General features: G+C 44.5%; 2 protein-coding genes and 1 non-coding gene across 4 annotated transcripts; 2 read left to right on the top strand and 1 right to left on the bottom strand.

The window, feature by feature from the left end:
* Nucleotides 1-12,943: 12,943 nt before the first annotated feature.
* Nucleotides 12,944-51,226, top strand: TBC1D2B (TBC1 domain family member 2B). The gene is made up of 14 exons (XM_033166447.1): nt 12,944-13,253; nt 13,359-13,443; nt 18,859-19,012; nt 24,396-24,561; nt 30,594-30,745; nt 31,974-32,191; nt 34,433-34,828; nt 35,827-35,937; nt 36,614-36,807; nt 39,348-39,842; nt 42,275-42,392; nt 42,958-43,143; nt 44,190-44,311; nt 50,363-51,226. The coding sequence occupies exons 1-14, from the start codon at nt 12,958-12,960 to the stop codon at nt 50,556-50,558; spliced, it is 2,889 nt and encodes a 962-aa protein (XP_033022338.1). The 5' UTR covers nt 12,944-12,957; the 3' UTR covers nt 50,559-51,226.
* Nucleotides 49,382-49,518, bottom strand: LOC117057232. Its single transcript, XR_004427817.1, has one exon. It is a non-coding gene; the product is annotated as a small nucleolar RNA SNORA72 (small nucleolar RNA).
* Nucleotides 51,227-61,390: 10,164 nt separating the features above from the next.
* DAPK2 (death associated protein kinase 2) lies at nt 61,391-121,119 on the top strand. 2 transcript variants are annotated; one of them, XM_033167214.1, is made up of 12 exons: nt 61,393-61,488; nt 77,887-77,985; nt 98,278-98,499; nt 103,228-103,366; nt 105,468-105,597; nt 106,232-106,280; nt 106,957-106,983; nt 110,071-110,223; nt 111,761-111,806; nt 116,806-116,895; nt 118,389-118,472; nt 120,759-121,119. In XM_033167214.1, the coding sequence occupies exons 2-12, from the start codon at nt 77,909-77,911 to the stop codon at nt 120,843-120,845; spliced, it is 1,104 nt and encodes a 367-aa protein (XP_033023105.1). In that variant the 5' UTR covers nt 61,393-61,488; nt 77,887-77,908; the 3' UTR covers nt 120,846-121,119. The 2 variants fall into 2 exon arrangements, with proteins under 2 accessions (XP_033023104.1, XP_033023105.1); XM_033167213.1 differs by lacking the exons at nt 116,806-116,895; nt 118,389-118,472; nt 120,759-121,119 and adding an exon at nt 113,476-115,066 and having other exon boundaries at nt 61,391-61,488.
* Nucleotides 121,120-122,418: the final 1,299 nt, after the last annotated feature.

Here is a 122,418-nt window from a genome sequence, read left to right as displayed (position 1 = left end):
CCATATATTCCAACATGCTGAAGGATGCAAGATCTCCAGTCTGCAAGGCAGTTAAAAGCAATTCAGGTCAATTCAATCAGTTTCATTCACCACCACGGGACTGAATTGGGTTTAAATCTGTGCACTTTGGCCATCATTGGTTTCTGTTGTGAGACATAAAAATGCTAATCTATATTCTACTAAAATCAAGAACAAAAATCCACCGGAGAACATCTAGAAGCAGTCAGCTGGCAGCCATTGTGAGGATCCACCAGACCAGGTGTTTGCAACACAGCCTGCTGCTGAAGGTCTAGTGCTCTATTGCATGTTACAGTCCTCCGTTGGTTTCACAGATGTATACCCTGCCTTGTTTATTTATTTAAGGCAGGGATGGGAAACCTGTGGTGTCCTTCCAGATGTTGTGGGATTCCAATGCCCCCCCAACCCTGATCACTGGCCATGCTGGCTGCTGGGAGTAGGGGGCCCATCTCTTTATGTACTGCTTCTTGGCAAATCTCAGAAAGCGGCTTTATTTTAAAAATATTAAAACAATAAGTATTAGTTAAAACCATGTATAAGTAAAAGAGACAAGCTACAGGGAAAGAAAACCTTTTGAATGTGAGATCTCGCCTTGCCACTGGACAGGATAGTTCCTGGCCAGCCTTCTGAAGGCGCTTCTTGAGGGGAAGAGAGGCCACCTCAGCTTGCAGGGCGTGATGAGGTGATTGCCCAAGCTGCTCTGTCCATTTTCCATGCAAGGTATTGAGAAGGTTTGCAGCTTTGGGGCTTTCCCCATGAAAATCCTCTCTTAAAGCTCAATCCACAGAAAACCTGAATTGACATTTGCTCCGATTCAGCTTCAAACAGCAGGTTTAAAGAACAAAACACTTGGACAGGGAGCGTTAAAGCCTCAACCTCTGCCTGGAAGGGGCAGAGCAAAAGGTAAGCGCGGATAAGCCCTGACTATTCCTGGATCCTTAATTTCCCCCTCCCCTTCTCTCTTGCAACTCGTGTATCTTCTTGTGTCTTAAGCTTTCCTCCTGGCTCCCTCAGTCTCTTATTCCTGCCTTCAGAGCTTTTGCCTTTCTCCCTGGCTGAACTGCTCAGGTCTTTGCCATCCTCCTGCCAGGCCCCTCTGTCATGGTAGGCTACCTCATCCAATCACTGCCAGAGGCTTCGTGGCCACTTGCTTTCCACAGAGGAGATGCCAGGGCCAATTCCCAGAAGCCTCTTTGATTAGAAAAGTATCAGTAGGATGATAGGCAGCGACTTCCTGGCGGTTTCAGGCAGGGAGTCTCTCTCAGTCCAACTGGAGATGCATGAGGACCTCCATTGGACCTGAGACTTCCTGCATGCGAAGCAGGTGCTCTGCTGCTATCCCTTCCCCAAGTTCACGAGTGAAAGGGAAGACCTTTTGCTCTCAGAAGCTCTGGAGAACCATAAGCTGCCCAGAAAGGACAATACTGGCCTAGAGGCAGCTGTGTATGTCCACCACCACCAAATCCCCTCATCTGTTATGAGACTCCGCTGCTCCTCAAAAGCTCGCCAAGCCGTCTAGCCCAAGGTTATCAAGCTCCTGCCCTAGTTTCTCTTGGACAGAGTGAGGAAACCTCTTGGCCTGAGAGCTGAATTCCCTCTTGGCCAACCCTCCAAGGGACAGAGGCCACAGTGGGCATGGCTAAACCGCACATGTACAACACACACGTACTTGCATGCAAAGAGCATGCACACTAATGTATGCATTCCCTTCCTCCCCTCCCCCTAGCAATTAGGCTGAAAAGGGGTATTTTGGCCGCTTTCAAGCCAAACTGCTGGAGGAGGCAGAGGTGTTCTTCATGGAGATTGCAGGAAGCAGATTGTGCCATTCACCCTGCAACAATTGGGCTTGGTGGGTGAGGGACAGAAACCCTTCTGCCGGAGCCAGCAGAAGACATTTTTCTAAGCCTAATTTTGTTGTGGGGTCTCTGTTAAATGAGAGGGGAGTCTAGGGCTAATGCAGCAATGGGCTTCAATACCCAAGCATGTAAAATTTCTATATAGCCATGGTTAATTGCTGCTGGAGAAACCAGTCTGGTTTTTTTAATGCCAAGACCACACACGTGTCCAAATCTATGCATTTTGAAGCCCCATTTATTTTTCACTGAGGAATTAAACACACCTGCAACCAGGGCTGGCCCAGTGTCGATGTTTATTGCCACCCCCGTTCCTGATGTAAATCTTCACTCACCCCTTCTTTCCTGGAGGGAACCATTTTGTAGTTCGCCTCAAGGCAAACATGTCTTGGGCCACCCATCCCTGCAGCTGTTTCCCACTGAAATCAGTGATACATAATAATAATAATAATAATAATAATAATAATAATAATAATAATAATGATAATTTTATTTATACCCCGCCCTTCCCAGCCAGAAAACTGGGCTCAGGGCGGCTAACATCAATTAAAATCACAGCAAAAAAAACATAAAAACGATCAATTTAAAATAACAGATTAAAATACAAATTTAAAAATTCAATTAAAACTGCAGGTCTCAATTTCAAAATAACCCACCAATAAAAGATGACGTATAAGTATCAAACAGAAACCAACCCAAAGGCCAGGTGGAACAGCTCCGTCTTGCAAGCCCTGCGGAAAGATGCCAAATCCCGCAGGGCCCTGGTCTCTTGTGATAGGCTGTTCCACCAAGTCGGGGCCAATATTGAGAAGGCCCTGGCCCTAGTTGAGGCCAACGTAGCGTCTTTGTTGCTCGGGACCTCCAAAAGATTATTATTTGAGGACCTTAAGGTCCTACATGGGACATACCAGGAGAGGCGGTCCCTTAAGTAAACACTGCACTGTTGCTGCAAACCTTCGGTTTAATTTGTGTTTGAGCCTTTCTACAGGACCCTTTCCCTGCTGTCTTCAGCCAGAACAGCAGGTGACTTGTACAGGTGCTTTGGCAAGTATTTTGACAAAATGACCTTTCACTTTATTTCACCCCCCCCCCACTCATATTTCATTAAGGGTCATTTTTTTGTAATATTGCATGGTGCTGCTGGATATTGTGCAACATTTCCTTCTGATTTATAAGAGTATAATGAAGAGATACGCCAGGTGAATAGAAAATGCAGAACTGTAGTGTACAGTATATTGGTTGTGCCAGCATCATAGCCATTTCAGAGACAGGGAATATGTTGGTGGGTCTGCCCCACCCATAGAGATTCAGGGAAGGCCCACAGCTCAGTGGAAGAGTAGATTCAATCCCCAGCGTCTCCAGGTAGGCCTGAGAAAGTCTCCCCACCCACCCACCATCTGAGGCCCTGGACAGCCACTTGCTCCCAGTCAGTGTGAGTAATACTGAGCTAGCTAGATCAATAGCCTGACTCATGTACAGTATATGACAGCTTCCTATATTCTTGATTTTCAGCTTTAATTTCTTAAAAATTAAACCTTTAGCCCTTTTAAAATAAAAAATAAACAGGCAGAATTCTATCAGATGCTCTGTTAAGTCACAGACTTGCTCCCACCTCCCATTGTTTTTGACCAATGAGCACAAAGACACTGGTTTGACTGACATGTTTGATGTTTATTTCATAATTCTATTAAAATGTGATTTTATTACAATCTTGCATGGGTAAACAACTTTAGACATATTAAGTTAATTGCAACATAGGGCCTTCCTGTATTGCATGACGTACTGTGATTCCCCCTGTCCTGCATATTCCCTATTTCTGGCTATGGGCTTCAGTCGCATTGCTTGCCTAATTTGGGGAACCCCTTGTGCACTGGATTTGGAATGCCTGTAGGCTGATCAACAGCAAAGCCTGATAGGTTTGCTCATTTGCAGTTTCTACTTTGATGGTTTAGCTGGCGCAGGGGTGTAGTGCGTGTTCTGGGAGCGGGGCACGCAGTGCGGGTGGGGGGTAGCCGAGATGGAACCCTACCGTGATTGCGCTACCCGGGGCACCGCGTCCCCTACGCCTCGCCCTTCCTACGCCAGTGTCTCCAGATCAAGTCCTACACTTTAAAATAGTTAAGTGTTCTTAAGGACTAAAATAAGCTACTCTTGATATACTCTTGGACTGCACTTGACTGACCCCTCTTTTCTTGCTACCCATGGCAGCCATTGTGTGCTGGCAGCCACAACTCTTTTTTCAAGCTGTGAGTATTGGCAGCAGCTCATTATTTACCACAATCACTGGGTGACTGTAAATTCCTGCAAGCACGGCGGAGGTGTGTGGGTGGGCATTCATCCAAGTTTAGTTGTATTCCTTTTAGATTCCACTGATGGAGTCTCCAAAATGCATGAAACATTTGCTCCAGAAGCAGAGGCATACCTAGGCTCCCTTGCACCCTTGGCAAGGAGCTGTATCAGCACCCCCCCTTGTCCCTTGTGCCTTTGTGTGCTCCTCCAGACTAGGAGCAGACTAGGGAGTGTGTGCATATGCAGGCAGGCTTCTAGCCACTCTGAGTTACAGTGGAGAGCTTTGATTTTTGCGCCCTCCTGGGCCTGCACCTTGGTAGAGGCCAATCTAGCCAACCCCTAGAAGGGAGGGAGGGAGGGGTTGCAGCACAGAGCCAGTGAGTCTCAGAGGGCAGCACCTTCCCACAATCCAAGTGTGTATTTGCAGCCTCACTGCTTACAGTATGCACCAAACTCTGCCCTGCCCACAACTTTTGCCTCCAACTTGGCAATCCACCAGGCACTTGGAAGAATATGAGCCCCACCACTACTGGCTGTGGGGCCATGGGCTGCTCTGCCCGTGGCTGCCCCTTCATTTTGCTTCTTCCTCACTCCAGCAGGATGGCACAGAGCACTCCAACTTGCTCTGTTTTACTCTTGCAGGGGAAATCAGAAGGTACCAACCATTCTCTGCAACTGGCTATGGCCTGAGCTCCCACTTGAAAAGCTTGGTTCCTTTTAAGGAAACAGGCAAGTCCTACCAACAGTATCTATGCTATGGATTCTCTAGGAGAGAGATGTGAGCTGCAGAGCGACAGTCTGTGTCCCCCATTACTTTCAATGGTGCTTGCTCAAGAATTGGCTCATATCCATGGGTTGGAATGCATAAACTGCTCTTACACTCTGCATATGCAGATTTTTAAACCAGCTTACTTCTCAATGAGGCCTAGTCAAATGAAAAGCTCTTTGCTTCAGTGCTTTGAGACTGTCCTGCCCTGTTGTTGGTGTAATCCAGTCCTCCAGCAAACCAGAAAACACTACAAGTACGTTACAGCCCAGTTTATGTCCTTGTTTGTGCAGTAGAACACACTTTTCAGGATCATTATCTGGAGAGCAGAGTGGGCCCCTGATAATACAGAAGTTAGAATTGTGTTATACCACCAGGATTGTGAAAAAAAGCATCGCAGAGGAAACACTTCACAAAACTAGAGCTGAGCATTTTTTTTCTTCATTGATAATAAAGTTCCATTATAAGAAAAATAATAAAGCCAAGTGACAGTGTTTACGCACCAGCTGTGCACCTTGATTTGCAACATCTTGCAAAAGAGCTTACTGGAGGCTCTTTTGACTCAACTTTGTTATACTTATACTTTGAAGTATAACTGCTGTAAAATTCAAATTCAAATGGCAGCTAAATCTCGTCCTGTTTACACAAAGCTAATGATAATGAATAAGTGTTTCCAGGTATTTCTCCAACAGAATTGTGAGGGAAAAGAAATACATGTATTTTAGTTATCAATCGAACAAATATGCAGCCATAAATATTAGGAGAAAGTCCATTTAGCATTTTATAAACAATAAAATACAGTTTATTGGTATTGTGAAAACTATAACTGTCAGAGGACAAATGGAGGAAAACAACAAATATGTATAGATTTGAATAATTTTTTCCTGTAAAACTTTGCACAGACAATTAGATACAACTTAAGACATTCCAGTTGGTTACCTGGTTTTTGCGTTTTTGAATTATCTATTTTAAAAATCGTTTGAATCTGAATAAAATTGACATTTTCATGCTATACATTATACTCTGTATTTTTTCCTGTCTCAACAAATAGTAATTTAAATCAGAATATGAATGGTAGGTTCCGGAATTGTTGATGAGAAACCTTCTGTTCTGCAAACCCAGAATCTTGGGTGTATGTTAAGGAGAGAAAGAGTACCGGTATGTTTTTTGCATATGTGTCAATCCTCCAACTCGGTGACTTTCAACAGGACGTGTGCTGTTGTTAACATTTATTTATAAACTTTTACAACTTTTAAAAAGCACAACAAAGCAATCAGCAAGATTAAATATAGCAATGCAGTAAAACAAAACAATGGCACAATAAAATATACTCAGAGTCAGGCAGAAGGTAGATCATGCTCTCTTGGTATATCTCTTAGTGATTTGCAGTAGAATCATCAAAGTTCCTGATTCTCAATTGTTTAACAACAGTAGTAACTCTCCACCCCCTCAATCCAAATTAGGCAGCTTAAAAGAAGCAACTTTGGGGGAACCAGGAATAGATTTTTGTATAAAAGGAATGTGACATCAATTATGGAACTAAAAACAAATTCCCAGGCTAAGATAAACTGAGAGGTGCCCTGTTTCATTATTCTCCCTCCTTTTCCTTAAGTTTTTATTGGGTGCTGGACCTCTGCCTTGTAGGAGAAAACAAGTGTGGTCCAGATCCGTGCCTGAAAGTGTGTATTTCTCCCACAGAAGAACTAACCTGCAGAAGTAAAATTCACATGACTTTTAAAACTTCTCCTGCCCCCTTTCCCATAATACACTTCCAACAGCATTATCAGTACATCACAAATTTGTCATAAAGGAGTGGTTGGCATGTGGAAATATAGCCTGTCATCCACCCCTCTCAATCACCCCTATTCCCCACACCTTCTAAGTACCCGCTTCCCCAAGAACAAAACTATTTACACTTTTACTCTGGACTCTGGACTTTCTTGTTTCAGACTTTGAAAGTATCTGGCCTCAATCCACTCTACCAATGGATTTCTGTCTGGGTCATTGTTACTCCCAAACCACAGCTGTCAACTTTTCCCTTTTTTAAAGGGAAATTCCCTTATTCTGAATAGGATTCCTCGCAAGAAAAGGGAAAAGTTGTCAGCTGTGCTCTCAAACACCTCCTGTCTCCTATTGTGTTAACGTCTATGTAGGGGTAGAGGTTATGTGACTGTACGCTTTGAAAAAGAGGGGACTGGTTAAATCAGGGTCAGCAAACTTTTTCAGCAGGGGGCTGGTCCACTGTCCCTCAGACCTTGTGGAGGGCCGGACTATATTTTTTTGGGGGGGAAATAAAAAGATGCAAGAACACCACTGCTTACCTGTGTCTTGCGAGCAGCAGGGGCTGGCGGCGGGACAATGAGTGGCACGCGAAAGGGCTCCAGAGGGGCTGCCTAAAATGGTGGCTGCTCAAGTGCTGCTGCTGCTGCTGCTGGCACCAACAAAGCCCAGTCCCCTTCCTCCTCTAGGCAGGGCAGGGAGAAGCCAGGAGGAGGGAGGGAGGAGGCATTGCGGCTGCTGCCGCCGCCGTGAGAAAAAGGAAGGGAGAGGAAAAGAATGCGCGTGCTGGCGATCCACACGGCGATTCCTGGACTGTCCGCAGGCCCAATCCAGAAGGCAAGTGGGCCTGATCCGACCCACGGCCCTTAGTTTGCCTACCCATGGGTTAAACCATTGATTTTCTATTAATTTCTGAAGGTTTGTATGTATTTTCTACTTAGCCAAGTTCAAAACATACATTGTATCACTTTTAAGCAATCAAAACCAGAATGGATACATTTTATGAGCTCTACTCCCATTGTTGATTTGTCATGCACAGCACGGGAGGCACCCAGTGAACTGTGCAAGGCTTAGCTGGCTGTCCTGCACGGGCATTGCAGTAACTTCCCTGCTTATTGCGTGTTCCATACACTAGGGGCCGCTGTTTCGCAACATCTGATTAGCTGTCTGTCAAAATCTAAGGATCCTGATTGCAGAAGGCCGTTCCAGAAGACCATTCGAGTACCAAAACGTTCAAAAACTGAAAACAAAACGGAAATTTCAATACGGAAATGGTAAATAATTCATTTAATTGTGTGCTTGAATAATGGGTCATGGGACTTGAGACTCCAACATTAGAACTCTCGTGTTTATATGGCAGAAAGCCTGGAAGTTGGTTCAGCATCCAAATTTGTAAGCAGGAATCACTGCACATGTGAAGGAAGTCTGTATGTGCTTTATAGAGTAAAACTAGTTAATTTGGACAAATGCACCTACTGGAATTGTTTAACAAATTAGTTTCTGGACTTGAAATTTTGGGGCTATAGAAAAATTCTAATTAGATTTTGCTTTTGGATCGAACAAGTGAATCCAAGGTGCAATTAGCCTTTTCGTCTCCCTCTGGAAGGTGAGAAAGTGATTTACCCTTGAGTGAAGATCACAGTAAGATAAGAACGTCCCACAAGGGTGAAGACATTTCTGTTAGGATGTGTCAACATCTGCGCCAAATTGGGAGGTTGCTGATGACTGATGAAAGCCCTTTAACAATAATTCATTAATGGGGTGTTGATGTGGAATAACAAAGAGATGGGGTCCAGAAGACTAATTTGACACTGGGCACAAAATAAAGCTAAAGAAATAAGACTTCAAGTTTCTTTATGAATAAACATTCTTGCTGAGTGTAAAGCATATACGAATATGTTTATAGCAAGGGCAAATACTTCTCCCAAGGTTCTCGAAAGTCCATAAATCATTAAAAAGAATCTCATATTGGAATCCAAGAGGTTGGTCTCCTCAGATTAGTTGGATCAAGAAAGCCTTAAAAGGGGGGGATTAGTTTTCCTCTCAGTCATTCTCTGTATTATATTGTTATGTTGTGGTATTCAATAAAAGTGTGTTTTGTAAATAAGTCTAATTAGTAGATTGATAACTTTGATAAAGTATGATTATAATCCTTGATAAGGTTATGATCAAAGGGGGGGCTGATATAAGAATTAGAGACCCTGGGTGTATATTTTTATTCTTTTGATAATGTTTGAATGTTTCACTTTAATTGTTTAAACATTTTAGAATGTATTAGGTTTGATTTTTGTGTGTTCTGCATTTGTGAGTCTTCCCCCTCCTACGCTGCATTCCATCTCTCCTTATCTACCCCTGAAAATGATACAAATGGCAGGATGTTTTAGCACCAGAGTGTAAATCAGCAATCCTTGAAGAGGATTTTATGATGCTCTTCCCTCAATTAAGGCTAGTTTGCCAGGGTAATGCTGGACATCCGAGACCTAAGATGGTCAAATGGCCTGGGCACATCAGGGCCACTCCAAGGTGATGCATGGGTAAAGATACCAGTAAGGAGCCATATGTGCTATACTTCTCATGACTTTCCTGATGTATGTGAAGATGTTTTATGACTCTTTGTTTGCTGTGTTTGAACTACTATATGAGCTTTTTTCTGAAGTGCCTGGGGGCAGACCTTCTCAATGTTAAAACATCGCAACTCTCTTGCAATGATGGCATTCCTGCGCTCAGGACGCTCATTATCTGTGTAATCCATCTATTCCATGTTCCAAAGTTCTATTGTCTTTTACAACCCCACTGGGCACAGTAATGCAGTCAGGGAAAAAGGGAGGCAGACTATGTTTAGGGCAGTGTTTTTCAACCTTTTTTGGGCAAAGGCACACTTGTTTCATGAAAAAAATCACGAGGCACACCACCATTAGAAAATGTTAAAAAAATTAACTCTGTGCCTATATTGACTATATAAAAAGTAATTTTCCCACGGCACACCAGGCAACATCTCGCGGCACACTAGTGTGCTGCGGAACAGTGGTTGAAAAACACTGGTTTAGGGTACCTTTTCTAGCCCCTCCTCCTTTTTGAGGTGAGCAAAGTGGATCCAAAATAGGATCGTGGATACAGCGCCGCCAAGCTATTAAACTGCCTTATTCCTTGAGTCAGAATGAGTGGATCTGTATCCATTACCCATGTGACGCCGTGCCGGTTCATGACTAGGTGCTTCCAGGTTTCATGGTCCTGCCCTTGTTACCATTTGCTGATCACCATGGGACTCTTCGCAGTAAGGCATGGGTATCACAACATCTGGTATGCTGCAGCCTTCATCTGCCTTCACAGTCGTGGTAACATGCCGCTTGATATCTTCTGCCTGTTCTACCATTGAGGACTTCTTGGATCATTATTTGTCTAGCTTATCCCCCCGGACCGTACTGCCTTGCATGACTCTATTGGGGAGTACAGTGGAACCTCGGGTTGCGGACGTAATCCGTGACGGAGGCACATCCGCAACCCGCAGCGTTCGCATCCTGAAGTGCCACCTCTGCGCCAGCGCGATTTGGTGCATCTGCGCATGCACGAAGCGTGGTTTAGCACTTCTGCGCATGTACGAGTGGTGAAACCCGGAAGTAACCCCTTCCGGGATTCCCGCAGCCCGCAACCCAAAAACATGTAACCTGAAGTGTCCGTAACATGAGGTACGGCTGTACAAGACTCCCGATGGCTTTGCTCACTAGGATCATAGGAACGTTCAAGCCCACTCACCACAACAAGGTGAGTACATCCCAACTAGATGGGTCAACAAATTATGATGCTAGTGACTAATTTTACTAATAGGATTACAGCAATATATCATATTAGACATCACCTTTCTTTCTTTTGCAGACAGTCTTTAGTGAAAATATATTAGTACAAGTCAGATTCACAGTAAAATTTAATAAACTGATCAACACAAGAGCTGAGGTAAGACTCTCAACTCACCGCTGAGCCCTGTACAAGAAGCCACAGCTTGCCCATACATATAAAAGCCAGTCAGTGCTGGTTCAAACAAACTGAAACCGCTTTCGAACTCATTTTTAAAAGCAAAGCCTGACTAGATTTTCAGATACTTTTAAATTGAATAACTTTTTAAAGAAATGCCCGAAGTAACAGATATTATGGTTTGAAGTCTGGGCTGAGCTTTTGAGGTTTTCACATAGTCTGGCAAGGCCAAAATTGTCAATTATTTGAAATTTAAAACCCTAATAACTCAAAAACGCCAGTCCACCCCTGGCGTTATCTGTGTATAAGACGCCCCCTAAATTTTGACAATATTTTAAAGGGGTAAAATCTAGTCTTATACATGGAAAAATACAGTATTTTTAGAAAACTGAAAATGAAAGTAATTTAAAATGGTAAGGTAAAAGTTCCTGGATCACTTGACATGGTTGACCCAAATGCAATAAATAAATAAATAAATAAATAAATAAGCAGGTGTAACAGCAAACCATGATTTACACTGAGATAAACCCACAGAGCAGGAACCGTATTCTTGGTAACATGGTTGTAGCAGTAGAGTCCTTTAAGTTCCTGGGCTCTATAATTTCTTATAACTTAAATTGGTCAAACAACATCAATAGTATTATTAAAAAGGTCCACCAGAGGCTGTATTTCCTGCGTCAACTAAGGAAATTTAAATTGTCCCAGGAAGTGTTGTTCCAATTCTACAGAGGCATCATTGAAACTGTTCTCTGTAATTCTATAACAGCTTGGTACGGTACAGCCTCCAAGAGAGACAAGAAAAGGCTCCAACGAGCTGTAAGAATTGCAGAAAGGGTAATTGGTGTTAGCTTGCCTTCAATAGAGACAATTTATGCTACCCGAGTTAGGAAGAGAGCAGAGAGAATTGTAGCAGATCCTTTACATCCCGGTCATCATCTGCTTGATTTACTTCCATCTGGACGTCGCTACAGGAGTTCATATACAAAATCGGCCAGGCACAAGAATAGTTTTTTCCCTTGTGCCATTAAATTGTTAAATTCATAGTTGTATAGCTGAAGGGGGGGGGGTAAATTATGGGTGGGGTTTCCTTGCTTCTTTGTATTGTGAGAGGAACAGTGTCTGTATGTTTACATTGCAATGTAGCTGAATCAAATTCCAAGTATGTTGGAAAATGTACTTGGCCAATAATAAATTATTCCTATTCCTATTCCTATTCCAGAGATACAAGTAAACCATGGGTTCTTTGTTTGCCCTTCCTAATAAACCCAACAAAAGTCACTGCGTGCAGGGCAATGTTTGAAACCATGTTTTGTTGGCCCAGAAGTAACACTAAACAACAGTTTGCCCTAATTGTGGTTTCCAAATCATCTTCAAAACACAGTTTGAGATTCTGGTTTGGAAGCTCCTTGCAAACTATGACTGCTTACATTACTTACCTGCCCCTCCCAAATCCTGGGAACAGTAGTCTGTTAAGGGTGCTGGGAATTGTAGCTCCAAAGGGAAAGCTAGTTCCCAGGATTTGGGGGAAGCACTGTGCTCTGAATGTACTTTAAATGTATGAATGAATGAATATACTTTATTCGGTCACAGACCAGCATAAAACAAGATATTTGCATTTATAAAAAAACAATGTAAAAAGCAATGTAAAAAATATATGTTTAAACGGGTACTCATTACAGTATATAGCAGGAGCCAGCAGTAAGAGGGTCAGACTAGGACCTGGAGACTTCAGGGTTTAAATCTTCAAAGGATGGGTGGTATACAAATTAAATAAATACATTTATCACATGAAACACATTGCATGTGAACTTGGGCCAGTTACTCTTCCTCACAGGAGCGATGTGAGGAGAATTAAATGGGGACTGCAAGAACCCTGAACGCCACCTTGAGCTCCTTGGAAGAAAGGCGGTATGGAAAATGATTTCAGGGAATAAGCCACTAAAAAGCCAGCAAGAATGCTTATAATTAATTTAAATTAACCCCACCATGACCAAGCAGATCCCCCTCGCGTGCCTCCTGACCTATGTGGCAGGGGCAACCCTCACCCATTCCCTCCTCCTCGGGGCTTCCCGAGGCGGGGAGGAGGGCGGAGGCGGAGGCGGAGGAGGCGTCCAGGCCCTTCGCCTCAGAAAGGGTGGACTACAAGTCCCAGCATGCTCCGGGGGCAAAGCCAGGTCTGAGGAGGGCGCTGCGGAAGGCCGCCCAGCCCTCTAGTTTCACACCCTCTCCCGAGCGCAGAGAGGCGGCGGCGGCGGCGCCTCTGCTGCTGCTCTTGCCGCCACGATGCCTTCTGCAGGCTGCTGCGAGGAGGCAGAAGGCGCCGCCACCCCTGGGGAAGGCCCCTTCCCTTCGAGCCCCCCGGCGGCGCTCCCCTCGGCCTCGGAGCGGCCCCGGCTTTGCGGCTACCTGCAGAAGCTGACGGGGAAGGGCCCGCTGCGGGGCTTCCGCAGCCGCTGGTTCGCCTTCGACCCGCGTTGCTGCGCCCTCTACTATTTCAAGGGCTCCCAGGAGGCGGTGCCCCTCGGACGCCTCGACATCGCCGGAGCCTCCTTCAGCTACCACCAGCCGGCCGAGGCCCCCAGCTCTGCCGCCCCCAACGCCGCCGCCGCCCCGGCCTCCGCCTCCTTCTCCGCCGCCTCGTCCTCCTGCTCGTTTTCCGGCGGCGGCAGCAGCAACAGCGGCGGCGGCGGCGGGGTCGGGGATGTCGAGTCCGCCCTCGGCAGCACATTCGAGATCCACAGCCCCGGCGGCGGCGTCACCGTCCTCAAGGTAGAACGGGGTCCTCCCCAGGGTGGGTCCGGGGTAGTTGCCCCGCTTCGCCGGCCCCGCCGCGCACCCGTCGTTGGGAGCTCTCCAAAGGGGTCCTGAGGGAGGAGGGTCAAGCGGGGCAGGGAACTCTCCAAGCCTTAGGCTTGTGGGGCGGGGCTTGCTCTCAGGTAAGTTCCCCAGGTAAGGTCGCTTCCTCGAGGCTACCACCATGCGCGCTCCCCCCCCCCTTTTAACCTGTCACTGAGTCCCGTTAAACTTTATTTACAGTATTTATTTCATTAAATTTACATACAGCTTGATTGTTGGAAAAAACAAACCCTCAAATCTTTGCTTCTCCACCAACTGCCCTGTCTGAAGGACCCAGAACCCAAAATCATCTGGGCTCAAGCTGAGCTTGCTTCTACATATAGGTCTGAGCAAGTGTCTTCAGCAGAGTCAGACCATTCCTCCATCCAGCTTGGTGCTGACTACTCTGTTTAGTAGGGGTTCTCCAGGATTTCAAATGGGTATTTCCCAGCCCTGCCTGGATATACCTGTTACTGTTTGTATGCAAAGCATGTTCTCTGGCACAGAGATATTATTTCCAGATAGGTTAACCTGTCTGGGCATATCGTCTGGCACTTCCTTAGAAATCCTTATCCGTCTATATGCAGGATCAGAGGAAGAGATTGTTGGAGAATTTAATTTGGTTTAATTTGTGTTACCAAGATGATTACAATAAAAACACACACACACAAATCATTAACTAATCTGGAGCACCTGTTCTCTTTCCCCTTTGATAACTTCTGGTTCTGTTTTGAATCTCTTTCACCCAAGCAATAAAGACAGGGGGAAGGAAAACCTTCCAGTTTCATATCCAAAGGTACCTATCTCCTAAAGCATGGCTAAAGTGCACACTTATCAATGTCATTGTGGGCAGTACCTAGAGAGCTGCTGAGCTGGATGGTGGCAAAGACCACATGGCACCTCTGTCAAGATACGGTAGTCTGTGGAGTAAGCCAAGAAACCATCAGTCAGCATTGGAGGAAGAACTGGAACAACTCACTTCCCTGTTAGTTATGAAACAAGAAAAGCAAGGTGAAACAACTGAGTTGCAGAACAGAGCTAGACCTTTTACTCCACAGTTCATACCAGAATTATTTCTTCAGCAGAGTAGTCTAGCCCCACAAGCTAATAAAAAGTATTTCAGTGCCGTCTGTGCCTAAAGCCACATGCCACGTGTAACTGCAATACCAAAACATGTCCAAACAGTAATAAAAAAATATAAATTGCATTTACTGTACTGCTCTGCCTTTGGTATTGCTATCCATGTACAAATAATGTAATAATGCATTTAAAACTGTAAATGAAAATGTTTCTCTGATTTAACCAGTTCTGAGAGAGCTGTGCTCTTCAGTGTTAAGTTTCCATAAGTAATTTTCTCTTGTAGGTATTAGGTGCTCTGTTACAAAATCGTTCTGAGAATTCTAGCATCTTGCTCAGTAGTTTGGAGCTAAGGGCCTGAACAACAATCTGTATACAGCATAAAGGCAAAATGTGGTATAATAGCTGGCAGCAATCCTTTGCACACATATTTGGAATTAAGCCCTGGTGAACATTGTGGGGTTTATTTCTGAGTAAACATACTTACAGTGGGACTGTAAAATGATGAATTGCTTCGGTAGTCAGGATGAGTATGCACCCTGGATGTGCAGTACCTGCTTCCCACATTTGAATGTTGCCTTGCCAGTAGCCTTGACCTGTGACTGCAAGAGGCATACCTTTCCCTTTTCTAGGTGAGTATCAATGCAGTAATTTCACAGTATCAGGTGGCACTAATGTTTGGTGGGGTGGAGTGACAAAAGAATAAGGTGGGCAATTGGTTCTTCCTTAATTGTTAGTTCTATCATTTTTGTTGGGCTTCTCTTTCCTTTTGCTCCGCTGAGCTGGCTTTGAGCCACCTTCTGTTACTTGTTACACTTATTCTTTAGCTGTGTTCAGGCCACTGTATTTCATCTTAACATTCTGCTAAATGAACAAACCTTATTCACTCATGCTGCTGCTTCATTCTTTTCTACATAGGAGTGATCAAACAAGCCATAGCTTCCTGTTTTGTCCAAACTGGGAAACTATGGTTGATGAAACATGGTTTCATGTTCTGTAGCTGTTCATGATAGTAATAACCTCCTTTATCTTGCAAAAACTCCAATGATGGCTCTGTGGAAAGAACATCCTGCATTATCCAAGCATCTTGTCCTGCTACATTGGCTCTTAGGGTTTGGGTGTGAAGAGGATTCCTAAAGTCTGTTAAAAGAGTAATAATTTTGCTGCCAAATGTTTAGTTTAGGCATTGGTGTTCCTAAATATTTATTTCAGGATTAAATGGAGCCCATTACTGAATTTGTGCTTTACATTTCAAGCTTACTGGATTTATCCTTTCAAGGAAAATCTCTGTATAAGAGCAGAACAATATTTTCAAGGAAGAAAGTCAAATCAAACATAGGCTTCTTCATACTCACATGCTTTATTATTCCTAAACTTGCTGCTTATTCACAGTTTCTGAATGTATCATAGTATGGACTCTCCCATCCATTATTCAACATTATAGTAGCACTAAGAAATGACTTGGAAATATTAAATCTGTGTTTTTTGGGGGAGTTTTTCCAAGTCACCACTTTACAGCTAGCAGTTGTGCTGTGCTTGTGTAATGCAACTTCAGGCCTGTTGTACTAGTGCAGTGTGGCTTCTGGCTGCATTGGGATGCTATTCATTTTGGCAGCCGCCTGTTCCAAGGTCAGATACCTTAAATGTGCAAAATGCTTTTGCTATGCCTGTGATGTAGGTAATGATGTGATGATGCTTTCTGAACCATATTGGCTTAAGCTGGAGGTTGTGAAAGCCATAGGAAAAGAGCAAAATGGTTTTAGGCCTGTCATAACCTGAATCCTAAAATACAAACCCACAGGCTCTTTATTACCTGGAGAAAATGGAGGTAACCTTGCTAGACAGTTGTGACTGAAAAGTTGCACAGTAGAATTTTTTTTTTGCACAAAAGCTGTGTCTGTTGCAGTATCACTGGTTTGTAGGAGTTGCTTCCAAGTAAATGTTGTACATCCTAATTGAATACAGTACTTGCTTACTAGAGAGTTCCAGAAAAACATCTACTTCTGCTTCATTGACTACGCAAAAGCATTTGACTGTGTCGACCACAGCAAACTATGGCAAGTTCTTAAAGAAATGGGAGTGCCTGATCACCTCATCCATCTCCTGAGAAATCTGTATGTGGGACAAGAAGCTACAGTTAGAACTGGATATGGAATAACTGATTGGTTCAAAATTGGGAAAGGAGTACGACAAGGCTGTATATTGTCCCCCTGCTTATTTAACTTATATGCAGAATTCATCATGCGAAAGGCTGGGCTGGATGAATCCCAAACCGGAATTAAGATTGCCGGAAAAAATATCAACAACCTCAGATATGCTGATGATACAACCTTGATGGCAGAAAGTGAGGAGGAATTGAAGAACCTTTTAATGAGGGTGAAAGAGGAAAGCGCAAAATATGGTCTGAAGCTCAACATCAAAAAAACTAAGATCATGGCCACTGGTCCCATCACCTCCTGGCAAATAGAAGGGGAAGAAATGGAGGCAGTGAGAGATTTCACTTTCTTGGGTTCCATGATCACTGCAGATGGTGACAGCAGTCACGAAATTAGAAGTCGCCTGCTTCTTGGGAGAAAAGCAATGACAAACCTAGACAGCATCTTAAAAAGCAAAGACATCACCTTGCCGACAAAGGTCCGTATAGTTAAAGCTATGGTTTTCCCAGTAGTAATGTACGGAAGTGAGAGCTGGACCATCAAGAAGGCTGATCGCCGAAGAATTGATGCTTTTGAATTATGGTGCTGGAGGAGACTCTTGAGAGTCCCATGGACTGCAAGAAGATCAAACCTATCCATTCTCAAGGAAATCGGCCCTGAGTGCTCACTAGAAGGACAGATCCTGAAGTTGAGGCTCCAGTACTTTGGCCACCTCATGAGAAAAGAAGACTCCCTGGAAAAGACCCTGATGTTGGGAAAGATTGAGGGCACAAGGAGAAGGGGACGACAGAGGATGAGATGGTTGGACAGTATTCTCGAAGCTACTAACATGAGTTTGGCCAAACTGCGGGAGGCAGTGAAGGATAGGCGTGCCTGGCGTGCTCTGGTCCATGGGGTCACGAAGAGTCGGACACGACTGAACGACTGAACAACAACAACAACTTGCTTACCCAGACATGCACCCCACTGAACTCCAATTCTCCTTGAGAATAAGTTACAGGGGTTACAGTAGGACTTCTGAGAATGGTGCTATTATTCAGGCATGATGCAATGCAGTTTCTTGACAATTGGCTTCCTCTTGTGGGTTTTTCCTATTGAGTCAGAACATCCCTTCCCTTAACTAGCAGTCAAGCACCATCTCTTCCAGATAATTTCATGCCTTTGACAAAGTGAGTTTGTGCCTGTGGAAGCTAATGTCACAATCAATTTATTAGTATTTAAGATGCTGTAGCCTTATTTGGCTGAGTGATACTGACCTTTATTGCTTTCGCTGTGACAGGAAGATGAATTAACTTACAGCATATGTTGTGGTTGCCTGTTTCTTTGAAGTTTCAGCTTTCTTTCCTGTTCCTCGATCTTATCGATGTGTAACATGTTTTCTTTGTGGGGAAGACAAACTGTAAACATTCATCATTAGATAGATATTTTAAGTTTTGGAAAGGCAGTCTGAAAAATGTAAACCACATCATGAAAATGGACTCCCCAGTAATCAAGAGTCCATTGTGGTTTCCCCATCTTCCCCAAGTTGCTCTGTATATGAGATTCATTATTCTGAAAGTATTCATTCTGTTATTAAACATGATCCTATAATAAATATTATTCTTATTCTTATTGTAGGCCAATCTAGATCAGTTTGAAGAAAGTAGTGGCAAGCATGGATAAAGTGTGAACACATAGAGCACTGTGCTGATGCCCTCCAATAACAACATGGTAATAGTAGTCCAAGTTAAAGATTCCTGTTGTCAACCACAGAGAGAGGTAGACATGTAAAGGAACACCAAGCCATTGCAAAAAATGCAATTGCTAGGCTTGCTTGACAGGTCCCCAACTTAGGTGGAATTTGGACTGCATGAGCCACATACACACATCAGAGTTGCATCTTTTATCTTGTAAATGAATACTTAGCATAGAAGGATGCAAATCCCTGAACACAGTTGTTGGGTTATTTCCATTTTAGTGCAGCTTATGGACAACAGTCATAATGTAGCAACCTTTCTGTATTTTCAAACAGATGACAGGCACCTTTTTGTGTGTCCATGCTTATGCAAGCACCTTCCATTCCTTGTGCATTATTCCTCTTGTAATGTTTCAGCATTTCTGCTTGTGTGTGTAACAGGCACCAACACACCAGGATATGAAGTACTGGCTTCAGGAGCTTCAGCAGAGGAGATGGGAGTATTGTAACAGCCATGATGCAACTAAGAGAGTCAGTCAAATTTCACCGACACCATGTGACTCCTCCAAAGGGCTTGTTGCCAAAGATAATACTGGTAAGCTAATGTTAAGACCAGTCGAGAATGTGATTCATATAACTTTGTTGGTGGCAGTATCATATTTTTTTTCAAATTCTAAGTGCAACTGCCAACTCCACACATAGCTCAACTTAGTTTTCATGAAAGGTAGATTGTGGGTAAAATTAGCTGAAGTGTAGAGAGGGTGCTTGATAATGTTTAGTGGATTGTGCTGTAACTGCTTATTCAGCTTTTAGTGGCTTCTTTATTTAATATTCAATTTGATTTTCTGTCCTGCACCAAATTCTCAGGGTGAGTTGGAACATTTCAACCACTGGTGGCATAGAATGCAATATAGAAATTTAATTTGTCACCGGCATCACTATATGCTAAAACATAAAATCTGACATGCTAGACCCATCACAGATATCAAAGTTTGTGAAGTTTCATTAGATTCTCTTATCCTGAGAAGAAATAAATGAAGAAATTAATAAAACTATCGGTCTCATGTAAATAACATTTGGAACAGGAAATCTTAGGATAGTAAACAATTCAAAGGTCATCTCAGTTGCTTGTTGGTTTTTATAGGATTGCCCTGTAAGTCTCAGTGTTGTCTACACAATCCATCAAAGCTGCCCCAGATACGTCTTAACCTTAGTGTGATGTTCAGTGCTAGTAGTATAATATGTGTATGTTATAGATGAGTGGGAATAGTAATACTGATTCCCCTCCACATTTTTGTTAAAGATATATATAAGTACATGAACATTAGGTAGAGTACAGAGCCTCCAAAATGTGTTTTTTTATTATAAAAAAAACTACGGAAATAGTGTGCCACTAATCCAGCCGCATTCAGACCATTGCAGTAGCAGTGAAGGTCTTCTTCTGAAGAAAATACTGCATTTTCACAATTTCTGTACTTTAGTTAGATTTTTATTTTAAAAACAATACAAAAGCAAACCACATTAACTATGTAGAAACCAAGATTTAGAAAAGCTATAAAATGCTATTCTGACTTCTAAGCAGCAGCATTTACATTGTGACAGAAAACAGAAAGTATCTAGCATATAACATTTTTTTAAGAGTTCCAAATTTTACCTGCCAGTATTGGCAATAGACTTTGTAGATCAGCATTATTGGCATAAGCAATAAAACCCCACCAAGTAGCAGAGAGAGCTTCTAGGTCCTCAGTGCCTTTCAAGAGTTAAAGGTAGGTAGCCATGTTGGTCTGCCATAGTCAAAATAAAAAATAAAAATTCCTTCCAGTAGCACTTTAGAGACCAACTAAGTTTGTTCTTGGTATGAGCTTTCGTGTGCATGCACACTTCTTCAGATACACTTCTGAAGAAGTGTGCACGCATACGAAAGCTCATACCAAGAACAAACTTAGTTGGTCTCTAAGGTGCTACTGGAAGGAATTTTTTATTTTGTTTTTTTCCAAGAGTTAACTTATGAGTTATCTTATCAGAAAGGGCCGCATTTCGTTGTCCCAGGTTTCAAATACTGAACTTGAGTGAGATTTCCCCATAAGAATGTGAGGTTTCCTCACACAAGTCATGGATTGGATCTTTAAGATCAGGTAAAGAAAGTACATGTAAATTGGGCCAAAATAATTCTTGCCAAATGTCTGTGTTCTGACCAGTAGTCCAAATTATAATTGGTCAAATTTCATTGAAACAAAATAGGTATATTAGTAATATCCTTACCCAAAATATAGTTATTTGTGGTTGTGATTGCTTTTCTCTTCCTAACAAGTATCATGCTTTAAACATTCAGCTTCTGAAAGTTACTTAGCAGTTTTATTTTTAACACAATTGATCTGGGAAGTGGGATTTTCTACTTAATGGGCAATCTTTTTAATTTTATTGTTCCTGGAATTTCATAAATCTGCTGCAGGAATAAGTACAGCCGTACCTTGGAAGTCGAACAGAATCCGTTCCAGAAATCCGTTCGAAAACCGGAACACTCACTTCCAGTTTTTGTTTGGGAGCCGGAACGTTCGACTCCCAAGGTGTTTGGGAGCCGAGGTACGACTGTACAGCTATTTTGAAGCTGACTTGAGAAATAGCATATTTAGAAACCTTATTGATTTTATGACAGTTATTCAGTTATGCCGATTGTACCTTTCCAGACCAAAAAACTTTGAGATAAATAAAATCAGATACGGTGGCAATCTACTATTGCTGGGTTTTTGTTGTTGTTCTATGGGTTATATTTTCAGGGATTGTATTTCAAGGCAGTTATTTATTGTTAACTGAATTTTTGTAGACAGCATTGCCATGTTTATAAGTCAAGATATAGACACTTTAAATATTTTAAATGAAAACTTTATATTACAATTTACAATAAGTGTGATGTTGCAGTACTGTTTGTCATCCAGCTGAAACAAGAAGGCATTCATGGTAGTTTTCTTCCTAACGTTCATGTTTACAAAGAAGTGGGCAGTGGGTGTAAAATATAGTGCAATGTTGTGTATGGCGACCATTGTACTATCAGCATTTGGAAAATTATTCTAATTGAAAACTGCTTTGAGCTTTCTCTGATTTATGGTAGATTTTGTGTGCAGAGTCTTGTCTTTCTGGCCTCATTCCTATATTTCTGTGTGAGTGAATATAAACAATAAATAACTCTGCAGTATTACAGATAACTGAGGAAATTGTATTTATTCATCGAGTGCTGTTATCAGATTATAAGGTAATTTAAATAGTACATTTCTGACTGCATCATTTTCATTTAGGTTAAATTGTATTTATAATTGATATAAAATAAGTAGGGAAGGTATCTTTTGCTGAAACAGCTTCTGTCCTGGTAAAAGTTTTATGTAAGGTCACACCAAAACCATCCTTTTGAGTAGATGTTTTTAAAAAAACCCAGATGAGAACCCAAGCAAGGTTTCATGCCAGTCAACAGCCTGTTGTTCCAGTAGAATGCCGCAGGTGTCCTAGTCATGATTAAACCGGCAATGGACAGATGATATGGGGCATGAACAGCTCAAAGTAAGTCTGTGCTCCCAACATGAGCCACTCCCTCCCAGTGTTTGTATTAAGAGTAAATGGAACATAAATTTCCTAGCAGTTGATTAACTTGCTGCCTCATCATACTGTTTTTCTATGGTCACCAGTAGGGAATGCCACTTAATATTAATCGCCTTCTGGCCCATAATTACCCTGCCCAGACCACAATTGCAAGCACTCTCAGGCTGAGAGTTTTGGGGTTGATCTCTTCCGACATCATGCTAAACCATGGTTTTTCACCAAGTGAATGAGCCTATCCTGCTCCTGTGCTCTTCCTCCTGTGTGGTTTGGAGGAAGGCTTTGGAAGCCTTTACTCTCAGTCAACTATTATTTCCCATTTCATCATCGCTTGACCCTGACAATAGTCTGTTTCAAAACAAGCCCACTTTAAACAAGCTAGCCTGTTTAAAACACCCAAGTTCCACAGTTCAGGTGAAACCATAAACAACAAAAAGTGAAAGCTCCCAAACTCCTCATAGCCATTTTGTGGAAAGAGAAGGTGAGCACATAGATCCAGGAGGAGGATCAGCCCATTCACATGCAACTAAGCCATTGTTTAGATTTATGTCTGAACCTGGGAGTCTCCTCCCTTGCTAATCACAGCAGCCCCAGGAATGAAGGTGAGGAATTTTCATGTTGTGGGGGCACATTACATGATGAATATTTGGGAACATGCAGAGCTCACTTAACTTAGAAAGGTTGTATTTGGTTGTCTTCCACTGATGTAGCATTTTATTTGGCTAAAAGCTTTTCCTGCCTAATCGTTGATGGTTGTAGGTCTGTTTTATGTAATTTTAATAACTGAGTGTTAAGCAGATCTTTGGCTTCATCCAAGCTGAAAGACTGTGTCCTTGATTGTAGGTTATGTAAATGTCCTCACAGTACTCCCGCATTCCTGTGGATTTCATGCTGGTTGTGATCTGGAGAAGAGAATCCATACAAATGTGATGTGGTTTTACATTACTGTATATGCATTTCTGTCATAAAACAGCAAGAAGTGTGGGCATTCTGCAAACTGTCTTGTTAACTCGGCATGAGCATTCATTCCTTGGGCCGTGTAGGTTGGGGAGGGCAGTTGTTTTTGCTTTGCTTCATCCTGCTGGTTTTCACACAGTACTCATTTTAGCAGAGTGCTGACAACTTTGTACTGTAGTGGAAATTGTTGAAGGTGTGTCTACAGCTCTAAACTTTGCTCACCTTGGAGCAGTGATTTTCTTGAAACTTGTTAATCATTGTATGCTTTAGATCCAGATAGCAGAACATATCCCTTGTTAACGAAGACAAAGCCTGATATGATGCAGCCATCAAATGTATGCAATTTGGTGCAAGGAGGAGGAATACTTCAATACTCTTTTCTCTCTCTTTCTTGCTCTATTCTTATGTAATGCTGCTGACAGAGGGAAGAGTACTAGGAAGGACTACCTGTTAAACTATCACTCTTGATGTCACTGAGGGCTAGTGGGAGGTGAAGGAAGCAAGGGCCTCCTTGCTAAGAAAACTGGGCCCTGTGGCTTCCACGTGCCTGCAGAACTTTGGAGGTGGGCTGTCCCACTTCAGGTTGCATAATAAGTGAGGAAGCTTCAAGGTGTATGTAAAGATGCTGTTAGACTGCCCAATGATTGCCAGCTCCTCTCCGTGCTCTGGGCCCTTTGACAGAGCAGAGGAGGAATACGGCCCATTATGAGTGTACCTCTTGTACTTCCTGAGATTGTATGTACTCATTCAAACTCTTGAATTTGCACCTTTAAATACCTGTGTGTATTTAATGGGGAGGGGGCTTCACAATTACACATAAATAATGTTTGGCCTAATCCTTAGGTACTTGAAGCATTAGAATACCTGCATGTGCTAGAATCTGTTGTGAGAGACTGACATAACTGTTGGTTTATCTTGGTTGGTTTCTGCTACCCTTCCCCACACTCATTCTGAATTCCAGTTTTATTCTCTAAACCTTAATGCAGAGCTTTTCAAACATTAGTGTGTCAGCTGCAGTGTGCAGGTGTGTCACTCAAACGCTCCCCGTGCTCCTCCCAGGGATGGAAATGGGTTAGTTTAACCTCCAGTTTGCTAGTAAAACTGAATTACTATGTCACAAAATGACGCATGTCTAAAAAGTTAGTCACCAACATGGAAAGTTTGGAAAGCTCTGCTTTAATGGCTGCATGAGTTGCTGTGAGTTATAGCCAATTTGCATGACTTTCTTAGCTGACCTTGAGGCGAGTATTAACTCTTCAGCACCATAGTTCTTGGACTGTGGTAGTTTCCTGGGCTACTTATGAGGAAAGCTCAATACCTTCCTTCATGACATGTTAGAAGTCCCCTGAATTTGCCTTCAATGTGCCTTGATGTGGACTGCTGGGGTGTCAGCTGCATTATTAAGTACTGGTGGTGTTTTTTGCCCTTCTTAGATTGGACCACCATGTTTTCAAATGCGTCAGCAGAGAAAGTTAGAAATGTCCTAATGGTGGAGGCAGCGCGCACTGAACTGGTGGGAGAACAGGCAGCGTGCCAGCCCGCCCCAGGCCAGCCAAGTGCCATTAACTTTTCTTTGAAGCAACTGGGTACAGATATCAAGTGAGTATTGTGTGTTGTGTTACTTGACAGTGTTCATCTGATGGGGTTGGCATAAATACTACTATGTGATTGCAAAAATGTTTATGTTCAGATTAAGCCTGTGGAGCAGATGATATTTCTTCCCCACCCCAAAAATAATACATTTGGAACTGAAGCTGTTCATGATTTAGCAGAGGTAACATTTGGACTTAGGTTTGCAGCAGCAACTTTCAACTTGCAGCCCACTGGCTTCCATAATAACCTTGTTATGTTTCAGGGAAAATTGTAGGCTAAATCTAAGCACGGCTGTGGAGATGTAGTTAAGTTGACTGGAGGTGCCATTGATCAGGGAACAGGGCTTTAAGACAAAGTTAAAACCAGTGGGGACCTGTGAAAATCCATATGGGAGTCCAGTTCCCATGTCTCTTCTCATAGGAAATTTTGTCCATGGTGTGATTATTTTCCACACCTTGTTTGTGTTATGCGCAAATGGTGGTTCTTTCGTTGAACATTTTTTTCCTCACTGATGCTTTCCGCCAGTTTACATGGAGCAGAATTTAGTTGGCAGATCTGTAATTTCATCATAAAAAATAAATTGGTACCTTTCAGCTTTCTGGTAAGGAGAAAGTTTTAGCAATGATGAAATGTAGCCTCTTACTCACCATGCTGCACCAGCAATCTTTCACTTGCCCTTTGAAAAGGACATAATACCCTGTTCATATAATACACTGTTACTCCTGTTTAAAAAGTTATAGATCATTTATCTTTGAAACAATATTGGTCATTGACCATAATAAAGAGATTGATTGATACATCTTTAAAACAAATGTCTTGAAACATTGTAAAGAAAAACACCCCCTAAATATCTCTCTGCCTTTGTGTTCTCTTTAAATAGTGGGAAAGGCACATTGAATATCTAAGAAGTAACCATTTATAAGGCTTGTGCTGCTGCTGAAGTCACTGTTTTGACCTTGGCCAACTTCTGGCAACAGTTTTGTTTGCAACTGACCTCCGATCACTTCTCTTCTTGCATTTCTTACCATCCCCACTCGCACCCTTTCATTAATGCTGAAAGGCTGCCCAGGGGAGTAAGTCTTGAAAGTACTTCTGCAGCACAAGCTCCCATCAGTTTCTAGGGGGCGAAGCTTCAGTACTTGGAGGATGGCTCCCTCCTGGTTCCTTTTCCAGATGGTTATGGAGCAGGGCACGTGTGGCAACTGTTGCCTTGGTTGCTCTGGAAAAATTAAACCACATCCTTCTTGTGATTTCAATGTGATTGATACCCCCACCCTATGCTATTGAGTTGCACAAAAAAGCTTTTGAAAGGAAAATGTTGGATGTGCAATTTTGAATATGGTCTAAGAATTTTTCCCTGCTTGTCAGTTTGACCACAAAAATGTCCATAATGGGATTCTGAATCTTGCATACTGTTTGTAGGAGAACCAAGGCATCTCTGAATTATTCCAGATCAGGCATCCCCAGCCTTTGGCCCTCCAGATGTTTTGGACTACAATTCCCATCATCCCTGATCACTGGTCCTGTTAGCTAGGGATCATGGGAGTTGTAGGCCAAAACATCTAGAGGGCTGTAGGTTGGGGGTGCCTGCTCCAGATCCTTCCTCCATGTGATGACGTTTAGCTCCTAGTGTATAATGTTAACTTTTGCTTTGGGCATAACATAGGGAAATATCAGCCCTGCACAGAACTTCAACCGTCATCTGTTTTGTGTTACTTATCAGATTGTGTTCTTATGTGGAAAACTGGTTGTGCATAAAGTAGCCTTCGCCAATCTGGTGTCCTCCAGATGTCCTGAACTGCGGCTCCCATCAGCCCCAGCCAGCATGGTTGCATGGTGCTCCTTACTTAGGAAATCAAATGAACATTTTTCTTGGCTGGATCAAGTTTTTGTGGACATTATGTGGAACCTGCAGCCCTCCACATGTTGCTGGACTACAACTCCCATCCTCTCTGGCCACACCTACATGATAGTATGGGTTGATGTCTCAAGATCTGGAGGGGCACAGGCTTCCCACCACTGTTGTATGGCCTAGTGTAACTGTCACCAACTTGGTTCCAGGGCTGGCCCAAGATACTTTGCTGCCTGAGGTGAACCAGAAAATGGTGCTCTCCTTGGGAATTGTAGTTTGTTAAGGGTGCTGAGATACAGCAAGGATAGGGAATATCAGGCTAAGGGACCAATGCAGCCTTCCAAGCCTCTATGTTGGGGCTCAGGCCACCCCTCTCCAGTCCTGCATTGCACCCCCAAGTTTTGTTTTGTTTTGTTTACTGACTGAAATGGTTCTTTGGATGGTGGTGGAAGAGCACCCCTCCCCTGCACCCCCGCCTCCTCTTTCCATTTCACTGACTGACCTGTCTTGTGCCTTTGCACCATGGCTTACTGGCTGGAGGCTGAAGCTGCTCTCTTGCAAAGCTGTAAGCCTGCATGTTGGGAGGGAGCTGTGCACACAGCACAGCAGTTGAGTGGGACTCTGTGGGCTAGAGGTTTGATAGAGGTACAGAAAGGGAGGGGAAGTAAGACTCTGAAATGGGGAGGAGAAACATTGTGGTGAAGCAAGGGGGGGACTAAATGGAGAAGGAAAATGGGGGTGAGGAGGGAAAAGAGGAAAGCCAGAAAGCAAGGGGAAGGGTGTGCAGCCGAGGAGGCAGCAAACAAGTGCAGGAGGTGGAACTGTTGCTCCTTGCAGCTGTGTGGAGACTGCTGCCCTAAGGCCTGGGTTGCTGTGTGCAAGAGAAACCTGGTGGACAAGCAGCAGTTAAGACAGGCCCATCTGCTTCATCCAACCAAGTCTCTGTTACACATGCCAGGTCAAGTCCTCCATCCACGATCAAGTCATGGATGGCAGTGGTCTTATGAATCATTGATCTGGCATTGCACAGCAGCACCTTCAGGTCATGTGGGTATCCCTTGCTGATTCCAGTATCCATCCGGTCAAGACCAGACCTGGCTGGTCTTCAAACAACGACTACGCCTGCCTCCTCGGTAATGATATGGTCTGGTCTTAGCGTAACTCCTCCTCCTGCCCATGATCACTGAGATTGGATGTCCCAGTGCACCCCCCCCCCCCGGTGGAGCTTGCCCCAGCCATTTTGTTGGCTGGAGCCCACTCCCAGGCAGCCCTGATCCCTGCCCCTTAAAAACAAAAGACAAAATATACAACAACCAATAAAACAACAAAAAACAAAAACAGAACAGTTATACTAAAATTAACCCCCAATCAGATATCCATCCCACCCCCACCCCCCCCCCCAACAAAGCAAAAAAGGGGGGGAGAAGAAAAAAAACTTAAAATGCCACCGACTGCTTAAGGGTATTTTAAAACACATTAGACACTTGGAACAGGGAAGCAATAGCAGAACAACCTCGCACTTCCCCAAGTGTGTGTTCCCAGTGAGTCCAGCCCCACCCTCTAGGCACTGCAGCAGGAGTCCCTTTTGTAGCTGGGAGTGTTGTGGCCTGGGCCCCACCCCCTGGGCCAGTTGGAAAAGGCCTTGGAAGGGAGCAGGCCCTGCACAGCCGATGGTCCAAGTGCGGAAATTGTAGAGTCAGCCAAGGGAAATAACATTAACTTTACCAACTTCCCCCTTGTTGACTGCTTAACCACAATTACCAGGCTTTCTGTTTCAGAAATACAGCAGTTTTGTCACGTGCTTTGAATGTTTCTCTTTGCAAAATTAGCCAATATGTGTTCATGTGTTTTAACAGCTACTGAGCAATTTTAGTACAGTTGTTGCAGATCCATAGTAAAGAGTAGTTGCTGTTACCAAGTTTGTGTTACACAAATTCAACAGTGCACTTACGACTTTATTTCTTGGCAGACATGATTGCTTGAAATACATCTGTTCTGGTAAACTTCCTGAAGCTCGGTGCAGATTAGCATATTTTAAATGCATGTACTGTAGTAACCCTTGAGTGGTGTAATCATATGGTGAGATTTTGCAACCGTAATTCTTATATCAAACTACTGTAACAGATGGCAGTTTTCACTCTTTATACATTTCCTCATAGTGTTTATAAAGTTGCTTTACATGCCTTGATTTGTTTTTTAAAAATATATTTTACTTCTCATTTTCAATTTTACAATGAATAAATTATAAATTTAAAGCATACAAATTAGGTTGACTTCCCTCCTCCCCTTCTATGGTTCCTTTCCTTTTCTCCATTTTTCTGCATATCCAAATTTTTCCTTTTTTGTTTATTTTCCTTTCAACATTTCCACTTACAATTATGTTTTAACGGCTGAATTTATTCTAATCCTGCTAATGTTTTAAGTTGCTTACAATAATTTTTCAGATAATCCTCAAATTTTCCCCATTCTCTATTGAAACACTTTTCTTCCTGGTTTCTTACTCTTCCAGTTAATTTAGCCATTTCCGCGTAGTCCATCAGTTTTATCTGTCAGTCCTCCTTAGTTGGTACCGCATCTTCTTTCCATTTCTGATCATAAATTATTTGGGCTGCTATTGTTGCATACAAGAACAATTTTTTTTCAGATCTTTGGGTACTTGTGGATCTATTTTTCCAAAATGGAAAACTTTTTTAAAAAAAAAACATTTTCAGCATTTTCTTCAGTTCATTATATATCATTTCCCAGAAGGCTTTCGCTACCTCACATGACCACTGTGTATGGTAAAAAGTACCCTCTTTTTCTTTGCATTTCCAGCATATATCTGATTCTGATTTATATATCTTTGCTAATTTACTTCATGTTAAATACCACCTATACATCATTTTCATATAATTTTATTTTAGGGCCTAACATGCTGTACATTTTAAATACTTTTTCCAGAGTCTTTCCCATTCACGCATTTCACTATTGTGACCTATATTCCTTGCCCAGTGTGTCATTGCTGACTTTACCAGCTTGTCTTTAGTCTCCCATTCCAATAGCAATTTAACTATTTTAGAAATTACTTTCTCATTACTTTCTATGAGCTCTCTTTCAAATTGTGAGCTCTGATTTGTAACACCATTCCTTTTATCTAGTTTAAATGTCTCATTAAGTTGATAATACGGTAACCAGTCCGTTACCACTCCTTACCATGTCTTAAAACCTCTTGAGTGTTACTTCTCGCTCTAAATTAACATGTCTTGATTTGTATCTGCTGATTGTTATGCTGAGTCTTGAAGTACAACTTTTGCTTCCACTGGTTTTTAGCTCTGCAGTTGAATCTTTATTGATGTTTAATTTCAGGTGATGTTTAATTTCAGATGTACAAAATGTCATCATTTTCTAGAGGACTGCTTATCCAGTACTTTGAATTTAAGTGTACAGTACAGTGGACACTCGGGTTGCGAACGCGATCCGTGCGGTAGGCGCATTTGCAACCCGCAGCATTCTTAATCTGCAGCACCACGTCTGTGCATGCATGGGTCATGATTCAGCACTTCTGCACATGCACAAAGCGCAATTTAGTGCTTCTGCGCATGTGCGAGCGCCGAAACCTGGAAGTAACCCGTTCAGTACTTCCAGGTTCAGCACGGTGCGCACAACTAAAACGTGCAACCTGAAGCGGCAGTAACCCGAGGGATGACTGTAGTAGGAAATGATTTACTATTTTAAGTGGAAAGCCTCAGGGACTCCTTGAGTGATCCATTGTTGCTGTCATAGATTGTAGCAGAGTCACTAATTGCATTACCATATGCTACAAATGGCATTCTGAGACTTATTTGTAGCAGGCTGTCATTGACAGGGTGGGAAAGGTCTGAAACCTAGTCCAGCCTTCCCCCACTTGATGTTTTGGATTGCATCTCTCATCAGCCATGGCCAGTGCATGTCAGCTGAGCACCTTTCTATATCATCCTGGGAATAATTTTTAGTCTGAAGAGTATAAATCAAACTCCTAGCCCTTGATATTTAAATGCACATTTGGCAAACTTTTGCAGTGTAGGCACCTGCATCAACCGAGTTCTCTGCTTTGGAGTAAATCTGGAACCAAGAGAAATTGAACAAAACAGTAGTTGTGTATCCTTTATTTTTAAAATTACACGTCTCTCTGTTTGTATAACTACTTCTTAATTTCTGTACTTGCCAGGAACTCTGTGTCTTCATTAAGAACAGGAAAAGGAAGCAATGATAACCGTAAGAGTATTTTTTACACAGAGGAGTGGGAATTTCTAGATACGAAGGATTTGGAGGAGTCGATAGTTCAAGATCGGAAGAGGTTTTCAGCAGAGCAGAGCAAAGGTACTCTAGTGTTCCTTCTCCCTACATCTCCTGTCCCCATCTTTTCTACTACTGTACTTTCTAAGATTCTTTATATTTCTATACCATTGACTCTTAGGGGCTGGTGAAAATGCAGTCCACTCCTAAAGGCACACCATGAAAATGGGTTCTCCATTGATAAAGAATGCTGATAATATCTCTTCTTGGAAACTGATTTTTATAATTTGCCTTTGGATTTTTCTGCCTTAGCTACTGGGATACCTGGACTCAAACTTGCACTGCTGTGACTTATTTCCATCAGACCCATGCTGTTGTCGATGCATTTTTCTTGAGTGTACTTTTAAGCACAAAGTGCCATTAACGCAAGATGAGCACCGCAACCCCAGAGTCGGACATGACTGGACCTAATGGTCAGGGGTCCCCTTACCTTACCGTACCTCTTTATTAAACAATATGTTGCAAATTGGTTATATTGTACTATATGCAAGAGTGAAGAGAGTAAGGAATACAGCATTTTGGTGCAATTGATAGGGGTTTAGATTCAAGTAGAGAGGTTGTGGTGGGTGGGGAGACTTGAGTTCAAATCCACACTCAGCCATGGCGATTGTGACTAAACTTCAGTTACAGGTAGGTCAGCCTGAAGTCTGAGGAGGAAGATGGATAGGATACAAATGTGATGATTTAAAAAAAAAGGTTGGAGTTTGTTTCTGTTTTCAGCTTTAAATTGGGAAGGTCTTCCATCTGATCAGAGTCATTTGTGGTGACTTGTGGTTAGTCTGATGAAGGAAATACGTGCTTCACTGCTCAGTTTCCTTCACTATTGTATTGAGTTGGAGCTCACTACAGACAATGGATTCTGAGGCTAAGTCTCCAAATGTAACCCTAGTTCTAACACAAACCACAGAGAATAAATCAGAGTACATACTATGGGCTCACTCCCTTGTAGTGGCAAAAAGAGTTAAAACTAACATCCACTGAAGTAGCAGGCACTTCTTTTTTCAGTGCTAATTTTGTCCTGGTATATGATTTCTTAATTGTGCATGGTCTCACTGCTTAGAATTAAAGGGACAGGGAGAAGAGAACCGAAGGGAACAGATGACTTGCAATTAATTAATCAACTTGGAAATGCTTGCTTCAGTCTTTGTTCCAGATTTGGTGATTGAGTACAGTTGTTTTCTTTTAACAAAGTGAGGAATATGTCCAAATACATTTTGGTCTGAATGAGGAAAAAATGTATCTCCTTGTGCAGGCGTGTCTGGTCCAGCCTTTCCATTTGATTTTGGCCGCATTCCACACAGAACAAGGCGTCCTTTAAAGGAAATGATTGCAAGCAGCAAAAACCGGAATAGCACGGAGTCTCCTCCTGATGAGTGTAATGGAAACAAGCTGGCTTCCGAGATGCAGCTGAAGTTCCAGAGCCAACAGGAAGAGTTGGAGAGTCTTGAGAAGGAGCTGTTGAGTCAAAAGGTAGCTGGCCTACAAGCTAGAGAGAAACAGTAGCTGGAACCAGCATTGGCATCATATATGACAGGTTTTGCCAAGCAGTGCAGGAAAACCTGGCCAGCACTCATTAGAGGCTGGTGGTTTAGACTACAGCGCCTCTTGGGCTTGCCAGTTAGAAGGTTGGTGGTTTGAATCCGCTTGACGGGGTGAGCTCCTGTTGCTCTGACCCAGCTTCTGCCAACCTAGCATTTCGAAAGCATGCCAGTGCGAGGTACAGCTGCAGTGGGAAGGTAAATGGTGTTTCCGTGCACTCTGGTTTCTGTCACGGTGTCCTGTTGCACCAGAAGCGGTGTAGTCATGCTTGCCACATGACCCAGAAAGCTGTCTGTGGACAAACGCCAGCTCCCTTGACCTAAAAGTGAGATGAGCACTGCAACCCCATAGTCGCCTTTGACTGGTCATAACCATCCAGGGGTCCTTTACCTTAGAGGCATGTTAGAGGATGTAATGAAACTTTCCCAAATTTCTGGGACCCAGCCCCAGGCATTCTACACCTGCCCTGAGTTCTTTATACTACAAATGTGCAGTTGCCAGACCCAGGGACAGATCAGGTTTTCCCTCTGTAGCCTATGTGAAGACAGTAACTAGTGTGCATTCTTCATTTTTAAAAATAGCTAGCTGACCTCTTAAACACATTTTTTTAAGAATTACAGAGACCTCAGTGCTGCCAAGAACTTTGGAAGAGGGGTTGTTTGTTTTTGTCATGCACAGGGACTGAATAGAAACTCAGAGAAGACTGCTTAAAATGCTGTCCAGCCGAACATGGTTCTTGTGCCTTGGTGCAGCCTTTCTCACCCTCATTCTTCTAGATCTTGAGTGGGTGAAATATGTCCTCCCCCCACAATGTTGCTGAACTGTGGCTCTCATCAGCCCCAGCAAGCATGCCCAATGGCTAGGGATGATGGCGGTTACAGTTCTGCAGCATCTGGTGGGGCAGATTCCCCATTCCTGTTCTATATGTTGCTGTGCTTCAGTTCCCATCATCCCTGGCCACGCTAGCTAGGGCTGGAGTCTGACAGCATCTGGAGAGCACTGTGTTGGAGAAGGCTACCCCTGTTATCTACTTACCTGTAATTGTCCCCAAATCATAGCCTTAAGCTGTCCAGAATTTTTTTTTTGAATGATTGTAGATGTGGGGAGAGAGATTAACTTGCAACAGAGTTTTGATGCGCTTGGTTTAAAAATGCTTCCAGTTGCTATCCTGATTGTTCATTTTGAAGATCTACTGTAGGTATGGCCAAAGGCTGGCATTACCCAGAAGTTTGATTCTTCTCTGTAAACAGAATTCAGTTTCATGTTGCAATGGTTTTAAAACTTTCCTCAATGTAAAAGTTGGTGTAATGTCTGTCACGAGGGGTAGATGCACAAGTGATGGAAGTTAAGAGCCCTCTTGGTTGCACAGACCTAGTTTTATCTTTTATTTAACCAAATAGATTTTTTTCATTTGGTTTATTATTTATTGTAAAGCAAACCTCTAAACGGTTTACAAAAATATAAAATATTTTGACCACTGCTTCTGCTCACTCCACTTACCAACCATGTCTATCTGCTAACCCCAGGGGACAGCAAACCTTTTCAGTCCATTGTCCCTCAGACCTTGTGGGGGGTCGGACTATATTTTTTTTGGGGGGGTGAACGAATTTCTATGTTCCACAAATAACCCAGAGATTCATTTTAAATAAAGGGACACATTCTACTCATGTAAAAATACGCTGATTCCCAGACCATCTGCGGGCCTCATTTAGAAGGCGATTGGGCCGCATCCAGCCCCCGGGCTTTAGTTTGGGAACCCCTGGCCAACCCCTTTCCAAAGCCCCCCTCCCCCGCCAGCCTGCTCCTGCTTCAGAATAGACCTGCTGTGCTAAACCTCTGTAAAGTTCCTTGGTTAAACTTCATTGCAACTGCATTTAACGGAGGCAGGTGCTTCAGAATAGCTTGCTAAACCAGTCTGTGAAGCACCTCTCCTTCCTCCTGGCTGCCATTTGTCGCACTGGAGTTGGCATGGTAGCCATGCAAACTGCAATGTGATGCAACATGATGTATATAGGAAGAAAACATAAACATTATCAGTAAAAATAATTAAGCACAAGCATATAAAAGCTGTCAAAGGAGGAATTAAAATCAACAGTAGCTAAGAGGTAAAACACATCTAACTTGCACATGCCACCATGTTCACCAGTATCCTTTTTTTCCTTCTCCTTAAAGGAACTTGTGCGGCTTCTGCAGCAGACTGTCAGATCTTCACAGTATGATAAATATTTTGTAGGGCATCTTTGTGATGGAGTCCCCAAAGATAAGTTAGAGCTGCTTCATGAAAAAGACAGTCAGATATTGGGTCTCAACAACCAGCTTGAAAAGCTTAATCTGGAGAAGGACAGTTTACGGCAGGAAGTAAAGAATTTGAAATGCAAGGTGGGCGAGCTCAATGAGCAGCTGGGCATGCTTATGGAGACCATTCAAGCCAAAGATGAAGTGATCATGAAACTTTCCAGGGAGCTGAGTGAATGTGAGGGCCAGTCATCTGGCCAGAGTGGAGGATCAGCTCATTCTCCCATGTCTTCTTCCATCAACAAAGAACTGCAGGAGCTTGACAGACTGAAAGTAAGGAACATTTTTCTTCAGTAGTGGAGGCCCTGAGAATTCCATGTGATGTGCCCTTTTATAGGCTGTATTTCAGGAAATAGTTTGAACCTTGGTTTGGAAGCAAGGCCCCCACCACATTTCACTAATTTTGGACACAAGGGCTAAGTTTGGTTGGCAAAACCTATCAAGTAGAGAATGCGAATGGAAGAGAGGTGGAATGAGGATCATTTGAAGATGGCCCTGACTTGCCAGACCATGTTGCGTCTATCTGAGTTGAGCTGTAGGGGACCCAATTCTCAGATCACAACAGGTGTTGCAAACAAGGTTTAAGGAATGGGGTCACATCCATGAATAAGTAACAAAATGTCATAAGAGCAACAATATGGAAACACAGATAGCGTGATACAAACAGGGATTAAAGAGAGAGTGACAATATATGTGGGAAGATGCTGCCTTATTTGACAACTGAAGATCGAGTCTTCAGGGAAGACAGAGCCCAGCAGAAACAGTCACAGCTTAATAATTTGAAAATATAGAACTCTTTTGTAAACTTTCATTACTTTCCTATTTCTTAATGCTTGAGACACATTTGATTTTTAAAGTGGAGCTTCTTAAGAAACTTAGCATGATCTTGAGTGATTGAGCAACAGTTGTAAGTCAGTGAGTCAGATCATTGTTTTGTCATTAGAGTTTAATTTTCCCTACACAGTAGTTGTACAAAATTGGAGAGCACAGTTTTACTAGTGGCGTATCCCTAAAATGGTCCACCATGTCAAGTTCTAATGAGTGGAATTTATAGCACACATTTGGGTTCTTTGACTATCTAGCTCCCCACTTGAGTACTTTCTCTGTAATTCTGGAGTGCCTCCCCGCCCCCCCCCCCGTCAATATACTGTTTTAAAAACAAAAGAAAAGTAGAGCTTCTTGGGTCAAGCTTCACTAGTCCTTACTGCTTGTATTCCTCATGATATTTTTTTTTAAAATAACCTATATTTATCCATATCTTTTGTTCACAGGATAGTCTTCAGGGTTATAAAAACCAGAACAAATTTTTAAATAAAGAGATCCTAGAACTGTCTGCTTTACGGAGAACTGCTGAAAACCGAGAAAGAGACTTGATGACAAAGGTGAGCTTAACACAGATGCTCATTGTAAAGCTTTCACTTGACACTGAAAGTAAAATCCTGCTAGCTTTCATTGCCAGAAGTGAAAATTTCAAGTAGTATATAGAAAGAGGAACTTAAAACTTATTGTTATGCCAATTTGCAGAATCCTCTGTCTTTTTCTGGAATTGCAACATCCTTGTTTTGTCTCAGAGGTGGGGAATCCTTTTTCAGTCTTAGGGTTGCAGCATTCCTTCACGGGCAGCCTTCCATGTGACACACACCAGTTGTGGGCAGGGCAGATGCACAAGTGGATGTGACTCTTACCTTTGTGCAGGAGATTGTAATCATGCAAAAAATCATCCGTTACTGCACATACGCATCTCTACATCTTCCTTCCACACAGCCAAGAGGCATGCATTCTGGCTAAGCAAAAGCACTTGAGGAGGTGTTACGGTCTGGGGAGAATCCCAGGCATAAATTTAGAGAGGTGTAGGTAGCTGCATTTGGCCTCTGGGACTGAGGTTTCTCAACCCTGTTTTATCTTCATGTGAGAGGGACAACTTTTGCATACACACTCACTCACTCACTCACTCACTTTCTCACTCACTCGCTCGCTTATTGAAATGGATTTCCATGCATCACTGAAATGTTTCTGCAAGTGCCAGTTTGAAAGACTTCTTTGGTGTATTCTCTGCAGTATACAGGCCTTGAAGCCAAGCTCTGCCAAGTGGAAAGTAAATACCTTATCTTGCTTCAAGAGATGAAAACCCCAGTTTGCTCAGAGGAGCAGGGTCCTTGTCATGATGTGGTGGCCCAGCTCCTGGAAGATGCCTTGAAAGTGGACAGCAGTGAGCACCTGGAGCAGACATACTTCAAACCTCACATGGTCAGGTAAACAGAATACTCTTGATAACTTCACATTTGATACAACTATATAAATAAAGTAAAATTTAAAAACACCACAGCCTTTTCTGAGAGCTAGTACAGTGTAGCAGCTGAGGGAGTAAGCTGGAACTCACAGTTTTAAATCTTTTAACTGCAACTATGTCCTTGCCTGGTTGCCCTTTGGCAGTCCTTTTGGACCCGAAAGAGGGCAGAATCGGGGCGGGGTGAAACAGGGCACGCTTATGCGTGCTCCACAGCACACATGGTGGCTGGGCCCCCTGTGCGAAATGGTTGCCACCCGTACTAGGATAATACAAGACTCATGTTGTTAGGACTGTTGTCAGAGTTATGGAACTACCTCAGTGGTTGAGCGCCTGGGTTCAGTCCCTCAGTTTCCAGGAGAGAATCCCCTGCCTGAAATCCTGGAGAACTTGTGCTGAATTGGTGTAGACTTTGGATGCCATACACTGAGTGAGATGATTGGTCCATCTAGCTCAGTATTGTCAACACTGACTGGCAGCAGTTCTTGGATAATATGCTTATGAAGGACAATTGTCTGGAGTTCTACTATTTTTAGAATACTACCACTCCCTCTTCTCTCCTCATATTCTTCTTCCTTTTCCTTTCTTGTTTTGATCTCTTCTCTTTCTTTATTGTTATTACTGCATTTTGTGTACTAGAAAGTGAACATAAAAGCAATTACCAGGAAAAATACACTGACTGGCAATGACTCCAGAATTCTATACCTTCCCTTCTCTACATGGAGATGCTGTAGGCATAACCTAAGACCTTCTGCATGCAAAGCATGTGCCCTAGATAGTTCTGTGCTAGCTGGTCATTTGTCTGACTTGATAGAGGGCAGTTTCCTATGTTCTTGTGTGAAGTGTTGTTGTGTGATGTTAAGACGCCAATGCCAAATACTTTCTTCACTTTTGCATTTGGAATGGGTGCCAGTAGCATTGTATTTTCTTTGGGGAACAGTGGGACTGAATTTGACACCTTTCTAGGGTGAGCTACACTCAGCTAGAACTTCTGCAACCTCCCTGGCAAGATGACCCCTTAAATATTTTTAAACACTTTGTGGGTTCAATGTGTGTGTGTGAGAGAGAGAGGGGGGGGTGTACCATCCCTTAAATAATTAGTTGCAAAGCCTGGATTAACTTAATTAACTCAAGTATAATCAGCATGCTTTCTAACTTGAGAAATTTTTTGTCTGAACCCTTGTAAGAAGTATTTAACTTAATAATAATAATAATAATAATAATAATATACCATCCTTCTCCAAAAGATTACAGGGTGGTTCACAAGATATTTGGAAATATTCTCTAAAACAGGAGACTGGAAACTGGAGGTGAAGGAAAATCAATGAATGCTGTTGGGAAAGGGGAGGATGGAGAAGCTCCAAGCTCTGAGTCCTATCCCTTGCCATTGGAAAATAATGGCTAAAATGTTTGAGACTAGAAACTTTTAATTTCACAGTGCGATGGCATTACCATTCTGGTGAGGCATTCAATAATTTTGGTGAGCACAGGTGTAATTAAATCCTTAGCATTGTCATTGGCAATTATTTTGCTATTAAATCTGTCACGTGTGCTTTGAAGTGTTAAATCAGTGTAAGAGACCACCTTATCCCTTATACATCCAATAGATTGCTGAAGTCTGCAGAAGAATTTCTCCTGCAAGACCCAAAGATCTTAGAGCAAGACTTTCAGGGTCGCCACCTGTTCTATGGAGTAGTATTCTTGTTGAGATATGACAGACTCCCACTATTTGCACTTTCCAGAAACAATAGAAGTTATTTGTGTTCTGCCAGGCTTTCCCAGGTCTTTCCCATGACTGTCCATTTGCTAGGGTTTTTGTCTTGATTTAAATGTATTTGTAGGCTTTGTATTTTTAACTGTTCATAATTACCTTATATGCAAATTGCTTTGAGACAGTGGCTTAAAAGATGATTGATAAATCAACAACAAACAAACAAACAAACAAAAGCAACAACACATACCTAAAGGGTAAAGGACTAATGGACAGTTAAGTCCAGTCAAACTTGACTGTGGGGTCCAGTACTCATCTTACTTCAGGCCAAGGGAGCCGGCATTTGTCTACAGATAGATTTCTGGGTCATGAGGCCAGCATGACTAAACCGCTTCTGGTGCAACAGGGCACTGTGTCGAGTGCCAGAGCACACGGAAACACTATTTACCTTCCTGCCGCAGCAGTACCTATTTATCTACTCACGCTGATATGCTTTCGCACTGCCAGGTTGGTAGGAGCTGGGACAGAGCAACAAGAGCTCATCCCATCACGCAGACTCAAAACTGCTGACCTTCTGATCAGCAAGCCCAAGAGGCTCCGTGTTTTAGACCACAGCGCCATCTGCTCCCTTACTAAAATGAATGAGTTAACAGAATGGGGGGTGGGGGACTTAGTGCATTTATCTGAGCTCACAAAAGATATAGCAGACTTCCAGAATATCATCTATCTCTTGCTTGAGTTTTTTTTTTATTCCTAAAGATTCCCAGTTAATCAGATTTCTCTCTCCTTTACAGTGAATATGATATTTATGGGTTTCAGACCGTCCCAGAGGATGATGAGGAAGAGAAGCTGGTAGCGAAGGTTCGGGCCTTGGATCTGAAATCCCTCTCCCTTACTGAAAACCAGGAGATGTCCACAGGGGTGAAGTGGGAGAACTATCTGGCTAGCACCATGAACAGGGAGATGGTGCGCTCTGTGGAACTCAAGAACCTCATTCGGTATGGGATTCCGCATGCCCACCGCTCCCAGATGTGGAAATGGTGCATTGGCCTGCATGTAAAGAAGTTCAGAGAACACATGGACCCAGGCTACTTCCAAGCACTGCTTCAGAATGCCCTGAAGAAGCAGAACCCGGCTTCAAAGCAGATAGAGCTAGATCTTCTGCGGACTTTGCCCAACAACAAGCATTACTCTTCTCTGACATCTGAAGGAGTGCAGAAGCTGCGGAATGTCTTGCTTGCATTTTCTTGGCGGAACCCAGACATAGGATATTGCCAGGGTCTCAACAGGTAGAATCTGTTTTCTTCATTTTCTGTAGTCATTTTTAAAAAGAAGTATTTATTTTCATTTTGTTATGAGAGGAGAAACATAAATTACATAGAGATTCCCCTTTATCTCCACAATAAGAACTGGTGATATTTATTGTTAAAGCAAAATGCTGGGTGATCTAAAATAGGAGTTAAATGCGACGGCAAATTAAATGTGATTGCCATTTATGCCATATTCAAAGGGTCAGCTGTAGAAACAGATAACTTATTTTGCTGATGTGAGCCCATTAAGTTTTCAGGATGGGTAAGGCGTTAAGAGAGGGTCTATTTTGGCTCATAGAGTTGAAGCTGAGTTATTAATCACATGTGTCAACTGTTTCAATTGGAAAGCCTCGTAATTCAACTTAAGATTTGGGGCACCAAGACCTCCCTTAGTTCTTGGTCAATACAGGGTTAGACAGCACACCCTGCTTTATTTACCTCCTGAAATAAAATTATTAATCAAGTGTTGCCATTGAGCCAATTGAGAAAGAGGGATAGTTATGGGCAGGGCCTGAAAGAAAAATAGAGATTTATGAAGAATGCACACCTTCACAGCTGCAATTTGGCCTAACCAACTTAAATTTAAATGCTTCTGTAGCCTTTTGTCGAGATTCCCAAAATTAGAGTGTAACCAGTTGAGTTTTGAAATCATGGAAATAGGAAACATGACTGATTTGTTTTAATTGATTTTTTTATAGAATAATAGAATTGTAGAAGGTCATCTAGTTCACACACACACACACACCAACCTTAGCAGACATACTAAGAGTCTGCTGTGGAGGCAAGAGAGCTCTTTTAGGATCATAGAACATTCTTAGCAGATCCTGTGCAAATAGATTTAATTTATGTTCAGTTCCCTGAATTTGGATACCTCTTAGATTTGTAGCTAAAGCCTCTATTGCCGCTTCAAATTTGAGCGGCAATAGTGGATAGCCTTGTTTGGTCCCTCGTTTGATTGTGAAATTTGTGGAGTTAACTCCACTAACAGTAATGCAAGCTTAGAATTCTGAATAAATATGCTCAATTAAATGTAAAAATCTATTTCCAAACAACTCTTTGATAAGACTCTCCTGAAATAGCTCCATTCAATACAATTAAAGGTCTTGAAAGTGTCTAGTGAAATTAAAGTTACAGAAGAAGTACATTTGCGTGCATGGTGAATTATATCTTGGTTTTATATCTTGATTTTATTCTGTGAACCACCCTGAGACCCCTGGGTATAGGGCAGTATATAAATTCAATAATAATATTGAGAACCCTTCTAATAGCTTCAGCAATATTCCTTTGAGCAATAAACCAGATTGGTCTAGAGCTACAGGCAACTCCCAATTTGCACAGTGGTTGTGTTCCAAGGCACTGCACATATACATGGAATTGTATATAATTGAAATACACATTGGAAAAGCCTGCAAACACCCTCTAAACCTCTGAAACCCCTAGAAAAACCCTTTAAAAAACCAGCAGCACTTACCAGATGCGCAGGAATTGTGGCAGTGGTGGCTCTCAGTCTTCCAGTGGACTGGTACCCCATAAGTCCTTTGCTGTATGACTTCTATTGCTGCTGCTGGGCAATGGTGGCACTCAGTCTTCCTCATTGTTGAAGGATGATGTGGAAACAGCAACAAGGAATAGACCGGTACCCTGAAGTGCTTGGCTGCAATTCAGATGCACTTGCTGCTGCTGGTGGTGGTGGTATTTTGCAGAGGAACATGTTGATGGACAGCTGGTGCTTTTGCCTCTTCAGCTGGTCAGAGGCCTCCCTTTATGGCTGCATGCTGTCTGTAAGTGCACACTGGGTCTTTAGGCTGCATTCCATGGAGAGGACATACTGGGAGATGATGTCCTTCACCATTGATGTCAAATGACCCCCAGCTTCTCAGGACAAACAGCAGTGCTTCTACTGGTGATAGAGCTGGGACTTAAGGGTTCAGATGGTCCCTGAGGTTTACCCTGGACCTAAGTTGTTCAGTGATATGTAAATTAATGCAGAAATCTTGAGCCTGGCTTAGTAGTAGATGGGCAGCCAGTCCAGATATTTTAACAATTGGGTCACATGTTGTTGGTTATGTGCCCATATCAGTGGTCTGGCTGCCACATTCTGCAACCAGCTGGAGGTTTTAAACCAGGCCCGAGGGCAGCCCCACATAGAACACATTGCAGTAAACTAGCCTCGAGGTTCCCAATGGATGAACTATCCCTGTCGAGGAATGGCCAAAGCTGGTGAACCAGATGAAGCTGGTGAAATACATATGCATATATGTTTAAACGAGCCAAGCAGTGCTCGTTTTCGCCCTTCTCTGTGGTCGATGCATATATTAGTGCCAGTCACTTACCAGCATCAGTTTTAATGGCACCCAGACTCTTGCAGTTTTGCAATATGAGATGGTTTTGTTTTATTTTCTGTCTTTCAGACTGGTGGCAATTGCGCTTCTCTACTTGGAACAAGAAGATGCCTTTTGGTGCCTAGTTACAATAGTGGAGGTCTTCATGCCTCGGGACTATTATACTAAAACCCTTCTAGGCTCCCAGGTATGCAGTGTGCCAGCATTTAAATTCAGCCTCTAAAGGCCTAGTTCTCCCAAAACACCAGAAGAGAAATCTCAGTAGGGGCTTAAGCAATAAGCTCTTTCTCCATACATGCAACAAATATACAACCCTGCATATAGAAAACTCACATACTGAAATGGAAGTTAGGCTAGAACCTGTTGCCCTGACTTGGTAGATGATTACACACACAGAGTCTTTCCTTTTGTTTTTCATGTAAAAGCATCCAGTCATGTGAATCTCTAGTCAGCTTGTATGTACCGTATTTAGATTTTTGCTCTTTCACACTGATAAATGTCCCTTCTGCCAGTGTATATTAAATTTCTGCATACGGGGCTGTTTGTTCTATAGAAATTATCCCTACTTTTAAGTGCCACCTTTTTAATCACATACCAATTTGCTCTGGCATTAGAGGTTCACTCACCTTCCTTTAAGGCCTTGTGAGGCTGCCATGATTTTTTGTTTGTTTGTTTGTTTGTTTAAAAAAGATAGTACTGTGTGTTCAATTCTTTCCTGAATGAGAGTTTTCCTTTGCCTTGCACTCCTTTAGGTTGACCAGAGAGTCTTCAAGGACTTGATGAGTGAGAAACTCCCTCGGCTGCATGCCCACTTTGAGCAATACAGAGTGGACTACTCGCTCATCACCTTCAACTGGTTCCTTGTTGTGTTTGTAGACAGTGTGGTCAGCGACATACTCTTCAAGATATGGGACTCTTTTTTGTACGAGGGGCCAAAGGTATACATGGCGTAACCCTGAATGTTTCCTGATGTTTGTAGAACCTGTGGGTAAAGCTGAGCTGAGATGCCACCCAGTGGGATGTTCTCTTTCCAAACAGTGAAATGAATAGGAGCTGTGCAATAGCTCTGTTGTCCCATTCATTTCCATGTGCCTTGGGTAGGAGAATTTTCTGCTAGGTTGTGCCCTGTATCTCTCATGACTGCTGATGAAACAATTGTTTGAGGAAAGAAATTGAATTGCTAGCAGTGTTCAGACTAAGCTATGATTTAGCGTAATGTGAATGAGCCTTAGACTTGTCAGTTCCCTCCTCCAGTACAGCCATGAGGAGATAGGAAGTTTTGGTTTCTGTTTTAACTAACTACAGTTTAATGTTATGGCTGCACGCTGGCCAGCTGTGCCCAGTCAACTATGACTTATTGAAACCATCTTCAAACCTTGGTTTATGAAGTTGACTTGTTTCAATATAATGTAGTTCAGATTAATCACTGTTTAGGGTTCAGACATAATGCTAAACTGCAGCCAAGCCAGGGGAAGGGGAGGGGAGGGGAGGAGAGGAGAGGAGAGGAGAGGAAGGGGAATGAATGAACAGCCTGAGTCTTGTTCACAATAGTTGAGTGTTATGTCCAAACCAGGCCATTAAGTGTTAATGTTTTCTGAAGACTATCTTTCATACTGCTTAGAGAATTTGATAGGATGAACTAAATTTACCTCTAGAAGGATATTGACAAATAGTTTTGTGTGAATTCCATGAGACTCTGCTGTTGCGCTATAATTAAACATCTCACCAATCTCTGCTTTCCTTGTGAAAACCAGGGTTCTGGTTCTTGTGCCTTGAATGCATGTGGGCAGTGTCTCATGGAGTTTCTGAAGCCAACAGAGTGGGAAGCGAGACTAACCATAATTTTCTAGTAGTTGAGGGGATGAGGCTTTTGTGACCTAAATACCAGTAGTTAGTGATCTCTTCCATGCAGTTAACTGAAGTGGCAGAGAATTTTAAACACTGCTCATTCTCTTTTGTAACCTGATGTTTGTCAAACATTTAGGTAATGTTCCGGTTTGCTTTGGCACTCTTTAAATACAAAGAGGAGGAGATACTAAAGCTGCAAGACTCAATGTCCATATTCAAGTACCTCAGATACTTCACTCGCACAGTCCTTGATGCTAGGTAAGGGCCTTTTTGGAAGTTGGAAGCTGCTTGCTTAGAAAGAATATGTTCTGTTTTGTTTTTATTTAAGTCTCTGACTTGACATTCATTCCATGAGCTCAAATTAAAACAAATTAATGTAAAGTTTTCTGTGCTGCCTAACTTTCCAAAGAAACTCAAGGCAACTAACAAATTGCTAACAAAATAGTATAAAACAAACAATAATCCTCATTTGAAGCCCTAATAATTCTACTGAACATTAACAAACTGAAAACAAAGAACAGTTCCAGAACAGCCATCAAAATTGATTGATTTGATTTGATTCATTATGTTTCTATGCTGCTTTTTATTCAAATGAATCCCAAAGCAGATTATAAACAATAAATAACAATAATATCACAAATACAGCATATATAATATAAAACAATTAACAAATCATCAATAAAACAATTACAACCTGTAAAATACTTTTAGCAAATCAGCAGCTAAAAAATAAGCTGTCATTGACTGGCTGGATGCAGAGGAGTGGTAGGAGGCACCAGCTGGGGAACCCCCATGGGAAGAAGACCCAGAGTCAGGGGATTGGTGGTGGGATGACCATGAGTGGTCAGAGGGAGAAGACTGGAGGGAGGAGGTGTCAGAAGCTGAAGAGGCAACAAGGTTTAGTGAGCAGGAAGAGGCGGTGGCAGAGGGCAGTCCAGAATCAGAGGCCGGAGTGGATGCTGGAAGGTGGGGGGGGGGCAAGAGGCAGAGATCAGGCAGGCTGCTGAAGAAGCCTGGGGGTCTCCCCATCCTGCTGAGACCTGCTCCCCTCCCCCCATATCTCCCAGAACCTGAAGAAGTATGAAGAGGGCAGAACAAAGACAGACAAGGAGAAGAAGTCTCAGGTTGCTTCAGAAGAACTTGGGGGAGGAGGAGACTTAGAGAGCAATGGGAAGGCAAGGACCTTCTATCCTTGCAATTGCCTCATTGGGGCAAGACCTACTGGGAAGTGTCTTACCAGCTGCCTAGCCTAGTTCTTAGAGCAAGGTGCAGGCAGTAGGTTCTTTTGAATCACAGCAGATGGAGAACCAATAGGCCACCAGGTAAAGAAGAAGGCAGTTTATTAATTGATAAATATTAATAATATGACACTATAAGCTAGACTCTAAGCACAAATACAAACAGTTATAGAGACAGATAAAGATAAATAATCATATACTGTAAGCTCAACTGCACGCCCTGCCAACTGCTAAGAGACTGCTCCCGACCCTTCAGACTGGTGGGCAGTTCACACACCCAGGTGGTAAGTGAGCTGGTCCCTGCACCGCTGATTCTTCAGTCCCTCTTCAGTTCGCCTTCAGTTCTTCTCCCTCTGGTTCCTTGGTTCTTCTGGAACTCCCTCCTTTGCTGAGATGGGTAGCATTTATAGACATTGGACAGGCTCCATGCCAAGTTGTACAGGTGCTCTTAATGATGTATACTTTCCTGCCTTCATATTTTCGGGGAGGCCAGCTGGCTAGCCCCTGGTTGATGCCAACTTCTAATTATTAAATTAGATTTATAGTCTTCTTCATTATACTGATAGATTTATAGTGGCTTCTAGCGCTAAGTGCTCATTATAAACGGTATATCAGAAGCCCTCATTATATGGATTGATATAACAAAGCTGCTTTGGAAGGAAACACACCACCTAGCAATTGCTTTCTGCCACTGCCACTACATTACAGATAGATATATAAAGAGTTACTGCTGCAATTACCTTGTTATCAGGAGACACCACTTAAGGGCATTGTTTCGGAAATACAGAAAGAGTTGCTGTGCTTGCTAGGCCTGAGCTGTTTTGCTTCTTTTTTGAATAAGTTATGAGTTATTGCTGACTGGTTCCCGGCTCCCAGTTCCCACCTTGACATAAGCTAAACATTACAATTACAGCAGATGTCATATTAACACATTGCATACACAATTTACTATCTATAAAACAATATTAACCCCAAAGGAACCCCAAAGCTAGCAAATTAAATGAGTGCTGGCTACCTAGCAAAAGGAAATGTAAACAGTTTTTATTTTTAATCTTCTCCATCCTTCTACAGTTGTACCTTGGTTGTCGAACGCCCTGGAACTCAGACGTTTTGGCTCCTGGACATCGCAAACCTGGAAGTGACTGTTCCGGTTTGTGAACTATTTTTGGAAGCCGAATGTCTGACGGGGCTTCCGCGGCTTCTGAATGGCTGCAGGAGCTTCCTGCAGCCAATCAGAAGTTGCAATTTGGTTTTCAAATGTTTTGGAAGTCAAACGGAATTACGGAACGGATTCCGTTTGACTTCCAAGGTACGACTGTACTCTACAGCTGACAGGACAGCATATAAATACAATTAAAACCTTCCAAGCAGCATTAAATAGATATATTCAACATTATTAAATGCTTAGGTAGGTGATAAGTGTTCCACTCACCTGGGGCTGGGAAGACATAAGTTTTGGCAGTGGGGAGAACATTCCACAGATGGTGCCACAACCAAACAGGCTCTGCCTCTGATCTTCACCCCCTGTGGGGGCACTTGAAGAACTACTTCAGAAAATCACTTGAACATTAGGCAAGTTGATGTTGGGAGTAGAGAGTGCATTGTGACTCCAGTGAAAAGAGATACATTCCTAGTCACTTCTTTAAGGTACATGTCTGGTTATGTCCAGATCATTCTGGCAAGTACGGTGGTGAGTGTTTAAAAGGCAACTCAACACAGGAATAGCTTGGTCCCACATTTCCCCCTCAGGAGTGACACCTCAGGTTTTCGTTCAGAAACAGATGAATTGCCTTCTCTTCTCAGGAGACTTTCGGCCAACTTACAATGCATCATGTTCTTTCTTGTTTTGAAATGTACAGGCCCAGGTACTTGAGGTTGCTGACCACTAAGCAGTCCGACAAGAGCTCAAAAACTCCAGTGATAGCCGTGTTCCTAAGTTGTAGGCAGGCGTCAAGCTCAATAAATGTGCTATGTTTCTTCCTGAAGGCCAGGGTTTAGAGACCTGACCTGACCTTCTGCATTGTTGACCTAGCAAAGTTCTCTGGAAACCTCCCATTCCCAATTAAAGCAGTCAGTCCTTTTCAAGCACTATCTATGGTGCTTCAGCTAGCTACAGCCAGACTTCTGAACTCTTCATAGACTTGATGTCATTGGTTGTGCTGTTCCTACCTCCACTGCGTAGACCCCAATCATACATTACAGTACTAACGCAAATACAAAACTTTTACTATAATACAGACACTAGCCGTGCCCATTTTACACACAAAGTAGTATGAGTTCTTTAAGATTTTTGTGTTGCGTAAGTAATGGGAGAATTATGGGGAAATTCTGCAGGAGCTCATCTTCCCGATAAATGTGCATTAAGGTTCATTGAGTACAATGAAGTTACACTGAAGCAGCAAGAAGTTTTTTCTAGGCAGAGATAGATAGATAGTTTTTTGTTTGCTTTTTACATTTGAAAATGATGTATACTTCTAGGCAAATTTTGAGGGGAAAATAAGCAAGCAGCATCCACTTCCTCTCTGCCATGACAGATGAAATGTTTCATCATAAACAAAGGAGACAGAATGATGAGAAACAGCTGGAACCTGCAGCACTGCTTGAGTAGACCAAGCATGGCTTCATACTTCACAGGAACATGAGACTTCCTCTCTTTGTAAACCACAGCTAGACTTGAATCTGCAGCTAATTTCTACAAGCTGGGAGCATTTGAGCAATTTTGAATTTGCAAATTGTGTGTCCAGTTAAATTTAGGAACGTGAGAGAGGTTTTTGTTTTGTTTAGCAAAGCTACTCAAGTAGGTTAGTGGGCTTGCACTGAATGATAAATATATGGGGTGAACAGACTTCTAACTTGCAGAATCTGCTTTGTGGGAGTCAGAAATCCTTGCTAATCTACTGCAGATCACTCCCAATCTACTTTATGCCACCTATGATTTAACTAGACAAATTTAGGCAGCGGGTGGGGTGGATCAGCTTTTTTGCACACTCCTTCCACATCTTTAGTGGGTTTACACTTTGTTGCCCTTTAGAAAGGGTTCTGTGTACCTTTTCAGCTCCGTGAAAAGCAGAAACTTTAAGACCTCATCCATTCCATGTTGTTTCAAAGCCCACAATGAAAGGTGGGGCTACAGTCTAGCCCAGTGTTTCTCAACCTTTTCCCGACCATGGCCATATTCTAACCTCGTTTGCTTCCTGTGCTCTCCCCCCCCCCCCGGCATAGCCAAGGCGTGCAGGGGGGCAGCTGCCCCCAATAATCGATACAAATCAATACAAATTTGAGGTTCTGCTGCCTCTAACAAAAGCCCCTCCCCAAATCCTGGCTATGCCCATGTTCCCTCCCCGTGCTTCCGGTAGAAAGGTAGCTATTTAAATGTTTTGTTTGTAAATAGAACATGTTTCATTTATAACTTTATAATTTACACAAAATACAATTACATGAAATGATAGGAACATAATGAAATATTGTTGAAGCAGAAAAACATAAAATCATCTTTCTAGTGTAACCCCCTGCAATGTAAGAAACTCCATGCCAGATGGCCATCCTACCTCTGCTTAGAAACCTCAAGGAAGGAGAGTCCAGAACCTCCAGAAGGAGATCCATCTTCCATATATTATAAAAAGTAAACAACACTTATTTGACCCCAGTTATTTGACACAGAGGGGGAAACCTACAAATCTAGTCCAAAAGGCTCACAGGGAGTTCTGTATATATGAGCGAATTTTAAAAAGCAAGTGTTCCTCACTGATATGTTGCAAAAATATCTTGGCATCCAGAGGAGCCCTGGCTGCCTAAATAAAACACTATGGCCCCACACATCCTTACCTGGGAGTAAGGCCCACTGAACTCAGTGTGGCTTTCTTCTTCTTCTTCTTCTTCTTCTTCTTCTTCTTCTTCTTCTTCTTCTTCTTCTTCACAGAGGGGGAAAAATACATATTTTAACAAACACTTCATAGCAAATGGCACTGCACAATTAATTCTTCATATCAAAGATGCCAACAACACATTCTTCCTTTTAGACGTGCATTCATATGAACACTTTTCCAGCATAAATTCAAAACTTTTAATTATATGGGGAAGTACACTCTAAAGATGTTACTTGCAGTTAAAAACCAGAACTAGGGAGGCAAAACTAGATCTAGGGAGGCAAAACGGCATAGTTATTAAATAGCGAATGTCTAGCCTGCCCTGATCACTGAAATATCAGGACAGAGAGAATATTCACAAGTGTGGCTTTCTTCTGAGTAGACACTTAGTTATTTACTAGATGCAAGTCAGCAGCACCAGATGACCCCACTTTGCTAGATGCTGGGGTGGATTTCACCCTGCACTTTGCAGAGCTGGGCCAATGCTGCCAGCAGGCCCTGTGTCCCTCGGCAGCATCTGAAGGCCCTGATCCGCTAGGCACTGGGGTGGATTGCACCCTGCACCTTGCAGAGTTGGGCCCAGCACTGGCAGCAGCAACAACAAGCAGCTCCGGCTTGCCCAGCCCTACCCATTGCCACCGCACTAATCTGACCTGGGGGTTCTGGATTGCAGGCTCTACTGGTCAAATTGGGAGACTCAGCTATCCCCCTGTCACTATGGAAATAAACCAGGGCTGCTCCAAGAAAAAGCATGTGACAAAAAGGAGCATTGAACCCTGCTGGGCCGCCCCCTTACCACACTTGTGATTGGCCAAGTAGATAGCCACTCAATCAGGATTTTTTTTTATTCACCCCCCATCACTTGTCACTTCCCTCTGTCCCCCCCCCCCCATTTATGTGATTTTCACTTATGGCCCCCTTGGAATATCCTGCTCCCGCCGGGGGCCACATGGCCACCGGTTGGGAAACATGGTCTAGCCCACCTACAAACAAAAATGAGCCAGGAGCCCCTATGCCAGGCTCCCCCATCCCTGGTTATCATTTGTTCACGAGTTTTGTGCTCTTGACCTTGAGAGAAGAGTTTTGGGAGTGTCTTGCAACAGCTGAAATCTGTTTGGGACAGAGCTTAGGTGGATTACGCAACAAACCCTTTTTAAAGGAATGTGGTTGGTCATCTGCATTTTCTTTTCTTTTTTTTCTCCCAGGAAACTCATCAGTATTGCTTTTGGGGATCTGAATCCCTTTCCATTGCGCCAGATAAGAAATCGCAGGGCCTACCACCTGGAGAAAGTCCGCCTGGAGCTCATGGAACTTGAAGCCATTCGAGAAGATTTCTTGCGTGAGCGGGAAACTAACCCAGATAAAAGGGACCTCATTAGTGATGATGAAGAAGATGGTTGAGGAACCCCCAGGGGCCAAGACTCTTTCTGGAAGCTTGACCAAAGTTTTGTGGAGTGGCCTCTTCCTTAAGGATCCTGCAAAACTAAGCAACGTCAGCTGGAAATTTGCAGGACAGATTTCCAAGTCTTTAGCATGCCGTTGCAGAAATCTCCACCCCCCGCCAAAATTTCTCCTTCCATTTACCTTTTTTGCCAGAGTGTTAAAGAGCACTTTTTCTTGCACCTTGCATCTGAGCTGCCGCTTTCCCCCTTCTTTGAAGGACTCATTTTTGAAGTGCCTACACATAGGAAGCAGTAGCGCAAAGTCCTTAATCTTTTTAATATCCACCATCTTACACTTATTTCCCAGTTGCTTTCCCCACTCTTTCCCCTGCCCCAAAATCCATTTGGGAGAATCACTCCTCATTAGCCTTGAGTATATTGAACTAAGCTGGCATTTTTCATTGGCAGTCCATCTCTGTTTGTTTAAAACCAGCCCAAATATTGACAGATCTTCAGCATATCTGTGCACGTACTTAAAAACCATGAAAATGGGAAGAGGCTGCATGGAGCCAGTCAAAAGCCTTTCAGTGCTTTTGCCAGGGAGCAGAGTCCTCTGAAGACATCATACCATTGGTCCTAGTGGCTCTGTTTTTAGCAAGAAGATTTGCTGAAGTCTCTTTTCACATAGTGCTACCCTGTTTCTCCTAAAATAAGACGTAGCCATAAAATAAGCCATAGCAGGATTTCTATGCATTTGCGAAATATAAGCCGTTCCCCCAAAATAAGCCATACCCCGAAAATAAGCCATAGTGACGTGGTACCTCCCATTAAAACAGCCTGGGGAGGCGTGGCTATGCAGCGTACCGATGCGACACGGTTAAAATAAGACATCCCCTGAAAATAAGCCATACTGTGTTTTTTTGAGCGAAAAAAAATATAAGACGGTGTCTTATTTTAGGAGAAACACGGTAAGTGAGCACCTTGAGGACTATTAATAAGGCTGCCTTGGACACCATTGGTCTCTCCCTCTTTAAGAACTGTGGAAGGCAAGAAGTAGTTCTGCTGGAAAAGTTTTCTCTGGGTACTGTGGGAATGAAGGAAATGGTGCTTTCTCCCTTACATGATACTCTTAAAGGCATAGGAGTCCTCTCCAGGATGGCAGAAGGATATGTTGTGTTTTGCCAGCACCTACCTGATCTGGCCAGGTGAGGGTGCTCTTGCCTAATCCCAGTGAGCCTTTAGACTTCGGAGATTTGTATTGAGAAGCATTTTTATTTTTTTTAATGAGTGGCAGATTGCTCAACTAAGCAAGTGTGTTGGTTTGACTTAATGACCTGTGAAATTGCTATAAATTCACCTGATTTTTCTGCCACAGAGAGGTTTGGCATAGATTAACCCTAGAAGAATCAAACAATGTGAATTGTGTATTTGCTTTCTCTTATGAAAGGTTTAATTTCTGATAATATTTAAACTTGTTTTTTCTTTTTCTTTTTGCACCTATGTGCTTCTTTCTGTTGCACATTTTTAGGTGCTTGGTTCCTGTCATTTAGTTGAAACTTAACGCCAGTGAAATTACAGATGGATTCCTTCTATTGTATTAATTTGACCTTTGTGTTATCTTAGATACAGTTGATGGAGAAAATGAAGGTAGACGGTTCATTACTTTGAGGGATGGGTGTTCTTTTTCATTATTAAATATGACTGTGCTGAGACCCTCCCCTTCATCTTTCCCACACTTGATGTGCCTTTTTATTAGGCAGTATAATTCTCAAGAAAAAAAGGTAGACTACAGTGTGGAGAAGGGAAAAATAATACCCCACCTTGTCCTCTTTAGAAGAAGACATGGATATGAATGCAATAATAATAATAATAATAATTTTATTATTCATGTAAAAAATAATTCCCTTCTTACATGCTCCCCTTCCAAAAGTTGCCATGGCCTTTTCAGCCCTGAGGATGTTTACCTTCTTCCGACAAGTGGCCTGCAGTCAAGATTCCTTTCTCTGAAGAACAGTTTCCACCCCCGGCACCTTGTAAGCTGCTGCTTAGAGATTGTTTGCAGGAGTGGCGTGCGGAGAATGCGGAGAGAAAGAGCACCTCTCTACTTGTGTGCAAGAATCTGTGAGCATGTTATAAAGCCTCTTTTTCCACTGGCCATCCTCTTTCTGATGGTTTCTAAAATGTATCATTAATTGACAATTTTGTTGTGCGGTTGTTGGAGGTAGGGAATATTTTGGCCATGAAATTTTCACCTCTGCTGATAGCAGTGCAAGAGTGTACCATTTTATTTCACTCTTTATTTCATGTGGCATGTCGGCTTAGTACTATCAGGCAGCACTCAGTCCTTTGACGGCAGGATCAGAACCATCTGTGGGGCAAGCAAGGGAGGACACAGGAGATAGATACAGTGCAAGCTGAACAGATGGGCCTCTGAATACAATAGTGCCACTTACCGTTTTGAAATACATTGTACCTGAATAATTTTACGATTCCTCCGTGTGGTATTACATGTACTGTATCTCCAATTCCTGTTGTAAGAAGTGTTGAAACCCACAGATGGAACCACTTGGCTTTATGCCAGGCTATCAGATTTTCTTAACTGTCTTCTGATAGGGCTGAAAGAGTCTCGAACCAAATGTGGGGTAGAATATTTTTGTTTTCTTAGCACTTGCTTGTTAAAGGGGATCCATCTGTGTTCTTTGAAACTCCTAATTTGGACAGTGAATAGTAGTTGAAACACCTGACTTATATGCTTGAAGAATTCCCACAAACAACTAAACATAGGTGATGGTGGAGAGTGAAGACAACACCCATTGTGCCAATGTTGTTTTGTAGACTGCTGCAAATCCTCCTCAGTTTTGTAACATCTTTGTTATTACGTACTTACCTTGAGTCTACTAGTGCCAGATTGTTAAGGATGTTCGACTAGTTAAACAGAAAAAATGGATTATTGCAAATGCTGTTATTCCCACTGCAAAGACGGTTATGTTCAGTGCACCTGAACTCACATGTGAAAGAATTATTCCCCCCCCTGGGGGGAGGGGTTGGACCCACTTTGGAAATTGGATGACAGTCTCCTGCTGCCTGACATTTGTATGCTGGTCTAGAAATCAAACCCGTGAGATAGACCACAGTTCTGTGAGATGATTCCAAGCCTCAAACTGTAGGATAGAACAAGGCAAGAATATTTGAAAACCTAAGAGTAGAGATCAACAAAGAAAGTTTGAAAAACCATCGCCCCCCTGCCTAATATGTGCCATCTTTTTCAGGTCTCATTTACTGCAATGAGGTTTTTCTGTTACTCTTTCTTTTTTTGTAAAGAATTTCAAAATGTGTTACATATTATATATGCAAAGTATCTTATGCATGATTTCTGTTTTAAGTATTGTATAATCCACACTGCTGAAGCCATTTGTGCAAGTTTCCAAGTCACAGAGACCAATTTTTTAATACACTAGAGGCAGAGAGAATGGGGATCAAGCAGTACATGCCCAGCCCTGTACTGCACAGTAGGCAGATTTTCTCTGTAGTTGGCATAATAGTCAAGTGCTACTCAGTAGGCAGAAACTGATCGTGCCCAGTGCCCTTAATCTGGAACAGCATTTGCCAACCTGGAGCCTTTCATATGTGTTGGACTACAACTCGCACAAGCCCCAGCCAGCACACCCATACAATGCTGGGGCTCGAGAGTTGTAGTCCAAAACATCTGGAGCACGCTGAGTTTGCCAGGGCTGATCTGGAGCATCTTTTGTGCAAGCCTGGCTAAAAGGAATAGGAAGTGTGGATGAGCCTTCCTCTTTTGAGTGGGGCTTACATGGAATATGTTCCTAGTGGAAAGTCCCTTGTTAAACATTGAACTTGAACAACTCTTTCCTCTTCCTACAGCTACACTGTAGTTGTCTTCTGCATTAGCACGAGGAATTAGGCTTGTCGTTTGTCCGAGCCATTACAAACCACTACTTAGTCAATTTGACAAACACATTCATAATCATGCTTTGCTTCAGTCCCTCATGAAGAAATTTAAAAACTTGTTTCTCTTTTGGTGTTGTTAAACTTTTGTACAGCTCTTAATTCATCCCTTGGGAAGTATTATGTATTAGAAACAACCAGGGATGTGGCACAATGAATGAATGGGTTGCATCCTTGAAATGTAACTTGGTTCTGTACTGGAAATCTTTGCCAAATACAATAAAAATCAGTAATTTTGTAATGCTTTAGTTTGACTTTGTTGCTAAATTGAGACTGATAGCAATTTAAAATCCGGTGTGGGTGTTCTGGGACTCTTTCCAGGGCCTTCAGGCTGGAAGGTTCTGGGGGGTAAAGGTAAAGGTACCCCTGACTGTTAGGTCCAGTCGCAGACAACTCTGGGGTTGCGGCGCTCATCTTGCTCTACAGGCCGAGGAGCCAGCGTTTGTCCTCAAACAACTTCCGGGTCGTGTGGCCAGCATGACTATGCCGCTTCTGGCGAAACCAGAGCAGTGCACGAAAACACCATTTACCTTCCCACCGGAGCGGTACCTATTTATCTACTTGCACTTGACGTGTTTTCGAACTGCTAGGTGGGCAAGAGCTGGGACCGAGCAATGGGAGCTCACCCCATCGCAGGGATTCGGACTGCCAACCTTCCAATTGGCAAGCCCTCATTCAGTACCGATAGAAGCAAAATATTACTCTGCCTGGGAAGAGCTTGGTCTGGGAAGCAGCCGTTGATGTGGCTGGTGGAGATGACAGTGGGCGAAAGACCAGCATTTACATCCTTTTGGAGGAAGCCTGAGATTCTTCAAACAGCCATGTTCTAGCATTTTCTCGACCCTTCTTTCCTGTGCTAAGAGTGGGGGAGGAGAAGACGCGGAATTAGGACTCTGTTGCAGAGCAGGAGATGCAACCCCTGCTCCTTCTCTTACCAGCGTCTGTGGCTACCTCAAACTTCTTCCCTTCACTCTCACTCTCTGCTGATGATTCCTCCCTTTCCCACCAGTCTGAACCTGGTTCAAAATCCCCTTCCCCATCAGGTGCCTCCTGGACTACTGGCTGCCACCAGTTTTCCTTGTCCAGCCAGTCCCTGACACCAAACTTCTCTGCCCAGTGCCAGAATGTTACCTGCTGCCATTGAGAGGAGACTCGGGAAGGAGTGATCCAGTCTGAATGCTGGTGATGGTCAGGGTGCCCAGGAAACCCTAGAGCCGATCAGAGTGTGTTCATCTCAGTGATGGCAGTAACATTGCCATTTTACTTCCCATCATGCTTGACATGCCTTGCTTTTCAGTAGCACCAGTAGCACCAGTTAATTTGGTGGGGCTGGTGGACCATTTTAAAAGATATGCCAAGTGGGGCCTGCAGCCCAGCAGTTTCTTGATGCTAAGATTTTGGTTCCAGCCTTCTGGTGACTTTGGAGTTTCAGGCTGAGACCTTTTCCCCAGGCCTTTCACTTAGTTCTTTAAATATTTAGTAGAACAAGGCTGGCAAGACGACTTCTGAAGGAAGTTTTGCTAAGTTTTCATGCCACCACAGAAAAGGCCCTGAAGTGAGAGCTTATGGGAGCTTGTCCATGATACAAAGCAATAGGGTGTCTATTGTTCCCGACTTTACAGAGAACAGCCCTCTCTGGTTTAAGAAATGGTAGCCAACAAAGTACTTCCATAAGTACAAGGAAGTACTTTGTGTCTTAGCAACAGGGCTTCTTCCTGGCTACACTAGGGTTGCCAGGTCAGGAGCATCCCAAGAGGTGGTCCCTGGTGATTCTTCTTCTGCAGTCCCTCTCACCGCTGAGCTCTAGAGACGGAGGTTAATTTGGAGAGGGGAGGGAGGCAGACTTCCTATCACAACATTCTTATGCAATAATTGCCATCACCTCCTGCCAGGCTGAAACATGCAAGCTGCACGCATAGTCTTCTAAAGAAAAAATGTAGGTAGTTTTGTTTTTAAGGCACTCTCACCAACCTGGATATTCAAGCCCTCCCTTTGCCACCCAAACCATGACTATGAAATGCAAGAATCTGGCTTTTTATGCCTCATGTCTTTGTAGCTGTAACTGGCTGTATTCAAGTTTTTATGTCTTATGGTGGACATGTTTTGTAAGAAAAATTTCTATACAAATATAAAAAAGAAGGAAGAGCAGGAAGGGCCTTAAAGTTTCCTGTCAACCATTTGCAGCACCTAGACATTCACTATTATTACTGTCTCTGGTTGTAATTTTTATATGTTGTGAGCGGGCTCATGGGGATTTTTAGGTTAAGAGGCAGAGCACAATACCATATCTAACTCATAATATACTTCAATAAAGCTGGCTGGATTTATTTATTTTTGAAGCTAGCTTGTTCCAGAGGACTAGTTTCTTAGCAGCAAATGCAAAACAACCCTACTGTGACAAAGATGAGTGAATTTAAAACAGGGATGGGCAACCTATGGGAAACATAAGGACAGAAGCAGCTTAATTATCCTGAGCCCAACAATGGTGGATCAGAATTGTCTTCACTGTCTGGCAATGGGTCTCTGATGGGAGTCTTTTCTTGCCCTCCCTTGAGATGCTGGTGGGGCCTTCGGCAGGCAGAGCAGATGTTTTACCACTGAGCTATGTGATGCCCTTTCTGTGAAGAGGAAAAGATAACTGGAAACCATGTAAGGCTTTCCCCAGAGAAGTTCACCTGGACCTTCATTATATACTTTAGGTGCCAGGTGAAACATTCCTCTTCAACCAGTAATAAGGAAGGAAGGAAGGAAGGAAGGAAGGAAGGAAGGAAGGAAGGAAGGAAGGAAGGAAGATGGGGTAGTAACTATTTTAAAAACTCCTCTGGCATTTTAAAGACTGGGTGTGACACTATCCAACAGTTTCCCATGCTAAGCATGCTTCCTACACAGAGATGTACACATATTGAGAAGCTGTTTTGCAAAGCAAGATCAAAAGATAAAGAACGCACTTGATTTTTGTAAGTATTTCTGCCATCAGGATGTATTGTTTTATCTCCTAATCTCACCCAATTGGTGACAGGAAGGGTTAAGGGCCTCCCAAACAAGCAGCTTCTCTCTGTCCTCCACACCTTCCTTGTTGCTTGCCCTGTGTGGTTTGCTTAAAAGAGGCAGTTTTCACATACAAATTATAACTGTAATTCCCCCCCCTCTGTGTGTGTGTGTGTGTTTGAAGGTTACTATATGGATATGATCCTAATCAAGCTTATTTGAAAGTTAACCACATCAAAGCAACAATACTTTCTTGGGAGAAAATACATTTCAGGATAGGAACATTGATATGAAATACAGGTATCTGAAGAAGTGTGCATGCACACGAAAGCTCATACCAAGAACAAACTTAGTTGGTCTCTAAGGTGCTACTGGAAGGATTTTTTTATTTTATTTTGTTATGAAATACATGGTTACTCATAAGCCAAAGAAGAAGACACCCTTAATGCTGTTCATTGCGTACTTTTGTGATTAGACCTTTACTCCCTGCCTTATAATAAGAATATAACTTTGTAAGTCTCGTAGGTAGCTATTACCGGTAAATAAATTTTTCTTTAAGAAGGTTTTCCCTGGAGTGTGACCCAGTCAGTTTATGGAATATTAATTGGGCAGTTGTAGAAATGATTTTAGTGCTTTCAGTTTATTGAGTTGGTAATCTTTTGTATTTTATCTTATTGTAGACCACTTTAGAAGCAATTCATAACTAACGAAAGAAAGAAAGAAAGACGTGATTATTATGGGAAGGGCCAGTTGTAGAGTGCCAGTCTTGCCAGCAGAAGGTCCCAGGTTCAATCCCAGGCATCTCTAGGTAGGGTTGGGAGAGTTCTGCCTGAAATCCTGAAGAGCTGCTGCCAGTCAGTGTAGACAGTACAGAGCTAGATGGACTAATGGTTTGACTCAGTATAAGGCAGCTTCCTATGTTCCTATTGTATAAAAGAAACTTAGGTAAAAATGTATTATTTTACATATGTTTGATTGGTTACATGGGTTGCCATCCTATACATTGTTCCTGACTTTTATATGCATGTTAACGTTAACCTGCCAGCCAACCAAGGGTATAGCCAGGATTTTTGTTTGGGGGGGGGGCAGAACCTCAGTTAGCTATGTATTTTATTATTTTTATTTTTATTGGGGCCAGCTGGCCCCCCCCCCACGGCTCTGCCCATGCTGCCAGCCCACTCCTTATATGAGTGAAGCAGACCGTGAAATGGGATGAAATAAATTAAGAGGGCATCAAGGTGTCTCAGCCAATTTCCCGAAATTCAGGATTTCTTTGCAGCATATGCCAAAGATGTGTGTTTTTTTCTGTTACGTACAGATGCATACTAATTATCCCTGCTACGTTGGAAAATTAAAATGTGATTTTGTAAGTCATCTTCCCTTGCTGAAATTTCACTTCAGTGGCTTGGCTGCCCTTGATTAACCTCTTGGCTTATTCTGTGGGGGAAATACTTGAGGGCAGTCACACACTTCCTTTGTGTTATCAATGTGAAATAAAGTTTTGCTGCACTGGAAAACCTCAGTATAATGGCTGTCCCATAACTGGTGCGGGGGGAGGGGCGCGCAGCTGTTCATCCTTTAAAATGAGAACAATTTTGTGGAACTGAATGACTTTTCTCAAAGGGATTGACTGCACCATTCAGCTGTTTGGTCTAGCAGTGCAGTGAACACTGGCATTTTTTAACTGAGGGGAAATTTAATGACGCCAGAAGGTTATGGGGCTGGTCTGTATGCTCTGTCTGTAACAGCTGCTGTGAGGCTGTGTTGGGTGGGGGAGACCCCACTTGATACATCACCTGAGCCTTTCACCTGCTGTGTGGCATCATCCAAGCCACAAACCCTCAGCCCCCCCCCCTGCCCAATTGCAATAGGACAGCCAGAGGCCCACTCATTTCACTGGGGACTGCTGGGAGAATATAATGTTGGTTTTATCCACTCTGCCACTATTTGTGGTGCCCTAGAGTTGCCACATCTTACTTTAATGGTAGGATGGCTGTGCTATAGTGCTGTGGGGAGACCCTATCTTTTCTGGCTTCTGTCAAGTGCATTCCTTTTCCAGGTGGCCACAAGCTTTTTGAGACTTTCCTCCTGTGACAAACAGGGGCATAGCGTGCAGTGGAGCCAGGGGGCCATGACTCCAGGTGCACACTGCACAGTTTAGACCAGGTACAAACCAGGCGCCCCCATGTAGGTGGTGGCTTCCACAGGGATCCCAGCCCCACCCAGGTGCATCCTGGCGGGCCCCATCCCCAGCTCCATGTTCTTCCCAGCCTGGCCTCACTGCTTGCTCCTTGTTCGAAACGCTCCCTGGACGGTAAGCAAGCGAAGAAGGAGGGAGGCAGGCAAGGCCCCAGCATGGCCCGGCTTGGTACTTCCTTCCACGGGCGTGGGGGGGGGGTTGCCTGGCAAGGGCGGCATTGGCCAGCTGGGTTCCCACCTGCATGGGCGGTACAGCAAGGCCCTGCTTGGTTCGGGGGGGGATGTGTGGTCACTCTGGCGGCATCGTCCTCCATGCCCCACCAGGTGCCCACACCCGCACACCAGCAGACTACACTACGTCGCTGGTAACAAATGATGGTCATATTGTGATTCTTCCTCTTGAATTGGGAGAATTTGCCAGGTGGACTCAACTCACAAGTTCATGAAGAGGATTCCTCCTTGTGAACAATGCAGGTTTTGTGCTCACTGGGGAGGTGAGAGGCACACTTTGGAGCCAGCACAGCAAAGGTGGCTGGGGCATGCCAATAAAAATAAAAATAATACATTAATAAATGCAAATTTATTATGTAAATATGAAAGAAGTCTGAACTAATGGGTCTGACTTCTGAGAAGACGTGCCTAGAATTGCACTGCTAACAGCTTAGATTTGCACACAGGTAAAAAAGCATTGCTCCAAAGCAAGAAGCAACCTTATGTTGAAAACAGTCTGATCAAGATGATGGGGGGGGGGTTGGAACATTTTTTATGGGAGGCAGATAATTTAGAAAAAATAGCAATCAAAAGGTTAGGGGCCGGTGGTTTACAGAAAGTGGACAGAGAGAGATTCTGTAGTTAGGTGGAACGTGTGAGGACATCCTTTAAAATGGGTGATCCTTAGCTTAGACGGCTTCCTAAGACAAGTTGATGAACATAAGAGCGTAAGAAGAACCTTCTGGATCAGGCCAAAGAAGGCCCATCCAGTTCGGCATCCTGTTCTCACAGTCTCTGGGAAACACAAGAGCTCATTCGCCCTTCCTGTGGTTTCCAGCAACTGGTATTCAAAAGAATAGCTCCCTCCAGCGATGGAGACTGTGCATAGCCATCAAGGCCAGTAGCCGCCCCCTCCGTGAATTTGTTTCATTCTGGGGGAAGGTCTTTCTTTTATCTGTCCTCAATCTTTCAACATTCAGCTTCATTGGGTGCTCAGGAGTCCTAGTGTTATGAGAGACACGAACTTTTCTCTATCCACTTTCCACATGGCATGCGTAATTTTACACAAACTTCTATCGCGTCGCCTCTTACTCGCCCCAAACGCTGCAAAGGAGGGTCGCTCCACCCCCACCCCCCTGATCACTTCGGCTGCCCTTTTCTTAACCCTTTCCAAAGATGAGCCCCTCCATGATTTATTAGCGTAGGGGCCTGCAGGATGCCCAGAAGGAAAACGCACTTATTTCTAGCGCATCCTCGGGATTGCCACCCATTGCGTTGTCCACTGGACTTCTTTGTTCCAGGTCAGCGGGCGGAGACTTGCAGCCTGCCGTCTGCCGAGGAGAGCGGTGGGAGCGCGAAGCTGGCAGTGGCCGCCCGGGATTGTTTCGCCGAAAGCCGGCAGGGGGCGCCCCGAGGTGGGCCGCAACACAGGACCAGCAGCCGGTAACGGCGGCGGCAGCTGCGGATCCGCCTCCTCCCTGCCTGCCCGGCGTACGATCTCCTGTCCAGGAGGCAGCCTCGGCGTGCGCCCTTGCTTGCCTACCCGCCTGCCCAACCGTCCGTTCTTGTCGCCGCTCCCCCCGGTGAGTAGCCCCTTTCCTCTAGCTGCGCGCCAGCTTGCCCTGCTCCTCCGCCCCAGGCAGGATCAGCCCCCCTGGAGCCCAGAAGGCTTCCCTTCCTCGCCAGCCCCTTCGGGCGCCGCGCTCCCAGCCCCTTCTCCACGCGCCGGGACTCCGTTTGGGGCGCGCGAGAGGGGCGCGAGAGCGATGCCTGGCGCGGAGAAAATGGCTGGAGAGAAGCTTTTCTTCTCCCTATCCAAAGGGTGGGAGATGGGAGGGCAATGAAACGGCAGTCCTGCTTCACGCGGGGTCCAGTTAAACTATGGAAATCGCTGCCCCAAGAGCTTTAGAGTTGGGCAGGTTTAAAAAAGGATTTGGCCGTGTCCTGGATGAGGAGATGGTTACAAATGGATATTCTATGGCGCATCCCATATCAGAGGTAGCGTACCTTCGTATCAGTTGTTGAGGAGGAGCAATGGAGACCTACGGGGGGCATCCCAGGTCATCTGGTTGTGGTGGCCATTGAGGGAGGAAAAAGGATGTATTTGATCTGATGCAGCTCTTGCAATCCCCTTTTTCTAACGGTGATCCCATGTCCACTAGTTAATTTGTTGTTCTTCAGTCGTTCAGTCGTGTCCGACTCTTCGTGACCCCATGGACCAGAGCACGCCAGGTACCCCTATCCTCCACTGCCTCCCGCAGTTTGGCCAAACTCATGCCGGTCGCTTCGAGAACACTGTCCAACCATCTCATCCTCTGCCATCCCCTTCTCCTTGTGCCCTCCATCTTTCCCAACATTAGGGTCTTTTCCAGGGAGTCTTCTTTTCTCATGTTAATTAGTTAATTAGCTGATCTCTACTTAATTAGCTGATCTCTAATGTGGATTTCAGCTTCACTCATCAATACTTGGTGTGTGTGTTTGCCCCTTTTAATGCCCTCATAACTCTAATTATGACTGCAAAAGGATTTGTAAAGTGTATTTCAGTGGGGAGAGTTTTTTTTTTAGTTTTTTTTTTAAAGAACGGAGTCTTTAGCCTGCACTTCTGGCTATACTTTAGCTATCAATATGGGTGCTTTCATAGATGCCTCCTAACTCCCCCCCCATCCACTGAGAGTAATGGGTCTCTCTGCCTTCTGCTCTTTCTTCTTGTCAAATCGTTTTCAATGCTTCCAGCTCCCTAGCCACCCTTAGCCCAGGAAGGGATTTCTGAGCACTGCCTAACTCTCAGTTGGGTTCCAAGGTAAATGTATATATCAGATATTTTTCTATGTATTGGAATTTTTGTTCGCTCAGGAACCTTGACAACAATTACTCCGTCTTCTGTTAGTGATCAGCTGGGTATTTATATCCAAATATTGGATGCTTGAGTTTTAGGAAACTGGCTTTAACAGAGGTTTGTTAGCGAGAATGCTCCGTCCCCTTGTTGCTGGTAAGCAAATATGAGGCAGAAATGTAATATACTTGTTAAAATTCAGTTTTTTGGAAACCTACTCTCAGATGCTCCAGGCTGCCTGAAAATGCACTGGAGATTAGCAGATTAGTGGAAAGAAATCTACAGCACAGTCCTGTATAGGTTGACTCAAAAATAAGTGCTTACCCTCAGGCACACGTGCTTAGGATTGTAGCCTTGATGTACGCATGAGACATCGTTTCTTGCATGAGGAGCCGGTGTTGTTTGCACTGCATGACGAGTCGTCCACTTCACCATGAATTGTGGGACTTACTCGTGACCTGATCTTCTTTAAATAGATAATATACGAATGGCAAATGCCACTGTTTGTTTGTTTTTTAAATAAGATTTTATTAAAAGATTTTCCATCAGTAAAAAGAGTACATTCAGCATCTCTAATTTCAAACTGTAGATTGTAGAGGTCAGAGGCGCCAGCTTGCAAGGGTGATTAGGGGGGGCAGCGCCACACACCTACCGGTAACCTCAGGACTGTCAGAAGAATCCCTGGGGCAGAGCCAAATTCGGTGGCTGCCCCGTTTCCCCTCCACAGCAGCAGGAGGAAGAGAAGGAGCAACCACTGGGAACCCCACTACGCTGGGCCCTGTGCTCAGCCTCCTCCACCCCCTCAACACTGGGGGGCCCTGGCCCCATCCCAAAATATACTGGAGGGCAAAACAACTCAGCCCCCAGGAATTGGTGCCCCTGTTACAGGTCAACAATAGTCAACTTGGGACATTTTTGTTGTAGGCAATGTGGAGTTTGAGAAGGGTTAAGAGAAGTGGGGAGATGGAGGGGAGAAACAGGAAAAAGTGGGTGAGAGAGACCATAAACTTTCCTTCTTTGCAGAGTATGAGTGGTGCTTTTTTTGGTGGATGGGTGTCTTATTTTTGAAGGCAGAGTGAGATCAGAGGGCCATGGGGATGGTTGCCAAGACAATGACCGACACCCCCCCACTCCACCCCTCCGACAACATATAAATCAATATGGCTAACTTAAGCTAGCAGACACCACTGTTGTGTGGATTGGATCTTATCCTGAGGTGGGCCTGGGATCCACCCATCTGTTCTTGTTGCCATCTTCTTGGAAGTCTGTGGGTCAGAAGCTGCTGCTCTCCAGATGTTTGGGACTTCCACTCCCATCAGTCTCAGCTGGTACAGTTGTACTTCTGTTAGGGTTGCCATACGTCTGGAATTTCCCAGACATATCCGGAATACCGTGCTCAGGAGCAGTGTCCAGGCGGAAATCACAAAAATATCCAGGAAAACCCGGACGTATGGCAACCCTAACAGAAGCACAACCGTGCCAGCAAAGCTTAACAACTTTGCCCAACCCCCCCTCCAGCCCCCCCCAAACAACTTTCCCCCCAAAAGCTCAACCTTTGCTTCTGTCAGGCCTGGCATCTACAGCTGTGCTGACTGGGTCTGATGGGAGCTGTAGTCCAGAACATCTGGAGGACACCGGGTTGAAGAAGGCTGGAACAGGAAGCAGGAAATACTCTTGCCCTTGTCAGTGTAAAGAGCACCCTTGTTTGTATGAAGTTCTGATTACATTTTCTTTGTCCCTTGTGGGGAAAAGGAGCAACAATAAGAACAGCAATCCTGATTTCACGTACATGCTTATAAAATGTACACCAGAGGTAAATTTACTTCTGAAAACCTAACCTTACTAACCCTGATTCTAGAAGAAAAGTGAGCACTTTCCTTTTTAGGAGCACTTTCCGGTTGATTGGCGGCACCAGCAACTGTGATGCCTTCCTGGAGTTCCCTACTAGCAGAGCACAGGCTTGGAGTGCTGGTATCCCAGGCTCAATCCTGGCACCTCTGGGCTCAGAAAGACCCTGGGGAACCACTGCAAGTCACAGCAGCTGGGACTGGGCTAGGTGGGCTAAAGGTTTGAGCCAGCATAAAGGTAAAGGGACCCCTGACCATTAGGTCCAGTCGTGTCCGACTCTGGGGTTGCGGCGCTCATCTCGCGTTAATGGCTGAGGGAGCCGGTGTACAGCTTCCGGATCATGTGGCCTGCATGACAAAGCCGCTTCTGGCGAACCAGAGCAGCGCACGGAAACGCCATTTACCTTCCCGCCAGAGCGGTACCTATTTATCTACTTGCACTTTGACGTGCTTTCGAACTGCTATGTGGGCAGGAGCTGGGACCGAGTAACTGGAGCTCACCCCGTCGCGGGGATTCAAACCGCTGACCTTCTGATCAGCAAGCCCTAGGCTCTGTGGTTTAACCCACAGAGCTTAGCTTTCTTAACTTTCAAAAAAGATTACCCAATAATGGGATGCACACCAAAGAGCACCTGCTCTTTCTTTTGGTGGTGTTTCAAAGTAAACGGGGGTGGGGGGGTGGGTTTGTTGTTTGAGGCTCCTTACCTGAATGTTTGAAGGGAATCTTTTCCTATCTCTCAGGCCAAAGCTTAAGCGTGCTCCATAGGAACTCAGTTGCCTCATACTGAGTTGGGCTGCTGGTTCATCTTGCTCAGCATTGTCTGCACTGACTGGCAGCAGCTGTTGTAAGGTTTCATGCCGGCAGCATTCCCAGCTCTACCTGGAGATGTCAGAGATTGAAAAATGGCGTCTTCTGCATGCAGAGCAGGTGCTCTGTCACTAAGCCACAGCTGCTTTGGCTCTTGTTACTGACTGAAGATAATTCCTTGCATTTGGAGTGCTTGTAACATGAGCCTAGGAGTCCCACTGATTGTGGATTTCCAAGGAGGAATATAGTCACAAAATGGTGCCGCTTCTCTTTTTAAGTAAACAGCAGGAAAGTAAAGAAGTAAACCATTCTGCCCCAGCCTGGTGCCCTCTAGGTATTATTGTACGTTGTTTTAAACTGCTTTTATCAATATGCTTTAATTATTGTAATGAGAGTGAAGGATGGGCAAGAAATTAAAATAACTACTATAACTACTAATATCACCCCTGATGGGAATTGTGGTTCAAAATGGCTGAAAGGCACCAGACTGAGCTTGTTATAGCCATATGTATGTATGTTCGTGTGTGTGTGTTAGTGAGGTAATGAGAAGATACTGCTTTGGTCTGGTTGGCTTAAGTCTTCCTGGTCTGATGGTTATGAACATCTGTAATTATATTTAATAAGACCTGCTGCCTTACAATGAAAAGGAAGGAATTTATTTATTTCTGTCATTCATTTTGTGACAGTTTGCTGAACCATTCAGTTTTGTCTGGATTGTAAGATTCTTGTGGGCAGGGACCTGCATTTTTGTGTTTGTCGGTGTAACAGACTATAAATTTTCAGACATTAAGAAACATGGGATTATTCGGACCCACTTGCAGCACAAACATCATCATCGACCATCATCATATATATGTGTGTGTGCATGATTTAATTGACATCAATAAAATTACCAGCTTGGTCACAGTAGAATGAAAAGTGTGCAGCAAATCAAAATGAATGAAGTTAAAGAATAATGCTATGTAAGAGACTGGTTCAAGTAGGCATGATGTAGGTTAATTAAACTGTCATTTTGCCAATCTGCTGAGTGACTGTTAATAATAATAATAATAATATAATTTATTATTTATACCTCGCCCATCTGGCTGGGTTTCCCCAGCCACTCCGCATATTGTCCATTTTTCATTGCTCTCCCTTCTCATTCTTCTTCAAGAGGAATGTGGGTGGATCACACAACACTTTTCGGCAAACAGAGAAATCCATTGTGAGTGTTTTGGACCTGACTTTCAGAATAAGGGGAGTTGGGGGCCAGTGGGTCACTAGTGGCTGTGAAGGAAGGGCTAGGAGCAAGATTCTGTGCACAGCTAGGGATGCTGAAGCCTGCTGAGTTCTTTCTGCCCGTCTTTCTCTCCGACCAGCTGCAATCTCTTTCCCCCTATCTTTTATGTCTGTCTTTCTCTCTTACCCATTTCTTCCCCCTGCCATCTCATTATTACTATTGTTATACATTTATTTATACCCCACCTTTTTCCCTAACGGGACTCAAGGCAGCTTATAGAAAAGAACTGCTAAACAATAATAGAAAAAGCAATAATTAAAAAAAAATTGATAAAATTAAAACTGCATACATATATTTAAAGTCCCGTTTAAAACATACAAATAATTACAATAAAACAGCACAGCACCAGCCCTTTCATTAAGAGCAGTCAGTTCCCAAAAGCCTGTTAGAACAAGAAAGACTTCACCTGCCAGCACAAAGACAGCAAGGACGAAGCCACTCGCTTTCACGGTGCAGACGTACTAGCTTTGACTGTGCAAATGCACTCCTGGCCACTGCAGAGACCTGGGCATCCATGTTTAGGGTGGAGTCTGGTAGCATGCCCCAAACTGCAAACCTGTGCCTTCACAGGGAGAGTTACCCCACCCAGCGCAGACTGAATTCTTATTCATTGTTCTGCTTTCCAAATGACCAAAAGTACCTCTGTCTTGTCTGGGCTAACTTTCAGTTTGTTCAACCTCATCCAATCCATTCCTGGGACAGCTTCCTTGGATTTGGGTGGAAAAGAGAAATATAGCTGGCTGAGTGCCGTCAGCATCCTGGTGACACCAGACCCCAAAACTCCAGACAACCTCTCTCAGCTCCACTTCGTGAAAGGGGGTGCTCAGGAGTGATCATGTCAACCGCCATTCCAGAGATCCACCAGGGCTTTGACAGAACCACCTGCCAAGGCAATAGGAAACTCCACAAGAGCCATCAGGAAACCATTCAGATCCATCAGCCTTCTGGGGCAGACCATCTTAATCGGTCCCCTACCCCTGGAGAGGTTCTGAGTTCCAGATAATCTAAACCCCACCGGTAAATTGATCTGATCATGACATGGGAATGGTAGAAATTTCCTCTACTCTGTTAATTACTACTTTCCCATCCTCATCTTCCCTTTGCGCCTTGCCCTGTTGTGTCCTTCTCACACTGCCCTCCAGCTGTAGGGCACCTTGAAAAGGACACAATAGCTCACAGCCCCGTCCCCTTTTTTGAAAAGGCATTTATAAACTATTTTCAATGCCGCAGTTTATGAACAAGGAGAAGGAGGTCAAGCATAATTCCAGGTGTCTGGAAATGTGTCATTTTTACAACAATGGGGGAGACCAATTAGCTATCTCCTGACATTATTCTAAGCTTAATTGTCCATTATCATAATTAATTGCCATGAGGACTACACCACAAACTCACATCATTTTTATACCAGTTTAACTGTCATGGCTTCCCTCAGAGAATCCTGGAAACCATAGTTTGCTGGGGTTGCTGAAAATTCTCCAGTGGGGGTCCTTAGCCTTCCACACACAGCATTAGTTCCTGGTGGATTCCTGGCAGAGAGAAAGATGGCTTAAGCCGGCTTCACTTTGCCATGTAGATATGTCCAAAGGCTTCCATGTTACAATGACAACTTTGCTGCAGCTGAGGAGACTGGAATGATTCAGGGAGGCCCACTCTGAGAGTGTGGGAGGCATTCCTGAGCTTTCTTCTGTTTGGGCTCTCCCTCTCCCTCTTCCCCAGGAATACATGCTTTTAATCCCCACCAGAGCCTGTGGCCTCTGAAGGCCTGGGTATCGCTTACAGTGGCAACCCCAGCAAATAGCTGGTCTCCCTGGGTGAGAATTAGTTGAAGAGAAGAGTCAAAGGAGAGGAGGACTAGGTTGCCCTTAGCAAAGATGACGTACCTGAGCCACTGAACAAAAGCTTCTTGCCTGCATGACCTTGGCTCTGAAGAGTAACCTTGGAGAATACGTCCCTAACCTGGTGCCCTCCAGATGTTTTTGTTCAACCAAGTGATTGGAAGCCGTAAGTCCAAAACATCTGCAGGGCATCATGTTGACAAAGGCTGCCCCTCAGCGACCTCACATTCCATACCAAAGCCACAAGAATCCTGTCACGGCGCATTAAGTAAATTGTCTGTCTGAGGAATTCCCAGTCTTTGATGTGATACATGTCTTTGGGTAAGCGTCATGTCCAACCCAGCCTCGCTTGACCCAGAGTTTACCTTTTTCTTTTTCTTTCCATTATGGGTGGCATGTATTTGTGGTAAGTTTTGAAATGTATGAGTTCTCCATAACAGTGCCCTCTGCCCCTAGAGAATATAAAATGCAGCCCCACTAGATTCTCTCGTCTCCTTTATGTCGATCTGCTACAATTGATGCTCAAAAGCCTCGTTTTTCACCAGAGCATCCTTGCTCCTGCAATCCCCCTGCACTACAGCTCTGTGTACAGTGGAAGGGCTTTTGGTGGTAGCTGGCCTGTCCCGACATATTCTTCCATCAAAGTTTTGGAAAGATTTCTCTGCAGGGGTGTGCACACACATGGGAGAGGCAGCATGGAAACATGGATAAGGAGCAGGAGAGAGATGGAGGCAGGACAAGCACAGGCTTCCCAGCCTTTCAAGGCCTGCCTTGCAAACTTTCCTCTCTTTAGTGCTATCATTCATAGCTAGGCAGGTTTCAGCATGGGAGCCCAGCTTTCTTGGTAGTGGTTCCAAGAACTTGGAACGTGCTCCTCATGGAGATCTGCTTGGCTCCTCTTTCTTTTCAGACAAATTGAAAACATTTTGATTCATGCAGGAGTTTAATATTTTGTTTTGCTGCCATTTTTAATTATGAATCTCCTCAGCAAGGGTATTCCACAATTTTGGCACTGCCACCGATAAGTGTTTCAGATTTGTAGTTTTAATGCTGCGGATGCTGTTGTAATGTTTGTTTTCTGCTGGTAAGCTGCTCTTTGTTTTAGTCAAAGAGTGGGATAGGTAAAGGTAGAGGGAACCCTGACCATTAGGTCCATTCGCAGACGACTCTGGGGTTGCAGTGCTCATCTTGCTTTACTGGCCGAGGGAGCCAGCGTACAGCTTCCGGGTCACGTGGCCAGCATGACTAAGCCACTTCTGGCGAACCAGAGCAGCACATGAAAACGCTGTTTACCTTCCCACTGGAGCGGTACCTATTTATCTACTTGCACTTTGATGTGCTTTCGAACTAATAGTTTGGCAGGAAAAGAGTGGGATATAAACTTTAAAAAAATAATAGACAGGCAAATCAAATTTCCAGGTTTTGATATGTAATCTTGAGGGCTGGGAACTTGTGTAAGCTAACTTTCTGAGGCGTGGCAGCAGCTGATGGCCCTGACCCAAGTTAACTGACCCAAGCATACTTGGCCCTGCCCAAGCGTACCTTGTTGTGAGATTGATGCTGAGCACAGCAAATGTTCTTTAGAAATAGGTGTGGCTGCAAAAGCACAGAGGTAGCCTGCATACAGGAACCTGGGAGCGGAATGCTTGAAAACTAGGGCCTCTTGAAAATACTTTGGCAATAAAGGACACTCTGCCATAAAGTGGTGTTATGTGAACTTCAGTGGAATCAACCTTGATACATGTCTCCGAGTATGCCAGCTATAGCCATATCTGGACCAGGATGGCTTAGCCAATGTAGTTCATGCAGTGGTAACCTTGAGACTGGATGACTGCAATGTGGTCTGTGTAGGACCACCCCTGGGCCTGATCCAGAAGCTCCAGTTGACGTAGAATGCAGGGGCTAGACTGCTGATAGTGGCAGATGGTAGGCAGTGCTTGGTTCAAGGCTCTTGTGCTAATATACAGAGCCCTGAACAACTTTGGTCCAGGATGCCCTTACATCCAAGCCTGATCATCTGAGATCATCCAGAGGCGCTTTGTTATTTCCCATGTCTCAGATGTCTGCCTGGGTTCAGCTAGAAGTTGGGTGCTTAGTGTTGCCAGCCCTATGCTGTGTGGAACTGTCCTCCAGCCGAGACTTGTCACAGGCACAAGCCTCCCTTTGGCTTTCCAAGCGTCTCTTGAGGACCTTCTTATGTGGACAGGACTTTTGCAGCTGTTTAATTTTTATTTTTGACTGGCCAGTCATCTTAGCGATTATCTGTATCTTTATATTTAAAATTGTGTTTTATGTTTTGACATATTATACCATCTTTATATTTTACGATAGGGTGGTATTGAAATGGTTTTTATAAATAAATACAACAGTGCAGTGAGAGATCTCAAGATGAAACTTAGCCACAGCAGAGTCTTCTTGTTATGCAAAATGTAATTTTTCCTTGATAGGCTTTTTTGCTCACTTTTATTATTGGTCCTGTGTTGATTACAGCCAGCTGGCCAATGAGGCAAAATACAAAGTATAAAATACAAAATAACAACCTCAATGAAACCAGTTTTTAAGAAGAAACAGCAAGCTAAAAATTAATGATCAAAACAGGTCCAGGAAACGAGAAGATACAGGTATTTTGGCAGCTGCTTGGTCATCAATTAATTGGTCTCCTCAAGGAAGTTACTCAGAAGGGTCTCTAAGGATTGGCCAGGATACTGTATCATAATAGGGGGTATATTAGGCATTCTCCAACCCCTGATTAAAAACGACAGTAAAACAACACGTGAGAGACTATTTCAGCCTTTCAGTGAATTAGAGCAAATCTGTCTTCTGAAAAGGAAACACTAAAACGAATCAATAAAAAGGCTCTTCTTGAAAAATTAAATATGGCATGCAGTTATTGGAAGCAAGGCAAGTCAGGCCCAATGATAAGCACTGGACTGACTCAACTGAAGCTTTTATAACGGAAGGTGATTGCTTTAAAATCTCTGAAAGTTGGTGGCTATTGGGAATTTGAGCGAAGGTTGGTGGAAACGTGTCTCTCACACACCTGACTTGCTGATGGAGAGAGTTTTTTGGTGCAAATCCGACTAGAGAATGAGAAGCTTGTATTTTTCAACAAATGTGTTGTAAGGGTTATTGTTGCTTTTGGAGTGACATTCCTTTTCAACAGCTGCTTAGGCTCAGCTTGTATAAAAAGTCCCTGGAATCTCCTAATCCATATTAAAAGCAGTGGTGTTGAATGGGGATATGGGATGGCATTTTGATGCCAACAATGTGTAGACGCTTCAGAAAACACGTATGCATGAGGGCTGATCCCTTCAGTTTGGAAGCACCCTCAAAACAGATCATGCTGGACTTGATGGTATAAAGCAGCTTCCTTGTGTTTCCTACATGAAGCAATGTCTTTTGCTGGACTTAACTGGGGCTAGAAGTTTAACATGGTGATGCAGCAGATAGCGTTCCTCACTTGCAATCAAATACTTGCCTTGGCACCTCTTTGCTTACTTGGAGTGACCTCATAGTATGTGAAGCCTTAATTAATTTCATTGTGCCTTGACTTGCACTAATCTCCTCAATGTTTGCATGATTACTAAAGGATTTATGTGACAGTGCTGAAGAGTTTACTGAAGAACGCGCAGATGGGCAGCCTTCCCAAGCCTTCTTAGGAGATCCTATCAGCTCCATGATGGGTGTTTTCTCTTCCTACCCAACTTGGCCACCCACAGCTGTGGACGAGGTTCCCAGCACCCCATAATTCATAATTTTTGGACCAGTGAGTGTGTTTCAGAGAGTGCTGTGGGCGCCAGTTTAAAAAATGGCTGCTGTGGGGGGCAGTGGCAAAGCGTTCCTTGCTGGTGCATGCATGGGGCACGTTGCACCGTGGGGGTGGGCTGCACTATCAGAGCGACCCCTGGCCACTCGAGCTAAGTGGGGCTGCTCTGTGCCACTTGCCTTGGGAGCTTGGCTGGGCAATGCCGCCCTGCTTTGATGGGCGCACTCATGGCATCCTGCGAACCCAGTGCTGCTTTGCAAGACTTGCAAAAGCGGTGCAGGAATGATGACTGAACAAAACATTTTTAGGCACAAGTGGGCAAAGTAACTTAATTTTTACTCCCTGGGTCTTCTGCTTGCCTTCCAGTTTGATGAACACAACACAGCTGTGAAAGGCCCTAAAATTGCTGGGTGAAAGGCACCAGAAAGCCATGTATGTTTTGGTAGATGCAGTAATTACGTTGCTGAAGGTGTGATGATTCTCTAGATTAAATCTTCTTTGAATGTATGTATACCTGGGACGCGGGTGGCGCTGTGGTCTAAACCACTGAGCCTCTTGGGCTTGCCGATCAGAAGGTCGGCGGTTCAAATCCCCACAACGGGGCGAGCTCCTGTTGCTCGGTCCCAGCTCCTGCCCACCTTGCAGTTTGAAAGCACATCAAAGTGCAAGTGCAAATAGGTACCGCTCTGGCGGGAAGGTAAACGGCGTTTCCGTGCGCTGCTCTGGTTTTGGTGTTCCGTGCGCTGCTCTGGTTTTGGTGTTCCATGCTGGCCACATGATCCGGAAGATGTACGCCGGCTTCCTCAGCCTGTAAAGCGAGATGAGCGCCGCAACCCCAGAGTCGTCTGCGACTGGACTTAACCTTTACCTTTTTTAAAATACCTGGTGTTTATCTTAATAAACACCTAAATCTTAGTAAAATACATTTTTAATAAGAGAGAGAGAGAGAGAGAGAATGAGAAAGAGATGGCCACACCTAATGAGGAAAGTTTAGATTTAAATAATTATAATAATTGATAGTTTATTGTTGTTTCAAAATGTATTTTTATTTCCAACAGATATATTCATTGCTTTACTGTATGCAACTCTGGGTATTCTTGCAGAGAGGAGACTTAACAAGTATTAGAGCCAGTGTGGTGTAGTGGTTAAGAGCGGTAGACTCGTTATCTGGGGAACCGGGTTCGCGTCTCCACTCCTCCACATGCAGCTGCTGGGTGACCTTGGGCTAGTCACACTTCTCTGAAGTCTCTCAGCCCCACTCACCTCACAGAGTGTTTGTTGTGGGGGAGGAAGGGAAAGGAGAATGTTAGCCGCTTTGAGACTCCTTTGGGTAGTGAAAAGCGGGATATCAAATCCAAACTCTTCTTCTTCTTCTTCTAGAAATTAAATAAGCCTTTGTTGGAGATGCAATTCCCTCCCATTTAGCTTATGTGGTTACTTGTTTTAGGCTAAAACAACACAAATCTACCATGGCACAAGCTTTCCTGGACTCGAGCCCACTTTGTCTGACAAAATGGGGTCCACAAAAGCTCCTGCTGTAATCAGTGTGTTAGTTTTTCATGTGCCACAGGACTCCTTGTTGTCCTAGCTGCCATAATCTCACCCAGCTGCCCCTCTGAAAAAAACATTTTCGGCTGCAGTCCTGTACATGGAAATAATCCTCTCTGAACTCAGTGGAGCTTACTTCTGCGTAGAGATGTGTAGGATTGTGCTTTCAAAGCTAACGTCTACATTTATGGGTAGTTGTGACCTTTTGCATCTCAGACCATAATCCTTAAAACATTTTGTAAAGTAGGTACCCAATGTTTGGGAATAAAATGTTTGGGAATAAAACTCCCATAGACTCCCACACTGACTAGGGTTGATGAGAGTTTAAAAGTTAAAGGGACCCCTGACTGTTAGGTCCAGTTGTGAACGACTCTGGGGTTGCGGCGCTCATCTCGCTTTACTGGATGAGGGAGCTGGTGTACAACTTCCGGATCATGTGGCCAACATGACTAAGCCGCTTCTGGCGAACCAGAGCAGCACACGGAAATGCCGTTTACCTTCCCGCCGGAGCGGTACCTATTTATCTACTTGCACTTTGATGTGCTTTTGAACTGCTAGGTTGGCAGGAGCAGGGACCGAACAACGGGAGCTCATCCCGTCGCAGGGATTCGAACCGTCGACCTTCTGATCGGCAAGCCCTAGGCTCTGTGGTTTAACCCACAGCGCCACCCATGTCCCAAAGATTGAGAAATGGGTCCCTAAATGCATGTTTGGGTTAAACGTGGGTCCTGAGTCTGAAAAGGTTGAAGATATCTGGTATAAAATAACCCTCTGTGACTGGAAGATTTTGTATTGTCAGTCCATTAATATATATTGCTCTTTTCAATTTCTGTGTCTGATATTTTTTGAGATATAGATATAAGGGTCATAATTTCCTATTCCTATTGTAAATAATTCCCTTTAAGCAAGTTCATGTCTCCCATGAGAAATTTGATTCCAAAGGAGTCAAAAACAAACCATCATTGCACTTTCTTAGAATGCAATCCTATGCAATGAATCTATTCAGAAGTACGTTCCATTGAATTCAATTGGGCTCACTCCCAGGTTAACTTGGCATAGGGTTTGCAGCCTTGGAAACTTACTTTGTCCAATCTGAACTGTTTTGGGGGTGTCAGGTGAATGAGAGCAGATCCTCTTCAATATTCTGTTGGGGAGGATTGTGTGGAGAGAGAGAGAGAGAGCCATAAAGAATTTTCGCAGTTGCTTTTTTTATAGCCAAGGGAAGCATAGCTATAGCAAGGGTTAGATATTAGATTATAAAGTCCTTGGGAAAGGAAGTGAACAGTGCCTGAGCTGATGGCGCTCTCTTCCTGGAACTGAGCCTCATCAGTTTTGAACAATACTGCAGAATACATTTACGTGTTGCCAAAAATGTGGAACTACACCGCTGCGTAAATTTGCATGTGTTAATTTATATGTGTAGACGGAAATTTAGAAATGATTGCTAGAATTTAAAATAGACATACAATCCATCTCGCCCTCGTGGAGAAGGCATTAGGTACCTGCTTAGTCTGCTGTCCAAGGGGGGGCACTTCAAGGCTCCCCCTGCCTTCCTTATGTAGAGTTCTTTAACTTGGACTGGAACACTTTCAAACAGAGAACTGTTCATTGACAGCCTTTCAAATAGAGGGCTGTCCTCTCTGAAGTCGGGCAAATGGCCACTTATGGATTGGGAACCTAATACTTTGTGTTTTGTGTGCTCCATATTCCCTGGCTACTTGTGCTTTTCTCGTAAAAACGAGACCCTTGTTTTTGTTAAGTTCCTAGTTCTCCCCCCCCCCCCAGTAATAATTTTTATTGTTTTAATACACAAATACTACAAAAGAAAGATTAATTCACACATAATCATCCATATTTTCCTCCTTTCTGGCTTTCATAGCCGTGACTTCCCTCAGACCTTCCACATGGTTTTCAAATTTCTATCTTTTACTCTATACTTCTTTAATCTATCATTGCTTAAACTATCATATACATAATAATCACTATAAAATTCATAATTACAATAATATTTCTTCATTTGTCTACACAGCTTCTTGAAGTCCTATAAACGTATTCAATTGAGTATCATTGTCTTTCAAATAATTCGTAAATTTAGTCCAGTCTTTGATGAATTTCTGGTCCCGCTGTTCTCGGATTCTTCCCGTCATTTTGTCCAGTTCTGCATACTCCATTAATTTCACTATCCATTCTTCCTTTGTCGGTGTTTCTTCCTGTTTCCACCTTTGTGCTATCAAAATTCTTGCCGCATAGTTAAGTTCCTAGTTCTCATGATGGTTGCATTGTAAAATGCAGTGATCCAAAAGGTGCACAGCAAAGTGAACCCAGCTATGTTCTACTCAGGTTGAATTGGTTAAAATTAATGGACCTAACTTAACCATGTTGATTAATAATTTCAGTTTCATTTATGACTAATGCTGGATACAACCCTTAGTTTATTTTTATCTAGGCTTCTTCAATTCCTGGAACTTGTGGTGGGTCACAATATGAAAATGCATATCAAAATTTTAATCCAGACATGCGAAAACTTCCCACCTAGTGAAAAGCCTTGCCCCAGCCACCAGAAGACCAGCTTTGTAGTGACGGTGGTGTGGCAGCCCATCACAAACAACTCCCGCCTTTGTGTATTCTTGCAACCCAAAATTGGCACAGAAGTGGAATAATCTGACTCAAAAAACCAAGACACTTTATATAAATGCTAAGCATTGTTATATGTGAGGTTTATGCAAATATGACAAACGGGAATCCTTTCATTCTCCTCCAAAAAGCCCTAGAGAAGTGAGTCAACAGAGCAATCAGCCAACTTCCCAGGAGGCTTATAAACCACTCTCTTGTTTTTTAAAAAAACATATATTCCCTTCCAGGATGATGTGGTACATTCTGTAAGGGGTGTTCTCTGCCCTGCCCCCACCTTTTAAAAGATCCACACCTTTCCCTAATGAGGACACCAAGCCCAAAGGTGTGTTGGTGGCAGCAGCATCTGTTGCAGAACAATGCCTTGCAAAAGTGGAGCCACTTTCCCGCTAATCTATCTATCTATCTAAACATGACGTGGTCCTGAAGAGTATTTCTGCAAAAGGAACTGTGGCTGCAATTTATTTATTTATTTATTTATTTCATAAGAATGATGCTGTTATGAGCTGGGTGGGGAAGAGGGGTTAGGTTGAATCCAGCATGGGATTCAGTTGCTGGAATAGCCAGCCCTGCCCGGTAATGGTCTGCTAAATATGAGTCCTTAAGGGAACAAAGGGAGTGGCTCTGTGCCAGAGGACAAATGGGTGGGCTTCCCTCTCTGGTCAGTTAGAAAGACAAAAGGTCAGAGTTCAGAGTTCAGTTATGTGAGCTGGAAGCTGGATCCAAAAGCTTCAGGCTGGAAAAGTCAGACAGAGAGCCAGGCATGCTGGAGAGCCAGATTACTGCTGGAATCCAAAGCTGGGGCTGTGTGAGAAACAGGACTTTTGGGGGGAGGGTTGGTGCTGTGAACCCCTCCATTCTTAGGCTCAGGTTGTGTATATGTGTAAACAAAACCCTATATCATAAAGACACTACAGTCTCTGTTGTGCCTCCTTCCAAAAGAAAACAACAGGAACCCTGGGTAAGTGCCTGGAACCCCTGGAATCTTGGCCTGCTCAGAGATTGGTATGGCATGCAATCATATAAACCACTCAATTGTACACTCACAAACTGCAAGGAAGGCCCAGCCCAGCCATTCCTCTGAACCCTGATATCCTTAACTATTGAAATGAAACAACCTAAGAATGAACAGCTGATAGATCATGAACTCTGTCTAATTGAGCTACAGTACACAAGATCTAGAAGACTGTGTGTGTGTGTGTGTGTGTGTGTTTGCATGTATGTAAAAGGCATTTTAATTAACTGGTGTACAATACTGTGCTTTGATTCCACTTATATGTTGCAACATCTTTTTGTCTGGAAATTTTTTTGGGGGGGGGGCACTGAGGGCAATGTGGTGCATAATCTTTCTTTTCTTAGAAATTGTGGTTAGCAGTCTTTGACCACAGTACGTATACAGAACTGATCTCTGACTGTTTCTATTTCATTTCCCAGCTAAATTAACCAGCGTACATCAATGAGGAGTCCAGGCATGTCTGTGTTTAAACAACAGAAAGTAGAGGACATTTATGAAATTGGCGAAGAGCTAGGAAGGTAAGCCTGAACTTTTCCTTTTTTTTGATATAATTTTTTTTTTATATTAAACTACAATTGATACCACATTCAAACAAAAATTTCTTACATTCATCTTTCGCTAACAAGCCATGACTTCCCTCAACCCCTTCACATGGCTTTCTAATTTATATCTTAACATTAGCCTGAACTTTTCCTACTCCTCTGTGCAAATGTCACATGCGAGCTCCCTTAGCCATTGGCTGCACTGCTGAGATGTCACGGAATGTTCACAAACAGATGCAAACTGTGCTGTTCTAACATTAGACCAAGTTTGTGGCAGTCTCAGTAAAATACATTGCATAGAGGTGTACCGTTTATACTCCATTTCAATTTCTGGTTAAACACCAGTTGGTTTATGCATGAGGGCCAAAGAATACGTTACTTTAGTCACATGGAGTGTGTGTGTGTGTGTGTGAGAGAGAGAGAGAGAGAGAGAGAGAGAGAATGAACTGGGTTGGGACCATGGTGTGAAGGGGAGGGGGCTTTAACCCTTTGCCCCCTGCTGCAGTCCTATTCTGCATCAGGGACCCACTGCCTGCTATTTGTATGGGGCCAGGTGTGTGGAAGCTCCCGTTCACTCCTGCTTACCTGTTTTAAAAAGTCAGGATGAATGCACTGATTTTAGCCTGCCTAGATTTTCTCTGAAGCCACAGCCAGACATATTTCGTCAAGGTTTGTGGTGGTTTTATCTTCTGAAGTAGACTTGAGCATGGCAGAATCTGAATGCATAAACGTAAAGTAAATTAGACATAATTTTAAAATGTTTGGGTCCCAACAAGCAAACTCTGTGGGATGCTCTGAGGGGCAAGAGGTATCGCTTGATATCTCACCTGTGGGAATGCACTCCACTGAATACCCAGCCAGATGGGCGGGGTATAAATAATAAATTATTATTATTATTATTATTATTATTATTATTATTATTATTATTATTATTTGAGGGGTTTGGAATTCTGGCTCTTTGGTTTCCCGTCTCTCATTCACAACCTGTGATAACTTTGGCACCAAGCGATAGGGAATGCCTGTGTGAAGTAGCCCCATGTTTCCTCCCCTGATACACAGGGACCCAGTCACAAAGGCCCACCTTGAGACGTGCTGTGAGGGTACAGGGCGTGACCGAGGCAAGCAGTCGCTTGCTTCATTCATACTTTCAGTTCTGTAAACAAGATTGTTTTACGTTGTTGTCAGGTCGCAGTGCCTCTTCTCTCTGCATTTGAAACTATTCAGGGTGCTGACAGGTGTGCCTGGTGGTTAAGGAGACTTATGTCAAGATACCTTCAGAATATGCATCACTTGCACGGAACAAAACAGGTTTTTGATAAAACAGTTGTCAGGGATTATAAAAACCCGCTGCATCTTGTTGTTCAACAGGCAGAACTAAACTGCTACCCCACTGATCTGCCTCCATTTGCAGGAAGGGAGAGGCTGCAGCTTTCTTTTTCCACGCTGCTTATTAAAGATTTACTTAAGGCCAGTTATGTGTTGGCTACTGTATAGAAGTGACATGGCTCCTCCCTAGTAAGCTTGCATCAGAGATGCTGAAACCCCACTTTGGGGTACTGGTGGGGGGCTGATGTGGCCTTCAGTTATTTTCCCCTTAAAAATTGACACAGCTCTGGTGAGTGTGGATGTTTATAGCTCTATGCTAGTGGTTTTCAACCAGTGTGCCGTTGAACCCTGGGGTGCCTTGAATGATGGTCAGGGGTGCCACAGTCAACACTGGCCTCTGTCCCTCTTTCCTTCCTTCTCTCCTCTGATGCCTCTCGCGTCTCTGCCTCGCAAAGGCTTGTGTGGTTGTTTGTTGCAGCAGCCCTGGGTACAAGATCCCTGGGCGAATGATACCAGGGGGTGCTGATTGCCAGGAGCTGAGGTGGGCTTGGAGTAAGCAAGCGAGCGGGTGAGGGAGGGAGGCGAGCTAGCAAGTCAGTCCACCAGCCCTTGCTGTTGGGAATGGACAGACAAGTGGGAGGCCAGGCAGGCAAGCGGGTACAGCTCTGGCCTTTATTGTGCTTGCTGTGTGCAAGGCCTGCCTGGGAGCCGAGTGCCTGGTGCCAAAGGGGAGCCCTTCCGCCATACGGACCCAGCAGTGCCTGCTGCTGTCACTGCTGCCTCCCAAGGTGCTGGCTTCACATCCGCCTTGGGCCAGTCACCATTGGGCCACTAAGGTTGAGGGCATCCTTTGCCAGGCCCCTATGGGGCATTGTGAGAAGGCACCTCTCTTTTTTTGGGGGGGGGGCAGCTCAGAGACCAGGGGCTGCTGGGAGAACTCCCAAGGAGAGGGGATGGGAGAGATAGCTGAGGAAACACTCCACAAGGGAGGGTGTTCAAAAATGGGTGACATAACTGGGCTCCTGAGCCCCACAGGAGTGCCGCAGAAAAAATGTAGTTGGTCAAGGGAGCCATGGACTCCAAAAGGTTGAAAACCTGTGGTCTTTGCACAAGCAAGAGAACAGATGTGGATGTGACCCTGTGGCCACTTGCTTTCAATGGGGCTGACGGATGGCCAAGATGCCAGCTCACAGAAGCAGCTCCTCTGTCATCGATTATGTATTATGTATTACTACTGCTCTGGGCAAGTGAGCCCTGAGATCTTGGGCAGAGGGCAGGAGTTGTTTTGATGCTTCTCTGCCTGTGGCAGCTTCATGTTCCAGGCCAGCCCTAGATCAGATCCTGGTCCCTCTAAGCTTCATCCTATCAGCTGTGTATTTCACACAGGACATCCCTGGTGAAGCTGTGGCAGGAAGTGCTCATTCAACTTGCTGAGGTGTCTGTCAGCATCTGATTCAGCGACGTGAACCAGCCTATCAAAAATGCAATGGCTTATTTGTTTGCTTTTTTTGCTGCTGAGTTTTCTGCTAAAAGCACCCAAGGTGGTGGTTGTCAATTAAACTGTTGTAGAATCTGCTCATTTAAGCACAATAAACTCAATTAAATAAAAGTATATGCACTCCCCGCCAAAGCAGAGGGCCAGCCGGGAGAGATGTTTGCCTTAATTTGATTTGGAAGGTGCATGAGCCACATTTAATTTCTTTCCAATAATATGATTTTTTACAACATGTTTTCTAAAAATGTCTAAAGCAAGAAACAACAATAAATATTTGAGTCTCATTCCATTTTAGCAGCAGCCTTTGTCAACCTGGTGCCCTTCAAATGTTTTGGACTTGAGTCCTGCAGGGTTAGATGGATCCTCTTGGCCCTGATCCAGCCGATTCAGGGCTTTTCTGATGTCCTATCTTTTGCCACTCAGCCGGTAAAAAAAAAATTATTCCAGCGGCATGGCCTCTTGAGGCCCAATGTTTATGGAATAAATGCTTTTGCCATTGCAGTTGTATTTTGGAAATATTGACAGCTTCTGTGAATAGTTGATAGCTGATTTTTACAGTGTCTGGAACGAAAAGTCAGGAGGGTTGTGAATAGCGGCAGCAACAGCATTGAAATGACTGGTGCCTGTACCTGGGAGCTTGACATGATTTGTCAGCTCTGGACAGGACAATCTAAAATCATCCTCCAGCCCTGTCATCAAGTCACGTCTACCTAGAAGTCCTTATTTGGCAGCCATGCCAGTGGCAGACACCCAGAGGTTCTGTAATACTTTTGGGGGGTAGAGCTTCTGCTGACGAGTTGTTTGCGGTAAAAGGGAGGGTGTGCCAGTTGCTGTCATAAGCATTGTGTCATATGTTTGACAAATTGATGTTCCCTTAACTCTGAAAAGCAGAAATCTTGTTACAGGACAAAACTTGCTCCATGGGCAGTTCAGACATACTGGCGCCTGAGTGGTAAATTGTAATGGGACACCCCCCCTCTCTCACACACACAGAGAGAGATTAATTTACTTGTATAATTAATTTGTAGCCCATCTTTCTTCTTCAACAACAACTCATCTGTCTGGGTTCCCCCAGCCACTCTGGTTAGCTTCCAGCGGAATATAAAAACATAATAAAACATGGGAGTTCCCTTCCAGATACTGACCGCCCTGAAACCTACTTAGTGTCAGTAGAGAGTTAATGGACTGTGTGCCTTGCATGGGATAGACTCTGGGCTCACACAGGCCATGGGAGCAGAGGTGGACAGTGAGTGAGGCAGGAGCTTCAGAGCCACAGCCAAAGCTAGCTGCCTGTGGGGCTGTTTGAGACAAAGGGAAGCACCTGTGTGGATCGGGGCCTGGTAGATGATACATACATTGTGTATGCAAATATGTAATACATAGATAAATTGCTGCATAGTGCTGTTATCAGTTAGAAGTGATTAATAATATGTAATAAGAGAAGGAGCTGTTGTTGTTTTACTCTACATATTTTCCAAGTTGCGTGATGCATTAATCTTGTTGTAAAGTAATTATGTTTTGTGCATTATTATCTGCGTTTTTCTCATGGCTGTTCAACCAGAAGTTCCATATTAAGTAATAAGTTGTTCTCTGCAGTACATGGTCTTCATAGCTCTCAACTAGGCATTCACCTGTTTTCAGCCTAATAAACCACACCATGGGTAGATGGGGATATCATCCCAACTGCGGTACATCTGCAGTAAAGCAAAACCTTTGTGTGTGGAAATCATATTCTAATTCAGTGCTTCTGATTGCTGGATTTGCTGGATCTTGGATGGTGCAGAGCTGACTTGGAAAACATGTGAATCTCTGGAAGTTGTTGGATTCCGGTTCCCATCAGCCAGCCTGGGCAGTGCTTGGAGATGATGAGAACTGTAGTCCATCCACATTTGGAAGACACCAGGTTCCTTCTTCTCCTGCTCCCACACAGTAACTGATGCAATCTTCAATGTTGTTGAAGGGGAGCGAATGAAACTTTGACCAACGATGTGTAATACATGCACAAGTGAGATTGTTGGGTAAATATTGACTTGCCAAAGCAAAAGTGGAGATACGTGTGACACATTGCTGAAGGGAGGAACAGACTGAGGGAAGATAAGGCACGAGGCCTCCTTAGAACACAGTCTCCCTGCTGGGGATCCGGGAATGTGAAAGCAGCAAGAGAAAGTTACTGTGAAATGTACAATCACAGCTTGACTTTGTGGGTCCTTTGCTTGGATGAAGAATCCACTCAAATGGTTGCCAACAAACACAAAGCTTTACAGCAGTGGGGTGGGGAACACTTTTCAGCCCAAGGGCTGCACTCCCGCACGGGCCCTTACAGGGACAGCAGGCCAATGGTGGGCGGGGCCAAATGTAAAAGTGGGTGGAGCATCAGTTGCGTGACTCCTCACCTTTGCACAGTAGGCTACATTCCAGCCATGCAAAAGTTCAAACACTTACACTCCGGGCATGCAGGGTGATAATAATTTATTTGTACCCCGCCCATCTGACTGGGTTGCCCCAGCCACTCTTGGTGGCTTCCAGAATATATAAAGACATAGTAAAACATTAAACCTTAAGAAGCTTCCCTATACAGGGCTGCCTTCAGATGTCCCCTTCAGGAGACATTGTCACGGTTCAATGACGCATTTGCAGCCATGCAAGGACAGTTAGGAGGCTGTGGAGCAGGACCAGTGAGGGTGTGATTCTGAAGGGAATCCTGAGGGCCTGATAAGCATGATGGGCTGCATTTGGCCTCACCCCCCCCCCTTGCAGAACAGCATAAGCGAAAAATGACACTATCCCTGCTCTTGACAATAAAAAAGTGGAGAGTGGGAAGCAGTGCTGTCAAGTATCCCGTTTTCCCCGGGATTCTCCCTTATTTCAAGCAGTTTCCCACTGCTCTCCCTTATTTTTTATTTCCCTTAAATTTCCCGTTTTTAATGGAAGCAGCTCCTCCCCTGCTGGCCTACTTGGAGAGAAAAGCCTCAGCCCTCAAAGCAAGTGGGAGCCATTTCCTGTGCTTACAGGGGGGTGTATTCCTCCCCCTGCATCAGCCCCTATCCGTTGCCATTGAGCCCCTCAGCCGGCCAATAGGGTTAGCTGGTGGGCAGAGCCTGGCTGCCTTTGAGCAGCTGCTGCTTCCTGTCCTGTTTTGATGGGATCAGACAAGAAGACGATGGGGCTCCATTGTGTGGAGCACATGGCTGCCCTCCTCTTTGCTGGCTGCCCTCCTCTTTGCTCCGTTCCGAGCCCGAGCCCGCTTGGAGTTTACATTGCTGCTCCGCCCACTTTTTGCTTCTGGCTCCACCCACCACCGACATGTGACTGTCCCCGGGATAGGTGAGACTGCTGATCCCTTATTTTCAAATCCAAAACTTGACAGCTATGGTGGGAAGGGGACTGGGATGGATGTGAGTCAATGTGATTCCACACAAGCTGATTTGGTTTTTCTGGCTGTCTCCTGTGCTCATATGCTCTTCCACCATCCCATTTGTGTGCGCTGCTTTTATGAGCTACTTCCACTTCCATAGAAACCTAATCTGCCATTTCACCCAAGCCAGCAAAGCTATGGTTTGTGCCAGACTTTCAAACTAGGGTTTTGAAACAGCTGACATTCCACAGGATGAGAATTCAAGTCCCTCCTCTCAATAGCTATCAGTCACCCACAGTCAAGAAAAATCTGTGTCAAATTGAGGAAGCATCTGTGGCTGAGGTTGAGCGGATTGGCAGGGTGTGATATTCATGGGGGAGACAAGGGCAAAAGGATACTGATCCAAAGGTTTCGTTGAATTAGCATTTATTGCAGAGAACAAATCCGTAGAAGCACTTTTTGAAAAAGGTCATATCTCTGGGTAGAAGGATTCTCTGATAGAGGACAGTGTGCAGGGAGCATTATCCATCGTGTTGCTAGGCCAAGATGAATGTTTTGTATTTCTGCATTTGTATCTTAAAAAATAATAACAATCGGAACCCACACTGTTGCCTGGATCTTTCAGCAAGAAATTGTCCTTCCATATCCATCAGCCCTCCTGGGAGCTTTTTTCCTGCCCCACAGGTGCTGGGTGGGGCTGTTTTTGTCACAGAAGCGGGTTTTTTGTTGTTGCTGTTGTTGAAAGGAAAGGCAGCCTTTGAGACACAGAATGGGCAGCACTGTTCTGAGGTCACTTACAAGTGTGCCATGCCTCCAGGCAGTAGCATCATCACAACAAAGGAAAGCAATTGTTGCATGATGTCCCTATGCAAATGGTTGATATTTTGGTCATTTATTTTAGCTCCTTGTCTGCTCAGATGCCACATCAGGAGAGGAGGAAAAGGACAGTTCCAACTGCTAAATGCAAACATCAGAAACCTCTGCTTTTGAAAGCTCTGTGTGCTATTGCGATCCAAGCAGCCTTCTGAGCCTTGCAGGGCTTTTAAGGATGGCTCAAAAGAATGGTGCCACAAGTGAGCAAACTGAAAACATTGCTTTCAGTAGGAATGAATGGAAGGCCCCCTCCTCAGTGTCATGATCCACCACAGGGGTCAGCATCCTTTTTCAGCCGTGGGCCGTTCCACTGTCCCTCAGATCTTGTGGTGGGCCGGACTATATTTTTTTTTGGGGGGGGTGAACAAATTCTTATGCCCCACAAATAACCCAGAGATGCATTTTAAATGAAAGGACACATTCTACCCATGTAAAAACACGCTCATTCCCGGACTGTCTGCAGGCTGGATTGAGAAGGCGATTGGGCCGCATCCAGCCCACGGGCCTTAGGTTGCCTACTCCTGATCCAGCAGAAGCACTAGCTTCTCCTCCCACCTTATTGGTGGGTCTGATTCCCTGAATGACTGCTGCTTTTAGAAATAGTTCAGTGTGCCTATGCTATCTTGGGCCAAAGGCTCTGGGGGACAGAACTGTTTGATAAAATAGTCAGGGCTGTCATGAATGACATGAGTGTAGTCCCACTTATAGCATTTGGTGCTGAGCAAAAAATGTACCGGGTATCTGTTTGCCCAGGCCCTTTCCAGGTCGTAAGATTTTATTCTGTTGGAAGATCCATAGCCTGCCCTGCTGTTCTAACAGTTCTCCAGGCTCCTTGTTATCTTAGTTGCCTTCATTAACCTTTTGGGCCGGAGGGCACATTTGGAAACCTTAAGAAATGGTAATAGGTCAGGGGTCAGCAAACTTTTTCAGCCGTGGGCTGGTCCACCGTTCCTCAGACCATGTGGTGGGCCAGACTATATTCGGGGGGGGGGGGATGAACAAATTCCTAGGCCCCACATATAACCCAGAAATGCATTTTATATAAAAGGACACATTCTACTCATGTAAAAACATGCTGATCCCTGGACCGTCCGCGGGCCGGATTGAGAAGGTGATTGGCCGCATCCGGCCCACGGGCCTTAGGTGGTACAAAATACCCATTTCACCGGAGAAAAAAACTAGTGGTGCTCAGAACCTCCTGCTTCCCCCAAGCAGAGAAAACACTTCTACACACTCCTAAATGAATAAAACAAACACAATCAGACAAGCCCCCACACTACCACCAAAAAACAAAAAGGAGGAAAAGCAAGTAAAAAAACAAACACTTAGTTTGGTTTGGTTTTGAATGGAAGGCCTTGGTGATCACCAGGAGTAGGGTGTCTGAAGCCCCTTTGGTGCCCATTTGTTGTATGGTGACTTTTGATTGTTTGAACTTCTTTTTATAATAGCTCGTCTTTTATAATGCTGTACTGTACCCCACCCTGGAATCTATTAATTAAGGGCTGGACAGAAGCCTCCTAAATAATTGAAAACAATGTAAATATTCTGCTTGAATGGATATGGAAGATGGAGGGGTGGGAGTGGGGCGGGGGCACAACTCTTTCTCTGCTCCTCCATCCGCAATAGAAACCGCCTTTCTGAAGCTTCTTGTTTGTACCTCAGGGGAACCCCCCCCCCCCGTTGGCACCAGCCACCCCTTTAAACTCTGCCACCCGCTTCCAAGCGGCATCTGCTTTCCAGTTTTCTCCAGGACTTAAATGTCACCACACACACACACAAACAAACACATGGCTGCAACCCCCCCCCCTTGTATCTGTGTGGCGTCCGAAGGCAGCTGCTTTTCATTCCAGGCATAATTGCTCTGGCTCCCTTTCTATCTTTAGGAAAGCTATGCAGTGAAACAGGAACTACCATGGGATGAGAGGAAATTAACTCTGACTTTGCTGAGGAAGACCCCAAACAACAACAAAAACCAGTGGCCATCGGGGAGGGAGGTGTCACCTAGTCCGTCTCTAAAAGGCAGCTATTAGGAGGCTGCACTTTCCACACACTCACTTTCTCAGTCAGAGGGCACAGATCCGTTGTTGCTTGGAGCCCGTGCTTGAAGTGAACACAGCAGGTGGGAGGGGTGTGTGCAGATGACACTTTAGGATTGTGTGCATGTGCCCTACAGCTGCTATCATGGAGTGGCTGGATGTGGAGGAGAGGTGGGAGGAACCAGATGGGGAAACCCCCCCCCCCAGGAAGAAGGCTCAGAGCCCGGGGAGTGGTGGTGAGATGACGACGAGTGATCAGAGGGAGAAGAGGGAGCAGACTGGGAGTAGAGAGGGGGGGTGTCAAGAGGCAGAGATGAAACAGGCTGCTGAAGAAGCCAGGGGGGTCTCACCTTCCTGCTGCGACCAGCTCCTCACATCCCCCTAGTCTTCTAGAACCCAAAAAGGTATGAAGAGGGAGGAGCAAAGAGAAATAAGACAATACAGTCTCCAATTGCTTGGGAAGGACCCAAAGGAGGCATAGACTTAGGCAACTGCTTCATAGCGGCAAGTTCTATTAGGACAAGTTGCTGTGCTCACTAAGCCTGGCCTCCTGAGTCGAACTCATTTCCTTGAATAAAGAGTTAACCTCATTGATGCTGTGTGAGTTACTGCTGATCTGCTCCTGACACCTTGTTCCTGACAGCTGCAGTGACAAGCTCGTGTCCTCCAACAGCCCTCATTGACCTGGGAATGCTCAGGAAGGCAGGCCCCACTCTGTTCCTTTTAGGAATACCTTAGGCTGGGGCAGGTTTTCCTTACACCAGAGCTTTCCGAACTTCTCATGTTGGTGACACAACTTTTAGACATGCATCATTTCGTGACACAGTTTTACTAGCAAACCAGAGGTTAAGCTAACCCCTTTCCAGCCCCAGGAGGAGGGTGGGGAGCGTTTGTGTGACCTTCACACTGCAGCCGACACACTAATGTGTCACACACACACGCACACAGTTTGGAAAGTTCTGCCTTACATGGTGCTCCACAGCTTCATCTTTGAGTATTAGTTTATTACTACCAGCTTAGTAGTACATTCTCCTTCAGAAGCCAGAGCAAGGCAGGCTGTGACACTGTAGCTGAATGCCTAAACAGCTTGGGCTGCCAACTTTTCAAGTGGCTTCTGTGGCTGTGCTCTGCAGCTCCCTCTGTGTGTGTACACGTGTGTGTACGCGATGCTGATCATTTATTTTTCTTCTGTTTGTACTAAGAGCAGGATATAGCAAATTCATGCCATCATACAATAGAACCATTAAGCACAAATACCACTAAAAGCCAATTTCGTTGATTTCTATGAACTCTGCTGTTAAAGACACAGCTGCAAGGGCTGGTTAAAAAGTTGGCAACCTCATGAGCAGGAGGCTGAGATGAGCATTTTTACAGTTTGTAATAGCAGAAAGGCTGGGAACAAAGGTGTGACCTGGTGTATTCTTGTTTGGAGTGATTTTTTCCTGCATCTGTTTGCTAATAGTCTGGAGTTCTTCCCTCCATATTCGTAAAAGTGTTGTTTAGAGTATAGGATGTTAATCATTGTTTTATTGATTTCTAGAGAGTCAATTTCCCTTCTTTTTTGTTCTGTGAGTTTAAGGAGTTTTTTTTTTTTGGCTTCTGTTTGTTTATAGTGTATAGAGCAGGGTCAGCAAACTTTATCAGCAGGGGGCCAGTCCACTGTCCCTCAGACCTTGTGAGGGGCCGGACTATATTTTGGAGAGAAATAATGAACGAATTCCTATGTCTCACAAATAACCCAGAGATGCATTTTAAATAAAAGCACACATTCTACTCATGTAAAAACACCAGGCAGGCCTCACAAATAACCCAGAGATGCATTTTAAATAAAAGGGCACATTCTACTCATGTAAAAACACGCTGATTCCCGGACCGTCCGCGGGCCGGATTTAGAAGGCGATTGGGCCTGATCAGGCCCCAGGGCCTTAGTTTGCCTCCCCATGGTATATAGAGCATGGATTTTAGCCTGTTTCCTGGTTGTTGTATTGGGGTGGGGGCTGTTGTTTTAGTTCATGGGTAGGCAAACTAAGGCCCAGGGGCTGGATCCGGCCCAATCGCCTTCTAAATCCAGCCTCCGGACGGTCTGGGAACCAGTGTGTTTTTACATGAGTTTCTCAGGGAAATTGCGGAAGCGGATGTTGCAGCGTCTGCTGCAGTCTTCTAGGTCTGCTAGTGTAATTCTCACTTACATGCTTTCTCTTTCTTGGCGGTTGTCCGTATCAGCTAATTTGTTTTCCAGACATGTGTTTTCCTCTCGGAGTTGCTCTATTTGTTTTAGTTGCATCTGGTTTTCTTTTTCTAGAGTGGAGATGGTGCCAGTGAGGGTTTCCACTTTGGAGGGTCAGGTTGCTGATTATTGTCTTCAGAGGAGTCACTGTTTTCTTCAATAGTTCTGCTATCCTCAGTTCCATTTCCCTCAGGTCCCTTTTTGTTGTTGGGCAGTTGTCATCATGGGGGATGTTGCGATCTCTTTGTCATTCGCCAACTCCTTGGTTGGTGCCCTCTCAATTGTCTTGGTGGCCTAGTCTGTGTTTTTTTGAAGTGGGGGGATGTTGTGGTTTGGTGTTTTGGTGTGGTGGTTCTTGGGTGTTGTGGAATTATAGAGTTGTGCAGGCATTGTTGATTGGTGGCTTTCTTCAGAGTGTCAGGGTTAGGCCTAGACGGCTATTTTTGTTGTATCTGGGCTGTGACTTAAGGACTTCTCTTGGGTCACCGTAGTTGTCTCAGCTTTGTGGTATTAGCCCCTTCTCATGCTAAGTAGCCATAATATGCATTTGTTAGTTTTCGCTGCTAATATCCCACAATGTTCACATGCTCAACATTGCTGCTTCCAAAAGTCCGGACGAAGAGGGGAGCTGAAGCCACTTCTGAAAGCCGCTCCCTTCCTCCCACCCTTGATTGTGGATCAGTTGATTCTGCCTCCAGCTCATGATGTGTTTTTCTACAGTCTTGCTATTTTTGCCTCAGATAGATGGAGAAAGTGCACCCTGTCCAGGAAACCAGAATATGGAGGTGGACCTATTGTTTTCAGAGTAAGGATTACACAGAGCCTGCTCTCTCTCCTTCCCCCAACCTTTCCATGCTGCTGCAGTGCTGGACCTGTATATATTGGACGCTTCACCCTCCATTTCTACTTCCTCAGCCCTATTGAGTGTCCAAACTGCCTGCTTGCTTCTGTTTGGTCTTGTCCCAGTTAAGAGTTCAGACCAGGGGTCAGCAAACTTTTTCAGCAGGGGGCCGGTCCACTGTCCCTCAGACCTTGTGGGGGGCCGGACTATATTTTGAAAAAAAACATATGAACGAATTCCTATGCCTCACAAATAACCCAGAGATGCATTTTAAATAAAATGACACATTCTACTCATGTAAAAACATGCTGATTTCCGGACCGTCCACGGGCCGGATTTAGAAGGCGATTGGGTCGCATCCGGCCCCCGGGCCTTAGTTTGGGGACCCCTGGTTCAGACAGTAGCCTAGTGTGACTGTGCTCTGTCTCCAGGACTAGGAGGGAAAGCAGTGAAGATGAGCAGAGCAGTTTTCTAGTGTGTGAGTGAGTAACTAGAATATTTATTTGTTTGCCCCTTGGGCATTTTGCTGAGATCACCAGCGAAAGATCACCAGCAAGAAATACAGATTACATTGCAGATGGTGAGTGCCCGGTAGTTGCCTTTTTAGATCACTAAATGGAGGTTGGTGAGTCGTCGTCTTGGGAGGAGCAGCTGAACATGGCCTTTGTCCATTTATCTGCAAGCGAAGCGGGAGGAGGGCCCACGAGAGGAGTGTAAGAAAATCGCCAAAGTTCCTGCCCTGCGCATCATATTTTATCAGCTTCCAAGCTAAGAATAATTTGACAAGTTCTTTAAGGATTGACCTACAAATGCACACACTCCTTTCTCCCCTCTTGTCTCTTCACTTTGAGTAGCTGCTTCTGAAAGTCATTAAACCAGGATGCTGTATGGTGTCAGGGGAATCTTCCAGGCAGCTCCGTTCCTTCCTCTGTCCTGCTATGATTTGGGGGCTTGAGCAATGGTGAGGTGGAGCAGGACCAAAGCAGGACCATGTACTTCACAACAGGAATGATATTGCCATCTTCTTAGGCACTGTTTGTTGATCCTGCGCATGCCAAAGAAATAAGCATGTTCTCTGAGAGAAGCCCAACAAATCAGCTGAGTTGGGTATGTGGGTGTCTCAAACTTTCTCCCCCAGGATAGAGCTGAACAGCAAGGATGGACTTCCAGATATTGTTGGACTCCAACTCCCATCATTCCTGACCATTGACTGCCTGTTAGCTGGGGCTGATGGGAGTTGGAGTTCAACAATTACATTTGAACAGGACCTTTCACAGGAATAATTCAAAATGCAATCATGTACAAGGTAAATATTCCACAGGAAAAGGACTGAACGCCTTCCTTTACTTGTAGAAGTCTGTTAAATTATAAAATAGCTTAATCTTAACCCTCACACATCTACACAAACATTACTCGTTTATGATTTATTGTTAACGTTTGTTTCTTTTTATGATTTATATAGTCCAATAAATTCCAAGCTAAAAAAATAGAAACGTTGTACATGCACACACATATATAGAAATAAAAAGTGATAATAAAGTTGTCTGCACTGATGCGAAGTGTCAAATTTAATGCTGATTTACACTCATATGCAAAAGGAAGTGCAAATAATGAATTAAATACATAAAAAATAGCAGAGACTTAGGCCCCATCAGCACTAAACATTTAAAGCAGTATCATGCCACTTTAAACAGTTATGGCTTCTCCCAAAGAATTGTGGTTTGCTAAGGGTGCCGAGAGTTGTTAAGGAGACCTCTGTTTGCTTTGCAGAGTTACAGTTCCCAAAATGGTTTAACAACCAGTCTCTCTTCCCCAGGAACTCTCAGAATTGTATATCCTAACTGCTCTTAGCACCCTTAACAAACTACGGTTCCCAGGAATCCTTGTGGGAAGCCACAAGTGTTTAAACTGGTATGATACTACATTAAATCCATAGTGCAGCTGTGGCCTCACAGTTTGAAAGGATGAATGTTTTTCTGAGTCCTCTTACAGTTGGAGGCAGGACTGTGCAGCTGCACTAGCTAGACTGAGAAGTTGTGGTCTGCCCCAGAAGCATAGCTGTCAACCTTTTCCTTTTTTTTGCTGGAAATTCCCGTATTATAGCATTGGGAAACAGCAGGGAGGGTTCACAGCTATGCCCAGAAGAGCCTCGTGAGGGATCATAGCTGAGTGGGGATTTGAACATGTGCTCCCCACACTGGAGTCCAACATTTCAGCTGCTGCACAAACAAATGTGGGGATCAAATTCCTGTCTCATCCTTAAACAAAATTGAAGATACGGAAGGGAACAAAATCGCTGCAAGTTCCAAAGTCCTATGGAAGCACCTGATCAAACACAGAAATTCTTGGAACCGTCTGTTGTAGTTGTAATATTACCATACTAATACCTCTCAAGCTATTCTGGCTTCATCCATAGACTGAGGAATAGGCTACGCCAGGTGTGTTGGTTTCAGGTGGAGCTGCTCTGCCACATTCTCCAGCCAGCTGGGTGATACTTTGAAGCTGTGCCCCTAGTTGACAATTTGGCATCAAATGACTATTTCAGATTCACACCAAACATCAAGCCTTACCTCAATCTTAAAAACAAATCTTAGATTTTGTTTCCCACAACCCTTTGCCATGCTGGGAAGCTAAATAACTTTGTTGTCTCCAAGAAGAACAGCACAGCACTGAAAACCCGACTCCACCCAGATACACTTAGGTCCACTGCCACCTAGTGCCTAAACCATATAATGACACTATCCACACAATCTGAATTGATGTAAGAAAACTTTATGTGTTCCTAAAGCTGGAGAGTGGAGGTTCCCAGGGAATAACCTCAGTGGAAGATCTTGGCATTTGGACACATTTGTATGGGGTCAGACAATTCTTTAAATACCCAGATCCCAAGATGTATAGGCAGATCCCTCGCCTGGTCCATAATCCCCCAGCGCTCGATGAAATGGTCTGGAATGACACTGCAGACCTCTGTGCGTAGATCAGGCTAGCAATCACAGAACTAAAATTAGTGGTTGAGGGTCTGTACCGCAATCCTAAGGCATTCCAGGCCATGTGAAGGTCAAGTGTGAGCCTTATCTCTGGATTTCTGGGCTTTTATGGACGTGTGAGAGACTTTAGATCTGACTTTGGCTGTGGTCTCTCTGTTAATTATATAATACTCTTAGTATTACATTGGGAAATATGGCATTTAATTGCAGGATATGCTACATAATGTATGCCCTCTGCATACATATACTGTAATTACTATACTTGTAATGTGTTTAATGACAGAGGGAAAGTTTATAGTTAAGAGGTTCTGCTGTGTAAACAAAAACCTGTAATTTTAATCAGTCTGGGGCTCTGAATGGGATTCTGTTGAAAGGTGCCCTAGGGAGGATTTTCTGCATCCTGAATAGTACAGCCCCTGCTGGCACTAGGTGACAGGAGGAAGACAAAAAAAACCATTCCCTGAACTTGAAGAAAGCTCTCCTCAGGGTGCTTCATCTTTTTGATGAGCAGATTTTCTACCTGCAGATCTGACTATGTGGATTATTCCAAACAACATGTAGAATGTCTGCCTGTGAGTCGAGTTACGGACGCAAAAGGGGGGAAACCCTTCATATTTTGCTGCATCCATTCACCTGAAACTGTCTCAGTATTGCTTTGGTGGTGCAACCCCACAGGATTGTTGTGAGAATCTTTTTTAAAAAGGAAAAAAAGGTAGGGTGAAGAACCACACACACCACTGTGAGCTGTTGGGAGCAAAGATGGGATATAAATGCATAACAAACAAACAAACAAACAAACAAACAAACAAACAAGTTACAGGTAGGCAGGCCCTTGCAGAGCCAGGCAGAGGCCTGGGCCAGGTAAATAATGTGTCCCCCCCTTTTTTTTTACCCTGGGGATTTCAAGGCTTGAACCATATCTGCATATAAAGACAAAATGGAAAACATAGATATACAATAGTGCTTTTTAAAAATACATAGGGAAAAGGATTGTTTTAAGTATTTACATTTAAATAATGGTGAGCGATTGTGAATATGCTGACCGAGGCCCCCTTTGGAATCGGAGGCCCAGGCCAAGTGGCCCATATGACCCCCCCCCCACTCTGTTTGGGCCTGCAGGTAGGTAGCCGTGTTGGTCTGCCATAGTCAAAACAAGATAAAAAAATTAAAAAATTAAAAATCCTTCCAGTAGCACCTTAGAGACCAACTAAGTTTGTTCTTGGTATGAGCTTTCGTGTGTATCTGAAGAAGTGTGCATGCACACGAGAGCTCATACCAAGAACAAACTTAGTTGGTCTCTAAGGTGCTACTGGAAGGATTTTTTATTTTGTTTTATCAATCAGCTAAACACAGTTCTATCTTTCTTCAAATTCTTTCTCCACGCTGGCCTCTTCCCAGTAGTGGAGTGGTAAATTATTGTCGTGACAGCCCCGTCCCTACCCTGGTACTTACACCCACAGTGTCCCATAATGCGGGAAGCTGTGTTGACCTATCCCCTAACTTTCTCCTATCCCCTAAGTATCTTCAACCTTTTTTTTCAGAGCCAGGACCTGCTTTTGACCCAAACATGCATTTGGGGACCCATTTTGTAATCTTTTACCATGTATTAACGTGATAGTAATGCTAGGGACCCAGGTGGTGCTGTGGGTTAAACCACAGAGCCTAGGGCTTGCTGATCAGAAGGTCAGCGGTTCAAATCCCCACGACGGGGTGAGCTCCCGTTGCTCGGTCCCAGCTCCTGCCCACCTAGCAGTTCGAAAGCACGTCAAAGTGCAAGTAGATAAATAGGTACCGCTCCAGCGGGAAGGTAAACGGCATTTCCGTGCGCTGCTCTGGTTCGCCGGAAGCGGCTTTGTCATGCTGGCCACGTGACCCGGAAGCTGTCTGCGGACAAATGCCGGCTCCCTCGGCCTATAGAGCGAGATGAGCGCTGCAACCCCAGAGTCGTCCACGACTGGACCTGATGGTCAGGGGTCCCTTTACCTTTACTAATGTTCCTGTTGCGACCCACCTTGCATCAGGCCACAACCTACTTATGGGTCCCAACCACCACCAGTTGAAGACCAGTGCGCTGGATCATAAACAGTAGTAAAGCAGTAGTAAAACTTGGAAGCCTCCTTATTTCCTTCTCAGAGTAGGTGGAGCTCATTGACTGCCCTGCTGCTGCTCCTCCGGCACACAGTGCCATGGCTCCTTCACAGAGCTGCCTTGTCCTGCATTCTCCCTCCATGGTACCCACTACACCTTTCACAAAGCCCTTGGCTTCAAACCCGTGTCCCCAACCTCAAATAAAACAAAATCTAAGGACACATATCTCCGCTGCATCTATGCCCCATTGCAGTTTCCTTACCCACTGTGAACATTTAGATTGTAAGATCATCTGGGCCCCTCTGTTTTGCTTATGTTACTCTCCAATGCAACATTCAATGTTTTTCGTATTGTAATAAAAATTAGGTTCAACCCCAGAAGGGAGTCCACGAACCCGGGGGAGAGCCTTAGTAGGGCTCCCCTCCTCTCAAGAGCACTTATGAATAAAATAGAGACGATACAGAATCTCCCAAAGCAAGGCGGTAGCCCTTTATTAGAACTGCTGCAGCAGGGTGTCTTGCAAGCAAAAGACCACGAGCAAAGGCGCGCAAGCTCCTATATAGACTTTTGAAATTGCCCCCTTCCAGCTCAAGACCACCCCTCCATACATTAGAATTACATCACAAATTGGGAGGGTCTGGTAGCAATGATCTGAGCATCTTGGACCCTGCCCCCATGCCTCTTGCCCTCCACCAAAAACCCATCAAGTGAAACAAAAGATATTTACATTTCCCTATATCCCAGCCAAAGTTAATCACACCCTTTTGTCTGGCACTCAGGTATCAGGATGCCAGAGATTATCACTCAGGCAGAGGTCTGCTGAGTAGCTGGAGGGGCAACCCCCCCCCTTTGTTCCTGAGACAAAGAAATACTTGGTCAGTTGGGAGTCAAAATGGAGTGAGGCCTGTCTTCCTGTGCTGTTTTTCAGACATGTGGCCTTATTGTTTTGGTACATTAATAACAATTATTATATATATATATAATTCTTACAACAACAGTGAATGCAAAATAATAACCAGCCTTCCCCAAGCTGGGAGGTGTTTGGAGGGCACCAGTTTTGGAAAAGCCTGCTTTAAAGAATCATGTGAATTAGGGCTCTTTTCCACCTCGCCTGATTTGGGTTCATTGCCTGAAAATCGTGAGAAGGCTTAGTACAGCAGCCATCTCTCTCTCCCCTCCAACACCTGCCCTGCATTCAAATCATACCTAGTCTTGAGTGTACAAGAGGAAGACAGGAAGCGGCAAAGTTATCTCATCTACACTGTGCTTTATGTGCAATTCTCCGCTTCCTTCCTCTGCTGACTAATTACTTCGTACCTGGATCTGAGGGGGGCTTCCATCACACTAAACTACTAGAGGATGCAGCACCTGTTTCCTTTTTCTGAGCTATGGAGGAAATACTAACATTGGTGGTTGAAGAATAACCTTGAAACGCAGCAGCTGTTGTCAAGTCGGGCCAGCTGACATTTAAGAATAGTCTCAAGTTGTAAAAGGTTTAAATAAAGACATTTGACTGAGGTGGGGTGGGATAATCCCTCCTGCAACTTTTAAGGTTTTTTAAAAATTGCATTTGAAGGCTTCATAACTCTGCAATCAATTTTAAAAAAAATCTATTAGGAGGTCTCCCCCTCCCGCCATATCAGGATTTCATAAAGATTTTCATTTGTTTGTGAAGGTTTTATAAATTTCTATATAGTGTAATAAATAACGCAAACATACCTTAAATAGCAAAAAAAATTAGCTAGAATTGCATAGCAAATCTGAACAGTTTACAAGTTAGTACTTTAAAAGCCTGGGAGATTTATTTATTTATTTAAATTTAAGTTTGCCTAGAGCCAAAAGGGTACATTAATCCAAGGCTGACTTCTCTGAGCCCTGACACTCTGAGCTAAGAAAACCCTTTTTATGCTCAGATTTCTTTTTTAGCCAAACCAAATAAGCATTAAATCTTTGCCTGGTGTTTTGTTTTGGGTGCTCTGCCTCCAAGCTCAGAGGCAGTGATGCTTGAATACCAGTTGCTGGACGGGAGAGGGCTCTTGCGTCCAGGTCCGGCTTCTGGGTTTCCAACTGGGACATCTGGTTGACTGCTGTGAGAACAGGATTCTGGACTAGTTGGGCCATTGCCTGATCCAGCAAGGCTCTTCTTACATTCTTATGTCTTGAATATTAGGGTTCTGTTGACATTTTAATGCATTTTAGCATATTAGCTTGGCATCCAACTATCTTCTGTTGTAAACAAAATCTGCCCTTATTCCCTTATGGGGTACACAAGAGCCCTTATAGAGTCCTTTGTAGGTTCTCCATCGGTAGGAGAAAATAACAGAGGCCAACCAGAGAATATTGAGAAGCAAAGCAGCTAGTAAGCCTGATCTTTATTAAAGCTGTTGCAACAGGGTGCTCCCCTCACACACAGTAGATTGGAGGAGGACCCAGAACAAAGGTGTGCCTGCCCTTATATAGTCATTTAAATTGCCTGCCCTGGAGTCTAAGACTACCCCCAGAAACATCATACCTACATCACAGAAGGGGTGTAGCCCAAGACCACCACCCCAGATATATCATACCTACATCACAGAAGAGGCGGTCTACAACAGAAATCTGAGTGTGTTGTTTATCTCCTATCTGCCAGGTTATCTGATAATGCCTTATCTGATTGCCTTTCCTGGTAGTCTGGCCATTCCTTTGAGATGGTAATCACTTAATTCCTGAGACAATGGGAAGGTTCCCTCACCCCCTCCCTCCTTGCAGAGAAACATTTGGTCAGTTTGGGAGTCAAAATGGTTTCAGGACTGTCTTCCTGTGCTGCTTCAGACATGTGGTTTATATATTTATGTACGTGTTTGCTTGGTACATTTATGAACATTTAGTGTATATATAAGACCTTAATTTTTTTTAATTGCACTTCGTTTTGTCTGTAGCCACAACTGGGGCTACTCCAGGAATTTGAACCCGTCTCCTGCACCCACTCCTGACTTCCCAAAGGATTGCCAGTTTCCCTGGTGTGGGAGAATTGCCTTCAGCTCCTCTTTCTTCTTTGCAGCGGCCAGTTTGCTATAGTGAAGAAATGCCGAGAGAAGGTCACGGGGATGGAATACGCCGCCAAATTTATCAAGAAACGACAGAGCCGTGCCAGCCGCCGTGGCGTCCGACGAGAGGAGATCGAAAGGGAGGTCAACATCCTGCAGCAGATCCTTCACGCCAATATAATCAAGCTGCATGACGTGTATGAGAACAAGACTGATGTGGTCCTGATCCTCGAGCTGTGAGTAGGAGAGGCTGCATATGTGCTGAAATGCACAGGAATGCGCTTTTAAAACGAATGAATAGATAAAGTTTCTAGTTCTTAAAAATAAGCTAGAATATGTGCAAGCAATATCTGTTGAAATATCAGAAGCCCACTGGGGAGCTGAATAAAGTATTGTGGGCAGAGAGTAAGGGTTTCCCCATGAAGAGTAAAACCTGTCTAAATTATGCTTAATAAGAGAGAGAGAGAGAGAAAGTTATTTGAATAATTGCAAAGCAGTCCAGTCAGCTCCGTCTATTCCTTTGTTTGCAAAATTTGAGCCCATCAAGTGCAGAATTCCAGGCCCTCTAGCCCTTAAAACCACAGTTGAGATTGGACTCTTCTGTTCTTGTCGTCGCCCCCCCCCCCCCCCCCGCAGTCTAAGATTCTTGGGATTTTCCTTAGAAAACTGTGTTGGTGCTGAGGGCCACCTTGTGGAGAACTTGTGTGCAACATGTTAGCTGTCCATCAGAATTTCAAGGTTCAGTGACCAGCTTTGGTGGCATGTTGGATTTTGAATAAGTGCAAATGCAAAATTCATATACCGTATTTTACGCTCCATAAGACGCACTTTTTCCCTCCTAAAATGGAAGGGAAAACCGCTGTGCGTCTTATGGAGCGAAGGCTTCGCTCCCACTGCCTCCCCCCATCCCCCGTCGCGTTCGGCGGAAGGTGGGGGGAGGCAGCAGCGATGTTGCTGGATCATGCCAGCACCTCCGTTCACCGAAAGAAGCTTCTTTCGGCGAGCGGAGCTGCTAGCACGATCCACCAACACCTCCGCCGCCTCCCCCCACGTCCCGCCGAACGCGACGGGGGATGGGGGGAGGCGGCGGGGAGCGAAGGGGATGTTGGTAGATCGTGCCAGCAGCTCCGTTCACGGAGCTGCTAGCACGATCCACCAACACCTCCGCCGCCTCCCCCCACGTCCCGCCGAACGCGACGGGGGATGGGGGGAGGCGGCGGGGAGCAAAGGGGATGTTGGTAGATCGTGCCAGCAGCTCCGTGAACGGAGCTGCTAGCACGAACCACCAACATCTCTGCTGCCTCCCCCATCCCCCGCCGTATTCAGCGGGAGGTGGGGGGAGGCAGCTGCGATGCCTGCTTTTGGGATCGGTGGGCGGCAGGGAGGTTGGTAGAGGATTTCCTCCACCACCCCACGCGCTGCCCGCCAATCCCAAAAGCAGGCTTTTGGGATCGGTGCAAGGCATGGGATGGTGGAGGAAACAGCGGGGATGCTGCTGCTTTCTCCACCACCCTGCGCCCCGACGCCAAAAGCAGGCTTATCCCCTGTTGCTTTAAAGGGACATGGGGAGGAGGGGAGAAACCTTCTCCCCTCGTCCCCATGTCCCTTTAAGGAAGCGGGGATGAGCCGCTGTGAAGGGAGAAGGGGCTTCCCCTCCAGCGCTCCCCTCCGTGTTTTTTAGAGGAGGAAAACCAGGAAAATATTTTTTTTCCTGGTTTTTCCCCTTTAAAAAACAAGTGCGTCTTGTGGTCCGGAGCGCCTTATGGACCGAAAAATACGGTATATCGGTGTTGGTGTGGCATCTCATACACAGCCCATTCCTGGCTCATTATTCAGCAGTGTTGACAGCATGCTCAGGTACATCCCGGTTGTCCTTTCTGTGCAGTAATTGGTTTGAGGGTTTTATTATGCTGCTGATGCCATTGATCATTCATTTCCATAAAGGCCCCATATGGGATAGAAAGTGAGGATTATAAATTATCTTAAAAATAAATGCATAAGTGATATGCATATGTAGCATATCAAAATATATTTAATTATGGGACAAAAAAGTGTTGTAAATCTTCCCCCCAGCCTTCCTCCCCAGGGGTGCATCCAGACTGTCAGTAATTTGTGAGAGGGATTCAAGAGCCTACCAGAATGTTAGGATTGTACATTTAAAGCAGATTAAAATGCTGCGTTCCCCTGGTGCAACATAAATTATTTTTTAAAAAATGGACTTTTTGCAGTTTGGAAAGTGATGGGCAAATGCATTTAAAAATGTGGGGTGAATGAATGATTGACCAGATTATGTATAGACACTCTGCAAGTAAATCGGGAAGAATGCAGGATTAGTGCTCATTATCATATAATCACTGCTTAAACAAATTGGAACAAATGCTCAATAAAGACCAGAGACTTTGCGAAATAAAAATAAAGATCGTACACAGTCTAACCACAGGGGCGTACCCAGGATCAAAACTAGGGGGGGGCAAGCCATGGTCACGCCCAGGGCCGTCTTAAGCCTACCTGGCGCCATGGTTCAACGATCCCTCCGGCGCCCCCCACATGCACGCAGCAGCGCCCCATGGCACAAAGATCCCCGCCCGCCATATGGATACGACTGGGGAGCAAAGGGAAGGAGAAGCCACAGAGGTGGGGGAAAGAGGAAAGTGCCATAGTGGAGAAGCAAAGCAAATTAAGCAGGGCTCTGATCTGCTTGGGTTGCCACCTGTCCCAAAATGCACCCTGCATCTTAAATCGCTTCAGCGTTGCTTACACATGCACACACATCTCCCGGTGCCATTTCGGCTCCCTGAAATCAACCCCTTACACATACACACACATCCCATTCTTTTCCTCTTCTTTTATTTATCCCTGCAAAAACCCACCACTACTCTTTTGGACGCCCCCTTTGCAATTTCCCATAGTCTCTCCCTCCCCCAAATATTGTACTTTTGGTGCCAAAACACACGCCCCACCCAAGAAATCCAATATAAAGCACATGGAAATAAATGGAAATAAATTAGCAAATAAATTTGGGAGGGTCAGAGGAGGTAACTTGGGAATTTTCCACACCTGTGCCATCTCTCCTTCACCCCTCCCAGACACACATTTCTGTAAAACAAAAGGTTTCCTGCCATGGCCGGTAGAGCTAATGGTCGTCCTTTGTGAGGGAAATGGCCCATCATCTGGCACTCTGGATGCCAGAGAATCACTCAGGCAGAGACTTCTCACCTCCTCCCTGCAGATGAAAACACTTGGCCAGCTAGGAGTAAAAATGGAATGAGGCCTGTCTTCCTGTGCTGTTTTCAGACATGTGGCCTTATTTGTTTCATACATTAATAACACATATATATTATATAAATATGAAAGACCTTAAAAATTCTTATAACACGGTCCACAACCAAAACAGGCCGCCGAAGTCTCCCAAGTTGAGCAGTAAGGAACGAATCTATGCCCTCAAGGGAGCCCCTCTAGACAATGTCCCCTTGCCCCTGACACATTGTTACAAAAGTTAGAGCTCTGCAGAAACTCGTGGCCTACTGGCACTGCCAATATAAAATATAAAAATATAAGTGAAAGGTACTCATCCATTCTCAATTCCTGTGTGTGTTCCCTTTTATCTTTATTAACTATTAATTCTTCTCTAGAGACTTTGCCCAACTTGGGTAGTTTATGTGTTATAATAAGCACCCCATCTGTGTTAAAGGCTTCCATATAAAGTAGGTATTTATCCAAGTGTGTGTGTCTCTCTCTGGTAGTACAAATCTTGTTGTGAACCCTGTATTTTAGGGGGTTGGACTAGGTGACCTCAGGGTCCCTTCCAACTCTCAATTTAGGTATGAAAGCAATGTGTCTGCAAGCGTTGGAGCATAAATTTTATTATTTTTTAATACTGGTGTAATGGGTTGGAGTTCAGACCAACTCTGCTTTCTGGCAAGGAAAGATGGAAATCTGGGTTTTCAGAGTTTAGATTTGAGTTTTATTCTCTCCTTTCTTGACTATTATTATCTTCCTCCTTTTTTTAAACTAATTATGTCTTCAGACATTATTGTCTTCAGACCCCAACCAACCCCCTGCAGGCTTATTTCAAAAGGATGTTTTATGGGAGACCAAATTGTCAATGCATCACAATGGCCAATTGGCCACAACAATTTCTTCCCATAAAGGACTTGAGGGGGACTGAATTATGAAGGACATTTTATCTCTTTGACCACAACCTAAGGAAAGGACCTAGAAAGCTATAACTTTTCAGAAAGGTTTCTTATACACGAAGTTCCCAGAAATAAATTACTTACTGCTGCTGGACTACTGCGCTGGGCTGGTGTTGAGGCAGAAAGCAGAAGCAAAAAGCAGAGGGGCCAAGGAGGAGACACGTGCACGTGCTGAGCCAGCCCTCTTCCTGCTCTCAGCCTTGCAGAGCTGCCCACCCATTGGCCTGTGCCTCAGCGATATTAGCCAATGGCTGCATCAGGAGGAGGGAGGGAGGAGGGAGGATGCAGTGGGGGAGAGCGATCGCGGGTGGGGAAATGCTTCTGAAAAAAATAATTAGGGGGGGGAATGCTTTGAAGTTTTGAACGCTGATCATTTTTGCTGGGGGGCGGCAGCTTGCTTCTAGGGGAGGTGGAGGAGGGAGGATGCAGGGAGGGAAAGGGTGAGAAATTGTGCCCAGCCAGGAAAACAAATGCTCATGGGGAAAAAAATACGGAAAAGAATGCCGATCATTTTTGCTTCTGGGGGGGCAGCTTGCTTCCAGGGGGGGGCAGCTGCCCCCCCTGCCCCCCCTTCGGTACGCCCATGTCTAACCACCTCATAAGCTTTGTGCAAAGAATTCAAGATGAATGCTCTATTCAGCAAACAGCAGTGGTAATTTGTTAGAAACATCCATTAGACTAACCCAGGGAACCGGAAGCAGAATAGTACAATGAATCTCCGTCGTGTTGCTGTTAATACTTTACAATACTTTCTTGTTGGCTTTGTAGCGTGTCTGGAGGAGAACTTTTTGATTTCCTGGCCCAGAAGGAGTCGCTGAGTGAAGAGGAAGCCACACAGTTCATTAAGCAGATCCTAGATGGTGTCAGCTACTTGCACGACAAGAAAATAGCCCATTTTGATTTAAAGGTAAGCAGGGAAGTCGGGAAGAATGGGCTTGGCAGCCACTGATGTCAACTCTAGGGGGCCCTGGGAGACTGGGCAACCACAAAATTTTTGCTGTGGGTGCTTGGCACCCACACCACAGGGCCTTGGACAGGACTTCCAGGGTTCCCAGGCACCTCTGCGGCACATGTGGCATAATGTGATGTCATGATGTCACAGCACAACGTGACATCATGATGTCACATTACGTCGCATGTGCCTCCGGGCACCCATAATCTGGGGCCCAAGTCGGTGACCCTGTTGACAGCTGACTGTAGATCAGCTTTCACCAGCATGGTGCCCTCCATATTTTGGGGGCTACAACTCCCAGTCAGCCCTCAGCCTTTTTTAGCTGTGCTGGCTGGGAGTTGCAGTTCAAAACATTTGGAGGGCACCAGGTTGGGAAAGCAAATTCTGGAGTGTGCTTTAAACATGCTTGGCTTTTGTGGCTCCTGTGCCATGTGGACTTGTAAGCCTTTGCAACCTTCTGGAGAAAGGGCAAGCAAGAAATTCTATAAACAAATAAACCAGAGCTCAGCTGCTTTGTATACATTGGAACTGTACTCACTGTCAAAGCAAGCACAGCCTGTATGGGGCTGTAATCTAATCTCAAAATCTGAGTTCCTCCCACCCTTTGCTGTGCTGTGAATGGTGGAAGATTCCTCTTTGGGGACTGGCCTGCCCCATGTGTAGCAACCCTCCACCCCACCCTGTAAACTGAACTAGGAAAAGAACAAAGGTGGCTAATGGGATTTGCTTCTGTCTCACCTCTGGCATTTTCTTCACCTGAACCTTGCAGTGCCTTTGCATTTCAGGAAGAGAAAAGTCAGTTTAAATGGCTGGGGGGGGTTCTTAATTGCAGCTCTCAGAGTAAGAAGTACAAATTCACACACAACACTCCACTGCAATTTCCACCACTGTGCACCCAGGTTTCCCTCTGTGATTCAGTATCTCTGACTGAGCACGTATAATCTTTTCACAGAGGTTAAGAGTCTGTAACTCACCTCCTCAAGAGGAGAATCAGGGGGCTTGATTTATCCACCCTCCCATCCACTTTTATCCAGCTTGAATGGGCTTTGTGTTTACAGCTTTGGACGTGAGGATCAAATCTCTCCCCACCCCTTTTCTATTTTTAAAGGAGAAAGGAACCACCAGTACCTCTGTTAGGGAATGTAGGACTGGGAATTTTTCATGAATGATAGTGGTGGCAGTTGTTTCATACCGGAAAAGCAAGTGGGGGGTACTTGATCAAAAAGAGTGATGGGAAATGGTTTTGCATGTACTAGAGAATGAAACAAACAAACCCGCAAGTATTAAGCATTCAGGAGAGAGATCTGTAACATGAGTAACATAACTACCAATTGGGAAAAGATCATTAAGAACCTGAAGCTGCCTTTTAGCAGCTGGTTGGGCTGTTTGCCCATCTACCCCAACTGGCAAGGGGCCTTCCAGGGTTGTCTCAGGCAGAGGAGGGTCTTCTCCATCTCTGGGCAACCAAGCCTTCATTAACTGGAGATGCTGCCAGAGATGGAGCCTGGGACCTTCTGTATACAAAGCAGGTGTCCTGTCTCTAAGCTCCTTTTATGAAACTGCAGTTGCCAGATTTTATATTGCCATTGTCTTGTGCAGTTGAGGTGGAAAGCGTAAACGGAAATTACGATAGCTGTCAAAATATAAATCTCTGAGTCATGGTTTGCTAGAGCTGCAGGCCATGACTCAGCATGACACAGCTGCATTTGCTTTGGTGCATTGAATTGCATTTTGCATCTGTTTTAGGGCAATCAGAGGAACCCTTTTCTATAGGCCCACCTGAATCTAGGTTAGGGAAGGGCTGTAGCTTAGTGGTTTAGCATCTGTTTTGTAAGCAGAGGGTCGCAGGTTGAATCCCTGGCATTTCCAGGGTGGGTGTGGGTGGAGTATGTGTCTGAAAGCAATCGGTGTAGACAATACTGAGCCTGATGGACTCCTGCTTTGACTCAGTTAAGAGGCAGATTCTTATATTCCTGTTAAAAAACAGGGCTGGATCAATCCACAAACCTGACTTTATTATTTCTTTGTATGTGTGTCTTCCCTGTTATCCAATAAGCCTGAGAATATTATGCTGCTGGAAAAGAATATCCCCATCCCGCACATAAAACTGATTGATTTTGGTCTGGCTCATGAAATAGAAGATGGCGTTGAGTTTAAAAATATTTTTGGGACGCCAGAATTTGTGGGTAAGTCTCAGCCATTTCACTGTTAGTTGTTGATTGTTTAATCAATCAAAGTTAATACTGCAGTCACTGGCATTCATTATGGCTGCCACTTGTTTAGATTAGAGCGACTGAAAAGTACTTGTGCTTCATGGAAACTGGTCTGTGGGGGTCCCTGGACTGTAGGGGTCGAGAACTCGTGGCCCTCCAGATGTGGCCCTCCAGTTCTCATTCTCCCTGCTTACTGGCTCTGCTGGCTGAGGCTATCCAAGTCCAACAACACCTGGAAGGCCACATGTTTTCCATTCCTAGGTTAAGCTTTCCCCCCTTCACATAGATCCACCTGCAAGTCTGAAAATGTTCTCAAATGTTATGAATTGCCAGCAAGCCCTCCCATGACCTCCTTCCAAAGGAGACCAGCCTTTGGTGTGAGTTATGCCCCGGGAATTCCTTATTGTTTGTGGAGGTGGGGCATGTGCAGTGGCGCTGAGGGTGCAGGTTGGGAAGGAGGAGGGGAATTGTGTCCTGGGGGCTCCAGAGGGGTTGTGCGTGTGTATGTGCATGTGTGTGTGTGTGCCTGCCTTCTAGGTTTGTGGTTCTGTACTTGCCTTTAAAATCTTTAGTACGCCCTCTTGCTGATTCTTGCTGTTCCTTTCAGCACCAGAAATAGTGAACTACGAGCCTCTTGGGCTGGCTGCAGATATGTGGTAAGGATTTTCTTCTTTCCATTCCCTTCCAGTATAGCATCACTTCTTGTCTGATGGTTCGAGATCAGTCAATAAAAGCAAGATACCACCTGCAAACATTCTTCTTACACTGTGCAATATACCTGCAAATGTGACTGATTTGAACTCCAGTTGTTATCGAGTCATTTCTAATTAGTTCAGCCAGTGGTTCCAAATAAAAAGGGTGAAAGTGTACAACCTTGTTTTGTTCTCTTACAGACTGGAAATTGATTAGAATCTCTACCACTAACTCAAATATGTGCTAAATTGCTATTATAAAGCTGATTAATAACGCCTATAAACTTTGCGTGCCAAATTCTTGAAATTTTAATAATTCTTTATGAAAATCCCAATTAACTTTATCAAAAGCTTTGGTTGCATCAAGTGAAAGAACCACTGCTGGGGTTTTATAAGTTGGTAAATATTCAAAACCTTAACTAGTTTGGCCAAGTTCTATGGAAAAACACCAGCAATGCCAGCACTCTCTTTATATTATTATTAAAAACTACCAAACATGGTATAGGATGTGTTTATTTGTCAAAGTTAGGTTCCACTGTGGCTTTCTTCTTCCCACTTTCCATCTGCATATGCCAGTAGATTGCACAATAGTGGGTGTTAATTTAAATATTTCCATCTTTTTTCTTTTGTTTTGTTTCAGGAGTATAGGAGTTATCACCTACATTCTGTAAGTACCGCACTGGATTATATCTCTGTTTTTGTACTGCTTTTATGCCCTGCTTTCCCTCCAGGGAGCTCAATGTGACGTACATGATTCCCACTCCACCATTTTATCCGCACAAATTGGCCCCCAGCAAATTAAAGCAGAAGTAAGTCCAAGTAAGTAAGTAAGTAAGGACGTGGGTGGTGCTGTGGGTTAAACCACAGAGCCTAGGGCTTGCCAATCAGAAGGTCAGTGGTTCAAATCCCAGTAACGGTATGAGCTTCCGTTGCTCAGTCCCAACTTCTGCCAACCTAGCAGTTCAAAAGCATGTCAAGTGCAAATAGATAAATAGGTACCACTCCGACGGGAAGGTAAACGGCATTTCCGTGCGCTGCTCTGGTTCACCAGAAGCGGCTTAGTCATGCTGGCCACATGACCCAGAAGCTGTACGCTGGCTCCCTCGGCCAGTAAAGCGAGATGAGCGCCACAACCCCAGTGTCGGACACGACTGGACCTAATGGTCAGGGGTCCCTTTACCTTTAAGTCCCAGTTACTGGATTTGTTGCAGAGAATGCTGGGTAGAACTCGGTGGATCTTATCCTTGATAAAGAGCCGTTCCTCCCTGGAATCATCCCTTCTACACCCTGATATCATATCCAAGAGCAGGTCATTGGCAGGGATTCCATGGGGCAGGGGGAAGCCACATCCCTGTTGTTAGCCCAGCACCTCTCTAGTCCCTTTCTCCAAATTCCAGTTCCACCATGCAGTTGCCAAGGCTGCTCACTAGGTGGCGGTGCAGTGTCTTCCTATGCTGTGCTCCCCACCCCCCCCAATCAGCACTAGATTCTTGTGTGCTTTGAACACTTTGATGCAAACTATTGTTACCCTTGTCCTTGGGCTGGAAGTAGAATTTGTGCAAAGTCATTGTGGGGGAGTCTGCAGAAAGCAAACAAAGAGGGTCTGTGTCCATGGAATGCTCCAGTCTCAATGAAGTTGTGTGTGTCCCCAGTGTCTAGTCTTTTCCGGGGTGTTCTTTTCCTATCATCTCCCAACTTGCCCCCCTCCAGGGTAGTGGGTAGTGGTAAGAAAGTCCTCAGCTCAAATCTTGCCTCTGCTATGAAGCCCTGAGACCTCAGGTGAGTCACGTGTCTCTCTCTCTCTCTGCCTCCTTCCCCCAACAGCTGCAATATGCAGATACTGAGACTGGCCTACCCTACAAAGCAAATTACATAATTACATAATCAGGAAAACGAAAGTGATGGACAAAAGCAACTGCAGTAAAATAGCACATAAAGTAAAGAAGAGGAATTATGATAGCATCATCCACACCAGTTTATTATGGACAACTGACCAGAAATAAGACCAACTATATACCATAAAGTCTTCCAAAATCTCAAATGCAGGACAGTTGGGTTTTTTTTTTAAGTGTAACAACAGCTCGGTTCTATGCAAAATAGTGAATAACTTCAGGTGTCCCCCTGGAAATAATGCATTGCAATGCAGAAAGTAAAATAGACTCCCATCAATTACGCTGACCAGCACAAAAATCCTCCCAAATTATTGAGAATGTTTTCAAAGCTCTGTATTGATGCAGAGTGAGAATATGATTCAGTGGGGAAGGGTTAAGCACCCCCCCTCCTTAGTAATGAGTAGGTCTCCCTGGTTCCAGATGAAGCCTCTGTCCACTCCTCCACAATGACCTCCTTTCCTGTAACAGGGACATTATTCCTACATTATGGTCAGGAGATGCTGCCACAAACATGTTGGGATGTAGGGAGCAGCCTTATACTGAGTCAACCCATTGGTTTCTCTCACTCAGTATTGTCCACACTGACCGGCAGCAGCTCTCCAGGGTTTCAGGCAAGGGATGTTCCCATACTTACCTGGAGATGTTGTGGGGCCTGAACCTGAGACCTTCTGCATGCAAAACAGATGCTCCATCTCTGAGCTAAGGTCCTTCCCTATAAATAGCATTTAAGCTGTGCAGCCTAAATATGGTAGGTGACTGTTATAGACCTGAAAGTGGGAGACTGTTTCAGCCCTTGGGATAGGAGCAGCATTTCCCAGTCTCTCGATTTCACAACTCAGCATCCCTCTTCAAAGACAGACAAGAAAGTGCTATGACACATTTTATTTAAAAAAGAAGGTAAGCAAAGGACGTCGCTTACAGTGAAGGGCATTTGAGAAAGAAGCCAGGCTCCTCTCACAGGCTAAATAAAGACTGCTGAGCACCCACTGTATTATTGGCAGGCAGGCAGGCCTTCTTTCGTTGCAAACAAGGGCAGCTGCTGAACCTTCAGAAAAATAACTTCCTCCCTGCACCAGGGGATTCCTGGATTTGATTTCACTGCATCTTTCCTACTCCTTGTCTTGAGTGAATTTTGACAGATACGCTGGGTAGGAGGAGCCCGAGACATTTTTGTCCTGAAATAGGATGTCCAAACAGCACTAACTTACATAGGGCACAATCCCCTGGTGGTTTATTTCTGTGCAAACCCTATTATTTATTTTACATATTTATTTTTACATTCAAATCCCGCCTTTCCACCAAGGAGCTCAAAGTTGCATACACGGTTCTCCTTCTTTCCACTTTTATCCTCACAGCAACCCTGCAAGGTAGGTTAGGCCCAAAGTCACGCAGTGGGCTTCATGGCTGAGTAGGGATTTGAACCCTGGTCTCCCAGGCCCGAGTTCGACACTCTTGCTAGTGCACCACACTGGCTCTCAATAATAAATGGGAGCCCCACAAACGCATGTTTTGCTCTTGAGGAGCTCCCATTTATTTCACAGGAGAAATTCCCAGGGTGTTTTGCCCTATAAGATCAGATCATTCTGTCTCCTATTTCGTAGCTCTTCATAGGGCCCTAGATTTAAACCACGATGGAGTCTGCCTATCTTAGCTTCATGGGCTCAGCCTGCCCTCTCCCTTCCTACAGAAGCTGTCAATACACCATTCAGATCCTGTCCCCCGTCCCCCCCCCCAGTCCGTTTAAAAGCAGGCAGAAAAACTGCAGGCATAACATTCTCTGCTATGGGGTCAGGAATGGGACCAATTTTCCCTGTTTTTCTCTGCAGGCTAATGACCCTTCTCTCTCCCTATGGTCCCCCTAGGCTTAGCGGGGCTTCGCCATTCCTCGGAGATACCAAACAGGAGACGCTGGCCAACATCACAGCTGTGAACTATGAATTTGACGAAGAGTTCTTCAGCCACACCAGTGACCTCGCCAAAGATTTCATTCGGAAGCTTCTGGTAAAAGATACCCGGTGAGCCCCAAATGACCCGTCAGGAGGAGGGTGAGAGGAAGGCCAGTCTCAGAGCTGACCCATACCTTGGCTTAGCATGGATGGTGACCCCCTCGTGCCACCTTCAGTTCATTCCCCCTCTTCCACAGGGAATTCTCCTCCAACTACTGCTGTCTCACACTCTCTGCTCCCTTAGCCCACAGATTCCCTGTTTAATCAATGTCGCTCTCCTATTTGCATCTTCTTTTTCTTCTCTTTTAATATATATTTATTAATTTTTGAGAATACAACTGCAACCCCCCCCCAAAAAAAGCATAACTCTAACCCTCAAAGCATAGGATATCTATGGATTTAGGGAGGAGAAAGTGTGGGGCAGCAGTAGTTGGAGGGGAGTGCTGCAAAAGCTGTAAACCGCATGGACGAGGGGAAATTAAAGGAGGTGGGAGGAATTAAGCTGAGGTACAGACAGGCCCTAAAGCCTCCTGGTCCTGCCCCCCATGGTTTGGTTGATTGGTTTATGCCTCACAGCATAAACTTATCCAGGCAGCTTACAGTAAATAGCAGGGAAAAAATGTAAATATGAAGTTAACCATGAAACCACAAATGCCCTAAGTACAAAAAAATGCGACCGAAAGCAGACTGAACCCAAAAATTAAAAACCGCAACTACTACATAGTTGTTTAGAAGGGCTGGGTGAGCAGAAAGCTCTTCTTGAGCCAAGATGACCACAAGGATGGCTCCAGGCAAGCCTCCCTGGGAAGGTTGTTCCATAAGCTGAGAGGGACGATCACTACCAAAAAGGCTGCTGTCTCCCCGCTGGTTGCATGATGTGCCACAGGGACACTCAGGACACGGCCTGCGGAAGAGAGCTGAAGCTTTGGCAGGGTGCATATTGGAGAAGGCAGTCTTTCAGGTAACCTAGTCCTAAGAAGGTTTAAAATGTAATTTGAAGGCAAATTGGGTCTGGAAATGAACTTGGGAGCCAATGTCGCTTACAGAGCACAGTGAAATATTGTCCCAGTTAATAATCTTGTTCCTCTTTCCAGGCCAACTGTAGATTCTGGACCATTATAAAGGGGCAGGGGATGGGGATGGGGACATTTTTTGGCCCAGCAGGCTAAATCCTTATCTGTCAGCAATTGTGGCTTGGTGGGTGGGGCAGGGCAACCCGCCTGTCAATCACCTGGCATCATTATCGCATCAGATGATTGACAAGTGGGTTGTCTCAAGTGCCCCAGCAGACAGCTGGTTGTTGGGTGCTTGAGAACCACAGCACAAGGGCACTTCATCCGGAGAGTGCCCCCATCTTCTTCTCAGGTGGCCTCCCATTCCAGGCAGTTCACGGGCACAGATCTGCTCTGTTTCCATGTGTCCTTCATCTTCAGCTCATCCTCTGACCTCTCTTGTGGTAGCTTTAGACTAGGGATGCTTTTAAAGAGGGAGACAGACAGGGCTGTCTCTGCAGCCAGTATGCGACACAACTTGAAGAACAGTTGTGGCCAGCAGCTCTTCCCTGCAAGGAGGGCTCGCTTACTTAACAAATTTTCTCTCTTTGTAGGAAACGACTCACCATCCAAGAAGCTCTCACTCACCCCTGGATCACGGTAAGCCTGCAAGTGGGGCATGTGGTGTCACAGGGGAAGGGGGTATTTTTTATTCGGACAGAGCTTTGTATGGCGTTCTGCATTTTGGCATTTAAATGTCACCTGTCATAATTCTCACTTGCTCTGGCATATCTGACTTTAAACATTACGGCAGCATGAATGACAATGACCTTTAGTTTGGTTTCTCACAGTTTTAACCTCCTTGGGGGAGGGAGATTCATTTTTGCCAAACATTGTCAGAAACTCTGCAAAACAAAATAATAATACATGTTGCCTTTTTAAAAAAATGCTTTCTTGTCTTAAGCAAGAGATAAAAAATATGCGATGCTGAGATGCGTGTTGACAAGCATAGAGAAAACTCATGGAATGTGTTGTGTGATGGTGATACATCTGCTTGCTGTTTGCATGGACAGACATAAAACCACATTCCAGCTGTGTTTGGCTGGGCTCTTATCTGGTATGAATTTGCTCCATCCAGTCCACCTTGAAATCTATAGGAGGTTGTAAAAAACACTCCCTTGCATTTGTCCAACATTTCAAGGGTGGCTATAGCCTAGAAGTACCCAGTGGATCACACGCCTCTCTGTGTCTTTCTTTGTGTTTGTGTTTGTGGTGTTCTGCTGTGTAGAAGACAACAGTGGATGTCCTACATTTGCCCAGTGTCAATTCTCACACCTGAATGTTGAAGACCCCAGACAATTTTTGTGAATAATTGAGAACACAGTGATATGTGATATTAATATGGGGCATCCATTAAGTTCATCTGGAATAGCCAGTATTTGCAGGTGAAACTCAAACATTCATTCAGTGCTGGACATCCATTGTAACATGGGATATATGCAGCTGGTCTTTGCATGCTGGAATCTGGAGTGCTGGACTCTAAAGATGTTTTTCACATCACAATGAATCAGGGGCTACCAACCTTTTTGGGTCAGTGGGCACATTTTGAGAGAGTGCTAGGGACGCCGGTCACAAATAGCTGCTGTGGGGGGCATAGCACAAAATTAGTGAGACAGACAGACCCATCAACTTTACGCTTACTGTGGGTACTTCTGGCTCTGATTGTTGAGATCACGCAATATTGATTTTATATTTACATACACACAAACACACTGACACTCTTGCTTTCAAATGGCAACTGGAAGCATTCCTCAGTAACAGGAAAAATAGCCACACAACACTCACACTCATTTCACAGAAATCACTTAGGAAGGACCTGTTTGTTTTGTCCCATAACTTGCTTTCCAGGAGGGCTACAGACTTTGATGACCCCAGTACACACACACACAGAGAGAGAGAGAGAGAGAGAGAGAGAGAGAGAGAGAGAGAGAGAGAGAGAATATGCTCAATAGTGTATTTTCTGAAATATTTTCTGTTTTTTTACAAAAATTGACCACTTTTGAAACTGCAAATGCACAGGTGCCAGCATTCAGTCAGTCATAGTGCTCACAGGGATGTTTTTGTTCCACCAACCTTTTTTTGTAAAAATAAAATGTCTGTGACATGCATGAAGGAATCCTGTTTTCACCCAGCACCATGGATATGTGTTGTGTGTTTGCCTTCCTTTTGCCTGCTGTGTTGTGGTTGATGCTGTGGTGTCTATAGAAGCACTTTGCATGATTCTGCAGATCAATCAGTAATAACCATGCCCTACTACTTCTGTCTGAAGACTCACCAGCCCAAGGAAGAAACGAAGGTCCCAGAAAGCAAAAGGGCTGAGAACCAGCAACTGAAGACCAAGCGCCTGAAGGAGTACACCATCAAATGCCACTCCAGCATGCCACCCAACAACACGTACATCAACTTTGAGCGCTTTGCCCATGTGGTGGAAGACATCTCCAGGATGGAGCAGAACTTCAGTGCTCTGGCTGTGTCCCATGATGCTTTGCAAGAGGACATTGACGCCCTCGTTTCCATCTACAACGAGAAAGAAGCTTGGTACAAAGAAGAACATGAAAACGTGAGACATGAACTTTCCCAGCTGAAGTACGAGTATCGCAAGATTGAATCTCTGAAGAAGCACCTGCAGGAGGACATCAGGCTTGTGGGCAGCAGCCTCACTGGGGTTGCTAGCAAGTACATGGACCGGCAGTCACATTACGAGTCCTTGAGTAAGGAATTGTCCGAAGAACTCAAGTGGATTCAAGAATTTACAGGCAGCTCTCAGCTGGAAGATGGAGGTGATGCCTATATCACTGGAAATTTTGGCTCCGTCTTTAACAAAGATATAAATGACTCTCTTAGGGAGCTGCTAAATAGATCCTGCTGTGAAGAATTCCTAGCTGCCTTGAACCCAGGCGTTGCAAAATCAAGTCAGTAACTCTGTCTAAAATGGAGTTTCAGATTTGTCTATTCACGACACCTCAAGATTCCTGCACACTAATGGTGAAGCCCCACTTGTTCACTTTATTTCTGAAAAACATAATTGACAGTCACTGTTGCAGTTGGCTTTTTGAACTCTGAAAATATATGTGCCACAACACAGGGCATATGAACTCTTGCCATTCTTTTTACCCTTTTTAACAGGGAGGCTGTGAATTTTGCCAGTTAGAAATGACTTGAAATTCCTTTGAATGACACCCTGTTCTCTTTTTGAAGCATACTTTGCATTTCAAAGTGAAAGCCTTTGCTGTCATTGTACTTTGGAAGATGGAAGCAGCTTACTGTTACCATGTGATACCTCCTAAATACCTGATTGTAGATAGTTAAGCATCCTTAACAGCCTCTATTGCTGTCCTGTGAAAGAGTCAGCAGTAAGAATGCATTGATTTGAAACTCAGTATGACTGGTGCTTTTAATAGCGATGGATTCAGATGTACAAGCTCTTTCTTGCCCACAGCACCCTCTGCAATCCTGAGCGCAGTCTACTTCAAACAGTAGCAGGCATTTCAGCTGAAAAGCAGAATCGTGAATGGGTTACAGAGTGAATGGAGAGCTCTAAAATCAACTCTACACTCAGCATATTGACTGGGGTGATGCGTAAGGCATTGTCAAGGGACTTGACATTCCACCCCACCCCAAGCAAAGAACATGGTCCAGTGAAGGAACCAGATGACTGAAGACTCCTGTTGTGGAACCTGAGACTTTGTTTTTGTTGCTGTTTTGACTCAGATTATTAGAAGGAGAAAGTGTGGGAGGGGGGGAGTGCACACATTTTTGTTCCTGCTTTTGAAAGAGAAGAGCATTGCCTGGGCAGCATTGGTCTTCTCAAATATGTAACTAATTTCACACTTATAGAAACAATAAATATTTATTTCATATAATGTGGTTACTTGCAGCACCATCTGTCTGTATGCTACACAAAGGAACATACTAAGAGCTTGCTGGATGAGACCAGTGGCCTGTCTGGTCCTTCTCAGAGCGGCTACCCAGATGCCTGCAAGCAGGATCTGAGCACAAATCTCCCTTCCTGTGGTTTCCAGCAACTGGTATTCAGAAGCATTGCTGCCTCTGATTGTGGAGGCAGAGCTTGACCCTTGTGGCTAGTTTTATCTTCCATTAATTGCCCTAATCCTCTTTTAAAGTCATCCAAATTGGGGGCCACCACAGCCTCCTGTGGGAGGGAGTTCCATAATTGTTTAACTATGTGCTGTGTGAAGAAATACTTTTTTATTATTCAGCTGCAGTTGAAAGCCCACGAATTCTAGTATTATTGGCGGGGGCGGGACGGGAGGCAAGGAATTCTCTAACTACTGTACTTTCGCCATCCCATGCATAATGTTATGCCCTTCTGTCATGTCGCCTCTTACTCACGTTTTCTTGATGGTCCCAAACGCTGCACCCTAGGATTAGTTGAGTGAATAATGTTTGTCCATTGCCTGTTACAGTAATTTGTTTCTAGTGATGGTCTCAGCAAGATGAGGCTCTCACTTGATGGAAGGCAATTCTGGGCTGCATCAATAGGAGTATAGCGTCTAGATCAAGGGAAGTAATAGTACCACTATATTCTGCTCTGGTCAGACCTCACCTGGAATACTGTGTCCAGTTCTGGGCACCACAGTTCAAGAAGGATACTGACAAGCTGGAACGTGTCCAGAGGAGGGCAACCAAAATGGTCAAAGGCCTGGAAACAATGCCTTATGAGGAATGGCTTAGGGAGCTGGGTATGTTTAGCCTGGAGAAGAGAAGGTTAAGGGGTGATATGATAGCCATGTTCAAATATATAAAAGGATGTCATATAGAGGAGGGAGAAAGGTTGTTTTCTGCTGCTCCAGAGAAGCGGACATGGAGCAATGGATTCAAACTACAAGAAAGAAGATTCCACCTAAACATTAGGAAGAACTTCCTGACAGTGAGAGCTGTTCGGCAGTGGAATTCACTGCCAAGGAGTGTGGTGGAGTCTCCTTCCTTGGAGGTCTTTAAGCAGAGGCTTGACAGCCATCTGTCAGGAATGCTTTGATGGTGTTTCCTGCTTGGCAGGGGGTTGGACTGGATGGCCCTTGTGGTCTCTTCCAACTCTAGGATTCTATGATTCTAAGGTGTGTGCTAAGTACTGGTTTGGGTTCATGCTAGGGAAAGTCCAGTAAGTCCAGCTTTGAAGAAAGTGGCTTCCAAACTGACATGTGGGTAGGCTTTGAATATGCTTGGAAGCTCTCACTCGTGCGAGATAAGGTAGGTACCCTGAGGCCTGTCAGAATTCTGCAGAACTCCCATTGGAGCCAGCTAAATCCTAAGATGTAAATTATTTGCTACCATTTTATTGATGTTACACTTGGTTCTGCCAATCTCATCACTGTCAAATTTCAGACAGAGAGGATGATAACGTCATAGACTTGAGGTCCGGATGGAGAGCTGTGGCCTGCCTGATGCTGTTGAGTTACAGCTCCCTGATACTTGGCCATGCTGCCTGGGACTGATGGGAATTGAAGTCCAGCAACATCTAGATGGCACCACAATTGCCCCCCACTGCCCTGTACTTCAAGCGCACAACCCACATAATATATATTTAATGGCCCAGGCTTTCTGAAGCACTGACCTTGTTCTCTCTTGTCTTTCCCAGCCAAAAGACAAATGCCAGGCCTTGGTGAGGCGGGAGTCGGTCATTAACTTGGAAAACTTCAAAAAGCAATATGCCCGGAGGCGGTGGAAGGTACTGTACTTAGAGTGCGGTTGCTGATGCTTGTGTTGTGCTCTCTACAAAGAAGCAAGACTTCTGTTTTTTGTTTTGTTTTAAAGCAGAGATGGGCAGCCTTTGGTCTTCCAAATGTCATTGGAGCCGGTGGTTGTTTACTCCAGCAACTTCTGGAGAGCCACAGCTTCCCCATCGCCATTTTAAAGAAACAACATTATTTTTTTTAAGTGACATATACTGTACCTTTCAGAGCTATCTCCAGAACTGGCTTCCCTCTCCCTAGTAGCTAGCTAGTGAGTGCAGGCTGGTCTTGTTAACATCAACACTATTGATTATTATTATTTTAAATTGATATGACTACCCATCGATAAAGTTCTCCAAGCTGCTTGCAGTAAAGCAATTTGCAGCTCAACATAAAACCACACTAAAGAGTAATGTATCATTAGGATAGGTGCCTAGGCTACCCTTCCTGAACATGGTGCCCTCCAGATCTTGTTGGACTACAGCTCTCACTAGGCCTGTTCTTCACTAGCTGAAGTTTTCAAACCGTCTCCAAGGGTAGTCCCTAGGTAATCAAGAAGGGAGGCTACATCAAACTAGGAACGGCCATAGCTGGCAAATCAGCCAGAGTAGGAAATAAGCACTCCTTGATATCAAAGCTGAGCCTATAATGACTGAAATGGATCCAGGAACACCTCAACACTGTGTACCTGCTCCTTTGGGGGATGACTCAGCCCAGAACAGGATAGATAGTGTGTGTACATGCTTTGATCCTGTCCACTACTGGCATTCGGCCTCTGATCACCTTCCCCACAGAGGTAAGCAGCTCTCAGGAGCAGGTGATGGGTGGCTTCCCACCCCTCTCTTATTGCTGAGGAACACAGCTGCCTGTCCCAGTTCAGACTGTCTTCAAGGGTAGCCCCATGTGGTCTCTGATAATCATTTCAGCTATACTGAGCACATTTTCTTGGGTGAGATCTGTCTCCTTCTGACCCAGGTGAGCTCACAGTGAACTGGTCAACCAGAGGCAATAGGGTCCAGCTGAATCTTTCTGTATTGCTGCATTTTAACGTTATCACATTTTCCTGGTTTTGTTAGCTCACTAAATGCCCCATGCAGCTTTTTAAGGTCTCCCTGGTGCTGCTTCCTAACCTCAACTGTGTATTGGAGGCTGATGACAGGGCAGTTCTTTGGTTGTACCCATAAAATGCACTGGGGGTTGGGGGACATCCCATAAGTGGCTCTTCTGCCTTTCAAGAGTACAGTGGTACCTCTGGTTAAGAACTTAATTCATTCTGGAGGTCCGTTCTTAACCTGAAACTGTTCTTAACCTGAGGTACCACTTTAGCTAATGCGACCTCCCACTGCCACTGCGGCGCAATTTCTGTTCTCATCCTGAAGCAAAGTTCTTAACCCAGGGTACTATTTCTGGGTTAGCGGAGTCTGTAACCTGAAGCGTCTGTAACGCGAGGTACCACTGTATAACCACAATATCCTTGTTATTCCCCCAGCTTACTTACAGTATTGTTGCACTGTGCAACCATTTATCTCGCACCTTGGTGAGAAAAGTTCGCCTAATGCAAGATGAAAGCTTGGTAAGTACATGGGGGCAAAGGGAGTGGAAAGTTGACGTGCCCAGTTGTTTTGCGACAGAGGAGGGGCAGCCAATGCGATGCCTTCCAAATGTTGCTGGAGAGCCCTGTCCAATCAGGCAAGGAATCGCCTAGCTCAGCATTTTGCTTCCTTTAGCAGCTGGCTGGCCAACCAACCCCTGAGATGCCTATGCAATGCAATAGCCCTTCTCCCGTTGCTGCTTCTTAGCATTTGTCATTCAGGGGCCTAATGTCCCTGTGCCTGGAGGCTGCATAGAGCCATCGCTTCCCCTAATAATGACATCAGGAGGTGAGTGCCATCCGAAATAGAGCTCTAGATTCTCCAGGTGGTGGGTACAGGGGCATAGCATGGGGGGTGCCGCAGGGGCTGTGTCCTTGTGTGTGGATTTTTGAGGGGGCACGAAGCAGGCACCCCCACGCAGGTGACTGAGGAGAGGCAGTCCTTGAGGCATTGCACTCCTGATAAGAGTTACCTCTCGCCCACTCCTCCATCTCCCCACTTTGGAACGTCTTTGTTGCTTGGGTTGTTCAGTGCAGGGGCAGACAGAAGAAAGATGGGGATCTGCTGGAAGATGACGGAGTGACTTGCAGTAGAGCAGCAAAAGTTCTCCACTCTCAGTAGCTTAACCACAGTAACAAGATAGATAATACTTTATTCGGCTATAAGCCCACAAGGTAAAACAAATCAATAAATAAAAACAGCATTTTACATTCTAAAATACCAACTAAAATATTTCAACGCATAATCTCCTTCGCATTACTTACAATCTCTAGATGTACCGTATTATGGCCTTAAAGATAAAGATGGAGCGTAGAGTTTACTAGATTTTTAATAGTCATGAAGCATTCCATGAAGTCTTTTATATGAAAGAACTGAAATCAGGAATCTGGCAACCTGTAATGTTCTATAAGAGTCAGTGTCCTGGAGTAGATAAGCTAGATGCAATTCAGGTGGTTTAGCAACAATTTCCAGAATGATTGAACTCAGAATCCTTGATCGGGGAACAATTTAACAAGATATGGTAAAGGGGTTCTATTGATGTGTTATTACATGCACATAAAACAGAGGTTTTACCGTTAGAAAATCTATTGCTCAGAACATTTGAGGGGAACACATTAAATCTGGCTCTAACAAATGCGAATCTGTGCGACGCAACCGATAAGGTAGACAGATATTGAGGTATCTGGGGCCAGTAACAAGTAGGCTTTCCCCCTTCTAGATTAGGCTGCTGGAAATCAAGACAACCAGGGATGAAAAAGGAGCCGATGTAGGGTGTGTGGGTGTGGGTGTGAGAGAGAGAGAGAGATTCCCGAGTTGAGCGTGTGTGCAAAGGCACTGGGACCTGCAATTTGATGCTCATCACCTTGAGTGACTATTTTGTACCTTCTCTGTTTGGTGGACCTTGGGTTTTGTAATGAAAAACAAAGTTGATCATGCAAGCCGGAAGTCTACCCACCCAGCAGTGGAGCGTGGCAGCCATGCACCCCTCGATCCTAGCCTTGCACAATACTGGGATTGAAGGGCGCAAGGTTTCCGTGTCCCCATATCCACCCCCCCCCCAGTAGCCTTGCAAGGCTGGGATCCGGGGATGGTGGCGCAAGAAGAACACAAAAAACGTGTGTTGCGCCACCTGCCCCGGGGGGAGCCCAGCCAGCCGATGCGGCACTTAGCAAGCACCCCCAGAGTGGCCTCTTCTCCATGAGTGTTGGTTCCTCCTTGGCGGGCAGGGTTATTGTTACTGTTTATTACTTACTATGTTAGGTCTTTTTATATTGTAAACTGCCCTGTGTTCCTCAGAAGGTTGTATAGAATAAATTGTTGTTGCTGCTGCTGTTGTTGTTAGTGTATGTATGCTACCCGAGTTAGGAAGAGAGCAGAGAGAATTGTAGCAGATCCTTTACATCCCGGTCATCATCTGCTTGATTTACTTCCATCTGGACGTCGCTACAGGACTTCAAATACAAAATCGGCCAGGCACAAGAATAGTTTTTTCCCTTGTGCCATTAAACTGTTAAATTCGTAATTGTATAGCTTAAGGGGAGGTAAAATATGGGTGGGGTTTCTTTGCTTCTTTGTATTGCGAGAGAAACAGTGTCTGTATGTTTACATTGCAAAGTAGCCGAAACAAATTCCAAGTATGTTGGAAAATGTACTTGGCCAATAATAAATTATTCCTATTCCTATGTATAAAATGAGGGGCAAGGAAAAGTCTGCAGATGCTGAGCCCTGCCTGCCTGAAACGTCACCTAGTTTCTCCTTTGTTCCAGCGCAATTGTGAAAGTGACCACGAGGAAGATCTTCCCAACCGGCCGGCACCTCACCATCTCTTGAGGAGGAGAAGCAGTATATCTTAACTCCACCAAACAGAAATGGGTGTCGGACTGAGATTTTCAAGTGCCTAGCAGCACAGCTCTTGCACAACTGAACACTTTGTCTCGGGGACCCTTTCTACCCCCAGCGCATATGCAAGCACAAACCAGAAAGGCTCGTGTAGCCTCTTGGTGACTCTGAATCCTCCAAAGGCAGGAAGAAGCCACAATGAAGTCCCAGGCTCATTTGGTGCACTATAAATTGTCATATATATGCCAAGATAGGAGTGGACTGTGGGATATGAGGTGTCATTTCTAGGGGAAAAAAATTGGCTCCATTATTTTAACTGCAAATAACAAGTAAGACAAATGTGTGCAGAGTTGGTGATCCAGGGGAAAGAGCTGGGCACGAAACTGAGGTGTTGAAGCAGGAGGAGGATAATAAGGTGGGAATGATGTCAAATTTAGGTGCCCCCCAGGCAGCCAGCTGATCTTGCGCGCTGTGTAGCTGAGAGCAACCTCCCCCTTCTTCTTTGGGGCAACCCCCCCCCCCCCAGCTCTTTCTTGCGAAGAGACAGGAGATTGTTTCTATCATGGGCAGCGGAGAGGAAGAGCAAAAGCAGGCTGCAGGGCAGGGGTCAGCAAACTTTTTCAGCTGTGGGCCGGTCCACTGTCCCTCACACCTTGTGGGGGGGCCGGACTATATTTTGAAAAAAATAATGAACGAATTCCTATGCCCCACAAATAACCCTGAGATGCATTTTAAATAAAAGGGCACATTCTACTCACGTAAAAACACCCGGCAGGCCCCACAGATAACCCAGAGATGCATTTTAAATAAAAGGACACATTCTACTCACGTAAAAACACCAGGCAGGCCCCACAAATAACCCAGAGATGCATTTTAAATAAAAGGACACATTCTACTCATGTAAAAACACCAGGCAGGCCCCACAAATAACCCAAAGATGCATTTTAAATAAAAGGACACATTCTACTCATGTAAAAACACCAGGCAGGCCCCACAAATAACCCAGAGATGCTTTTTAAATAAAAGGACACATTCTACTCGTGTAAAAACACGCTGATTCCAGGACCATCCACGGGCCAGATTTAGAAGGCGACTGGGCTGGATCCGGCCCTTGGGCCTAAGTTTGCCTGCAGGGTGTTTCTTTCTGACTAGCTACATTTCCCATCAGTCTCTGTTCTCCTGCAGAGTTGGGTGCATTTGGCAAACATTTGATCTTAATCAGTTAAATGTAGTGATTGGGCACCAGCCCTCATCTCCTGGTGAAGGCCAGAGGAAGAAACCTCCTTTCCGTGGCCCCTGCTGCATCGCCCTGCTGCAAACACATCCTGCCTCCCCTGCCTTGCCCCTCTCAAGGATCAAAGCGACTTAGTCAATGGCACGCCTGGGCTCTTCTGGCCGCCCCCCCCCCCCCGATAGCAGGACACCTTAGCCCAGAGGGGAGCAGTCACCAATTTATTTATTTATTTCACAAAATGTATACACTCCTTCACTGTCGAAAGAAAACCCTCAAAGCGGTTTGCAAAGGACAAAACAGTAAAATCTAGAAAAATGAATAGCCCTACTTTAAAAACATAAAAAAGTTTAAAA

This window comes from Lacerta agilis, chromosome 13, assembly GCF_009819535.1.
Source record: "Lacerta agilis isolate rLacAgi1 chromosome 13, rLacAgi1.pri, whole genome shotgun sequence".
Lineage (NCBI taxonomy): Eukaryota > Metazoa > Chordata > Lepidosauria > Squamata > Lacertidae > Lacerta > Lacerta agilis.
This window is presented reverse-complemented; position numbering and strand designations above follow the sequence as displayed.

Bases quoted from the DNA above. Each gene is read 5' to 3' on its own strand.
- TBC1D2B (XM_033166447.1), top strand. From the start codon at position 12,958: ATGCCTTCTGCAGGCTGCTGCGAGGAGGCAGAAGGCGCCGCCACCCCT. The intron at 13,444-18,858 runs GTAGAACGGGGT...TGTGTGTAACAG, and splicing joins GCGGCGTCACCGTCCTCAAG to GCACCAACACACCAGGATAT. The intron at 39,843-42,274 runs GTAGAATCTGTT...TCTGTCTTTCAG, and splicing joins TATTGCCAGGGTCTCAACAG to ACTGGTGGCAATTGCGCTTC.
- DAPK2 (XM_033167213.1), top strand. From the start codon at position 77,909: ATGAGGAGTCCAGGCATGTCTGTGTTTAAACAACAGAAAGTAGAGGAC. The intron at 110,224-111,760 runs GTGAGCCCCAAA...CTCTCTTTGTAG, and splicing joins CTTCTGGTAAAAGATACCCG to GAAACGACTCACCATCCAAG. The intron at 111,807-113,475 runs GTAAGCCTGCAA...TTCTGTCTGAAG, and splicing joins TCACTCACCCCTGGATCACG to ACTCACCAGCCCAAGGAAGA.